Genomic DNA, 140,497 nt, shown 5'->3' on the forward strand with positions numbered 1-140,497 from the left:
AATGAAAAGGCCGGCACCATGCTGTTTTTATTCTACTTACATGCATATGATATACCTATGTATATGTATATCTATAGCTGTTTAACTCTAAGGTAAAGGTAAAGGTACCCCTGCCCGTACAGGCCAGTCTTGACAGACTCTAGGGTTGTGCGCTCATCTCACTCTAGAGGCCGGGGGCCAGCGCTGTCCGGAGACACTTCCGGGTCACGTGGCCAGCGTGACAAAGCTGCATCTGGCGAGCCAGCGCAGCACACGGAATGCTGTTTACCTTCCCGCTGGTAAGCGGTCCCTATTTATCTACTTGCACCCGGGGGTGCTTTCGAACTGCTAGGTTGGCAGGCGCTGGGACTGAACGACGGGAGCGCACCCCGCTGCGGGGATTCGAACTGCCGACCATGCGATCGGCAAGCCCTAGGTGCTGAGGCTTTTACCCACAGCGCCACCCGCGTCCCTTCTGTTTAACTCTACTAATGTTTAATTGGTTTTTAATCATTGTTTTCTCCACCCCTATGCTTTTAGCTGTTCTTATTTAATCTGTAACCACTCTGAGTCCCTGTCAAGGAAAAAAGGAGGGGTATAAATGAATATATAAATAATAACTCAGGACCCAGAACTCGACAATTCTATGAATAGGGTGGGCTATGAAAACACACATCTCAGGTGCCATGAAAAGCCATCCTATACAGCTTTACTTGGAAGTGAATCCCACTAATTTGGCTTACTCCAAAGTAACTGCATGGGATCTTAACCGTTCACTATCCCATCTCTTGTGCATTTTAATAGGATGCACAAGGGACGTGGGTGGCGCTGTGGGTAAAAGCCTCAGCGCCTAGGGCTTGCCGATCGAAAGGTCGGCGGTTCGAATCCCCGCAGCGGGGTGAGCTCCCGTTGCTCGGTCCCAGATCCTGCCAACCTAGCAGTTCGAAAGCACGTCAAAGTGCAAGTAGATAAATAGGGACCGCTTACTAGCGGGAAGGTAAACGGCGTTTCCGTGTGCGGCTCTGGCTCGCCAGATGCAGCTTTGTCACGCTGGCCACGTGACCCGGAAGTGTCTCCGGACAGCGCTGGCCCCCGGCCTCTAGAGTGAGATGGGCGCACAACCCCAGAGTCTGTCAAGACTGGCCCGTATGGGCAGGGGTACCTTTGCCTTTACCTTTTTACAGAAAAAGAAAAAGGAACAAGATGTTCCTCCCCGACCTAATTTCAATATTTACCGGAGTTGGAGCCAAGGATGGCTTGCAGTTAAGGGAGAAGAGATTTAAAACAAAAACAAAAAGCACAGACTCCAAGGTAGATCATGGCTGAAGAATGCAGCAGTGGATTGCACCAGTGAAGGGTTAATTAAACAGTTTCGCTGAGGCCGTTGAGAGGCAGGGAAGCCGCCAGCTAGCTGAGGTTGTGATGCCAACCGAAACAGCCCAAGCCTGCGAGCTGCTGGCATTCTTGGCACTGAACTTTGAAAAAGCCGGTTAGTACCTGCCAGGCTGCACTCATCCAAAACAGTTCAAAAAGCAAACAAACCTCCCAGCCGTTCCATACGGCTACAGGCTCCCCCAATCTCTGGGTTGTGAGAGACTTCCAAGGGGTCGTGTGCTTTCCCAGGGTTCAGTTTCCTTGGACTGAAGGTCAGCGGAGACTGCAGTGTCTTTAGGCTATATGGTTTGATGTGCACATATAAGCCACCTGCGCATAGGGTGGAGGGGCTTGCAGCATCAACAACCCCATAGATCTTGCTTCCCCAATAGCTTTCCAGGAGAGCAAGACATGTATCTGTAACCAACAAATTACGCTAGTAGGACTACAAGAAGTTTTGTAAGGAGAAACATACAAAGTGTTACAAAGTAGAAAAAGATAGAGATATTGGTTATGAGTTTGAAATGTAATAGGGAAAATAAGAAATGCATACTAAGAGATTAGACGGGAAAATTTTCAGACAGGACTGATGGAAGTCAAAAAAAATTGAATAAGATGTAAAAGTATGTTTAATTACTGTTTAAAATGATGTGTTAAAAAACTAATAAAAATTTATATATATATAAAAAAAGAAGCTGCCTTATACTGAGCCTGACAGTAAGAGCTGTTCAACAGTGGAACAGACTCCCTTTGGAGATTCCTGCATTGCAGGCTGGGTTGGACTAGATGTCCTTTGGGGGTCCCAACTCTACAGTCCTACGATTCTATGAGTCAGACTTTCAGGTCCATCCAGCTCAGTATTGTCTACCGCTGACTGGCAGCAGCTCTCCAGGGTTTCAGACAGGGGATGTGCCCAGCCTTTCCCAGAGATGCCAGGATTCAAACTTGCATCCAAATCAGATAAGGGAGCGCAGAGTGCCAGCTCTTCCCCGCCCTTCAGCGCTTTGGTTTCCTCAGAGGTTGGCAGCCCTGTTTTGCACACTTCCTCCTGGCAAACTCCAGCAACCGGTCCGGCTCCAGAGCTCCTGGAAGATACACTTCCTTGGGATTTCACCTCCGAGGTCGAGGCCAGGGAGAGCGAGGGCTCAGTCTCGTAAACAGCGGGCAGCAAAACAGAGACTGGCTTGTGCTCCACTTCAGACGGCCTCCAAACAGCCAATCTACAAAACTAAAACATCAGGAAGAAAGCTTGGCGTAAGTCCTTCTTCCCAGCAGGCTTATTCCACGGGGTTATCAGCCAGTCCATGTGCAGAGGCATTTGAGGAGGGCGCCCCTCTCCATTAACCAGCAATCAGCTGAAGTGGTACAGTCCAGACACACATTCTGCACTTAGGCAGGAAGAACCAGATGCACAAATATAAGATGAGGGACACCTGGCTTGCTTGCAGTACATGTGATCTAGGGGGCCTAGGAGACCACAAACTGAACATGAGTCAACAGTGTGATGCAGCGGCAAAAAAAGAGAATGCTATTCTAGGCCTCATCAACAGAAGTCCAGAAAGTCCAGATCAAGGGAAGTAATGTTGTTGTTGTTTAGTCGTTTAGTCGTGTCCGACTCTTCGTGACCCCATGGACCAGAGCACGCCAGGCACTCCTGTCTTCCACCGCCTCCCGCAGTTTGGTCAGGCTCATGTTTGTAGCTTCAAGAACACTATCCAACCATCTCATCCTCTGTCGTCCCCTTCTCCTTGTGCCCTCCATCTTTCCCAACATCAGGGTCTTTTCCAGGGAGTCTTCTCTTCTCATGAGGTGGCCAAAGTATTGGAGCCTCAACTTCACGATCTGTCCTTCCAGTGAGCACTCAGGTCTGATTTCCTTAAGAATGGATGCGTTTGATCTTCTTGCAGTCCATGGGACTCTCAAGAGTCTCCTCCAGCACCATAATTCAAAAGCATCAATTCTTCGGCGATCAGCCTTCTTTATGGTCCAGCTCTCACTTCCATACATCACTACTGGGGAAACCATGGCTTTAACTATACGGACCTTTGTTGGTAAGGTAATGTCTCTACTTTTTAAGATGTTGTCTAGATTTGCCATCGCCTTTCTCCCAAGGAGCAGGCGTCTTTTCATTTCGTGACTGCTGTCACCATCTGCAGTGATCATGGAGCCCAAGAAAATAAAATCTCTCACTGCCTCCATTTCTTCCCCTTCTATTTGCCAGGAGGTGATGGGACCAGTGGCCATGATCTTCGTTTTTTTGATGTTGAGCTTCAGACCATATTTTGCGCTCTCCTCTTTCACCCTCATTAAAAGGTTCTTTAATTCCTCCTCACTTTCTGCCATCAAGGTTGTGTCATCTGCATATCTGAGGTTGTTGATATTTCTTCCGGCTTGGGATTCATTCAGCCCAGCCTTTCGCATGATGTATTCTGCATATAAGTTAAATAAGCAGGGGGACAATATACAGCCTTGTCGTACTCCTTTCCCAATTTTGAACCAATCAGTTGTTCCATATCCAGTTCTAACTGTAGCTTCTTGTCCCACATAGAGATTTCTCAGGAGACAGATGAGGTGATCAGGCACTCCCATTTCTTTAAGAACTTGCCATAGTCTGCTGTGGTCGACACAGTCAAAGGCTTTTGCATAGTCAATAAAGCAGAAGTAGATGTCTTTCTGGAACTCTCTAGCTTTCTCCATAATCCAGCGCATGTTTGCAATTTGGTCTCTGGTTCCTCTGCCTCTTCTAAATCCAGCTTGCACTTCTGGGAGTTCTCGGTCCACATACTGGGAAGGGAAGTAATAGTACCACTGTATTCTGCCTTGGTCAGACCACACCTGGAATACTGTGTCCAGTTCTGGGTGCCACAATTTAGGAAGGAGGTTGACAAGCTGGAGTGTGTGCAGAGGAGGGCGACCAAGATGATCAAGGGTCTGGAAGCCAAGACTTATGAGGAATAGTTGAGGGGCTGCGTATGTTTAACTTGGAAAGAGAGCCAGTGTGGTGTAGTGGTTAAGAGCGGTAGTCTTGTAATCTGGGGAACCGGGTTCGCTTCCCCACTCCTCCACATGCAGCTGCTGGGTGACCTTGGGCTAGTCACACTTCTCTGAAGTCTCTCAGCCCCACTCACCTCACAGAGTGTTTGTTGTGGGGGAGGAAGGAAAAGGAGAATGTTAGCCGCTTTGAGACTCCTTCGAGTAGTGATCAAGCGGGATATCAAATCCAAAACTCTTCTTCTCTTCTGGAAAATAGGAGACTGAGAGGAGTTATGAGAGCCATCCTCAAATATCTCACAGGCTGTCACATGGAGCAAGCTTGTTTTCTCCAGCTCTGTAGGGTAGGACTCAAAACAATGTCTTCGTTACAAGAAAGGAGATTCTGACTAAACAGGAATTTTCTGAGGGTAACAGCTATTTCAGTGGAATGGTCTCCCTTTGGAGGTGGTGGTAGAGCTACCTTTGGAGGTACCTAAGTAGAGGTTGGATGACCATCTGTCATGGATGGTTTAGCTGAGATTCCTATATTGCTGGGGGTTACCGCTGGGGTCCCTTCCAATTCTATGATTCTATGTTTACCACCTCACATACTTCTTTGGGTAAGCCAGACCACAGATTTTTAGGAAAATCTGAGGTTACTTCCAGGATACTCGCTTACTGAGCATTCACCCTGATCCGTTTGCAGAGAGGTTATATGATGTTGTGTCAAAGCAAGTGCCACCCCACACTTTCCGGTCAATTTTCTTATGGCAGAAAAGTCCAGGTTTGGGGATGAGCTTGTTTGCGGCACAAGAACGCCTTTCGTTTGCTGCGAAAGAACACTTTTAATTCCACAGCTTGAAGGCATGTGGCTGAAAATCACCCCAAAATAACATCAGCCTGGAAGTGCCTGAGACCCCTCTATCACTACCCAGGTTTTTAAAATACATAGCAAGGTGCAAAAGAGGGATTTTTCAAGTTCCCCAGAAGATGGTGGCTAATCATCGCATTAGGTAAAGGTAAAGGTACCCCTGCCCATACGGGCCAATATTGACAGACTCTAGGGTTGTGCGCCCATCTCACTCAAGAGGCCGGGGGCCAGCGCTGTCCGCAGACACTTCTGGGTCACGTGGCCAGCATGACATTGCTGCTCTGGCGAGCCAGAGCCGCACACAGAAACGCCGTTTACCTTCCCGCTATAAAGCGGTACCTATTTATCTACTTACACTTAAGGGTGCTTTTGAACTGCTAGGTGGGCAGGAGCTGGGACCGAACGACGGGAGCTCACCCCGCCGCGGGGATTCGAACCGCCGACCATGCGATCGGCAAGCCCTAGGCGCTGAGGTTTTACCCACAGCACCACCCGCATCCCCATCGCATTACAAAGATCAAAAAAGGTTCTCAACCAGCCCCACTTATTATAATGGACCGCAGACAGGTGCAATGTTCTCCTGACTGCACTCCCTTAAACCAGACTTTAAAATCAATTAAATATAATTACAAAAATGGAAGCACGTTGGAAGCTACTAAGCATCCAAAGGCCAAATTTATTATGTCCCTGACATGTGATTTTGAGGTCAGAATTTTTCAAGTGCTGCCCGTGACTTACATTTTGGTATTGCTTTTAGATGCAACAATTTCGGATTAAGGACAGCGTAAAACCCAGGGTGTGTGTGTCGGGGGGGAGCAGGAGAGCCACACCTAAATATCCGCCCGCCCCCGTTTTGTTGGCATGAATCGTGAAAGTTCAAAACACGCTCTGAATAAAACGAGGGTTTTGCACTTTCGGAAATCCAAATGCTGCTCCCGTTTCCATAGCTGCACAAGCAAGGCTGTTTCCAGGAGAGTATGGTGTGCTCAGAGCTTCTGTCGAGTGGGAGAGCATCAGCCCATTTCTGGAATAAATGCATTTAAGACCAGGCTGTTGCGAAACGGTCTTGGTTTCACTCCCTTCCTCCTCTCCTTCCTGCTTCTTAAATGTTCTTCTTATAGTGGGGTGCAGGACACAAGCACCAGAACTCTCTTCCACTTCCAGCAACGGGTGGAGATTTGTGGACCTCCCACCCACCAGGGTTTCCATCCGTCTTGGGAATATTCTCCATAATCACACATTGCTGGGGGGGGGGGGAGGAGCCCCGAGTGCGGAAAGAACAGCCCCCTTGAAACACAGAGGCGGCATCGAGATTTGTTTGCAAGGGAAGCAAAGAGCAGCATCTTCAAAAAATGACGCAAACCCTTTTTGCAATTCCACCTTTGCTCAAGTCCTGCCTAAGCGCGTCAGCGCCACCCTTGGGCAGAAACCGGGAACTGCAATCCCTCATTACCTGCTAGGGCCCATTCAAGCTGTTCCATCTGCCACATTGGTGAGAAACTGATCCCTCTTGGGGTGGCAGCACCCACACTTTGCAACTCCCTGCCTATCGCCATTAGGCAAGGACCTGCTGAAAACTCTCCAGGCACATAATTCAGACTTGTTTTTAAACCGTTACCTTTATCTGCCTTTTATTCAATGTAATATATTGATTTGGTGCAGTTATATATCCTGCCTACCCCACCTGGGTGGCGCTATGGGTTAAACCACAGAGCCTAGGACTTGCCGATCAAAAGGTCAGTGGTTCGAATCCCTGCGATGGGGTGAGCTCCCGTTGCTCATTCCCTGCTCCTGCCAACCTAGCAGTTCGAAAGCACGTCAAAGTGCAAGTAGATAAATAGGTACCGTTCTGGCGGGAAGGTAAATGGCGTTTCCGTGCGCTGCTCTGGTTCGCCAGAAGCGGCTTAGTCATGCTGGCCACATGACCCGGAAGCTGTACGCCGGCTCCCTCGGCCAGTAAAGCGAGATGAGTGCCGCAACCAGAGTCGGCCACAACTGGACCTAATGGTCAGGGGTCACTTTACCTTTACCCCACCCCTGAGAAGCTCAAGGTGGCGTACATGATTTTCCTTCTCCTCATCTTATCCCCACAAAAGGGGGTGAGGAGAGCCCATCTGCACCACTCTGAGTTCCTCGGAGGAAGTACGGAATGCAGACAGCTGGCCACGGCCACCTGCCTAAAAACAGGCACAGGTGAACCATGCTGTAGATTATTATAGTGGGAAGTGTATGTGGGGCACCGGTTAACTTGATTTCAATATTTCCCCTCCTCCTCCTCCTCCTGACATCTTGGTTGAGAAAGAGAGTTAAGTAACACTATTGAGTTAGGGCAACGGTGAACCAAGAACTTCTTTATTCAAATTCCACAAGCGCATTGCACCAGTCCTCATCATCTTAGGCCGTTCTCTATGAGGTCCGGAGAGTGGCGACACAAGAACAGGGCCTTCTCTGCAGTGGCTCCATTTGTGGGATGCTCTCCCCAGATACACTTGCCTGGTGCCTTCATTATACAGCTTTACGCACCAGGCAAAAACATTTCTCTTCAACCAGGCCTTGGGCTGATTAATAGTCCACAGCCTTTTAAATGTGTCTGCGAGTGGGCTGGGGTCTTGTTTTGTTTTGAGCTATTTATTTTGTGCTTTTATCCTGCACTTTCATCTTGTGAACCACCCCGAGATCTTCGGATGAAGGACGGTATATAAATTTAACAAATAATAAAAATAACCAGTGCGACAACCAAGGGCTGCCAAGCACTTCGCTGAGCTAGAGAACCAGCCAACAGAGGACTCTCTTCTGAAGTCAGCTCCGGAAGTCAGCCCCCATACGTACGAAACGTCCACTGCCAAACTGCCCCGCCCTGTACCCAGGGCAGTTGCAAGAGCCCTTCCCTGTTCCTTCCTCCACTGGAAGCAGCTCCCCCCCCCCCATGAAGTGAATGGGGACATTTGCCTGTGCAGGAGTCCCGTCCTGTAAGATTATTGCGCCTGCTATAACTCAGGCCTGGACGACCACTGCAGCAGCAGCGGCAGAGCGGTGTCCTACCACTCTGGAAACAGAAATGGGGTATTTGAATGTTCCTGCCTCTTATAACGACTCCCTTGCAAGGACTGCAACCCATTCCACCTAGAGGGACTGCGATCCCACAACCGCAGCCGAGTAGCACAGCTCCAATTGTGGCGGGCAGGGGCTAGACCAGGGGTCGGCAACCTAAGGCCCATGGGCCACAAACGGCCCATGGGGGTCATTTTACTGGCCCACGAGCTGCCCCCAAACTGAGCTGCCCACGCTGCGCTAAACCGGCGCAGTGCGGCAGGGAGACTTGTTTCCCCAGAGCCGGAAATCGCGTCTGCGCAGACACAGATGTCGGAAATCACAGGCGTGCGCACTCATGCATCAGGCCCATGGAGGGAGCTCCGCGGCAGTGAACTGACCCAGGCACGCTTTGCCGACCCCTGGGCTACACATTGCTAATCAAGCTGAGCTCCCTGCTGCCTGCGCTAACCCCCATCCTCACAGACGCTGCCTGCAAAACCGGAGGCTATTCCACACCGCGACAGAAAGGAGCAAACGTCGTCCCGGGTTCAGTTTGGATTTTTAATGCTCACACACTTGTCACAATAATTTACAGAATTCACTGTCAACATCCGGTGTGGATTCGTTTAGCCATGAGGGGTGGCTGGTGGGGAATGCCCATGTCTGAACTTTCTGGTGCAGGATAACCGATACCCAAGTGGCTGGCAGGACAGACCGGCCTGGATCCAAGCCTTCCTTTTCCTCAAGCCCTGCTCCCGTGGAGAGGCTGCTCTCCGTCACCTGACAGAGGAGGGACCATGCAGCGGATGTGAGCTCAAGCGCACCCCGCAACTGAGGAGCAGAGCTGAGAGCAGGCTCACAGGCATGGAGATCTTCGTCCTGCGCCAAACTTTCCTGCACGCGCCCCTTTCCATTGAGGAGAAATTGTGTGTTCCCTGGGGCACTCGGCGTCACAGCCTTTGCCTACCTGGGGCCAACCAGATGTTTTGGATCAGCTGGAGGGACCCAGAAAGGCAAAGACTGCTGCGTTATCAAGGGAGAGACCTTCCTAAGAAAGACCTGAGAAAGAACAAAGGCAGATGAGACAGAATGAGGAACAGTGGGAGGCAGCTGACGAATTATTCTCTTAAAAAAACGGAAGAAGGTGGGGAGGACACCCCTGGATCCAAAACTGAGATGAGTGACAGATTGCAGCCGTGCTGATCTTCAGGAAGTACGAAGTCACACACTCCAAGCCAAACCGTTCCCCCACCTAAGAGGCTTCAAATCCTGATCAAAATGTGGGCCTCCTCTTTTTTACGAGCCCTTCCTTTTATTTAGCACGCCGGAAAGAGGGGGGGAAACCCAAGGGCCACCCATCCCAGGCTTTGCACTCGGAGACCCCTCACTTAAGAGTGGCTCGTTTTCAGGATATGGGCGGAAAGACACTTTGGAGGGACCTCTCTGCTCTTTGCGGTGCTATGAGAGAGCCTGGAGGGACAGGAGAGTAGATGGCAAGATTGTGCTACAGATGGGACGCTAGATTATTAGAGGAGGGAAGGTCTGGATTCCTCCTAATGCCCACAGCTTTTACCCATCTGCAAGACAGAAATACCCTACAGACTTGGTTGGCAACACAGAAGAGAGCCCCCCGGTTTGGGGGTCCACTTTATTTAATACACCGACGGATCCTGTAGCTGCTACCACCCCTGGAGCTGGAATGAAGGGAGGAAGTCATGCACCCCCCCCCCTTTGAACCTTACCTCTCCTTTCTGCCCCATAAGTGATCCAGGGGGAGTGTGTGGCAGGCACAACAGGGAGCTGCTGCTCCTTTGAAAAAGTTTGTGTTTGGTTTTAATTATTATTCTTATTATTTTTAAAGTCCATGGATCAGCACAAAGAAAACAAAACATTGGGAAACGCAACTAAAGAGTCCAACGCAAGAGCTTCGAACCCAGCACTACGAGGCGGCCGTGAGACTGCCCTTCCCGCCCGGAGAGCCGCCCCGTAGGAGGCTATAGGGCCTGGGCAGGCAGCCATCGGGCAGGTTCCCTTATATTAACCTCTGGACGATGACGGCATTCAGTAGGTTGGCTTCCTTCAGGGTCTGGTCCTCATCTGTCAGCTCTTTGTTGGGGAAAGTGGTCATGAGGACAAAGCTCGTGGCAGCCATGGCAGGCCTGGCGTCCGCTATGAAGAGTCGGACATCGCGGATCCTGCAAGAAAAACGAGGTGCGTTTGTCGTGGCATTGCCAGAGAATGCAGGGGAGGAGCAGGAAGAGGCAGAGGGAGGGGGGCAGGAAGTGACGATTGAGGAAAGAGGAGAAAGCCAGGAGGCGGGACGGCTCTCAGGTGTTGAACCAGAGCCTCAGCACCGCTCAGGAAGTTCTGGCACAGACAGTGAGGCAATGCCTGTTCCGTCTGCCAGGGAAAGGAGAGGGTTAAAGGGGGGGAGGAGAGGCATCACGTGAAAAAGCCACTCCCAGAATCTGAGCCCTCCGGGGTGCATGATTGTAATGTGCTGCCTGTACATATGTAAAATAAAGACTGTATATATGTATCTCTGAGTGAGCAGAGGCATTTCTTGCGAAGAGCATTCACAAGCCATCCCAGCGCTGGACCTCTTCCGGCTTCCCACCCACCCACCAATGCCAGCCAGGTTCCCACATTTGTAACGCCCTTTGGCAGCAAGCTCTGCCCCGGTACCTGTGACTGTGGTTGAATTTCTGGACCAGCCGCCCTCCATCCGCCAGCCGGATCTGGATGCTGGTAGTGGGCTCTGACTCGTCAATGGTGATGGAGGAGCTGGCTTTGGCTTCGTTTTCCGCTTGCTGCGACGGGGAGCCTGCGCCCATCACCTGGGGGGCAGTGCTGAGGAAGGAGGAGGGAGGAAAGGTTTGCACTGTGGAGCAGGTGGCAGGTTTGGGCAAGACAGATGCAGGCCCCCCTCCGACAATAAACCTGGCGACTGTACACAGTTACTCGATGGACATAAAGGAGCAGCTTCAGAAGATTTATCAACCTTTGAAATTTGGGTTCGGAGACCCAAGCAAAATGAGACTGGTCAAAACCATTTATGAACCAGGTGAAACTACAGTCATACCTCATGTTAAGTCCGCTTCATGTTACATTCTTTCAGATTACGTCCCACGGCGACCCGGAAGTACCGGAAAGGGTTACTTCCGGGTTTTGCCACTGACATAGAAGCGCAAAATGACGCCACGTGCATGCGCAGAAGTGGCAAATCGCAACCCGTGTGTGTGCAGATATGCCACTGCGGGTTGCATTCTTTTCATGTTGTGAACGGGTCTCCGGAACGGATCCCGTTCGCAACCAGAGGTACCTCTGTACTCTAAGAGAGCCACCGGACTGGACCAAAATCTGGCCCTGGATTTCCTTTCCTTGTGCAAGAATCTTTGTAATGAAACAGAGGATACAGGATGAATTTAAAAAGAAACTGTGTCAATCAAACCTACCCACATGATGCTGACACAAACAACTTGCACATACACTATGGAAAAGAATGAAAGTTTACTACTCCTTTCTGCCCCATCTCCCCACCTCTTCCCCCCCCCCCCAACCTTATACCATATACAACATTAATGTCTCACATCAAATATAACTGATCTGTATAAAGGACTTGGAAAAATGATCTGAAAATAGAGACGATGTACGGAACTTTTGCTACCCAAGAAAATCTTTTAATAAAAACCATTAAAAAAGGGGGGGGGGGGGAATTGTGTTCTTCAACATCAGCATCCGCAGCCATACTATTTTATCCACAGTTTAAGAAAATGTGATCATTGGATGAAGGGCGAAATAGAAATTTAATTAAAAACAAAACCAAACAACAACAAGGGCCGTGGGGGAAGAACAAGCCAAGAAGACAACTGGGCTGTTTGAAGGCAGAATTGTTGGGGTTTGCACACAGAAGATGAAGGTTCAAATAACTGGCCTGTCTGGACGGCTTGCAAACTCTCCGCCTAATTCTACTCTGGAAAATAAATCCTGCACTCCAAGGGCAAGTCGCAGCCACAACACCTCCCACCCCAGGAAGCTAAGCTACAACTATGTTAACAACGTCCGCAAACATTCTAACCACTGAAAAGTGCAGTTAGCCACTGAAAGCTGGAAACAATTGCAATTTGCTGTGGGAGAAGTGCCAAAATGCATTTACTTGGAAGTCAGCCAACTTGTTTCGGCGGGGCTTTACTCCATGTTAAATTCGGACTGCACGGCAACCTTAATCAGCAAAGTATTTCAAACGCTGCCTTGAGGACAGGTGGGCAAAATTCCAAAGTACAGTGGTACCTCGCAAGACGAATGCCTCGCAAGACAAAAAACTCGCTAGACGAAAGGGTTTTTTGAGCTGCTTCGCAAGACGATTTTCCTTATGGGCTTGCTTCGCAAGACGGAAACGTCTTGCAAGTTTGTTTCCTTTTTCTTAACACCGTTAATACAGTTGTGACTTGACTTCGAGGAGCAACTCATAGCACGCGGTGTGGTAGCCTTTTTTGAGGTTTTTAAAGACTTTGGTGAGTTTTGAAGCTTTTCCAAAACTTTCCCGACACCGTGCTTCGCAAGACGAAAAAAATTGCAAGACGACAAAACTCGCGGAACGAATTAATTTCGTCTTGTGAGGCACCACTGTAAAAGAAATGCGCATTAGGCACCTGGTTCCGCATATAAATTTGCTAACTGCAACATTCACCCATGCAATTTTCAGGATCAGACGTGGCTGGCCTGGTTAACAGCGGCATGCAGCAGACTAACCAGCAAAGAGGGATGAGGAAGCAATTTCTGCCAAGAAGACGGAGCAACAGGAATCTGAAATGGGATCATCTCACTCCCTGCCTGACCTGGTGTATTTCTGGCACGGGACTTCACAGCTGATGCCCAGCTTAGGCCGTTCACTACTAAATTCAACATTCCAGATCGTATTACAAGTAGACTGGACAAGCAGAGAGAAACTAGGCAGTTTGGCCTTATCTGAATATTTATAGAATTTGAGATTTTACTATTAAAGCAAGGGCAGCAGAATCGCTGCAGGAGAAGGAAGGAGGAATAATGTACACGACGGGTGACTGGGAGCAGCTGCCGGGGCCATACAACACTGGTTCTAAAAGACCTACACTGGATCCCAGTAGGTTTCCGAGCACAATTCAAAGTGTTGGTGCTGACCTTTTAAAGACCTAAATGGTCTCAGCCCAGTATACCTGAAGGAGCATCTCCACCCCCATCGTTCTGCCCGGACACTGAGGTCCAGCTCCGAGGGGCTTCTGGCAGTTCTCTCACTGTGAGAAATGAAGCTACAGGGAACCAGGCAGAGGGCAGATGTCAAGGAGATAAACAACTATCTGACTTTTAGAAGACACCTGAAGGCAGCCCTGTTTAGGGAAGTTTGATGAATTATTGTATTTTACTATTCTGCTGGATGCCGCACAGAGTGGCTGGGGAAACCCAGCCAGATGGGCGGTGTATTAATAATATTAATACAGTGGAACCTTGGTTTTTGAGCGTCTTGGAAGCAGAATGTTTCAGAACCTGAATGCCGAAAACCCGGAAGTAATTGCTTCTGTTTTCGAACGCGCCTTAGAAGCCGAATGGCGTTTTTCAATTTTCACCATAGAAACTGCTGACAGCCCTTTGCGCTTTGGTTGTTGAACGTTTTGGAAGTCAAACAGTCTTCTGGAACGGATTACGTTCGACAACAAAGGTACCACGGCACTTATTATCCATAATAATCATGATTATCATCATTACCTGAAGGCAGCCTTGCATGGGGAAGTTTTTAATGCCTTACTGTGCTTTAATTTCCTTTTGAATCTTTACTTGGGTACTTCTCTCAATGAAGACTAGAGGCAGCCGGGCCTTTTTGCAAAAGAGAAAAGAGGCAAGAAGGAAATGCTCAAATGCTGACTCCTCACCTGCCCAGTTTCTGTCCTTCCCCGGTGAAAGCCCTGAAGGCACCTCTGGGTTTTGTGAAATCCTCGTCGCGGTGGTCCTCCAAGTCCAAATTCACCTGCCCGCCACGGGCCAACCGGCGAAGCTCCCCAGGAACCTCCCTGACAAGGGAAAACAGAGGGAGGCAACTCAAGAAAAAGGACCAGCCAGCCTTACCTTTCTCTGTGGTAAGATGGAGCGAGGGAGCGTTCTGCAGAGTGCAGCATCCCAGGGAATTAGATGTCTGGTGCAGCCAGTTACCAAACACTGGCCCACATCCCAGAGCACTGCCATTACCCTCTGCGGATGGATTCCAGGAACTGGGAGTTGGATGGGTCTTGGTAGCTCCTCAGCTCTCCGCTGTCCAGGCTGAAGCCACTCTTCCACAGCTTCAGGACCACATGCACCTGTAAAATCAAAAGTCTTTCCACCATCTGCAGGGTGCCTCTCCCAGGAAGCCACACTGCTGCGCATCTGCGCCCGTTCAAACGAGGGAGTGAGGTTGCCATGCCAGGCTGCAGAAATTGCAGCCCTCCTCATCCTTCTTGCCCTGCCAGAGCTGCTGCCCTGGAAGCCAGCCTTCTCTAACCTGGTGCCTTTGCAATGTTGCTGGAGGTTGCTGGAGCTAGCAAGGGAGATGGGTGTGGAACCCTTTCTTGGCCACGTGCAAATGGCTTCAACTCACCCCGCCTGTCTTGGGCTCAACACATGGAGCCCTGCAGGGCAGAAAGCAGCTTGATGGAGCTATTCAGAGCAGCGTGAAGAGAAAGGGTCTCAGACACCCACCTCTCACAACCTCGCAGCTCCGATCCACCCTCTCTCCTCTGAAGCAGCCGGTGCCAGGGGTTTTATACAATGATGAATTTATTATTTCGGTCACAGACCAGTTCCAGCCCACACACAATATCAAGGAAGTCATAAAACATGATAGCGATATATCTGAATTTGCAATTAGGTATAAGAGGGACGATACAGATATAGCAACAGTTAAAAAATATATAAATTAAAACTTAGTCACTAACATGTATCCTTGCATGCAATGTGTGGCTGGACATATGACGCTGCCTTATATCTAGACAGATCACTGGTCTGTTTCAGCTCTGCCAATCTGGTTCCTGCCAGATGTTTTGGACTACAACTCCCATTAACCCCATGCTGGCTGGGGCTGGTGGGAGCTATAGTTTGATGCACCCAGAAGGAGCCTGGTTGGCAAAAAAAGAAAAAAGCTGGTTCCGTTTCATATATGCCAGTGGTGTCCAAACTTTTTTCAAAGAGCGCCAGATTTGATGAAGTGAAGGGCTGTGAGGGCCGACCAAAGTTATTGACCTTTTTTTAGGATTGAAGTTTGAAGTTGTTGAGCTTTTTTATGATTTTACCCCAAAGTTGAGCTTTTTTTAGGGTTGAAGTTTTTGAGGGGTTTTTTTTAGGGTTTTACCCCAGGAAATGAACTGCCACAGGGGCCAGATTAAACCGACCAGAGGGCCGGATTAGGCCCCCGAAACGGACTTTGGACATGCCTGATCTATGCTGAGTAGCAGCAGCTGCTCTCTATGGACTCGGGGGCAGAGTGAGGCCTTTCCTAGATCTCTGATCCTAGAGATCTCTATCCTGGAGGTGCCAGAGAAAGCAAGCCAGGAACTGAACCCTGGACAGGAGAAATGGGGACCTGGCCAGATCTCACTGCCTCTAGTCCTACTCCTAGCAATACTCACATCCTGTGCAGCGTTCTGCCTCATCTCTGGGGCAACATAAGCAGACTCCTCCTCGGGAGCAGCTCCCAGGCGGTACCCTCCACCTGCGAAGGGCTGCGAGAGAGAAAGGAACTGTGAGGCCTGGAAAAAGCAGGGGAAAGGCAGATGGGTCACCAACCTCCAACCTCAACCTCCATTCGGCGGCCCTGGCAAATACTTCTCGCTTCCCCTCCGCTAAAAATTCCAAGGATGGGCAGGCCAGATAGTTGGAGGGCTGACACACACACAACCCATGTCAGTATCTAACTTAATCCACCGTCCTTTCATTAAACCCAATGCGCCATTGTCATTTCCCCACTAAACAACGGTTTTGCGCAGGGAAAGGAGAAGCGTTCAGATCAGCAAGCGTCTGAATCAAGCATTTAGGCATGTCAGTGCCGAGTGGGATTTTGCCAGCCCTCCTTTTGGGGTGAGTTTTTTGGAGGGAGGGAGGCAGTTCTGCATGAACAACATCCACAGGGAAGGGGCTACAGGAGACTGGCTGCAGCTGCCTTTAAGAGGGAAGACATGCTGACAGCTACTTTCAGTGCGATGAGAATGTCTCAGCTAAGTCCATCTTTCTCAAGCCCTGGAAATTGCTTTATCTCCCTTCCCTGAGAGTCCACACTGGCCCCTTCTTGCTCTCTCCATCTACTTGAAGCTTCCAGCCCTCACTTTTTCATTTTTTCCACTTCTCCTCCAACACTCCTCCCTGCTTTATGCTCCATCTCCCTGACTATCGGTCCTTAGTGCTCCTCGCCTCCTCGCATTCCCATGCCTTCATCCATGCTGCTTTCTGAAAGGATTTGGCCTCATTCAAGTCCCTCCCCCGTCTCACTTCTGCGCCAACCACAGCCTTGCTTTACACGACCCCTTCTGCATATTTCATCTCAACAGAATCCCCCCCCCCCCCCGGGTGTGCTCACTTTTGGCCTGCTGCCTTCCCCAGGGCTCTTGGCTGCTCTGTCGACAGCCACAGCTCCATGCTCTTTGGCCCCTCGGAACAAGTCCTCAACCAGCTCATTGGGGCTCTTCTTCCTCGGAGGACCAACGATCTGCTGCCCGCTTCGCTCAGAGCCCCCAGCGTAAAATCTGAAGAGACAACAGGCCCCCAAGATTACACCTCTCCATTGAAGACCCATTGAAGGCTGGGGCATGTGTGCACATCTGTGCTCAAACATATTTGCTAATTTTGTTACATATCTTTCGATGCCAGGCAAAAACATGCCTCTTATCCCAGGCCTTTGGCTAATTAAAACAATCTTTGACCCTTTAAATTGTGTGTGTGTGTGTGTGTGTATGTAGGGGAGTACAGTCATACCTCATGTTACGTTTGCTTCAGGTTGAGCATTTTCAGGTTGCGTCCTGCGGCAACCCGGAAGCACCAGAATGGGTTACTTCCGGGTTTCGCCACTCGTGCATGTGCAGACGCACAAAATGATGTCACACGCATGCGCAGAGGCGGCAAATCGTGACCCGCGTTGCGTTCTTTTCAGGTTGTGAACAGGCCTCCAGAACAGATCCCGTTCGCAACCAGAGGTGCCACTCTGTTATTGCTTTTGTTTGCTATTATAGTATGTATTTTTGTGTTTTTATATTGTAAACCACTCTGTGATCTTCGGATGTAATAATAATAACAACAATAATAATAATAATAATTTCAACTCTCTCCTGTAGCCAAAGCAAGTCCTGTTCTCAAACTGGGTTAAGCGCGCGCACACACACACACACACACACTCACCCCAATGTCAGCCTAAGAAACAGGTTGTAAGAAGGAAGTAAAAAAAACCCCCACACATTTTCACATTTTCAATTCTTACTCTCTCGCTGGCTGGCTTGCAGCACTGGGGCCAGAGTGGCACGGACAGTAATGTTTGCGGATCAGCTGAACACTAGCAGGAGGACCTGACTGGATAGCACAGATGTGAGGCCAAGGAGGGAGAATTTGCGACCCATCGGATGCTGGACTGCAACTCCTCTCAACCCTGACCGCTGGCCATTCTGCTGGCAGTTGAGAGTCTAACAACTTTTGGAAGGCTGCAGGTTCCCCATCCCTGAGTCAGGTCTCTGCTCCAGCCGGCCTTTCTTCACTCTTCTGCTGGCCTGGCTGAGCAGACAACAGAGGCAAGGCCAAGAACCCTGCAGCTAAGTGCCACATCCTGTTCCTACGGTGGCCAACCAGATGTCCCAACAGGGAGCTGGCCAGAAGCAGGACCTCAATGCAAAAGCAACTCTCCCCACCTGCGATTCTTAGCAATTGGCCTCCAAAAGTGGAGGGAGAACAGGCTGCAGGTAGAATGTAATGCCAGCTAGCACAGCACTTGTGGATTGGACTTCAGGCACACCTGCCCAATAGGTTGGCCAACACCGTTTTACCCAATCTGCCCGTGTGACCCTTCAGATTTACCAGGAGCCTCCTCTTGATTATATAAATCATTGGCCACACACAGAAAGGCAGCTTTGGCAAAAGGATCGAGTTCCCTGGGCATGAGACAATTTAGGAGCTTTGATGGTTTCCAGTTTGCACATCCTGTCCTTGCAAGGATTTCCACTTGCGCAAGGGAACTCTCTCAGCTTCACACACCCACACACACCAACCTTATAGGACTAGGTATGTCAAGAGCTTTGAACACTCCCAGACTTGTTTTTGGACTACAACTCCCATCATCCCTAGCTAGCAGGACCAGTGGTCAAGGATGATGGGAACTGTAGTCCAAAAACAGCTGGAGACCCAAGTTTGGGAAACCCTGCTCTAAACTTTCTGTAAATGCTTTCTCATTCATTCATTCATTCTGCTACAAGACAATTTTCAGAATTATGAATTGGTTTTATGTGCACCAACGCCCACATTTCCCTTATTGACTCTGCCTATGATGTGTAGCACAGTAGTTTAAATAACTCAGTGTGTCTGATCTGTGAGGGCTCTTGTAATGCTCTGGACTGTGCCTCCCTTTCATTGCTTTACTGTGGGAGCTGTACATTTCCTAACATACACATCACAGGGATTCTCAGATATGTCCATGGCTGAGAATGTGCTGTGACTGCAGAAAAGTCACATATCTTATCACTCAATTTAACTTCCTGGGAATGTGAGCTCTCCTTTCTTTTCAAGGTCAAGCTCCTAGACCTCACGTTACCAAGATAGTTGATGCAAGTTTTAATCTGCATTTAAGTCTACTGTTGTTTTAATTTTCCGAAAGCCTTATCATTGTTATTTTTCCTTACTGATAATTTTGCCTTATAGTTTTTTGTAAACGGCTTTAATGTTGTTGTTTTTTACAATGAAGCAGTGTATGAATTTCATGACATAAATAAATAAGATATACTTGAAATTGTGTGGTTAATGCGCAGTGAGAAGTCAAAGAAGGGGAGCTGATCAAGAACCCCAGAGGCTGCAATGCCCTGCAAAGCTGTCTCTGTTCTTATTTATAACTAGCAATACCAGGATAAATTGCACAAGTAGTAGAAGAACAAGCATTCAGAAAGAAAGAAAGAAAGAAAGAAAGAGAGAAAGAAAGACAGAAAGAAAGACAGAAAGAAAGAAAGAAAGAAAGAAAGAAAGAAAGAAAGAAAGAAAGAAAGGTGTGCAATTCATACAAGCCACAGACTTAGGCCTTGCTTGGTGGAGAGTTTCTATTTATCTATTGGCACAGAGCAAACACAGCCCTGTTCATGTCAAGGTAACAATACACTCGCCTGCTCCTCCCCCTAGGAAGAAAGAGCCGCAACCACTTACTATGCAAGATTCTGGAATGAAAGTGCTTCGAACAATGGCAGGGGAGGTCATGCCCTCCAAGAGCAGGACTCCCACAGCTGCCTCAACAGAGAGGCCCCCCACACCCAACGCAGACATTTCCATAGCAGCCTGGGCCTGCAAAAAAACCGTTTCCAGAGGGACTTTTTCCACCCCAACTCCTCCCTTCCCGATAAATCAGGGGGGAAGTCAGGCATTCAAACGGCAACAAACCTTTGTCCTTCCTCCTCCTCTTCCTCCTCCTCCTGAGCATGGACAAGGTCTCGGAATGACGTCACCCTGTGGTCACTGGCGAGACAAAAGGAGACACAATATGAGTCTGCCCCATGTTCCTCTGATGCAACGGCAGCACCAACAGCACTGAGAATTAACTGGGAGCACAGAACGACAAGGAGTGGAAGGCGAACCAGGTGCCCAAAAGATACGTTTTTTTTAATACAGAGCAGCTTGCTAGAGATGTGATGGTCTAGTTCAGGGGTAGGCAACCTAAGGCCCGTGGGCCGGATGCGGCCCAATTGCTTTCTCAATCCGACCCGCGGGCGGTCCGGGAATCAGCGTGTTTTTACATGAGTAGAATGTGTGATTTTATTTAAAATGCATCTCTGGGTTATTTGTGGGGCCTGCCTGGTGTTTTTACATGAGTAGAATATATGTTTTTATTTAAAATGCATCTCTGGGTTATTTGTGGGGCATAGGAATTTGATCATTTCCCCTCCAAAAATATAGTCCGGTCCACCACATGGTCTGAGGGACGGTGGACCGGCCCACGGCTGAAAAAGGTTGCTGACCCTGGTCTACTTTGTAAAAAATCTGGAAAAACTGGGATCCCTCCCATTTTCCCTGGTACCACTCCTCCATTTTTTCCAGGTGTTTCCTCCCAGGCCTTCGCATCTCCATGTTTATGACAACTGATTACTAAAATGCCAAACATAGTTAAGGACAGTGCGGAATAAGGGATGATCTCCCATCTTGCAAGGACTGATGCCCCGCACCAAAGGAGTACAGCACATTTTTGTGAGCTCTGACAGACCTGATGGATTCCTGCCAGTAAAGGACAGGCCATCCCACCACCCCATCGACAGGAGGGTAGGTTTTGCTCTTATCCCTGCTGGAAAAACGCCTGGGAGGGCCACCACCTTCCCAAGACACTGGGGTGTCTCTTCGGCGGTCACTCTCTGGCTGTAAATCTTCCTCAGTCCAGAGAGACCAGAAATAAGCATCTCATAGCAGAAAAAAGAGACAATCAGTAGCTCTAAACTACTTTACAATGGTACCTCTGGTTACGTATTTAATTCGTTCTGGAGGTCCGTTCTTAACCTGAAACTGTTCTTAACCTGAAGCACCACTTTAAATAATGGGGCCTCCCGCTGCTGTATTGCCACCGCCGCACGATTTCTGTTCTCATCCTGAAGCAAAGTTCTTAACCCGAGGTATTATTTCTGGGTTAGCGGAGTCTGTAATCTGAAGCATGTGTAACCTGAAGCGTATGTAACCCGAAGTACCACTGTATTTACAGTCTATATACAAAGAACCCATCAGCATGTCTGTGCTCTCTCAGCAGCAGTACAGAACAGCATCACACACAGAAGTGAAACTAAAACAGTACTGAGACTTCCTGTCTCACACTCTCAGACACTCACATGATATAAACAACCTAGTGCTACTTGCTGAGCAGCACGGGTGAATAAAAACCCTAACAACCCCAATTTTATAATGAAATGATTTTAGAATGTTGTACTGTTTTATTGTTGTTAGCCGCCCTGAGCCCGGCTTCGGCTGGGGAAGGCGGGATATAAATAAAATTTTATTATTATTATTATTATTATTATTATTATTATTATTATTATTATTATTACCCTTAGGGGCACTTTGCATTTCTGGGGGGAGTAAAGGGAGTACGATGAATTAAGGTGGTTTAAAGTTCAAATCGCAGGAGCAATTTCAGAATTTGGGGGCAGGCAACGTATCGCACTCGCCCCCAAGCCGCAGCCGGCATCGCACACTTCCAAGTGCATGGGGTTGGGATAGATGACCCTTGGGTCCCTTCCAACTCTAAGATTCTATGATTCTAAGCGCCCAGCCAGGCCGCCCACTCTCTCCCTCCACAGCACAACTGCCATTAGAGCCAGAGACGCCAGCAGGGCATCCTGCCTGCCAGGCAAGTGCCTTCACTTCTTTCTCTTGTGGCGAGAGCAGGCTGCCTCCTCTCTCCTTGCACTCAGGCAAAATGGAGCCACCTTGCATGGCACTCCAGAGGGTGGCTCCAAGTAGCAGGACACAACTGGCAGCTTCATGGAGGCTGGTGGCACCCTAGGGCTCCACATTTCCATGCATAGGGCCATGTGGCACCCTGGCCTCCTCAGACTGTGCTCCTTGGCATAGTGTGGCAGAGGGTTGGGAACTGGTTTTAGGTGGGCAGAGCAGGAGCTACAAATTTGCTCACCACGCAAGGGACCATCATCTTCTAGCAAGCATCATTTTCCTGAGTTTGTAGTTGGGGTGCCTGAACCCCACCACCCCAATTCGCACTGCACTTTCAAGGCATTCTAAGCACTCCTGAAAGTCAAAACGTCCGAAGACAATCCGAAAACTGTAGGTAGGGCTGGGTGATATATCAATATAGTGCCTGGAACCAGTGTGAAGACCATATTGTGATAAAGGTTTCATAGTTTTTTAATCTGGCAATATATTGCAAATCATGCCGTGTGTTAGTGCTGGACGATGTATCGCTCAAAACTGGTTTCAAGTCCGTATCATGATAATGGTTTCACAATTTCTGAACTGGTAATATATTGCAAATCACGATGTGTGTGTGTGCTATGCAAAAATCACAACAAGGGAAAAACTGTGAAGCCAGCCAATGGCTCCATCCTTATTTCAGACTTTGTGATATATCAGCATATCATGATGTTTAGCTGGCGATATATCAAGAAGTTGAAAACCAGGTATCACCCAACTCTAGCAGATGGCCTGCTATGCTCCAAAGGCTCATGGTGGATACTAATGCAATCCTTTACCTCGTTCTTTCTTTCCTCAAGAATGTGAAATTCACAATACACCTAGGCTAGAGAGGGGAACAACTGAGCATGCTCAAACTCTCTCTCTCAATGACTGCATGACTAAGCAGAAATGTGAAAGCAGGTCAGGCTGATAGCCCAAAATGTTGCTGTTTGGTCTGCTTTCTGCACCTGAGTCTACGCCAGATCTTTTTGTGAGAAGCACTGGAAAATCGGTTTCCACGATCCCATTCCTCCCTCCACCCAGTTTAACACACAATATTTGACACGATGAGGATGCAAATCGTAACAACAGCAAACCAAATCATGTGGCAGTAACATTTTTTTTTTAAATCCCCACAATGCAATCCCTCCTAAGCAGGGTCATGATGAGTCATCCCCAAGAGAAAAGCGTTGGCCCACTGAGCACAGCCTTTTCCCAGACTCAGCAGATTAGATCCTGTTAACTGGGGATGCATAGGACTAAATCTGGATCCTTCTGCATGTCAGAATATGTGCTCCACTAAGCTGCAGCACACCCAATATAGCAGCCTCAGTATCTGGTGGGCACCAAGTTGGGGAAGGCTGCAGCCATAGTGGGAAAGTAGAAAATATTCCACAAAACGCATGCACACAAGGAGAGAGCGCTCCTTCTTCTTCCTCGGCTCCAACACAAAAGGGAACTGTTTTTACAACCCTTTTTGCCGTGCTGAAACCTCCCCAAGAATAAAAAGGACTTGAGAGGCATGCCTAGATTACACATTGTGGGCTTACCCCCATTGCCCAACAGACCCAGGTGGGAACTGCAGTTCCATGAACGCTAGAGATCCCTAGCAGGGTATTCTCATGGCCTCCCCAGCAAGTTACACTTCCCAGGGTTCCTGTGCGGGAAGGAAGTTCTGGCAGTTGCACACCAGCTCGCAATATAGACATGCTCAAAGATGAGCCCGTTTGACCTCACCTGGGCGCAGTGCCTCGGGTAACAGAGCTGGGAGCTGGCTGTGGGAGCGTGATGATGTCTTCGTCACCTCCATCTTCATAGAAACTGGCCAGGGCAATCTGAAAGGAGGGACACACAGCTGTTTTTGAGAGCGAGCTCCATTGCTTAGTGCCACCCAAGAGGGAGAGAAGACAACTGTCAATAACCTTGTGATGACTTCTGTACCACATACCACGCCAAGTAGGTGGGGAAGTACAGAAAACTCCCTTGGCCTGGGTAAGTTTGTGGTGCTCTCCAACCTTCTCACTGCTGCTTTGGTTTGGACTGCAATTCCCAACAGCCCCAGCCAGCAAGTACTGAATCTGATACAAATATACTGTATTTTTCGCTCTATAAGACGCACCTCGTTTTTGGAGGAGGAAAACAAGGAAAAATATAATCTGAATCCCAGAAGCCAGAACAGCAAGAGGGATCTGGCCTCTGGGATAGCCTCTTGATGTCCTGGCATATGGGATAGCCGTGCACAGCCTCTCCCAGGCAGGCGGAATGAAGGCTCCCCCTGCCTGGAAGAGGCTGCGCGCGGCTAAGGCAGAAGGCTCCCCCAAGAGCCGTGCTCCCTTTAAAGAGCACATGGAGCGTGTGTGCGGCTCTTGGGGGCTTTTCCCTGAGGAGGGCAGCCCTTCTCCCTCCTCGGGAAAAAGCCCCCAAGAGCCGCACACACGCTCCACGAGTCTCTTTAAAGGGAGCACTGAGCAGAGCCTCCCGCCTGCATTCGCTCTATAAGACGCACACACATTTCCCCTTACTTTTTAGGAGGGGAAAAGTGTGTCTTACAGAGCGAAAAATATGGTAATGTATTCCAAGACACCATGCAATATGGGAACATGGCACCACCACGCAGAATTCCTACCTGGCAACATGTTCATGCAAGGGAAATTGCCGTTCACCTGCTGTAACATGCCAAGTAGCCCTAAAGCATTGGAAAGAGAGCTCCTTTCAGAGGAGCTGTTGGAACTTGGAACTGTTCTCCATTAAGTGCCAAATTATTACAGTTTTGCTGAAAACACCAGGTGCCTGTTCATCAGAGGCCATTCCTTCTGGGCAAATACCTTGCCAATCCCAGGGTCCAAACACTGTAGTGGAACACGGATGCCGATGGGCAAACTCAAGTTTATGGGCTCATATGCAAGACTGTTCTGCGCTATAAATGTCAAATTTATAATCTTGCTAAAATATATGGACGAACCAGAATGGGTGCTTGAAACAGTATGCCAGCAGTTAGCCTGTGACTTTCTCAGCCTGCGGCGCCTTCATAATTAGAACAGTCTGGATCTTCTTGGAAGCCAAAGTGCTGTAGGTGGGAAACCAGTTCTACCTGAAGCACAAGTAGCCTAGCTGCAATTGGTGTTGAGCTGATCAAAGTATTACATCTCCAGCTGTGGCTAACACCAGATTACTTGACTATTTAGTAGGAAAACTAAAAATCAGCCTCCCCTCCAACAGTTAAAGGAAGAGCTTTTCCACCAATACCTTTTCTTTCTTCCATTGATGTAATATTTTTTCCTTGTGTCCTCCTAGAATCATAGAATTGGAATAGACCACAAGGGCCATCGAGTACAACCCCCTGCCAAGCAGGAAACACCATCAGAGCACTCCTGACATATGGTTGTCAAGCCTCTGCTTAAAGACCTCCAAAGAAGGAGACTCCACCACACTCCTTGGCAGCAAATTCCACTGTCGAACAGCTCTTACTGTCAGGAAGTTCTTCCTAATGTTGAGGTGGAATCTTCTTTCTTGTAGTTTGGATCCATTGCTCCGTGTCCGCTTCTCTGGAGCAGCAGAAAACAACCTTTCTCCCTCCTCTATATGACATCCTTTTATATATTTGAACATGGCTATCATAGCACCCCTTAACCTCCTCTTCTCCAGGCTAAACATGCCCAGCTCCCTTAGCCGTTCCTCATAAGGCATCGTTTCCAGGCCTTTGACCATTTTGGTTGCCCTCCTCTGGACACGTTCCAGTTTGTCAGTGTCCTTCTTGAACTGTGGTGCCCAGAACTGGACACAGTACTCCAGGTGAGGTCTGACCAGAGCAGAATACAGTGGCACTGATTCACTATTTGGGAGCTACTGGTTAAGGTACCTGGATTCTGGAAGATGAACTTTTTTTTTAAAGAGGGATAGAAATTTACTTGCAACTTCCAGCCAGCATTCTAAAAAAGCGAAGAAAGAGCAATGATGACAGGCTACAAATGGGCAGCAATGAGGTCTTTTCTCCATCCTACTGCAAAGCAAGTCAAAAAACTGTGGCTTCTTTATCAGAATGGAGCCCCCTGGCAAGAGCTAAGCCAGCCTTCAACAATCTAGTGCCACCCAGAAGTTCTGAACTACAACTGCACTACAACTCCCATCAGCCACAGCAGCCTGCATGCTGATGGCAATCATAGCCCAAAACATATGGAGGGCACTAGGTTAGCAAAGGTGAAGCTAAGCCAAAAGAATAAGGTAATATCTTACTCACTCAAAAGTCTTGACCCTTGAATGTGCAGGAGGGAACGACTTTGCTACAAGAAGGAAGATATTGTATGGGAGAATAAAGTTTTGTATGGGGGAAGAAGAAAGATGTGTCATGAAGAAGAGAAAGAAGGAGAACTTAAGAGCCTGCTGGATCAGACCAAATAGAGCCCATCTAATCCAGCACCCCAGTAAAGAAGAATGGATTGTTAAATCACTCTGGGAATCCTAGCTCCGTGAGAAGAACGAGTGTCTCCTATGAGCTCTCAGCAGTACCCTTAACAAACCAAGAAGATAAGAAGAGCCTGCTGGATTAGACCCAACGGCCCAGGATCCTGTTCTCACAGAGGCCAAACAGATGCCCCCCCCCAACTTTTTTGCAAAACCTGAAGGCAGGACTCTTATCACAAGAGCAACTCTCCCACACTTTCCAGTGACTGGCACCCAAAAGCATTGCTGCCTCCATGGATTCAGTCCTCTTTCCCAAGCCATCCAGGCTGGTGGACACCTGCAGAGGCGGTTTCCGCAGATTAGGCAGTGCTGCGTGGAGGGAGGGAGGAAAGAAAGGCAGTCCTAGAGGCCAAGGAAGGTGGGGGGAGGGACCACAGGAGGGGGGCCACAGGGGGAGGGGAGCATTTCTGTACTAGGACCATTGTCCAGGGCAGAACAGCTGTGTGTGGAGGGATATGGGGCAAGTGGTGGAGGGAGAAGGGGGAGAGGGAAGGTGGTGGTGAGGGGGAGAGGAAATGGGGAGGGGGGAAGGAGAAAGGGGAGGGGAAAAGGAGGGAGGGGAGGAAAAGAGGGAAGGAGGGGTGTGGAAAAGAGGGAGGGCAGGTGGGAGGGGAAGAGGAAAAGGGGGCGGGGGAAATGGTGGGGAGGGGAGAGGGGGAGGGCAGGAGAGAGGAAAAGGGGAAGGGCAGTGGTGAGGGGGAAAGGAAATAGGGGGAGGGATGTGGGGCAGTAGAGAGGGGGAGAGGAAAAGGAGGGAGGGGAGGAAAAGAGGGAGGGCAGGTGGGAGGGGGAGAGGAAAAGGGGGCGGGGGAAATGGTGGGGAGGGGAGAGGGGGAGGGCAGGAGAGAGGAAAAGGGAGAGGGCAGTGGCGAGGGAATGGGGGAGGGATGTGGGGCAGAAGAGAGGGGGAGGGGAAAAGGAGGGAGGGGAGGAAAAGAGGGAAGGAGGGGTGGGGAAAATAGGGAGGGCAGGTGGGAGGAAAAGGGGGCGGGAGAGAGAGGGAGGGCAGTGGTGAGAGGGAGAGGAAATGGGGAGGGGTGGGGGGGCAGGATAGAGGGGAGAGGAAAAGAGGGGGCAGGAGGGAGGGGCAGGGGGAAAGGAGGAGGGCAGTGGTGAGGAGGAGAGGAAATGGGGGGAGGGGGCGGGACAGGACAGGAGAGAAGGGAGAGAGTCCAGGCGTCCCATTCGGGTGTTAGGAGGAGAAAGGGGGAGAGGCGCTGCTCCTCTTCCCCCCCTTCTTCTCCCCCCCCCCCGGGAATCGAGGGGCGCCCCCTCCCCGGCCAAGGGTTACCTGCAGATCCCCGCCCGCCGACTCCAGGAAGAAGCGCGCTCGCTCCTCCTCGGCCCCGGTCACGGCCACGAACTCCCTCAGCGCCTCCTCCCGATCCGCCATCTTGCCCCGGTGCAACCGCCAAAGCGCTCCGGCCCGGCCGCCGCAGCCGCCTCGGAGCTCAGCTTCCGGCTTCCTGCCTCACTTCCGCCCTCGGGGCGAGGGAAGCCTTTCGTTCCGCCTCGCTCGTGGCAACGCGCAAACCGCTCCGGGTGGAAACGAACGAATGATTTTTTTAAAAAAAAAAGCTCGCAGAGCGCCCCCTGCCGGCGCGGCTGCGGAAATGGCGACGTTCGCTGTTTCGATAACGGGCGCTCATTGCAAGTCGAGGGCGCTTTGCAGGGAATTTACAGGTCACTTTCTTCCTTGCAAAACTTCGGGTTCGTGGTGCAGGTCGACACTGGTTGCGCAATCTGGTTTTGCCTGCATGCGATTGAATCCCACCCGCCAAAAACAGCAGCAGCCGGGAAGCGCTCAGAAACAGGTGCAGTTTTTTAAAGAGTACTGTTATTTATATTTATTTTACAGTTAAATACAATCAGAACAAAGCTCAAAAGCGGAGCAGCAGGCACCCTCTGGACACACACTCGCCAGCTGCAATACAGGCATGCTTTGAGTTATTCACTTGAAAGTGAGTTGACCACAACTTGGCCATGCATAGACATCAAACCCACCCATCCGCTCCAGCAAAGTGCAAATTCCTCCTCCATCTCTTCCTCCAAACTGCATGCCCATCCATTGCATGAATTATGGATGAATTATCTGATGCAGTCTCTCCCGATCCTTTCCATTCATCCACTACGAGCAAATGTTTCTTGGCTGGGTTTAGCAGCAGCATGCGTGTAAGATTAGGTAATCACAGGGTGCTCAGTCCTTAAGGCACGGTTTCTTAGGCAATTTAGATTTCATGTATCTCCTGCATATTTCTCTGATCATCCACGTGACGTCGTCCTCATCCACCGCCCCCCCCGATTTAATTCAGATTTTTCTGATCTGCGCAGAATGTGTCAAGTAAAAAATAAACACAAGATCACACGCTGTCCAGCTGTGGGCACAGCATTAGGCACTTTAGCCTAATGGTTGCCATCAATTTGAGTTGAATTAATTTTATAATGAAATGATTTTAGAATGTTGTACTGTTTTATTGTTGTTAGTCGCTCTGAGCCCGGCTTCGGCTGGGGAAGGCGGGATATAAATAAAATTTATTATTATTATTATTATTATTATTATTATTAGGTGGGCATTGTGGTTCTTTAAATGTGTGCCAGCACATTATAAAATGGGCAGTGCTAAAAGGCTCTTTGGTTGGCAGCTTACACAGAAAAGACTGCGTTTGCTCCCCTACACTTTCTATCTCTATGTTCAACCTCCGAACCCTTTGCGTGCCGCTCTAGCCTTTCCCTGCGACATCTATGGTAAAGCCGCTGCGCCATCGAGCACAGAAACAGAGCAGTGAGAGGAAAGCGGGTGCGACGCATGCGCGGTGGGCGCTGTTTACTCCTCTCCGGCGTGCGCTCGAGGCGCGGCGGTTGGCGGCGGCGGCGGTGACGTCTTTGGCAGGCGCCAGCCGAGGCGGGCAAGAAGCGAGAAGTGGGCGGAGCCTCGGGAGGGAGGAGTAAGGGAAGAGGGGAAAAAGAGACACGAAGCCGGAGAGGCCCGGCCGGGATGCTCCTCGGAGGCGCCCAGAGACCATGGCCCTCCGGAGGCCGCCGCCGCCGCCGCCGCACGACAACGGGAGGCGAGGTACGCGGGCCGCTCGGCCGGCGGGGGTGCGAGGCCCTCGGCCGCCTTGACCGCCGGGCGCCTGAGGGGGGAAAGGGAGGCCTTGGCTCCGCTGAGGGGCGACGCGGCCCTGAGGGAGAAGGGGCGGAGCGGAGAGGAGGCCACGCCCCGTCCCCCTCGCTCAGGAGGCAGGAGCCAATCGGAGGGGGCCGTTCCGGGGGTGGGCGGGGCGACGGGTGACGCTTCCTCCCCTCGCTTCTCCGAAGTGTCAGGCAGAAGTCGAACAGGTGAAGCAACTGCGACTCCCGCCATCTGGTTCCCTGTGTAGTTTATTTAATTATTTGGGGGGGGGGGGAGGCAGATTATTCCAAAGCACTACAGTGGGAGGCCCCTTAAATAGGGGTGGGAGCATAGCTGTCAACTTTAAGATTTGAAAATAAGGGATCAGCAGCCTCACCTGTCCTGGGGACAGTCTACGGCAGTGTTTTTCAACCTTTTTGGGCAAAGGCACACTTGTTTCATGAAAAAAATCACGAGGCACACCACCATTAGAAAATGTTAAAAAATTTAACTCTGTGCCTATATTGACTATATATAAAGTAATTATCTTGAATAGGAATCAAATAAACACAAAGAAAGTATTTTATAATTACTTTATTATGAAATAGTAAGTAAACAGAAATATGAAAAATTATAAAATACTTTATTTTTAAATCTTTCGAATTTTTCAATTTTTCCCACGGCACACCAGGCAACATCTCGCGGCACACTAGTGTCCCGCGGAACAGTGGTTGAAAAACACTGGTCTACGGGATATCTAACAATCTGGGATAGCAGCAGGAAGCAGCAGGAAACTGCGCTGAAATAAGGGAATTTCCCGCAAAAAAAGGGAAGGTTGACAGCTATGGGAGGGAGGAAGCTGCTCCCCGCCCCCCCCCCCCCGGCAGTGCTGAGACAGGTGTGTGTTCAAACCGTTTCCCTTCCAGTGCAAAAGTGAAGTAGGTGGGGCGGGCTTCCCTCAGGAGGGTTAGGACCCATCTGCAGGGACACTGCGGAGAAAGTGTTCTACCTCTTTCTGATACGTGCATACTTTCACTTAACAAATTTATAAAAAGGCACAGGGACCCCTGACCATTAGGTCCAGTCGTGGCCGACTCTGGGGTTGCGGCACTCATCTCGCTTTATTGGCTGAGGGAGCCGGCATACAGCTTCTGGGTCATGTGGCCAGCATGACTAAGCCGCTTCTGGCGAACCAGAGCAGCGCACGGAAATGCCGTTTACCTTCCCACTGGAGCGGGACCTATTTATCGACTTGCACTTTGACGTGCTTTTGAACTGCTAGGTTGGCAGGAGCAGGGACCAAGCAACGGGAGCTCAGTGAGGATTCGAACCGCTGACCTTCTGATTGGCAGGTCCTAGGCTCTGTGGTTTAACCCACAGCGCCACCCGCGTCCCTTTAACAAAATTTAGGTACTGTTTTATTGTAAAACCTGTAAGCAGTTTACAAGAAGTGTTGGAATAAAAGCAAATAAAACGTTTATAAATGATTAAAATTAGCAGTAAAAGAAATTGAAACACAGCAGTTGCCTGGTGAGGGCTGGAATGCTCTTGGTCTAAGAGCTAACCTAGAAGTGGGGAACCTTGAGCTCAGGAGCCAGGTGCAGCCGTTTCTACCTTTCATTCATTTCATTTATTGGACTTATTAGACACTTGTCGCCCAAAGGTCTCCAAGCAACTTGCAGCAGAAAAAAGATATGCAACATATAATAAAGGTAAAGGTACCCCTGCCTGTACGGGCCAGTCCTGACAGACTCTAGGGTTGTGCGCCCATCTCACTCAAGAGGCCGGGGGCCAGCGCTGTCCGGAGACACTTCCGGGTCACGTGGCCAGCGTGATATCGCTGCTCTGGCGAGCCAGAGCCGCACATGGAAACACCGTTTACCTTCCCGCCAGTAAGCGGTCCCTATTTATCTACTTGCACCCGGGGGTGCTTTCGAACTGCTAGGTGGGCAGGCGCTGGGACCGAACAACGGGAGCGCACCCCGCCGCGGGGATTCGAACCGCCAACCTTTCGATCGGCAAGCCCTAGGTGCTGAGGCTTTTACCCACAGCACCACCCGCGTCCCATATAATACTATGGGACTTTCCCCAGGACACACACCCTTCACCAGCCCTGCTTTGCAGCCTCCTTTTTGTCTGGCTAGAATGTGCTGTTAAACTCTGATTGAGAGGGATATGCATAGAAAAAGCTTGCTGTACAAAAGCAAAATTAGGATTCTTTGCTGCACCTACATTTGCTTCTGGCCCCACCTACCACTGCCCTAGAAGCAATGTGGCCCTCATAGAGAGCCAGTGTGGTGCAGTGGTTAAGAGCGGTAGTCTCGTAATCTGGGTAACCGGGTTCGCGTCTCCGCTCCTCCACATGCAGCTGCTGGGTGACCTTGGGCCAGTCACACTTCTCTGAAGTCTCTCAGCCCCACTCACCTCACAGAGTGTTTGTTGTGGGGGAGGAAGGGAAAGGAGAATGTTAGCCGCTTTGAGACTCCTTAAAGGGAGTGAAAGGCGGGATATCAAATCCAAACTCTTCTTCTTCTTCTTCATAAGGAAAAATATCCCACACCTAACAGAATTATTCCTTTTAGGCAGATAGGTTTTTAGCCACCCTCCTGCATGTATGCAATCCATTTCACTGTTGCCTGTGCCACTGCGGGGCTTCTTTTGGGGGAGAAACAGTCCTTTATTCCACTCATACATCTTCACTAAAGTCGTGTGTGTGCAAAACAGAGTTGTCTCGGCTACTGCCGTCCTTGGGAACCAGAGCACTGAGGACCTTCCATTCCACTGTCATGACACCTGTGCAAATTAGCAATAAGGAGGATAGAGTGAAAGAGAAAGAAACCAGGGTCAATTTTTATTTAGACTGTGAGTCAAGTAGAAAGAAATCCTTCTTCTGTTTGCTCGTCTTGCTTATTTTGGGATGATTTCTGTCAAGTGGCATGTAGCTTTCCAAGTTCCAGCATTGTGTTGTGTAGAAACTCAGCACTCATGAAATTTCCTGCCAAAACAACCTTCTGTATGCGGCTGGAAACGCAGAAGAGTTACACACTGCATAGCAAAGTTTTTAAGGCACTGTTGCAAACTGCAGGGGGTTGTGTAATTGGGTGTGTGTGTGAGGGTTTTTGGTGCCCTCCTTTTGGGTCATTTGTTGTCTTGCAAAACTATCCAGAGTGACAAGTTGCCTTGCCAAGTTAGAGCCCTTCAAATCAGCTCCCATCTGAATTCTAAGAGTGGGTGTTAAGGATGCAAATTGCACAGTCTTATGAAAGAGGCTTTTAAATGCAAACTGGTCATGCTTCCACATATTTGGCTCCCTGAGGTTGTTGCTGCTCCCCCACCCCCCACTGTCCTTCTTGCACTGGAGAAGTATATGAACATAAAACAAAGCAGCTGATTATCACCAGCTTTTTCTGGTGGCTCTGGTCCAGATGTGTAGCAGTGTTCACAATGAAACTGCAAAAGGTTTAGATCTTTGGGGGCTTGTTGTATTGTGCCCAATGCATTTAGCCTGCTGCTTTGCATAACAGTCAGATATCCTTAAAAGGTTATACTGGATCATGTGCTTGCTTTGTGCTTGCCTTATTACTGCTGGCAGCCCAGCCAGATGGGTGGGGTATAAATAATAACATTATTATTATTATTAAAGGTAAAGGTACCCCTGCCCGTACGGGCCAGTCTTGACAGACTCTGGGGTTGTGTGCCCATCTCACTTAAGAGGCCAGGGGCCAGCGCTGTCCGGAGACACTTCCGGGTCACGTGGCCAGCGTGACAAAGCTGCATCTGGCGAGCCAGCGCAGCACATGGAAACACCGTTTACCTTCCCGCCAGTAAGCGGTCCCTATTTATCTACTTGCACCCGGGGGTGCTTTCGAACTGCTAGGTTGGCAGGCGCTGGGACCGAGCAACGGGAGTGCACCCCGCCGCGGGGATTCGAACCACCGACCTTTCGATCGGCAAGCCCTAGGCGCTGAGGCTTTTACCCACAGCGCCACCCGCGTCCCCATTATTATTATTAACCTTTGCATTAAAAACAAATTGGCTGGTTTTTAGCAACAGTCAAGTACCAAGTGCTACTGACGCAGGTGTTGCTTAGTTTGTGATTCAGTGGAATGAGGTTACGTGTCTGTGTTGGTGTGAAGAAAGCTTTCTGTGATGCAACACTTTCTGGTGTGATTCTGTTGAGATGGAGACTGACGGTCAGATCTTTTGAGTGTGCAATGCCAAATTGTGTACAATACTAAACTGAAAGGGAAAAAAGTGTCCTATGTGGCAATTGAGCAGTTCTGTCTTTCAGAGCATTAAGCTAAAAATTCCATAAATGAAACATCAACTAGCCTGCGACATTTGCATTGGCCCATCTGATGTTTGTTGTGTCACCATTGCCTTTTGGTCAACTATTTGGTTTCTTCTTAAACAAGTTTATTAACTACACTGTAGAAAACACTCTGCTGATTTGGTGGGTTGGCCAGTGTGATCTAGCGCCCCACTTTCCCCATCTTGTAAATAAATTATTGTCCCCTTTTGAGGCCACAATCATTAGCAGGCGAAACTGCTGTTAAGGCTGGTTTGAATTTGATTTTTGTTTCTCTCGCAGACTGTGATTCCAAGAAAAAAAGGAAAGAAGCAGAGATCTACCAGGCCCTGAGCAGCGAGCCTGTGGATGTTGCTGCACTCAGGCGCATGGCTATCAGCGAAGGGGGGCTTCTGATGGATGAGATCCGCTGCAGGGTGTGGCCAAAGCTGCTTAATGTGAACACAGAGGACCTGCCACCTCCGCCAGGTGAAGCCACATAACTCTTGCAATCTGGGGAAAGACTCTGGGAACCTTTGAGCTTGAGTGTGGGGTTAATTACTCAAAGCACAGTTTGCATTTTGGTTTTACAGTATTTATTTATTTATGTAATTGGAGAGCTGTCTTCCATTAACATGGCTTTTAGTATTCACACAGAGTTGTTCCGTGGCTTCACCCTCTTGCATATTTAATGCTATTAAAAAGCAGATCCAGGAATGGTTTAGAATAAAAATAAATAAATCCAGGAGTCCAGTAAAACTCCTTTTAGCTGCAGCCCCCACAAATGGCAGCAAATCCATTTGGAAGTGCAGCTGCTGGTGTCTGGTGCAATTAGCAGGTGAAGAGAAGCCTGTTGAAATGGCATTGCAATATGTGCTACCCTTAAGACTGATGTTTCCCTGGTGCTCAGAACCTGTGTTGTTAGTGTCCCATTGCATAGATCAAACCATGTTTTGAACATTGATGAGTACTTGTTAATAGGTATTCAGTTTCAGTTTTTATGGCTGTATTAAACACACTTCCCTCCTTAGTTCCTTGGGGCTGGTCCTCCTTTTGTGACTACTGTGGATCTGTGACACTCTTCTGTCCCTCCTAGGTGAGGAACTCCGGGAGGACAACAAAGATTACCAGCAAGTGTTGCTGGATGTGAGGCGATCTCTCCGACGCTTTCCTCCAGGTACAAGAAGCACTCTCTGCTTCCAGCTGTGGGGTCTCTGCAGAAATCCCTTGGGTTGAAAGAAGAGATGACAGAGAATTTCATTTGGCCTGCATTTCTAGTGAAATGACCTAATTTACACCTCCCACACTTACACGGAGATTAAAATACAATCATCCTTTGGGATTTCACACTTCTCTGATTGCTTGGCTCAGAAAAAAAAGTATTTATGAAATGTATGCAATGACATAGTGTTTTGCAGCAAAACGTACATTGAAATATTAATTTAGTTATGAATTTCCACACATATTTTGCTTTAAGAAATTCTCAGATAAATGTGGAAATGGGACAGAACAGATTTAGGAATAAATACATGGAAAGTTGGCATGAGCTGGGAATAGACTGAACCATCTACTGAACCCTAGTAGAAAAGCATGATGCCTGAACTAGTTTAAGTTGATAGCTTAGACATGCTGCTTGCGATATTGTTGCCCTAGCAACACCCCAGTGGCCCAGAACAAGTGAGTCTTGAGGGAGGTCCTCTGTTTCTTTATCTGCGCTTGTGTTTTCACTCCCTACCAATGGGTGATGCTGCTGTATGCTTCATTTAGCTGTTGCTTGCCTCCGACCATGGTATTCTTCAGCCTGCAATGAAAGAGCTGGTGACTCTTAATGTGCTAAGCTGAGTCACTTTGCCAGCAGATCCAGTTCAGAGAGAACTTCTCCGTGCAGAGAGAAGCTTCCTCTTCTGTTTGCCACTGGCAATCCTGCTGGTATTTCATTGTTCAGGAAAGGGTCCTGTGTACTACCAGAGGGTGCTCATGTTTGCAGAATATCAACCCAGTATATTTGTAGCTGGAAAGTTTGGAGCCTGACTGCACAAGTGTAAACTACTCCCTTCTCTTGCACTGGAACAATTAGCCAATTGAAGGGTGTTGCGTTTTAAACTGTCTCAAGCCAGCTAAACACATGAAAATATGACCTTGGCTTGTGCCAAGTAATGTCATAGGTCCATCTAGCCTAGGCCCTGACTGTCTTTGGCGGCAGCTCTTCAAGATCACAGCAGGATCTTTTTCCCCCAAGTCCTGCTGCCGCCTAAGTTCCTGAAGATGCAGCTGAAGGAACCAAACACCGAGTCTCCCTCTGAGCACCAGTGATATTTTGATATTCAATGAAGCTGCGAGACTTGTGATTAAAATAAGAGATAAATTGCCTGGGAAATTATCAGATTTAATGCTTGAACCAAGGGATGCCCACCTTCAGATAGAGATGCTGTAAAACTGCTATTACCAGGTTTTCTTGCAGAGATACAGTGACTGGTTAACTGCTTTATGCTTGTAGTGCAGACTTACTGAGCTTCTGCTATTGAGTTTGGCCATGCGGGACTGCACACTGTATGCACAAGAAAGTAATGGGGCTGAGGAGGTAATTAACCCCCATCGTTAAATCCAGGAATCCCTTAATGATTCTGCCTTTGGATCTATGTGTCTTCAGCTGGCAGGAGACAAGAGAGACAGGCAGCTGAAGTAACTCGTGTCACTGGGATGCAGGATGTTCTCAACTGCCAACTCTCTGAACCCTTCTTGTTGCTCTCCCTGCAGGGATGCCAGATGAGCAGAGGGAGGGGCTGCAGGAAGAGCTGATTGACAGCATCCTGCAGGTCTTGCAGCGCAACCCACAGCTTCACTACTACCAAGGCTACCACGACATCGTGGTCACCTTTCTGCTTGTGGTTGGAGAGAGACTGGCAACGACCCTCGTGGAAAAGCTTTCAACCCATCACCTCAGGTACTCTTGTCTGCGTTAGAGAGCACCCCTGGCTGCGGAGCCGGAAAGGAGTCATGGAGCAGGCTCCCGGGTTGCTGCGCAGTGGCGAATTCACATGGCGACCCACCTGGGTTCCAGGAATAGGTTAGCGGTGGCTGTTAGGTCCCTGCTGCAGAATGGTGCCTCTGCCTTTAACAAGGAGTGAGCCAGAAAGAAAAGTCCACACAGTGAAAACGAGGATGCTCAAGTTGCTCCTTGAGAGCCAGTGTGGTGTAGTGGTTAAGAGCGGTAGTCTCATAATCTGGGAAACCGGGTTCGAGTCTCCGCTCCTCCACATGCAGCTGCTGGGTGACCTTGGGCCAGTCACACTTATTTGAAGTCTCTCAGCCCCACTCACCTCACAGAGTGTTTGTTGTGGGGGAGGAAGGGAAAGGAGAATGTTAGCCGCTTTGAGACTCCTTAAAGGGAGTGAAAGGCGGGATATCAAATCCAAACTCTTCTTCTTCTTACCTTGGAACCCCCAGATCTCCAACTTTCTCTCTCTGAGCCAGGGGTCTGCAACCTTTTTCATGGGCCAGTCCACTCTCCTTCAGAACTTGGGGGGGGGGGGGGACTATATTTTGGGGGGGGGGGGAAAGAAGAACTAATTCCAATGCCTCACAAATAACCCAGAGATGCATTTTAAATAAAAGCAGACATTCTACTCATGTAAAAACACGTTGATTCCCAGACCGTCTGCAGACCAGATTGAGAAGGCGATTGGGCCGGATGGGGCCGCATCTGGCCCATGGGCCTTAGTTTGCCTACCCCTGCTCTGAGCACATCCAACGGGATTTACATAGGAAGCTCCCTTATATTGAGTCAGACCATTGGTCTACCTAGCTTGGTGTTGCCTACATTGACTGGTAGCTGCTCTCTATGCTTTCAGGCAGGGAACATGCCCAGCCTTACCTGCAAACGCCAGGGATTGAACCTGGCACCTTTTTGCATGCAAAACATGTTCTCTAACACTAAGCTCTGGCCCTTCCCATTAAGTGTCTTTCCTGCCACAGTGGGTCCTAAAGCCTTTGTACTGTGCATCAGCCTCCCGCTAAGGGAGCTGGGGTTGGTTCTTGAGTGGAGCTGCCTAGTGCCTGTGTTCTTTCCACTTCCCGCTGTTTGGGTTTGCAGCCTCCCAACCTCCCAATGAGGGTTAAAAGGGACGCGGGTGGCACTGTGGTCTAAACCACAGAGCCTAGGGCTTGCCGATCAGAAGGTCGGTGGTTTGAATCCCCGCGACGGGGTGAGCTCCCGTTGCTCGGTCCCTGCTCCTGCCAACCTAGCAGTTTGAAAGCATGTCAAAGTGCAAGTAGATAAATAGGTACTGCTCTGGCAGGAAGGTAAACGGCGTTTCCGTGCGCTGCTCTGGTTCGCCAGAAGCGGCTTAGTCTTGCTGGCCACATGACCCAGAAGCTGTCTGCAGACAAACGCCAGCTCCCTTGGCTTATGGAGTGAGATGAGCGGGCAACCCCAGAGTCGTCCACGACTGGACCTAATGGTCAGGGGTACCTTTACCTTTAATGACAGTTAAACGTCCCCTACCTCCTGACTGTTAGCTTGCTCAGTTGGAGGAGGGACATGCAGGCCCTTCTGAAGGGAGAAGTCCAATTCCCCTCCTCTCTGAACCACATTCTCTGCATGTCACCCAGGCTTATTAAAAAAATTAAAGGGTGGGTTTCAACATTGTGCTATTACAAACGTTCCATCTGTGCAAGCGTATTAGGTTGCCAGATGGAATGACTCCCCCTTCCCCCCGTTCTGGGGTTTCTGCCACCCACTCCAGGGCCAAAGGTAGAATGGGCAAGGAGAAGGAAGCCCCACTGTGCAAGCAAAAGCCCTTACAGAGGGCTTCCACTGATGGGTTTCTTGGGTGAATCCCACCCAAAGATTCAACACCTCCTTCCTGCACTTCCACTGGGCTTCTGTAATAGAGATGGTTGAAACCCAGGTCCTTGGCTATAGACGTTGCACCTGTCCTCGTTGTTCTAGGACTGTGCTACCTAAAGTTCCCGGAACTAGTCTGCCCGGGAATCAGCATTGTGTTGCTTTTGCTGTTGCTTCTTGATGTAGATTAGAAAACGTTCTGCTGCACTTTGATAAGGCGGTGGTAGTTCTGCCCAACCCAGTGAAAAAGCGCAGTGGGGAAGGGACTGGATGGATTAAAATCTTCTGGGTAGAAGTAAGAGGACATAATCTATTCTGATCTTATTGTAACTGCAATACAAACAGAGTTGCAATACGCACAATAGAACAGTCTTAAAAGAGGACAAAGAAAAAATGTATTTCACTGTACTGTGGGATGGCAGGTGCAGTTATAAGGGAGGCTGATGAATGCCTGATGCTTTGCTGCTGCTGTTTCCCAATTTCCATCCATTGTTATCTTGTTTGCAATGGGAGGGACTGGGCAGCTCTGAGAGATAAGTATTCCAGTCCCAAACAAAAGCCAGGCCAGCCTCCTGCAGAGAAATCACTCTCACACCCTTTCTAAATACTAACTAGAAATTGAGGCAAAGGTTGAAGGAGTGTGTTAAATCTACAGAGCCTGCTGGGAGAGAGGGTTGTGTTCCCCAGATTCTTCTCAGGACCAGTGTCTAGACCCACAGTCTGCTTTCAGTCTGTGTCGAAGCAATTGTGGCATTCACAGTGCACCAAGCCCCTTGTGAGCATAGTTTTCTCAAGAACATAAAGTGTGTTGTTATTTTCCAAAAGCAAGCCATGACTTTGGACCCACGCCTTCAGGGTTTCTGCATGTTTTTCTGCTGGAGTCCTGGTGACTTTCCTTTTCTAAAATAGAAAAATTGGACCTGCATGGTCACTTGTGTTTCTCTGTCGCAACAGCCTCTCTTGTGTTCAGGTTTGTACACTTGCACGCCGTATACTGCGAGCGAGCCTCTGGCTGTTGGAACCAAAAAGTATCCCATCTCCATGAGCCAAAGCTATTCCCACTTCCCTGGGCATTTGGGTATCTCTTGGCTTCTGGTCTGCTTTGCACCGTTTGCTGTCTGTGATAAACAAGAGAGCGTTTGCTTCACGCTGCCTTGGCTGACCAGACCTCCTTTGCCTGGCAGGGATTTTATGGACCCGACAATGGACAACACCAAGCACATCTTAAACTACCTGATGCCCATTATAGACCAGGTGAATCCAGAATTGCACGACTTCATGCAGAGGTAGGTAGAAGTGCTGCACTTTCATTTTTTTAAAAAATGCATGCAACTGAAGGTTAACTCTAGGAAGTCCTCCTTTACTGCTTCCTAGCATGACTGAGCAGTGCCTTTTTCAGCGCCCCTCTCGAGAAGCAAAACTTGGAGAATTTGGTGATGCAGTTAGTGGCTTCTAGGCCTTCTGTGTCCATATTCCTTTGTATTCTCTGAGAAATAGAATTGGAAGCGACCTTGAAGTGGGACATCCAAAAGCATTTCTGATAGGCAGACACCTGTTCAGTCTTGGCAGCCTCCAAGGAAGAAGATGTCACAAGGCTCTTTTGATAGCTTGTCCCTTCCTGAATTGCTGCTGAATCCCATGCCATAGCATGAGAACAGCCATCCCAGATGCAACTTGCAACCGGGGGGGGGGGTGGTTGAGCAAACGGGATGCTTTACCTTGACCCTTTTGTTTCTTTGCTCCTCTTTTTTGCACAGAGCTGAAGTGGGGACCATTTTTGCTCTCAGCTGGCTGATCACCTGGTTTGGACACGTGCTGTCTGACTTCAGACACGTCGTGCGGTTGTACGACTTCTTCCTGGCATGCCACCCGCTAATGCCAATCTACTTTGCAGCAGTGGTAGGTGTCGCTCACTTCAGCAGTGGAACATGAACCAAACCAGGCTGTGCTTTTTGCTTCCCGCCCCCTTTAAAATGATTTAAGGTGCATAAAGCTGCAAGAAACAGCTTTGCTGCTTAGCGGCTGCTTCGCCTTCAGCATAGAGTTCCAGTTGCAAACCTTCCATCAAGAAAACAAGCTTGAGTCTGTAGCAGAGAGTACCTGCTTCTCCTCCTTGCGTTAAGCTATAATAATAATAATTTCTTATTTATACCCCACCCATGAGTCTCCCCAGCCACTCTGGGCGGCTCCCAATCGAGTGTTAAAAACAATACAACGTTAAATATTAAAAACTTCCCTAAACAGGGCTGCCTTCAGATGTCTTTTAAGGTTAGGATAGCTGCTTATTTCCTTCACATCTGAAGGGAGAGTGTTCCACAGGGTGGGCGCCACTACCGAGAAGGCCCTCTGTCTGGTTCCCTGTAACCTTATTTCCCGCAGTGAGGGAACTGTCAGAAGGTCCTCGGCGCTGGATCAGCACCAACACTTTGAATTGTGCTCAGAAACGTACTGGGAGTCAATGTAGGTCTTTCAGGACCGGTGTTATGTGGTCTTGGCGGCCGCTCCCAGACACCAGTCTAGCTGCCGCATTCTGGATTAATTGCAGTTTCCAGGTCACCTTCAAAGGTAGCCCCATGTAGAGCGCATCACAGTAGTCCAAGTGGGAGATAACTAGAGCATATTATTATTATTATTATTATTATTATTATTATTATTACCATCATCATCATCAGTTTTGCTGTGCTTGGGCAGAGAAGTTTCACAGAAAACGTTGCCAGCAGTCCATACCATAGGGATGGGAAATATTCTGCATGTTGTAGAGGAAGGCTGCTGTTTGTCAGAGGACGATGGATCATTACTTGGGACCTATCCATAAAGTCAAGGGCGAGCTGCTGCTGTGGAGCCATGAGTGCTTGTGCTCTCTTTATCCTGGCAACTCTCACATGCAGCAGCAGCAGCACGAGGGCTGCATCTGGTTGCCCGGAGGTAATTTTGACTTGCCACAGTTCATGGAGTCATATAATTTTTGGAAGACACCCCAAGGGGCATCTAGGCCAACCCCCCTGCAATGCAGGAAAATTGTAAGGGAGACACATGGACTGCGTTTCACTTGCTATTTCCAAAGAAACCAAACTACAAACGAGGGCATACCCAAAGGGTTTAGAGTGGAACGCTCCTTGCAGCATCCTTTGGCAGGGACCTTTTCCTTTTTTTTAAAAAAAATGGAATTTTATTTACAACATAACATAACCCCCCCCGCCTCCCCACTACAGAAATCCACCCTCATTATACAGTGAGCATAACATACAACAATACAGACAACCAAATAAAAGACTTCTTTTATCCTGTATCTGGCCTCCTTATTTACTTCTTATAAGCTGTTTCCTTTATGAATAATTATTAAGATTTTTCTAATTATAACTTAAATATCTACAAAGTCTCCTGCAGACATTAATCGAAACATGTCCAGGTATGTATTTTAGGGCACAGTTTTGTGAAGTATTCTCTGCGTTTCCCCCATGCTTTTTGAAACTCTTGTCACATGAGATCACAGGTGGCAGGGACCTTTTGAACCCTTGGCGATGGTAGCCCTGTGACAGGGAAGTGTTGGAGCCATGCGCCACCTAAGCTGAGTTGTAATAATAATAATTTTTATTTAAACCCCGCCCTCCCCAGCCAAGGCCGGGCTCAGGGCGGCTAACAAGCAATAATAAAAACAAGTTGAATGAATACAACTTAAAAACAAGATTAAAATGCAACATTAAATATTGAAACATTAAAATGCAGCCTCATCACAGGAGGAGAAAGGAAAAAGAGAAAAGAAAGAGGAGGAGGGAATCAAATTGGCTCCAAGCCAAAGGCCAGGTGGAACAACTCTGTCTTACAGGCGCTGCGGAAAGAAATCAGATCCTACAGGGCCCTGGTCTCATGAGACAGAGCGTTCCACCAGGCCGGAGCCAGTGTTGAAAAGGCCCTGGCTCTGGTTGAAGCTAATCTAACTCCCTTAGGGCCCGGGACCACTAGGGTGTTGCTGTTTTATGGACCTTGAGGCTCTCCGTGGGGCATACCGTGAGAGGTGGTCTCGTAGGTACGAGGGTCCTAGGCCGTGAAGGGCTTGAAAGGTCAAAACCAGCACCTTAAGCCTGACCCTGTACTCCACCGGGAGCCAGTGCAGCTGGAAAAGCACTGGGTGAATATGCTCCCATGGCAGAGACCCTGTGAGGAGCCTCGCTGCAGCATTCTGCACCCGTTGGAGTTTCTGGGACAGCTTCAAGGGCAGCCCCACGTAGAGCAAATTACAGTAGTCAAGCCTGGAGGTGACCATTGCATGGATCACTGAGTTGCTGCTTGCTTCTCTGCAGATCGTGCTCCATCGCGCACCGGAGGTTCTCGCCTGCGAGTGTGACATGGCCTCCGTCCACCATCTTTTATCGCAGATCCCACAAGACCTTCCGTACGAGACCCTGATCAGTCGAGCTGGAGACCTCTTCGTTCAGTTTCCACCATCGGAACTTGCCCGGGAGGCTGCTCAGCAGCAAGCCGAAAGGTGGGTAATGACCGCCTTTAGTTGGGGCGTTAGTGGAGATGTAGCGCAACATACTCCTCCTGGGGTCGTTTGTCCACCTTGGGTCCCCACCCTGTGCTCCGCTCTCACACGAGGCTCCTAGAAGCTGTCAGCATGCAACAGCGGCCACACTTCGGGAACGGCTTCGACTGGCCGGCTAAACCAGGTGAGGGTAGCCGATGGGTCTCAAACCCTCAGTGAGTTAGGGATATCCCTGCATGTGAAGACAGGCTCTGGTGGATTGGGCGAGACCAGTCATGGGTCCAGCAGTCAAAAAGGCAGTTTCTGCACATGCTGGCCAAACTACCAGCAGTACTGAGGAATTCAGAAAGAAGCAGAGATTTCTCCTCCGTGTGCCAAAAAGGCAACCCACTCTCTGCCTTTAAAACTTCAGTTTGAGGGAAAGTAGCTTGCCCTTTCAGCAGTTGAGTTTTCACTCGGTAGCTGCTTATGTCGTCTGCTGCAGCAGAAAAAAAGGAGCAAGAAACCCGTGAGAGCTCCACTATCCTCTTCTGAGCATCTCAAATATCCGTTGTCCCTTTTGCCTGTTGTGTAAGATAAGGTCACTCAAGGTTTCTACAAGTGCCGTCTCCTGGCTCTGATAACAGCTGCAGGCCGGTTTGATCGCCTGCTGGCTGTGGGTCTCAGATGTTGCCTGTGTAGACAGAATGGGGCTGGCTGCTTGTTTCTAGGTATCCATGTGAGTTCAGCAAGCAAGGTCATTTCAGGAGTTCAGGCAACTCTGATCTGCTCTTCCGTTTCCTCGTCTGAGGTGGACTGATCCCTAGGAAGTGAGCTTCCTGCCCATATCCTTTTAAGAGAACCAAACCTGAGAATTTTAACTCCTGGTAAAGTTGCTAGTTTCCAAGATCCGGAAAACACAACTGACTTCAGGGGTGCTTTCCACATTTATTGTGATACCCTGAGCCAGTGTGGTGTAGTGGTTAAGAATGGTAGACTCGTAATCTGGGGAACTGGGTTCGCGTCTCTGCTCCTCCACATGCAGCTGCTGGGTGACCTTGGGCTAGTCATACTTCTCTGAAGTCTCTCAGCCCCACTCACCTCACAGAGTGTTTGTTGTGGGGGAGGAAGGGAAAGGAGAATGTGAGCCGCTTTGAGACTCCTTCGGGTAGTGATAAAGCGGGATATCAAATCCAAACTCCTCCTCCTCCTTCTCCACAGCAGGAGAACCATATCCTGCCTGGCTGCTTGGGATGACGTGCCCTGCCTCTGTTTCCTTCTTCCCCTACAGGACGGCTGCTTCCACCTTCAAAGACTTTGAGCTGGCTTCGGCCCAGCAGCGGCCCGACACGGTTCTCCGGCAGCGCTTCAGAGAGCGGCTCCGCGCGGAGGAGCGGGCAAAGATGCTCTTGGCAACGAAACCAAGGACCAACCGCTTTGTCAAGCTGGCAGTCATGGGGCTGACGGTGGCGCTGGGCGCGGCAGCTTTGGCTGTGGTGAAGAGCGCGCTCGAGTGGGCACCCAAATTCGAACTCCAGATATTTCCCTGAGAGTCGAGGAGGAAGTTCCCAGCTTACCGTGTCCTGCTTGGTGCACCGGGCATAGGCAGCCATGTCTGCAGAAGGCAAATTGGGTTTTGGAAACCCCTGCTCTCCTTCCTCCCCCCCTCCTGCAACCTGCCTTACTAATTCAAGCCCCCCAGGCCTGGACCTGCAGTCATCCTGCTCTCACCTCCTCTTCGTCGTCCTCCCGGAGCATCCAGAGCCTCTGGGGAACCTCTTTCGGAACAAGGGAAGTGGCTGCCTTGGCTGCTACAAGGCTAAAGAACCTCATTTTTTGCTGTGCTTCCTGCCCTGTTCCTGGGCCTGTAGCCTGTGTAGCACTTGAGAGAAGTTCCATTCTTCCCTCCGGGTCTTTGGCAAAATGGGAGAGGAAGAAACAGAAGAATATTTTCAGGGACGGTACTGGTTCTCCAATATTAACTGAGATGGAGTGAGGGGAGATGAGTCTGGGCCCAGCCGTTCAGAGGTGTCCTCCCCTCCTTTCCCTCTCACCTATTTAGTTGCCTGCATTCCTAGATGTGGAACTGAAGAGGCAGTTTCCGACAAGTTAAAACACTGGGAATCTGCTTGTTTTTGCTTTTGAGGTCTGCAGCAGATTGGCTCACGTTATCTCTCTCGACTGCGAAGCCTGCAGCAGGGGTTGCAAGCATATGAACATGTTTCATCTCGGAGGCCATGTAGCTGTCACCCAGCCACCCACAGCACAGGTATTTCTCTCAGCCAGGCCCGAGTAGGAAATTCTGCGTCTGGCGCATGAGGAGTTACTCCTTGGAACGTGGTCCATTATGGCTTTCAGGGTTATTTCTGTTGCTACCATCTTGCAAAATCAATAGCAGCAGTTTCCGTTAATGATCTTTCCGTTAAGGGAGAGATCTTCCTGTTGTGAAATTTCGCCCTGCTGCAGGAGCAACGTAGCTGATGTGAGGAGAAAAGTGCTTTAAAAGATCTGAGCCACTAACAGAAATAGACGTACTGTCATGCACGAAGGGTTTTCCAGAAACTGTCCACTCAATCCAAAGTCCCAGGCACTCCATAGATAACCCCCCATGCACCTCTACCTCCTTCCTCTGCTAATAAACCCTCACAAGTGTCCTTACCTGATTTACACAGCTGAGTCCTTTTTCCCTGATGGCAATTATGTATTCAGTCACCTGTAAAACTACCTTCTCAGTCGGCCAAGCATTACTGTGGAGGGCGAAGGAAAGTCCAAACCAAGGACCCAACTGCTTGGTCAAACTGGCAGCCCTGAGGCTGATGGTAATGCTGCGTTCGCCAACTTTGTCACGTTTGAGCAGACAGCAGAGCACTCGGGACCTGTGGCCTTTTGCTATCTGCTGCAATGAACTCATTCCAACAGCGACGGAAGCCCAGGTTGCTCCCTCTACCCCGGAAGATGAGCAGACTTGGCCCTTCAAAAGGAGCAGCTCCCAGAGGACACCACAGTGCCTGGAGCCCTTAACGACACGGTAGCAAGGCCTAGAGCTAACCAGTGCATGCATTTGTTTTGCTTTTAAGAGTGCTGGATTCTGCTGTGCATTGGGATTTGCAGTCACCGGAAAGACAGGGGGCAGAAAAACAGAGAGACCTCCTTTTCCCTGTTTTGCCTGCTGGGAATATCTTCTCACCAAGCCGAGAACTGACCCCGGAAGGACACATTGCTGCCTCTCTATTTGGATTGTGCTTCCTGCAACCAAGTCATTCAGCTATTGGTGTCTTTTGGGGGGGGGAGCTTCTCCAGTGGGGCAGTGCCGTTCAGCTTGGGTGGGAGGCAGATCAACCTGCCACCCATTGGTTGTGGGCCTTGTGGTATCAGGAAGCCATGGGCGTGGGGATACCAGCATGTCCCACCAGCAACAGTGAAAAGCAGGGAAGGGAAAGTGTCATCTTTGTCCCCGGTTGCCAATGCAGTGCTCTCCAGATGTTAAACTACAGCTCCCATCATCCCTGAGGAAGTTGGGAGTGCAGTACCTGAAATATCCACATTGGCTACGCCTTTCTCAAGTGGCCACAGTGTGGATCGTAGCATTCCTCTGAAAGAGCAGGGGCTTGAATGATTGACACCTGCCGCAAGGGCTGGGGCTTTTCGTTACCGGACGGTGTGGGATGGAAGAAACACGTGAAGCATTATTTTACTAAGCACTTTATGAAAATCAAGGCTAAAAGAGGAAGACTTAGAAGGAGGCCTACTTATCCCTTGTGGGTTTTCTTCTTGCCTTAGCAGGAAATGGTTTCCTAGCAGGTTCAGACACTTTCCATTTGAGGTGTATATGAGACCTGTGGAAGCTGCATCTGCAGCCTGAACGAGGCTGGATGCAGCCTTGGCCCGAAGCTGTTCCGTGTTAGTCAGGCAGCAGAATGCAGGAAAAGGTTTAAGACAGGCACCCTCTTCCCTCTGCTCCTTGTGGCAATGATGGGCTGACTTCTGGTTTATTAAAATGGAAGAGTCATTTCCCCTCCCTCTCACATGAGCTACCACCAGATATAGATATGTATTAAAACCCCCAAATTTCAGCAGGTCTAGAATCTGCGGAAACGAAACTTCGTGCAGCAGTGGCGAGGGGAAGCTTTGTTTCATGATCAGCATTCACCAGCTTTTTAAGCTGAAAGCACACAAAACCAGCTGATTACAATTAGCAGAATCCGCTAGTAAAGTGAGACTGCAGCAGCTTTGAATGCTCTCATATGCAAGATAATATTCTCTGTGTGTTGAAAACTAGCCTGTCAGGGGAAGGGGTTCAGCCTAGTTTTTCCCCACCCCCCACATGTGCTTTTTTTCTGCCTGCGGGGAGGACATCGCCTGAAGCCTGGAGTGATAACTGTAAGGCAAGCTTTGCCACTTGATTTAGCTGAAAGTATAAACTGACCCTTATTATCCCAGAGGGAAGAGCAGTACAAGTGAGCGCAAACACTTTGCTCTCCGTTGACTGCAATGAAGGGAGAAACTCATGCATCAAGAATAAACCACATGGAAGACCATCATGTATGTGAAGCCACGGGAGGTGGGACTAACCTTTTATCTCCATCCTTTTAGCTGTGCAGAGACAAGAGTTAAGCCCCAGGCTGACTCTTCCCTCTGATGTGCATTGCTGCAGGCTGGTGAATTCGACAGCCACATAACTCTGCCTTTGTGTCTCCTGCAAAGTCGCCGACTCTGCTTGCGGTAACTGTTGGAACTCGTGCCGAAGCAGGTGGCCACCATGAATGCATTTGGTGACACGCTACAGTTCTGCCAGGTTCCCTAAAGCAGAGTGTCCCTTGGACTTTGGGGACTGAACCATTACTGTAGCCTGCCTGCTAACACTAGGAAACCACCGAGCAGCCTGTTGCATTTTGCAACTAGCCAGGCTTGTAGGGCGGCCTGCTGGTCTACGCAGTTGCAGACCAGTAGCAAAACCAGGTGGTTTAAGTGACACCCAACTGGGCCACTTTGCATAGACTAGCAGGCTACCTTTGTTGGTGCTCCTTCACGACTCGTGCAGGCCTCCCTGTTGCCAACCCGCAATAGATACGGCAACAGGTGTGTCAAAAAAAGGGAGCACTTTCTGAAGGGGAGAGGCAGCTGGAAGAAGAAACAGCTGCTGCAGTTACAAGCTGCAATGCCAGACGTCCTGGGTCAAAATCATGGCCAGGGAGATGCCCGCCAACTCAAAGCCACCTTCCGTGGGGAAATCGGTTATTTCTTTCCTCGTGCATAGGCGTTCTCTGATGAAGTTGCTACTCTGTATAAAGATTATACATATGTATGTAAAATGCAGATTTGTACAAGGCTTGTAATTGTGTAAAAAAATACCCCAACAACCAAATAAACACTATACCCACTTACTAAACAGATGCGTTTGCAGCACTGCGTTTCCTCCTCTTCCCTGACCCACTTTGACTCGTTTTATCTGCTTGCTAGTCTCTGGTATATGGGACGCAGGTGGGGCTGTGGGTTAAACCACAGAGCCTAGGGCTTGCCGATCAGAAGGTCGGCGGTTTGAATCCCTGCGACGGGGTGCGCTCCTGTTGCTCGGTCCCTGCTCCTGCCAACCTAGCAGTTCGAAAGCACATCAAAGTGCAAGTAGATAAATAGGTACCACTCTGGCGGGAAGGTAAACGGCGTTTCCGTGCGCTGCTCTGGTTCGCCAGAAGCGGCTTAGTCCTGCTGGCCACATGACCCGGAAGCTGTACGCCGGCTCCCTCGGCCAGTAAAGCGAGATGAGCGCCGCAACCCCAGAGTCGTCCGCAACTGGACTGAACGGTCAGGGGTCCCTTTACCTTTACCATCTGGTATGTAATACCAGTTCCTGGGGAGAGCCCTGCTGTCCCCTCTGAGCTTCCTTTATGCATCTGTTCAGCCACTGCGAGAATTAGGGGAGTCCCCTTTGGCCTGATCCCACAGGCGGCGTTCTCCCAATGAGCTTGTTTGGAACGGCTTCTGCATGTGACGGAACAAGTCATCATCTGCTTTTCATGGGGTTGACCCCGCGATGTATAATAAGGCTGCCCTAAGCAGCAGTTGCTTTGTACAATCTCTGCCTGGAGGCAGGCCTATGTGGATTAGCCCTCCCTGCTTTTTAAAAAGTCTGCTCTCCCTTTTCTAGCAGCAGCCGGTCAGATGCCTTAAATACTCCACCTTCAGTCAACGGGATCCACTGCTTGTCTGACTCACATGATGTTTCAGAATTATTTCAGAGAAGCAAAAGATTCTTCAGAGCTGGGAAAGCCAGAGAGAAAGATCTGGAATGTGATCATCTGCCCACACAAAGGTGGTCTTTCAAAAATAGCTGTTTTAGAACAGTGCTGATAGCACTTCAGTTTTTATTTCCAGGTTTGCAGTCAAAGGTTTTTTAATTGCCCCAGACCAAACACTTACATAGGTGCGAGTCAGCAGATGCAAGACAAGGTTGACTGGTGGGTGCATTTTAACACCTTATCTCCTAGCACTTTCTTATTTTATGGAACAAACAAAAAAGAAAGGAAATACCCCAATTCCCCAAACCCGGAGCAAAAAGAAAACCTTTTGTGTTTTAAATCAATCCAGCCGCCTTCTTTTTTAATTTTGCACCTGCCTTAATTCTGCGCCCCCAGGACGGATGATAAGAATCCATGTTACGCTTTTATCAAGTCTGTGAACTGAGTTAGGCTGAAGGAATCTGGGGACACGGGACTGCAAAACCCCAAATACAAAGCCTCACTAACCTGGCCCTGAGCAATACAAGTTAAGTTACTATTGCAGCTCAACTACCTGCAGGAAAAAAACGCAGCAACAGGTTTATAAATAACTTTTATTAGAGCAAATCAAGTAAATATTGTACACAAAACCCAGCGTATTTTGTAGTGGAACTCAGTGCCGACAAGCCTGGTTCTAATGCACCGTAGGGCACCGCCCCATCTGTGATAGGGGTCAGAGCTTAGCTAAGCACCTGCAGCTTGGCAAGAACAGCCTCTGCTCCTATAGCCTTGGAAGGACGCAGAATGTAATGCTGCCATAGGGAAGGGAAGCAGGAAAAACTGGTTGTAGAGAAAGGAGCAAAAACAGCATCTCTCCACGGACATTGCAAGAAGCCTGTCTGCACGAGGACTACAATAAGACGTCCAGCCTGTCCTCAAACCCAGTAAGAGGCCAGCAGTTCCACTCAATCCTTTTGCCCAGCCCTCACATGTATGGGAAGCAAGTCGTCTTCTCTATGGCGCATGAGCTGAGCCTGTGAGTCTTGACCTTCGCTGTGCCAGAGCCATTCCAAAAGCCCAGGCTGTCCCAGAGCTCAGCTTGACGTTCGCTCCGGACTTCCATTCCCCTGAAGCGAGACAGCCTCTTCTTCCAGAAGCTCAGAGTTCTCCTCCCCTCTTGTTTAATGGCAGTTCTGACAGTTCGGGTGGCAGGGGGCTCCGTTCAGCTTGCAGCGGCAGCCCCCGCTGGTATCGCCAGAACCCTGCGGGGGGAGGAGGAGGAGACAGAAAGCAATGAAACACGGGGCAGGCGGAGGGGTACATAAGGACGAGATTATCTCACAGGGCTGGAGATGGAGGAAGCCATGGGAGGGTCCTGATGAGAGTGCAAGGACAATGTAGGTCTTCCTGTACAGGAAAGGTCAGGGTCCAAAAACAAAGCGGGTCAGGAAATTGCCAGACAGGAAAACGGGAAGAGATGGGAGGAAACCTCCTGTAGGATTGCTACTTTCGAAATTGTCCTTCATGTGATTATGTGGGAAATTGCTTCCTTCGAAGTTAAAAAAGACCGCCCTACTTATTTGTGCATTGTCACCCTGTAGTCAATATTCTAGTTTTCCTTTTCAGAGCTAGCCGACCTGACTGGAAGAGTCCGCGACCAGAAGGAGGAGAACTATCGGGAGGAACGGAGGAAATTTAAAGACTACTTAGCTAAATATGTTCAGATAATTTAAATTGGAAAGCTTGCAAATACCAGATAGGCTTAGGATTTAAATATGGAATGTGATGAATTAATATGTTTAAATGCAGAATTGGATAGAAAGAAAGAGGTTAAGTGATTAAGTTAATTTTAAGAGAATATTGGTTTTGGAAAATCGTTAAAAAAGATATATATTGAAATTCAACCAGGGGGATATGAGGAAGTCACTTAACAATGATACTAAGATTGGTTTAAATAAGGTAATGATTTATGTTTGTTTTTTAAAAACATTGGAAAATCAATAAAAATTGGGGGGAGGGATTCTAGTTTTCCATCTGGATTCTCTAGTTTGGGTCTGGAAAATAGGAAAGAAGGAATGAAGGGGCCTAGCGCAGTAGAGCACATTGGGATGCAGTGACTTCTGCTATTCCTGCACTGCAAGGGGCTTGCACATCTTGACAGCTTGGATACGCCTCCTGCAACAGTTTTGCACACCAGAGCAGTTCCAACAGTCCTTGGGTTCAAAGGTGAACACAGCAGGCCTCATCGTATGCATGACCAGAAGCAGTTCCCAGCCACACAGGTCTCTCAAAAGACACCTGATTACATCCCTTGTGCTGGCGTGGCTGGACAGGATTCTTGGTCTGCAACACCAGGGCTGTGGAAGAGCCCTAGGCCATTGCTAGCCATCTCTTCTCATTAACTGGAAGCTTCCCATCTCGCCTTTCTCACATCTGCACAATCAAGCCACACAACTTTAAGAAGCCCTGGACCCGAAAAGACGGAAGACTACAGAATTAGGGCATGCCATTTCAGGGGGTGCGACTTAAATGTTTGCAATTTACTTCAGTGCAAAATATGTTTTCGGGTTTGAGGAATTCAAATTTGCTATTGTTTTTGAGACCGGACAACATATAATAATAATAATAAATTTTATTTATATTCCGCCCTCCCCAGCCGAAGCCGGGCTCAGGGCGGCTAACAACAATCAAATAATCAAACAGTCAAATAATCACACATTCTAAAAATATTTCATTATAAAAATTAATTAAAATCAAATTGATGGCAACCGATTAGGCAAAATTCTGTGCAGGTTGCCAGAGGAGGGAGTCAGGCTGCGCCCTGACCAAAGGCCTGGTGGAACAACTCTGTCTTGCAGGCCCTGCGAAAAGATGTCATTTAGCGTTGTAAACCCGTGTATGATTATACACTGCTCTTGGAAAACCAAAGGATTTCAATTTTACCTTCTGAAAGTATGTCCCCTAGCCCAACTCCCACGCAAGGGCAGTAACTCCTTGCAGTGCTTATTGAAGGCATCTGATTGGCCACTGTGGGTACCAGATGCTAGGCTAGGCTGGACTTTTTGTCCGATCCAGTAGAATTTGTCTTACATTCTTACAAAGCTTGGATTGGAGCAGCCACTGAGACCACATAACATAGCCTTGAAAGACCTACACTGGCTCCCAGTACGTTTCCGAGCACAATTCAAAGTGTTGGTGCTGACCTTTAAAGCCCTAAATGGCCTCGGCCCAGTATACCTGAAGGAGCGTCTCCACCCCCATCATTCTGCCCGGACACTGAGGTCCAGCTCCAAGGGCCTTCTGGCGGTTCCCTCACTGGGGGAAGTGAGGTTACACGGAACCAGGCAGAGGGCCTACTCGGTGGTGGCGCCCGCCCTCTGGAACACCCTCCCATCAGATGTCAAGGAAACAAACAACTACCAGACTTTTAGAAGACATCTGAAGGCAGCCCTGTTTAGGGAAGTTTTTAATGTTTGGTTTTATTCTGTTTTTAGTGTTCTGTTGGAAGCCACCCAGAGTGGCTGGGGAAACACAGCCAGATGGGCGGCTTGAAATAATAATAATAATAATAATAATAATAATAATAATAATAATAATAATAATAATAATAATAATAATAATACAGTCATACCTCGGGTTGAAGTAGCTTCGGGTTAAGGATTTTCAGGTTGCGTTCCGTGGCGACCCGGAAGTAATAGAATGCATTACTTCTGGGTTTCGCCGCTCATGCACGCGCAGACGCTCAAAATTTGTCACGCGCATGCGCGGAAGTGGCAAATCATGACCCACGCATGAGCAGACGCGCAGACACGGGTTGCATTCGCTTCAGGATGCGAACGGGGCTCCGGAACAGATCCCGTTCACATTCAGAAGTACCACTGTTATAATAATAATAATAATAATAGTCATACCTTGGGTTACAGACACTTCAGGTTGAATTTTTTTGGGTTGCGGACCACCGAAACCCGGAAGTACCAGAACGGGTTACTTCCGGGTTTCGACGGTCGCGCGTGCACAGAAGCACTAAATTGCGCTTTGTGCATAAGCGGCAAATCGCAACCCGCACGTGCGCAGGCACAGGTTGCAAACATGCATCCCGCACTGATCACGTTCGCAGCCTGAGCGTCCACTGTAATATTATTATTATTATTATTATTATTATTATTATTATTATTATTATTATTAAGCTTCAACAGCCAACCCGTTTCTTGGGAAGAGTTTATCTGTTGCAACACCTTTAGTCCTCCTCTTGCATTCTGCAAGTCCTCACTACGGTCCTCAGCACCTAAACAACCAGATGTTGTAGTCCAGGTGTTTTGGACTACAACTCCCATCAGCCCCAGCCGGCATGCGCAAAGGTTGACAACCATTGCGGTTGAGGTTCCTGGTGTCGCACAGCCCATGCCCACCCAAGCAGATGGAATCTTTCAAAGCCAAATCCGTGAATGTGTTGGGGGTCTTAAAGGGCCCCAGAGCCCACCACACACCGTTTGAAGAGAATCCACTTGATCAACACATACCGCAGGCCCCCACCGCGGCCCTTTAGTCACCCAGCAGATCTCCGTGTGGCAGACAGTGCATCGGATCCAGTCGCAGCCGTCTTTCTTCTGCACAATAATCTTGCATGTGGGACAGTGCATGGCCTCCCCTTTCTGAACCATGTTCTGAAAGAGAAAGCATGTTTAGGTTTGCCTCTTCCAAACCTAAGGGGGCAGGGACAGGGGCAAGGGGGTGCTGGCAGGTGATTGCATGGTGCAGACTGTGCCAGAACTGGACTATTCACTCCCCCAGGGTGGGTGGTTGTTGCATGGATGGGTCTAGAAATAATAATAATAATAAAAATAAATTTTATTTATACCCCACCCTCCCCAGCCAAGACCGGGCTCAGGGCGGCTAACACCAGGTATAAAAACAATTGATTGAACTACAACTTAAAAACAAGATTAAAATACAACATTAAAATGCAGCCTCATTTCAGTAGGTACTCAAATCAAAAAAATTTTTGGGGATGGAAACGTCAAGTCTTCACCAAGGCCAACTATCCAGACTGGTCCTACGTGGGCCAGAAAAAAGCCAGGGAAGTCCCCAAATATGAGTTCCATCACAGAAGGAAAAAGGAAAAAGGAAAGAGGGGAAGAGAATCAAGTTGATTCCAAGCCAAAGGCCAGGCGGAACAACTCTGTCTTACAGGCCCCACGGAAATCAGATCCTGCAGGGCTCTGGTCTCATGAGACAGAGCATTCCACCAGGCTGGGGCCAGTGTTGAAAAGGCCCTGGCTCTGGTTGAGGCTAATCTGACTTCCTTAGGGACCTCCAGGGTGTTGCTATTTATGGACCTTAAGGTGCTCTGTGGGGCATAGAAATCCCCAAACTCTTCCAAAACTATATGTGCATGCTGCAAATCAGCTGGGATCAGCATGCATGTGCAAACCAGATCACCAGGCTTTCCCCCCCGCTGATGGGTGATGGAGTCGTGTTGATGTCCGGGCCCAATTCAAGGGGGTCATGTTTTTAAAGCCCTGAGCAAGCCTCAAATATCCAAAGGTGTCTCCATCACTACAGACTTCTCAGGTGTTAAGCTACGTGGGGTGTGTGGGGGCTCTCTTGGTCATCCGGCCCCTCTCAGAAGGGACAGGCTGGGACACAGCCTTCTCTGCAGCAGCCCCTAAGTTGGGGAACTCCCAACCCCCCGGAGGCGCCCTGAGCCCCTGCACAGCTTGTGCCATACAACGAAGCCACACGCTCTTTACTTTGCCCTTTGACAACTGAGGGGGTTTGTGGAACCCACCTCTTTCACTGAATTTATACTGCTCTGTTCTGTTTGGAACGGTTTTGAATGTTTGATAGCTGAAATGGTTTTATCTGGGGGGGGGGGGGGTTGGAATTGTATATTCTACTGTCGGAACCCATCCTGGGTGGGTAGGAAATCTTATGAATAAAAGAATGAATGAAAACATTAAGCTGATCTACTGATTTGTGTTTTTATATATATATGTGTGTGTGTTTGTGTGTGTGTGTGTGTGTGTGTGTGTGTGTGTAAAATAAATACATTTATGAGAAAACAGACGTACATACAAGTAAACAAACATACAATCAAACAAACAGACAAACAAACAAATAATGGAAAAATCAAACAAATCACCACACTATAAGATACAAGAAGATTAATATAATTATCATCATACAGTGGTACCTCGGGTTACATACGCTTCAGGTTACATACGCTTCAGGTTACAGACTCCGCTAACCCAGAAATAGTGCTTCAGGTTAAGAACTTTGCTTCAGGATGAGAACAGAAATCGTGCTCTGGCGGTGCGGCGGCAGCAGGCCCCATTAGCTAAAGTGGTGCTTCAGGTTAAGTACGGACCTCCAGAACGAACTAAGTACTTAACCCGAGGTACCACTGTATATATTCCTGATACTGAACACAATTATAAAACTTATAGAGAAGAAATTTAAAACTGACTTCCAATTAATCTCACCGTACTTTAAGATTCATGATACATTTTTGCATGCCTTTTGTGAATTTTTCATTGCTGACTTTGTGCTGTTTACTACCCTGCTGTTTTTTTCCTTAAAGTTGGAGCTGCCAACATTTTTTGCAGGTAAAATGAACAAGCCAACTGCTCTCTTTCTCAGCAACTTCATGAACCGGGGGGGGGGGGGGGACGGGGGACGAAGGACTGCTAATATACTGTGTGGGCCTGAACTTGGGGGGGGGTGACCCTCTCCCTCCCCCTTTCAGAGCCCCTCGGCCACCCCTTCTCACCAGCAACATCTGTGTGGTCTGCTGCGCAGCCTGGTCATTCTGTGCTCGGATCTGGAGATCATCCTGATACTCTTTGCAGTTCATGTTTTCGTGAATAGCCTGCAGACGAGACATGTGGTTTGGATCCTGACCTCCTGTCTCCTTCCCCCAAATGGTTAGCAAACACTTGTAGGGTGCCCCAGAAATGATGTCATGTACCCAATAGCCTCTTATCAAGCCGACCTAGGCATCCGCTGAAAATGGCAGATTCCGGATACCACCAATGGGCAGGAAATGGTCAATTGTTCTATTTTTGTTCTAAAGGTAAAGGGACCCCTGACCATTAGGTCCAGTTGTGGCCGACTCTGGGGTTGCGGCGCTCATCTCGCTTTACTGGCCAAGGGAGCCGGCGTACAGCTTCCAGGTCTTGTGGCCAGCATGACTAAGCCGCTTCTGGCGAACCAGAGCAGCGCACGGAAACGCCGTTTACCTTCCCGCCGGAGCGGTACCTATTTATCTACTTGCACTTTGATGTGCTTTCGAACTGCTAGGTTGGCAGGAGCAGGGACCGAGCAACGGGAGCTCACCCCGTTGCGGGTATTCGAACCTCCAACCTTCTGATCGGCAAGTCCTAGGCTCTGTGGTTTAACCCACAGTGCCACCCGCGTCCCAGTATTTTTGTTCTATGAAGGGTCTTATCTGAATATTCTACCCCAAATACCAATATCCATCCGGGGCCCACTTGGCTCTTCAGCACTGAAGATTACTGGTAATTATTTTTCTTACACACTTCAAGCTGACATCTACATCCATTCCCATTCTGTCTTGCAGTCTACATCTTAAGAAATGTAGAGATGGAAGGGACCCAAGGGTCATCTAGTCCAACCCCCTGCAATGCAGGAATCTCAACTAAAGTATCTTCACCAGCATGCACAATCCCTACTTCACCCATAAACAAGCATTTAGAAGAGTTTGGACTACCTGTATCCAAAGATACAGGTAAAAGTAAGGAACCCCTATGACCCAACAGGCCACCCCATTTGGCCTGCAAGGCTGTTGTTTTTACCTAAACCCTGCCCACCTGCCTTATACCTGACAGCACATGACATCAGGTGTGGCACCAGAAAAAAATTAAGGCACAGCCCTGTGGCTTTCAAGGTGCCAGCAATCAGCTGATAGCTGGGACTTACCTGACTGTAGACATGCAAAGGAGCTCATTTTAACCACTGATCAGGCAGCGAGTGACTGTAGCAAGCTCTTCTGAACATGTTGTCTAGCAAATATTTGCAGTGCCCCAAATCAGCTGACTGTTAGTGCTTGCAAAGGATCTGCAAAGCCTGCTTGCAGACCTGCTTTGAATAGGGGAAATAGGGGAAATGTCCTTTTGCAAGGGCTGGCATCCCTCTGCTTACAGGTGCAGCCTGAATACAAATTGTGCCGGCAAATATATTTTAAAGGGACGCTTGGAATGGATGCAGTCAGTGCCAATCAGCTGATTGACACCGACAGCACACCTTCAAAAGAGCTCGGCTGATTGGCACTGCGAGCCCCTCTGAAATTGCCACCTGATATCATCATGACATAAGGTGACTAGCCTTCCACCAGCAAGGGACAGCCAAGGGCACATCCATGCACAACGGAAGCTTCTAGATGAGCAGAGAGCATCTCACCTGGCAAAGCAGGCAGTTCACCTTCTCGCACACGGGACATGGGAACTCGTTCACGTCGTCCTCGTAGAAGCACCAGCCCCGACAGTCCGTGGTTTTGCAGTGGTAGCTGGAGCGGCTGCGGTTTTCGGCAACGGAGACTCCCAGGTCCAAGAAACGCTGGTACTCGTCTTTGCTCAGGAGCTGGAGATCAAATGGGGAAAACAACATCAGAGGAGACCCCCCAGAGGAAGCAAATTGCCCCAGCTGCCTAATCATGTTATTTTAAGTTAGGGAATCTGCCTCCAAAAGTATCAAGTGAGAATAATGTTACCCGCGGAACCTGGGATTTTGCAAGAGCTGCTGGGCTTAGATAACAGGGTTAATAATAATAATATTATTAACACCAGTGTGGTGTAGTGGTTAAGAGCGGTAGTCTGCTAATCTGGGGAACCGGGTTCGCGTCTCCGCTCCTCCACCTGCAACTGCTGGGTGACCTTGGGCCAGTCACACTTCTTTGAAGTCTCTCAGCCCCACTCACCTCACAGAGTGTTTGTTGTGGGGGAGGAAGGGAAAGGAGAATGTTAGCCGCTTTGAGACTCCTTAAAGGGAGTGAAAGGCGGGATATCAAATCCAAACTCTTCTTCTTCTTCTTCTAATAATAATAATAAATTTTTATTTATATCCCACCCTCCCCAGCCGAAGCCAGGCTCAGGGCTTCATCATTGTAAAATCAAGAATGTTGCAAGCTCAAACTGGTGCATCAATCAATCTGATATGTAGCTCAGTTGGTTAGAGCACGGTGCTAAGAAATGAGGTTACAGGGAGCCACACAGAGGGCCTTCTTGGTGGTGTCACCCACCCTATGGAACACCCTCCCATCAGATGTCAAGGAAATAAACAACTATCTGACTTTTAGAAGACATCTGAAGGCAGCCCGGTTTAGGGAAGTTTTCAATGTTTGATGTTTTATTGTGTTCTTAATATTCTTTTGGAAGCCGCCCAGAGTGTCTGGGGAAACCCAGCCAGATGGGCAGGGTATCAATAATAAATTATTATAATATTATGATTATGATGGTTCCTGCATTGCAGGGGATTGGACTAGATGATCCTCAGAGTCCCTTCCAACTCGACAATTCTTTAATTCTATGATAATCTGCCAGAAACAATTTGTGAGAGCATCCAAGTGGCACACTGATTAGGAGTGTTGAACCAAGGAGTTCAGCGCCCCTCCCTGTGAAGCATCAGAGAGACCAGTCACTCTCTCACTGTCAACCTAGACTACCTCACAAGGTTATTGTAAGGATAAAATTGGGGAGAGGGACGGAAAGAAACACATACACTATCCTGAGCTCCTTGCAGGAAATCCGGTGTGTGTGTGTGTATAAGGTAAAGGGACCCCTAACCATTAGGTCCAGTCGTGGCCAACTCTGGGGTTGCGGCGCTCATCTCGCTTTATTGGGCGAGGGAGCCGGTGTACAGCTTCTGGGTCATGTGGCCAGCATGACTAAGCCGCTTCTGGCGAACCAGAGCAGCGCACGGAAATGCCGTTTACCTTCCCGCCGGAGCAGTACCTATTTATCTACTTGCACTTTGACGTGCTTTCAAACTGCTAGGTTGGCAGGAGCAGGGACTGAGCAACAGGAGCTCACCCCGTCGCAGGGATTCGAACCGCCGACCTTCTGATCAGCAAGTCCTAGGCTCTGTGGTTTAACCCACAGCGCCACCCGCGTCCTGTGTGTGTGTATGTGTGTACAAAACAGACATTTGAACTGGCCTACCGCTTTGACCTCCCGTTCCAGCAACTGCCCTGGGCAGGAGTATTTCTCGTCAATGTAGGGGCAGCGCACTTCGGGCTCCTGGCTGTTGAGGATGGTTCCTCTCAAGCAGTCCCTGGAGAGAGAAATTATGGGGGGGGGGGGGTGAAGGGGACACACACGTCACACAGGAATGGGAGGTTCGGAAACATCGGCCGGTGCAGAATTCAGCAGCCAGGCTACTCACTGGGACAAGGCGGTTTGTGCATATTGCATCCATCCTGGCCCAACTGCTCTGGTTGCCAATGAGTTTCCAGGCTCAATTCAAAGTGCTGGTTTTGAGCTACAAAGCCTTAAACGGCTCAGGACCGCAATATCTCAAGGATGGCCTCTCCCCATATGACCCTAAGATCATCATCTGAGGCTCTTATTCGTTGCCTCCTCCACAAGAGGTCCTGAGGGCAGCAACACAGGAACAGGGCCTTTTCTGCAGTGGCTCCCCATCGGTGGAATGCTCTCCCCAGGGAGGCTTGCCTGGCACTTTCACTATTTAGATTTTAGGTGCCAGGCAAAAACATTGACATTCTTATTATCGACACTCAACATAAAATCACAATAGAATCATAGAATCATAGAATCATAGAATCATAGAGTTGGAAGAGACCACAAGGGCCATCGAGTCCAACCCCCTGCCAAGCAGGAAACACCATCAGAGCACTCCTGACATATGGTTGTCAAGCCTCTGCTTAAAGACCTCCAAAGAAGGAGACTCCACCACACTCCTTGGCAGCAAATTCCACTGTCGAACAGCTCTTACTGTCAGGAAGTTCTTCCTAATGTTTAGGTGGAATCTTCTTTCTTGTAGTTTGGATCCATTGCTCCGTGTCCGCTTCTCTGGAGCAGCAGAAAACAGCCTTTCTCCCTCCTCTATGTGACATCCTTTTATATATTTGTACATGGCTATCATATCACCCCGTAACCTCCTCTTCTCCAGGCTAAACATGCCCAGCTCCCTTAGCCGTTCCTCATAAGGCATCGTTTCCAGGCCTTTGACCATTTTGGTTGCCCTCCTCTGGACACGTTCGAGTTTGTCAGTGTCCTTCTTGAACTGTGGTGCCCAGAACTGGACACAGTACTCCAGGTGAGGTCTGACCAGAGCAGAATACAGTGGCACTATTACTTCCCTTGATCTAGATGCTATACTCCTATTGATGAGGCCCAGAATTGCATTGGCTTTTTTAGCTGCCGCGTCACATTGTTGGCTCATGTCAAGTTTGTGGTCAACCAAGACTCCTAGATCCTTTTCACATGTACTGCTCTCAAGCCAGGTGTCCCCCATCTTGTATTTGTGCCTCTCATTTTTTTTGCCCAAGTGCAATACTTTACATTTCTCCCTGTTAAAATTCATCTTGTTTGTTTTGGCCCAGTTCTCTAATGTGTCAAGGTCGTTTTGAAGTGTGATCCTGTCCTCTGGGGTGTTAGTCACCCCTCCCAGTTTGGTGTCATCTGCAAATTTGATCAGGATGCCCTTGAGTCCATCATCCAAGTCGTTGATAAAGATGTTGAATAAGATCGGGCCCAAGACAGAACCCTGTGGCACCCCACTAGTCACTCTTCTCCAGGATGAAGAGGAACCATTGATGAACACCCTTTGGGTTCGGTCAGTCAGCCAGTTACAAATCCACTGAGTGGTAGCATAGTCAAGACCGCATTTTACCAGCTTCTTTACAAGAATATCATGGGGCACCTTGTCAAATGCCTTGCTGAAATCAAGGTAGACTACATCCACTGCGTTCCCTTCATCTACCAGGCTTGTAATTCTGTCAAAAAACGAGATCAGGTTAGTCTGACATGACTTATTTTTCAGAAATCCATGCTGACTATTGGTGATCACAGCATTCCTTTCTAGGTGCTCACAGACTGTTTGCTTAATGATCTGCTCCAGAATCTTCCCTGGTATTGATGTCAGACTGACTGGGCGGTAATTATTTGGGTCCTCTCTTTTCCCCTTTTTGAAAATAGGGACAACATTTGCCCTCCTCCAGTCTGCGGGGACTTCGCCTGTTCTCCAGGAATTCTCAAAGATGACTGCCAGTGGTTCTGAAATCACATCTGCCAGTTCTTTTAATACCCTTGGATGCAGTTCATCTGGCCCTGGAGACTTGAATACATCTAGACTAGCCAAGTATTCTTGTACTATCTCCTTAGTTATTCTGGGTTGTGTTTCCTCTGCTGAATCATTTGCTCCAAATTCTTCAGGTCGGGCATTGTTTTCTTTATCGGAGAAGACTGAGGCAAAGAAAGCATTGAGGAGTTCAGCCCTTTCTGTGTCCCCTGTTTGCATTTCACCATCTTCCCCTCTGAGTGACCCCACGGTTTCTTTGTTCTTCCTTTTGCTACGAACATACCCATAAAAGCCTTTTTTGTTGCTTTTAACCTCTCTAGCAAGCCTGAGTTCATTTTGTGCTTTAGCTTTTCTGACTTTGTGTCTACACGTGCTGGCTATTTGTTTGAATACCTCTTTGGTGGTTTCCCCCCTTTTCCATTTTTTGTACACATCCTTTTTTAATCTTAACTCAGTTAAAAGTTCTTTAGATAGCCACCCTGGCTTCTTTAGGCACCTTCCATGTTTCCGTCTCATTGGTATTGCCTGAAGTTGTGCTTTTACTATCTCCCTCTTAACAAACTCCCAGCCATCTTGAACTCCCTTTCCTTTTAGTATTACTGTCCATGGGATCTCACCCAGCACTTCCCTAAGCTTTATGAAGTCGGCTTTCTTAAAGTCGAGAAATTGAGTCCTAGTATGCTTGGCTGCTCCTTTCCGCTGTATAGTAAACTTCAGAAGAGCATGATCACTCGCGCCTAATGATCCTTCCACTTCTACCCCACTAACCAGGTCATCAACATTGGTTAGGACCAGATCTAAAATGGCTGTTCCTCTTGTTGCTTCTCCCACTTTCTGGACAATGAAGTTGTCTGCAAGGGCAGTGAGGAATCTGTTTGACCTTATGCTCTTGGCTGAGTTTGACATCCAACAAATATCCGGGTAATTGAAGTCCCCCATTACTACTATCTCCCTTCCTTTTGCATGCTTGGCCATCTGTTCCAGGAAGGCATCATCTATGTCCTCCGTTTGGCTTGGGGATCTATAGTAAACTCCCACAATGAGGTCACTGTTATTCTTCTCTCCCTTAATTTTCACCCAAATGCTCTCACTTTGGCTTTGAGGTTCTAAATCTTGGATCTCTTCACAGGTATACACATCCCTGACATATAACGCCACTCCTCCTCCTTTCTTGTCTGGTCTGTTTCTTTGAAATAGATTGTATCCCTCCATTATTACATTCCAATCGTGGGATTTATCCCACCAGGTTTCAGTGATTCCTATTATGTCATATTTAGTTTGCTGTACCAGGAGCTCAAGCTCATCTTGTTTATTTCCCATGCTTTGCGCATTAGTGTACAGACATTGAAGTCCATTAATCATTCCCCCGTGTCTCTTATTTAAGGATTTTTTCCTCCCAACACTAGGTCTACATGCTCTTTGCTCCATTCGGTCTATGACATTTGGATGATCATCTTCATCAATTGATAGACTCCTACCTTCAGGAGCACTGTCTCCCTCCCCCACATTAGTCAGTTTAAAGCCCTCCTGATGAGGTTTCTGAGATTTTTTGCAAAAACATTCCTCCCAACCGTTGTGAGGTGCAGCCCATCGCTTGCCAGAAGTCCATCTTCAAGAAACTGCAGTCCGTGATCTAAGAATCCAAACCGTTCCTGTTTACACCATTTGCGAAGCCAGTTGTTCACTTCCACTATTTTTCCCTCTCTCCCTGGGCCACGTCGTTCAACTGGGAGGACAGATGAGATGACAATTTGTGCATTTAATTGCTTCAATTTCCTGCCCAGAGCCTCGTAATCTCTTTTGATCTTCTGGAGGCTATTGCTTGCAGTGTCATTGGTTCCCACGTGAACCAAGAGGAAGGGGTATTTGTCAGTGGGTTTTATGATTCCTTGCAGTCGTTCAGTTACATCTTGGATCTTAGCCCCGGGGAGACAGCACACTTCCCGAGACATCTTGTCAGGCCCACAGATCACTGCTTCTGTTCCCCTCAGTAGGGAATCCCCTATCACCACCACACGCCTCCTCTTAGGTCTGGTCGGGGTTCTTCTGTGAGCTGTCCGTTCCAAGGTCGCCTGGACATTCCCTGAGGACTGCCTTTGCTGCTCGTCTTCATATACCTGATCGACTGTAATGAGGGAGAGGTCCTCAAATGGAGTCTGCTCTTCGTCTTCCATGGTAAAACACAATAAAAACACAAAATACATAATAAAAATAACCCAATAACGCCCCCCCCCCAAAACACATTTTCAAAAGGGCATTGGATGCCAATCAGCCAAAAGCTTGGCTACAGAAGCACGTTTTTGTTAGGAAATCTGCCATATCAGGAGAAACTGGCCACTCTCCAGGCACCCGGCATGATCTCCTGGTGACCTCCCTGTCTGCATTCCCCGGCAGACGCAGGCTAGGTCGCGATCGGTGATCCTCTTCAACGTGAGAAGAACACACCACTCTTCCCCCCTCCCAGGCAGGGGGAAAGAGATAGACAGAAATGTATTTACATGCCTTTATTTCTGTCTTTGCAGCGTTACAGAGAAACACGTCTGCTCTCATCAGACTCCATCAGTAGAGAGACAAAACTCCTTCTCCTGTACTTCCTGTACAGGTCATATTACACTCTGAGCTAATTCCGGTGCTTTGCACTTAAAACAGACTCTCCCTCTGTTCCCACGGAACAGTTCCAACATTCCCATTATGTTTTGCTTTCAAGCCACCTGCTGCTCGCGGTCGCATTGCATCCATATCGTAACAGTTTTTGCCTGGCACCTAAAGGTGTATAATGAAGTCACCAGCCGAACCTCCCGATGCCCTTTTAAATGTTTTGTGGGAGTTATTGTTTCGTTGCTTCTGTTTTCACTATTTATTTGTGCTTTTATCCTGTTTTTATCTTATGAACCACCCAGAAATCATCTAATGAAGAGCCCAGGTCCCAATACAGATCCTTGGAGGACTCTACTCTCCACTTGGGGAAAAGTCCCATTTAATCTCCTATTCCTAAGGGAGTCGTTCCATCCCAGCTTTGAAGGTGACCCAGAAACTGCAACTAATCCAGAATGCGGCAGCTAGACTGGTGACTGGGAATGGCCGCCGAGACCACATAACATTGGCTCCCAGTACGTTTCCGAGCACAATTCAAAGTGTTGGTGCTGATCTTTAAAGCCCTAAACAGCCTCAGTCAAGTATACCTGAAGGAGCGTCTCCACCCCCATCGTTCAGCCCAGACACTGAGGTCCAGCTCCGAGGGCCTTGTGGTGGTTCCCTCTCTGCAAGAAGCGAGGTTACAGGGAACCAGGCACAGGGCCTTCTCGGTGGTGGCGCCCGCCCCTCATATGTCAAGGTAACAAACAACTATCTGACGTTTAGAAAACATCTGAAGGCAGCCCTGTTTAGGGAAGATTTTAACGTTTGATGTTTTATCATGTTTTTAATATTCTGTCGGAAGCCGCCCAGTGTGGCTGGGGAAACCCAGCCTGATGGGAGGTGTATAAGCAATAAATTATGATGAGGATTATTACTGGATTGTTTACTTACTTGCAGAAGGAATGCAAGCATTCCCGCAGGGTCACCCCCTCGCCCGGCTGCAGGGCCAAGAAGCAGATGGGGCACTCCAGGGCCTCGTCCGATGGCACCAAGCTCTGCCCATCCAGCTGCAGGAGCCGCTGGTAGTTTTTCTGTTTCTTTTGCTCCTTAGCCTACATAAAAAGAAAAAGAGAGACAGAGAAACATCGGAGAGATTGAAGCATTTGGCAAAATGTCCAGATTGACAATCCATAAAACCGAATCAGAATCTGAGTGTGTCTGAATGTGCCAACTGAATTGCAAGATCAGTTAAGCAATAAGATAGGCTTTAAGATCTGCCCATAATATATTAAATATATTGGAAGAGATGTAACAGAATCCTGGGGGGAACTTTATAAAGCTAATTTTCTGCATGTTATAAACTTGTACATATCCTTACGTTATCTATTATGTTATCAACCAATAAATTTGCGTATGTTTATTCATGCAGAGAATAATATGTGCTGAGGAATCAGAGAGAGGAGCTGAGGGAAGTCTCTGTGGGGGAGGATTTGATGGTTGGTGGGGGAAACAATGAATATGATATGTTTTGAAATTTTGTTTCGTTGAAATTGTTAATAAAAAATATTTTAAAAAATAAAAAAAATAAAGCTAATTTTCTGCCATTAATAAGAAATATTAAAGTGGTTTCCTTTTGCACCAAGAACCACAGCTGGCTTGTGGACAAGAGGTGGCCGTCTCCCATTTATAGGCCACTAATGCATCAATTCCTAAAGGGTTTATGTAAGCTGGCGCAAAGTATTTGTAAGAAAATGAGCACGAAACCGACATGTGGCTCGTGGGAGGTTGCCTGGAAGAGAATGTGGCCCTTCAGGCTGGAGAGAGCAAGGTTCCGTAGTTGTTAGAGAGTCAGGCCAGAGCCTGGGAGAGACCAGAGTTCGAATCCCCCACATAATAGTAGTAGTAATAATAATTTTATTATTTATGTGCCATGCATCTGACTGGGTTGCTTCCGTCACTCTGGGCAGCTCCCAACAAAATGTTAAAAACAGAAGAAAACTTGGCTACACGAGGTTCACTGGGTGTGAGTTTGGGGGCCGGTCCCTGCCTCTCGGCCTCAACTCTACCTCACAGGGTCGTTGTTGGGATTAAGCAAGAACCTTGAGCCACCATTGAAGAAAATGTTCCATCTAACATTTGTTTAAAAACCTGAATCATCTTTGTTAGGGATTATAGGAAAAGACCTGCCAAGGAAGCTGAAAAACATCTTTATGTATGCGACAACAGCGGCGAGAGTCTTAATAGCACAAGGATGGAAGACTGAGGAAATCCCGACTAAAAAATTATGGCAAGAGAAACTGATGGACTATGCAGAACTGGCAAAACTGACACATAAACTACGGGACAAGGATAACTGTGACTTTAAAGAGGAATGAGAACCTTTTACAAAGTACCTAAAGACGCAACAAAGTGAATTGGACTCCTTGGCAGGCTTTGAATAAACACCCACACATTTTTTTAATTGATAATAATCAGTTAGATAAATTAAGGACTTATACAATTCTGTAATGGGACGCGGGTGGTGCTGTGGGTTAAACCACAGAGCCTAGGACTTGCCGATCAGAAGGTTGGCGGTTCAAATCCCCACGAAGGGGTGAGCTCCCGTTGCTCAGTCGCAGCTCCTGCCAACCTAGCAGTTCGAAAACAACGTCAAAGTGCAAGTAGATAAATAGGTACCGCTCCGGCAGGAAGGTAAATGGCGTTTCTGTGCGCTGCTCTGGTTCGCCAGAAGCGGCTTAGTAATGCTGGCCACATGACCCGGAAGCTGTACGCCGGCTCCCTCAGCCAGTAAAGGGAGATGAGCACTGCAACCCCAGAGTCGGTCACGACTGGACCTAATGGTCAGGGGTCCCTTTACCTTTACAATTCTGTAACATGCAGAGAAGAGCCTCTATAGAGAAACCAGAGATTGGAACTGAGAGAAGTTGGGGGGCGGCGGGGGGGAGTGGTGTTTATGGGAGGGGGGAAATGAGGGGAAAATTAAGGATGATATGTTTTAAGATATCATTGATAATTGATGCTTTTGAATTCTGGTGCTGGAGGAGACTCTTGAGAGTCCCATGGACTGCAAGAAGATCAAACCTCTCCATTCTGAAGGAAATCAGCCCTGAGTGCTCACTGGAAGGACAGATCCTGAAGCTGAGGCTCCACGACTTTGGCCACCTCATGAGAAGAGAAGACTCCCTGGAAAAAACCCTGATGCTGGGAAAGATGGAGGGCAGAAGGAGAAGGGGACAACAGAGGACGAGATGGTTGGACAGTGTTCTCGAAGCTACCAGCATGAGTTTGACCAAACTGCAGGAGGCAGTGGAAGACAGGAGTGCCTGGCGTGCTCTGGTCCAGGGGGTCACAAAGAGTCGGACACGACTAAACGACTAATATGTTTTGTTGAGAGCCAGTGTGGTGTAGTGGTTAAGAGCGGTGGTCTCGTAATCTGGTGAACCGGGTTCGCGTCTCCGCTCCTCCACATGCAGCTGCTGGGTGACCTTGGGCCAGTCACACTTCTTTGAAGTCTTTCAGCCCCACTCACCTCACAGAGTGTTTGTTGTGGGGGAGGAAGGGAAAAGGAGATTGTTAGCCGCTTTGAGACTCCTGAAGGGGAGTGATAAAGCAGGATATCAAATCCAAACTTAATAAAAAAAAATTAAAAAAAAGAACCTTGAGGCACTCAATAGATGAAGGTGGGAGACGAAAGCAACAGGTAAATAAGTAAGTTAAAAGGTTCAAAGCACACCCACACCCACACCCCGATCTACATGGTCACTCCTGGCTGCCTCGCCCTCCCAGCAGCCAGTCACCTGTTCATACTGGCGTGTGGCTTCCTCTTCCTTCTGCAACCGCTGCAGCTCCTCCACGTCCGGCTGGTACCCTTCCGGCAGGATGTATCCCTTGGGGCGCTCAGCGCAGCACATCTCGCAGCCGGGCCTGGTGGGCTTGTTGACGAAGGTGCAAGTTGGGCATTCCCAGCCGACCTAGGTAGCAGCCCGCGCAGGAGAGAAAAGGAGGAGGATGGGAGCATCAAGGAGGGGAAATAGCATCTCTACCTGCGTCGCCCGCCCCCTTGCAATCCATTACCGGTGGGGGCACAGCGGGCAGAGGTGACGCGGTGCCCCTCTTCTCCTCTTGGAGGTTCGGGGCGCCCGAGGGGTCCGCTGGCGTCGAGGCTGCCGCTTCTGACGTCCCCCGTGGCACCAGCACACCCTCGCAAATGCCTAGCTCTAGACCAAAAGGAAAAGGAAATTATTTTCTTTTCTTTCTTTTTTCCAAAATTTTTTATTGGTTTTCCAAATTTCTTACAAACATAAACAACAAAAAAGAAAAAAACATTACTATATAAAAAACAAACATACAAACATACAAACATTTATCCTAACTATTATAATCATATTTTTATTACCATTGTTAAATGACTTCCTCAAATCCCTCCAGCTGTGTTTCCATATATCTCATTGTAGCAGTTTTCCAATACTAATTTCCAATCAATTTACCTTAGTCAATTAACATCTTTCTTTCTTATCCTATTCACTTGTATCCATGGTATTATTAAATTTGAAACATTTAACTCCTAAGCCAATTTGGTACTCACAAATGATGCTACTTATGTTATCTTAGAATATTTTGCTAAATAGTCCTTAAATTTCTTCCATTCTTCTGGGTATTCCTCCTCCTTCTGTTCATGGATTCTACCGGTCAGGTCGGCCAGCTCCAGAAAATCCATCATCTTCATTTGCCATTCCTCCACTGTTGGTATTTCTTGTAATTTCCAGTATTTAGCTAACAAGATTCTAGCTGCATTTGTGGCATACAAAAACAATCTAACATCTTTCTTGGGCAATTCCAAACCTGTTATTCCAAGTAGAAAGGCTTCTGGTTTTTTAATAAAAGTATATTTCAACATCTTTTTCAACTCATTATAAATTTTTCCCCAGAAGTCTTTTACCTTAGGACACACCCACCACATATGGAAAAAGGTACCCTCCTTTTCTTTGCAATTCCAACATAAGTTATCACCCGTATGATAGAGCTTTGCTAATTAAAATTAAGTAAAATTTTAAAAAGGGAAAACTGATTTTCAAGGAGATCCTGTTGAGTCTGGGAGCAGAACGGTCTTCGCCAGCCTGACACACTTTGGACGTTTGGGGCTGCCTTTCTGGCAGGTGAAGAGAGCACAGCAGAGGTTATATTTTCTGAGAATCCTCCGGAAAAACAATCTCTCAAAGGACCTGTTGATGGCATTTTACCATTGGACTGTGGAGAGCGTATTAACTTATGGTCTGTGTGTGTGGTTTGGGAGCCACACGGTCAGGGGGGAAACAAAGCTGTCCAGGGTTGTAAAGACTGCGGAGAGAATAATTGGGTGCACTCTTCCCACCTTAGATCAAATCTATGCTGCTAGGTGCCATAAGAAAGCTGCAGAGATAGCGCACGATAGTGCGCACCCTGGAAATGATTTCTTTCAGCTTCTGCCTTCTGGAAGAAGGTCCAGGGTTATAAAGACTAGGACTAGCCGCCTGAGAAACAGTTTCTACGCAAATGCAATTCTGGTTCTAAATGCAGCATAAGGGGTCTCTATAGTATAGTGTATTTTAAAAGGGGGTTTCAGAGTTTTTAGGGGTTTTTGAATGTTTTATGTAGTTTTTATGTAGTTTTATGTAGTTTTTCAATTTCATTGTCCGCATGGGACAATGACAATAAAGATATTGTATATCGTATACATCGTATAGGTGCGTTGGCTGGGCTGAGGGCAGGTAGTTCGGAGGGCGCCAGGTTGGCAGGTCTGAAAGAAACTAGAAGCACCTGCCTTCTTGCCCTGGAAGAGGCATTCTTCCCCTTCGGAAGTCAGCTACGCAAACTAGAAAATCGTGCATGGGTCCTGCTCAGCTGTGCAGACCAGCACGTCGCCAGAAAATCTGGACCAAAACCACTCTGGAACAGCTTTGACTGATTGATTGATTGATTGATTGATTGATTGACTGATTGCTTGATCGAGTTTACTTATATGCCACTTCTGAGCTGCACCCAAAGCCAGCTTACAGCAATACAGTGGTACCTCGGGTTACAGACGCTTAAGGTTACATACGCTTCAGGTTACAGACTCCGCTAACCCAGAAATAGTACCTCAGGTTAAGAACTTTGCTTCAGGATGAGAAGAGAAATCGTGCTCCGGCGGCACAGCGGCAGCAGGAGGCCCCATTAGCTAAAGTGGTGCTTCAGGTTAAGAACAGTTTCAGGTTAAGAACGGACCTCCGGAACGAATTAGGTACTTAACCCGAGGTACCACTGTAATTCAAAACATCACAGTACAAAGCTTTACAAAATACTGAACGGTAAGGGCAATGATGGCATGTCCCTTTGCCACCCTGCTGGCAGGACCAATTCCTGGCACAAATCCCTTTGCTGTCAGAAAAGTCTTCATTCAGACTCTCTTGATGTTTCACTCCATTGGTCTGGAGCAGCGGAAACCAAGCTGGCTCCATCTTCCACGTGAACCTGTCCCATATCTGGCACCTTAGAACCATAGAATCATAGAGTTGGAAGAGACCCCAAGGGCCATCGAGTCCAACCCCCTGCCAAGCAGGAAACACCATCAGAGCACTCCTGACATATGGTTGTCAAGCCTCTGCTTAAAGACCTCCAAAGAAGGAGACTCCACCACACTCCTTGGCAGCAAATTCCACTGTCGAACAGCTCTTACTGTCAGGAAGTTCTTCCTAATGTTTAGGTGGAATCTTCTTTCTTGTAGTTTGGATCCATTGCTCCGTGTCCGCTTCTCTGGAGCAGCAGAAAACAACCTTTCTCCCTCCTCTATATGACATCCTTTTATATATTTCAACATGGCTATCATATCACCCCTTAACCTCCTCTTCTCCAGGCTAAACATGCCCAGCTCCCTTAGCCGTTCCTCATAAGGCATCGTTTCCAGGCCTTTGACCATTTTGGTTGCCCTCCTCTGGACACGTTCCACTTTGTCAGTGTCCTTTCGGGGTACCACCTCCTCCTAGCAGGAACCACAGCCCAGCATCGCCCGTCACGCTTGCAGGAGGATGATGCTCTCTGCACTGATCGCTCACCTTCCAGCTGCCTGCGCTCATGGTCCCGCTGCAAGGCGTCTTTGCTCAGCTTGGCTGCCCTGGCAGAGAGAAGGTACAGGTAAACTGCGTCCCCATCCTTCTGGATGCCATGGTAGTGAAGAGTCTCGTGGTCTCGCGGAAGCCTCTGTCCCATCACCCACTTCTGGATGCTGGGGGGGAAGCCGTAGTGGAGGAACACCTGGGCCAGATAAGAGAAGGAGAAGAGACAACTTCAGAACCCCAAAGCCTCGCAAATCAAGGAAGTCACAAACGGTTTGTCTGGAGCAGTTAGGTGGGCTAAACCAAATGGAAAAATATACCCAGCAAGAGTATTGTTAGCCCAGAAATGGAAGCAAGAAGAAATTCCGACGAAAGGAGAATGGCAGACAAAATTAATGGACTACGCAGAATTAGATAAAATGACAGGAAGGATTCGAAACCTGCAGGACCAGAGATTCACAGAAGATTGGAAGAAATATACGAACTATTTGAAGAGCAACTGTAACCAACAAATTATGCTAATAGGACTACAAGAAGTTTTGTAAGGAGAAACATATGAAACATTGCAAAGTAGAGAAAGAGTAGAGATGTTAGTTATGATATTTAAATGTAATAGTGAAAGTAATAAATGTAATAAGTAATAAAAATTATAAATTTTAAAAGCTTGATTGGTTGCTCAACAAAAACAGTGCTGTTGTTTTGCATGCTCCTGACTAGTCCGAAAGTTTAAGCAGCTCCTTCAGTTTAGCCACTACAGTGGTGCCCCGCAAGACAAATGCCTCGCAAGACAAAAAACTCGCTAGACGAAAGGGTTTTCTGTTTTTTGAGTCGTTCCGCAAGACGAATTTCCCTATGGGCTTGCTTCGCAAGACGAAACGTCTCGTGAGTTCTTGCGAGTTTGTTTCCTTTTTCTTAAAGCCGCTAAGCCACTAAGCCATTAATAGCCGCTAAGCCGTTAATAGCCGCTAATAGCCATGCTTCGCAAGACGAAAAAACCGCAAGACGAAGAGACTCGCAGAACGGATTAATTTCGTCTTGCGAGGCACCACTGTATTTTATTATACAGGTGAGATCCAATGTTTGTCATAAAAAGTAAAGGGACCCCTGACCATTAGGTCCACTCGCGGCTGACTCTGGGGTTGCGGCGCTCATCTCGCTTTACTGGCCAAGGGAGCCGGTGTACAGCTTCCGGGTCATGTGGCCAGCATGACTAAGCTGCTTCTGGCAAACCAGAGCAGCACACGGAAACGCAGTTTACCTTCCCGCCAGAGAGGTACCTATTTATCTACTTGCACTTTGACGTGCTTTCAAACTGCTAGGTTGGCAGGAGCAGGGACCAAGCAACGGGAGCTCACCCCGTCACGGGGATTCAAACCGCCGACCTTCCGTTTGGCAAGCCCTAGGCTCTGTGGTTTAAACCCACAGCGCCACCCGTGTCCCATATGTGTCATAGTCGTCACATAAACATTGCAGGGTGTCCCATACGGGATTCAAACCTACAGCCTTGGCCTTATCAGCCCATTACCATGTCTTTGAGGGATGCCAACGTCATGCAAGGCTGGACTTTCAGGTAAATGGGGACGGTGCTCATCTGGGCATCTTCCACGCCCACCCAGAGCCTGGGAGAAGAAAGGAAATGATCCATTAGACCCTGTCCCCGAATTGTGTCTGCCCACCCCTCCTTGCAAAGTCCTTTATACCCCAGAGACAACCAGGAGTCTGAGGGCTGTCGCCTTAGGGTTGTCCTGAGGTAACCACCCAACTCCACATGAGCCGGTTGAAGACGGTTTCACCCACCTCCACCTCCTGCCTTTCATGGTCACGCTGCCTTTTGCTATGGCAGGAGTGTGGAAGCTCTGGCCCTCCAGCCCTCATTATCAGGCCCTCAATACCTTTCCAAGGCCACACCCCCTTCCCAGATGGATAGAGAAGAAGGGTTTGCGAGGGTGTGTAGAAACTAGAGGGGTGTACATAGGTGAAAATCTATATCTGTTTTAACACAGCATCCTAAAATCAATTCAAAATCAAATGGCAACCACTGGGCCAGAGTTTTGTGAGGATCGCCAAAGGAGGGGGTCAGACTGTGCCTTGGCCAAAGGCCTGGTGGAACAGCTCTGTCTTGGGTGAAGGTCCTGTGTGAGTGCCTGGAGGCGGTTGGAGGATGGATGGCGACTAACAGATTGAGGTTGAATCCTGACAAGACAGAAGTACTGTTTTGGGGGGACAGGGGACGGGCGGGTGTGGGGGGTTCCCTGGTCCTGAATGGGGCAACTGTGCCCCCTGAAGGACAAGGTGCACAGCCTGGGAGTCATTCTGGACTCACAGCTGTCCATGGAGGCACAGGTCAAATCTATGTCCAGGGCAGCTGTCTACCAGCTCCATCTGGTACGCAGGCTGAGACCCTCCCTGCCTGCGGACTGCCACGCCAGAGTGGTGCATGCTCTAGTCTCCCGCTTGGACTACTGCAACGCGCTCTACGTGGGGCTATCTTTGAAGGTGACCCGGAAACTGCAATTAATCCAGAATGTGGCAGCTAGACTGGTGACTGGGAGTGGCCTCTGGGACCACATAACACCGGTCCTGAAAGACCTACACTGGCTCCCAGTACGTTTCCGAGCACGATTCAAAGTGTTGGTGCTGACCTTTAAAGCCCTAAACGGCCTCGGTCCAGTATATCTGAAGGAGCGTCTCCACCCCCATCGTTCAGCCTGGACACTGAGATCCAGTGCCAAGAGCCTTCTGGCAGTTTCCTCATTGCGAGAAGTAAGGTTACAGGGAACCAGGCAGAGGGCCTTCTCAGTAGTGGCGCCTGCCCTGTGGAACACCCTCCCATCAGATGTCAAGGAAATAAACAACTACCTGACATTCAGAAGACATCTGAAGGCAGCTCTGTTTAGGGAAGTTTTTAATATTTAACGCTGTATTGTTTTTAACACTTGATTGGGAGCCGCCCAGAGTGGCTGGGGAAACTCAGCCAGATAGGCGGGGTATAAATAATAAATTTATTATTATTATTATTATTATTATTATTATTATTATTATTATTATTATTGCAGGCCCTGCGGAAAGATGTCAAGTCCTGCAGGACCCTAGTCTCTTGGGACAGAGCGTTCCACCAGGCCCCCGAAAGTGAATCCGGCCCCCGAAAAGCACCCCCTGCCCCTGCTCTATGGAACTGCCCTCTCTACCCGTTCACGATTGCTCTCAGCTATTCGCAGGCCCTTTCGCGGCGTGATCTGTCACCTGATGTCTTGTGTGGGGTAGGCGTCCTGCTGTAGCTGCACCACGACGGGGGCACGGCGCTGGGCCAGCCAGGCGGCACACTCCTGGGCTGCCCCCTCGTCCCCTCCGCTGATGGCTTCCGCCAGCTTCAGGGCCTGCTGTTCCGCTGAGAACGAGAAACCGGTTGGGTTGGCCCAAGTCGTGGCGGCAAACTCGCCCGCGGGAGCCAGGGAATGTTGCAGATTGCAATGGAGACTTAATGAATTGATGAGTTTGCGGCTTCTCCGCTAGTGAGGTGTCAAGGACAATTTGTAAAACGACAGGAAGGGACTCTCCGGATGGGGAGCAGCTGCTGTTTTGGCAGGGGTTAGTGCGCATTTATGTGCGCGCATGTGCAAAATTATTGATCCAATTTATATGCTGCCTTTATCCAAAGATCTCAGGGCAGCGTACAACTCGGAGAACCTTGGTTCTCGAATGTGATCTGTTCCGGAAGTCCGTTCGACTTCCGAAACATTTGAAAACCAAGGCGCGGCTTCCAATTGGCACAGGCGCCCTGGAAACGATAGCTGACAACTGCATCGGACAGTTGGCTTCCGAAAAATATTCCGAAACCGGAACACCTACTTCTGGGTTTTCGGGAGCCGAAATGTTAGAGTACCAAGGCGTTCGAGAACCAAAGGTTCCACTGTAATTTACTCAGCATAGTCATAAAAATAGAATACACAGCATAATAGTAAAATAATCATAATATCAGTCCCCGGAATACGTATATTTTGCAATATGTCACTTAACCTGTTTACAACCTATTGCTGTAAATTTTTCTTGATCATTTTATCTTTTGGTAAGCTGCTTTGAGGGGGGTTTTTCTACAACCGAGCAGCACGTAAGTTTTATGAAAAAAACAAATTGTTGCAAAAAGATTGTGTTAGGGGTGGATGTAAACTGGACTTCATTCCTCTTTTGCATGTTGTTCTGTAGTACCTCCACGTATCTCAGTAATGTCTACACTGGCTGGCAGCTGCTCTCCAGGGTTTCAGGCAGCACATTTGCAACTTTACTGGAGATGCTGGAGATTGCCCTTTCCTACTCTCCTGGTGGGCACCTGCATTTGCAAAGATTTGCTTGGGATTCTTGCCCTGCACTGGGGTTGAGCCAGATGACCTTTGGGTTCCCCTCCAGCTCTACAATTCTATGACTCTAAGCCTAGTTGGGTCAAGCCAGGCAGGGCTGTGGTTCCCATTCCTTGCAGTAGGATTGCAGGCTGTGCCCTAACATGGAAAAAGGGGTGAGGGTGCAAGGAGTATTCTGGTGTAAAAGAAGGCAATTGTGGGATGTAATCCACTGGGAGCAGTCAAGTACAACATTCCTTGTTTTCCTAGAGTGGACATGCAGGGGAATGTTTGGTCCAGCCAGTCGAAAACTTCCTGTTTCCTCCTGGCTGGAGCATCCTTCCTTTTTGCATGTGACTAGTAGGTGGGCGTGACCTTACCTGTCCAGGTAACAAAAGGACAAGGCACACTCTCTTTTTCACTTCCTTCGTCGTTTGACCAGCTTCTTAGCTGGGAATGGTCCTGCTAGCTTCTCAGCTGGCAGAAGAACTGGGATTATTCCCCCAGATGGGGTAGTCAGCGATTCTCAACCTGTGGGTCCCCAGATGTTGTTGGACTACAACTCCCATCATCCCTAGCTAGCAAGGCCAGAGCTCAGGGATGATGGGAGTTGTAGTCCAACAACATCTGGGGACCTACAGGTTGAGAACCGCTGGGGTAGATCCACATGTAGATATTTGTAACTAAGTCTGCCTTTAGGGATCCAACCGTGAACTGATGTGAGTAAACTTCTTTTATTGACTTTGAGTAAGATTGCCATGTCTTTATTCTTTTAAGAGGGATTAAAGGGAATTTACCAGGAATATATAGTGAGAGGCTTACACAAGCCTGCAACCAGCTATCTGCTGTGCATGTAAAAGGGGAATGTAAACTCTGCTACATAAAGAAACTTGCTAGCGCACGTTAGGAAGGATGTTCTATATCCTCTCCTGCCACCCTGAACATTCCCACAGCAACAAGGTCCTTGAGAAAGCAGCCCCAAAGAGACATCTCCAGTTCCTTAGCACATGCATATTGCAGACCAAAGTCAGCCATCTCTCTCTCTCACACACAACCTCACCTTTTCTCGTTGCCTCATCCATAAAGGCTGCTCTCACCAAGCGCCTCCAGAGCCACAAAATTCATATGTCCTGGACCTGTAAATGGGTAAAAGAATATTGGGAAATAATTTATAATGAATTGAAAAAAATATATTTAAAAGTACTTTTCAAAAAAAAAAGCCAAAGTTCTTTTTGATGGGGATAATTCAGATGGAAATTCCCAGGTATCAAAAAGGGCTATTTATGTATGCCACTATTGAGGCCTGTGTTTTGTTAGCCCCAAAATGGAAAACGAGCGAGGTCCCAACCAAAGAAGAATGGCAACTTAACTGATGGAATATGCTCAGCTTGCGGATCTAATTCTATAAGAGAACAAGAAGAACATACGTTTAAAGAAGATTGGGAAATGTTTGCTGAATATATGGGGGGAAACTACACTTGAAAATGCTGGTAGCATTAAGATAAATTCAACAGTGTAAACAAGTCTTGAGGGATGTATTAATGGAATACTTAATGGTTTAGTTTATGTAAAATATGCAGGGAATAATAATAATAATAATAATAATAATAATAATAATAATAATAATAATTTATTATTTATACCTAGCCACTCTGGGCGGCTTCCAAAAAAATATTAAAATACTTTAATACATCAAACATTAAAAGCTTCCCTAAACAAGGCTGCCTTCAGATGTCTTCTAAAAGTCTGGTAGTTGTTGTTCTCTTTGACATCTGGTGGGAGGGAGTTCCACAGGGTGGGTGCCACCACCGAGAAGTCTCTCTTCCTGGTTCCCTGTAACTTGGCTTCTTGTAGCAAGGGAACCACCAGAAGGCCCTCGGAGCTGGACCTCAGTGTCCGGGTAGAACGATGGGGGTGGAGAAGCTCCTTCAGGTATACTGGACCGAGGCCATTTAGGGCTTTAAAGGTCAGCACCAACACTTTGAATTGTGCTGGGAAACGTACTGGGAGCCAATGTAGGTCTTTCAAGACCAGTGTTACGTGGTCTTAGTGGCCATTCCCAGTCACCAGTCTAGCTGCCGCATTCTGGATTAGTTGTAGTTTCCGGGTCACCTTCAAAGGTAGCCCCACGTAGAGCACATTGCAGTAGTCCAAGCGGGAGATAACCAGAGCATGCACTCTGGCAAGACAGTCTGCGGCCAACTAGGGTCTCAGCCTGCGTACCAGATGGAGCTGGTAGACAGCTGCCCTGGACACAGATTTGACCTGAGCCTCCATGGACAGCTGTGAGTCCAAAATGACTCCCAGGCTGCGCACCTGGTCCTTCAGGGGCACAGTTATGCCACGCAAAATGAACCATGGAAAGAGAAGAAGGGAAGTCATTGATATTTCAAGGTTGTTGAATGAACATTTTGAATCGTAAAATAGAAAACTTAATAAAAATTATACACACAGAGCCACAAAGTTCAGAGGCTGTTAAAAAAGAGAGAGGAAATAATGAAACGTTTGAGGCTTCGCCGGTCTTGCCAGACAGAACCTGTGCATTTGTTCACAACAAGAAGGGATTACCTAGAATCACAGAATTGGAGGGGACCCTGAGGTCATCTAGTCCAACCCGCTGCCGTGCAGGAAGGGAATTGAACCTGCAACCTTGGCATTACAAGCACCACGCTCTCTCCAGCTGAGGATGTGGGCATGATGCCTGGCTGCATATATGTACAGGACCACCCAGGCAGAGACACCAGAGGACCACTGTGGTGGTAGTGTGTCCAATGAGGACTTGGGAGGCACTGGGTTCGAATCCCCACTCAGCCATGAAGTTCACCAGGTGACCTTGGGCCAGTCACTCAGCCTAACCTACCTCCCAGGGTTGTTGTGGGGGCGGGGAGAACCCTAAACACCACCTTTAGCTCCTTGGAGAAAAGGGTGCAATATCAACGCAGTAAATAAACTGGGAGCTTGTGGGACTCTCTGCTTCCTTACTTCTTGGGAGCATCCTAGCAAAGCTGTCAACAGTCCCTTATTTGGCGGGAAAGTCCCTTATCCCAGCGTCGTGTCCCGCTGCTGTCCCTTATTGATGATGTCCCTTAAATTCACAGGTTTCAAAGGAAGCAGCTCCTCTCCCTCCCTCCCTCCCTGCCGGCCAGGGAGGAGGGAGGCTCCAGCTGTGTTGCTTGGCTGCGTTGCTCACTCAGTAAGGAGTCTAAGAACGACTGGGGAGTGGAGCTTGCATGCCTTGTGCCGATCAAATCGGCCGCATTGCCTGGGGAGTCGCCTTTGCTCAGCGCTTCCCAGCGGAGAGGTGACGGTGGTTTTCCTTGCTGCATCCCTTTTGCCAGGTTGCTGTGCTGTGGGAACCACCGCTTGAGGCTTTGTTTGGCTGCTGGCTGGGCTTTCTGCCTTTGGCTCAGAAGGGCTCAGAAGTTGAACATACCTGTGCTGGGAAAATCCCTTATTTTGGCTGCTGATCCCTTATTTTCGAGGCAGCTGGTCCCTTATTTTCAAATCTGTAAGTTGACAGCTATGCATCCTAGATCTTCAGGAACAGATGCCTGAGGCTGCACCCTTTGCCACTCGTGGGTGACTTGGACATTTGGAAACCCCTCTGTGGGTTGCCAACTTATTCACTGGGCCCTGATTGGGCAAGAAATGTAGGACATAATGTTTGAGGATTGGGAAAGATTGTGGAAGAAAGGGGTCAAGTTTGCTGCATGTAGAATGTTAAAGGAAAATATAATGAAAATTATGTATAGATGGTACTGTTAAACTTGCAAAGGCCTATCATAACTGTGATAACCTACGTTGGAAATGTAAAGAAAAAGAAGGTACCTTTTATCACATGTGGTGGACCTGCCACAAGGTGAAAGACTGCTGGGGAAAGATTTATAATGAATTGGAAAAAAAATGTTGAAATATACATTTATAAAGAAACCAGAGGCCTTTCTTCTTGGAATAACAGGTATGGAATTGCCCAAGAAAGATGTTAAATTATTTTTGTATGCCACAACCGCTGCGCAAATCTTACTAGCTAAGAAGTGGAAATTGCAAGAAGTACCAACTGTGGAAGAATGGCAGATGAAGATGATGGATTTCTCGGAGCTAGCCGACCTGACCGGAAGAGTCCGTGACCAGAAGGAGGAGTATCAGGAAGAATGGATGAAATTCAACGACTATTTAGTTAAATGTGTTAAGTTAAATTAATTGGAAAAAGCTTGCAATTGCCAAATAGGCTTAGGATTTAAATATGTAATATGATGAATTAATATGTTTAATGCTGAATGAATATGAAAAAAATAGGTTAAGCGATCAAGTTAATTATGTAAGAATTTGGATTTGGAAAACCGTTAAAATGACATATACTGAAATTCAACTAGGAGGATATGAGGAAGTCACTTAACCATGTTAATAAGATTGTTTTAATAAGATTATGATTTATGTATGTATGTATGTTTGTTTGTTTATAAATTTGTGAAAATCACCGCCTAGGACCCTCGTACTTATGGGACCACCTCTCCCGGTATGCCCCACGGAGAGCCTCAAGGTCCATAAATAGCAACACCCTAGAGGTCCTGGGCCCTAAGGAAGTTAGATTAGCTTCAACCAGAGCCAGGGCCTTTTCAACACTGGCCCCAGCCTGGTGGAACGCTCTGTCTCATGAGACCAGGGCCCTGCAGGATCTGATTTCTTTCCGCAGGGCCTGTAAGACAGAGTTGTTCCGCCTGGCCTTTGGTTGGAGCCAATTTAATTCCCTCCCCCTCTTTCTTTTTTCTGTTTCCTTTCTCCTCCTGTGATGAGGCTGCATTTTAATATTTTAATATTTCAATATTTTAATGTTGTATTTTAATCTTGGTTTTAAGTTGTATTCATTCAACTTGTTTTTATTATTGCTTGTTAGCCGCCCTGAGCCCAGCCTTGGCTGGGGAGGGTGGGGTATAAATAATAATAATTATTATTATCATCATCATCATTATTATTATTATTATTAAATTGGGGGGGGGGACTTATTCACTGGACCCTGCTCCTGCGCTTTCTTAGTAGCAACCGGATATGTAACCACCAGCAAGTGAATGCGATTGTGTTCATAACAGGTGAAGCTTAGCCTGCTAATCTTTCCAATTAAGCTGCTGCCGCCGTTATAAGAGCAGATGAACACGCCAGCTGCTCTTTTCCTAGTCCCTTGGCAACTCCAAGCCATAAGTCATATGATCCACACCCTGCAAACAAATCCTCAAGAAGCAGAGGAGAAAAAGAGTTGGAGAAACTATTCCTTAGTTATGAAAGAGTCCCAAAACAACACACACACAAACAAAATTTCCCCCAAGTAACAGGACACACTGAACATCTACTGATAAACTGCAGCCTGAGTGCTACACAGGTCGCCACTGCTCTGTGAAGAGTTCTGTGTAACCCTCAGGCTGACACAGCACTCCGTGGCCAAGAGAACCCAAACAGATACAAGAAAATGTCACTTGGTAAGTTTTGTATCACTTTCTTTCCTTTCTTTTTTCAAAAAAAGGAAGCCCATCTTTTCGCTCTTCCTGTTTTGCTCATTTTCATGGATAAAAAAAATCACGAGCAGATTCAACCAAAATTTGTATACCTGACAATTTTACAGCCCACTGCCACCCATTCTGCTTTGCCTTAAATTACTTGTTTGGGCTCTTTTGTAGATTTGTTTTTTTAATATACATATGCTTGGGAAATCAATGTTTATCTTCACATACACACACCCAAATTACCTAACACCCTTTGCCAGTCAACCCAGAAGCTTTTATAAACTTTGAACTTTGGCAGAAAGAAATATACACCATGCAGTTCCTGGTATTTATTGATTGAGCAATAAGAGGCACTCTGAAGTTTGACTGCTCTCACACATGCAATCACTTATTTATTGCTTGGGAAAGGTGCATGCCTCTTGCTCGGGGGGGGGGGGGGAATATATCCAAGCAGAGTACAACTCCAGTTATAAACACTGCTTCATAGTCGCTCCATCCCCTTCGCTGCCTGGGCCTGAAGCTTTTCCAAGTCTACAATATCCTTTTTTGAGTCGAGGCGACCAGAACCATTCATAGGATTCCAAATGCGGCTGCACCATTGATTTGCATAACGTAGGGCACAGATATTGCAACTTTTACTTTCAGATCCTTTTCCAATGACCCCCTTTGCAGTGCCACACATAAGAAGCTGGCTTTTGCTTCATGTCGACAGCCACAGCTCCGTGCTCTTTGGCCCCTCGGAACAAGTCCTCAACCAGCTCATTGGGGCTCTTCTTCCTCGGAGGACCAACAATCTGCTGCCCGCTTCGCTCAGAGCCCCCAGCGTAAAATCTGAAGAGACAACAGGCCCCCAAGATTACACCTCTCCATTGAAGACCCATTGAAGGCTGGGGCATGTGTGCACATCTGTGCTTAAACATATTTGCTAATTTTGTTACGTATCTTTCGATGCCAGGCAAAAACATGCCTCTTATCCCAGGCCTTTGGCTAATTAAAACAATCTTTGACCCTTTAAATTGTGTGTGTGTGTGTGTGTGTGTGTGTGTGTGTGTCTGTCTGTCTCGAGTGCGGAGTCAGATAGCACACTTTCTGCAAGCTGCACCTCAAGTGCGGCTTTTTGTATACAGCGGTACCTCGGGTTAAGTACTTAATTCGTTCCAGAGGTCCGTTCTTAACCTGAAACTGTTCTTAACCTGAAGCACCACTTTAGCCAATGGGGCCTCCTGCTGCTGCCGCCGCACCGCCGGAGCATGATTTCTGTTCTCATCCTGAAGCAAAGTTCTTAACCCGAGGTACTATTTCTGGGTTAGCGGAGTCTGTAACCTGAAGCGTCTGTAACCCGAGGTACCACTATAACAGGAAAGGGTTGGGTGCTGGTCCCATTGGAGCAGGACTCCAGGGCACAAGTCCAGGAACCCACTTCAGGAGAAGGAGTAGTGGGGTGGGGTGGGGGGGGGGCAGGCAAACACCTGCGATACATTGACAATATTTTTATTATCTGGGCACATGGTCAACAGACCCTGGACACCTTCCGCCAGACATTCAATGACTTTCACCCACCATCAACCTAACAATGAACCAAACTATGCAAGAAATACATTTTTTGGACACTACTATAAAAATAGGGCACGGGTGGCACTGTGGGTTAAACCACAGAGCCTAGGGCTTGCCAATCAGAAGGTCGGCGGTTCGAATCCCCGCGACGGGGTGAGCTCCCGTTGCTCGGTCCCTGCTCCTGCCAACCTAGCAGTTCGAAAGCACCTCAAAGTGCAAGTAGATAAATAGGTACCACTCCGGCGGGAAGGAAAACGGCGTTTCTGTGTGCTGCTCTGGTTCACCAGAAGCGGCTTAGTCATGCTGGCCACATGACCCGGAAGCTGTACGCCGGCTCCCTTGGCCAGTAAAGCAAGATAAGCGCCGCAACCCCAGAGTCGTCTGCGACTGGACCTAATGGTCAGGGGTCCCTTTACCTTTACTATAAAAATACAGGATGGGCGTATAGACACCACCTTATACCGTAAACCAACTGACCAACAAACGTATCTACATGCTTCTAGCTACCATCTCAAACATACCAAACAATCCACTGTATATAGCCAGGCCCTACGTTACAGCCGCATCTGTTCCAACTCTAAAGACAGAGACTCTCACCTAAGAAATCTACAGCAAACCTTTTCAGAACTAAAATATCCGACTGATGAAGTTAAACAACAGAGCCAGACTGATACCCAGAGAGAACTTGCTGGAAGACAGACCCAAAAGAGAAAATAACAGAACACCACTAGTAATCACATACAGCTCCCAAGTTAAAACAGTTCAACGCATCATCAGAGATCTACAACCTCTCCTAGACAATGACAGTTCTCTTTCTCAAGCTCTGGGAGGAAGACCTTTTATTGCCTACAGACCCAATCTTAAACAACTCCTCACCCACAATAATACAACAACCAGACTTAACAAGGACACTGGTACCAGAGCCTGCAATAAACCCAGATGCCAACTTTGCTGCCACATACACCCGGATAACACCATTACTGGCCCCAAAAACATCAAACATGCCATCTCAGGACTATTTAATTGCTCATCTTCTAACAATGTGTTTGGCATCAGTGCCCTTCAGCTCTCTATATTGGACAAACCAACCAATGGACATAAATCTGATATCAGGAATCACAAGAAAAGAGAAACCAGTAGAAGAACACTTCAATCTCCCAGGACATTCTATACAAGGTCTCAAAGTAGCTGTCATATTACAAAAGAATTTCAGAAATAGACTGGAAAGAGAAGTTGCTGGATTGCAACTTATTACCAAACTTAAACTTGTTCTTAAACTTGTTCTCGAAGCTACAAACGTGAGTCTGACCAAACTGCGGGAGGCAGTGGAAGACAGGAGTGCCTGGCGTGCTCTGGTCCATGGGGTCACGAAGAGTCAGACACGACTAAACGACTCAACAACAACAACACCAAACTTAATGGGCGCGGGTGGCGCTGTGGGTTAAACCACAGAGCCTAGGACTTGCTGATCAGAAGGTCGGTGGTTCGAATCCCTGCGACGGGGTGAGCTCCTGTTGCTCGGTCCCTGCTCCTGCCAACCTAGCAGTGCGAAAGCACGTCAAAGTGCAAGTAGATAAATAGGTACCGCTCCAGTGGGAAGGTAAATGGCATTTCCGTGCACTGCTCTGGTTCGCCAGAAGCGGCTTAGTCATGCTGGCCACATGACCCAGAAGATGTACGCCAGCTCCCTCAGCCAGTAAAGCGAGATGAGCGCCGCAACCCCAGAGTCGGCCACGACTGGACCTAATGGTCAGGGGTCCCTTTACCCTTAACCTTTACCTACCAAACTTAAAACCATGGAGAGACCTAGTCTGAATAGAGACATTGGATTCATATCTCATTATACACGATATAGCTATTTTTAGCCATCTCACCCCTTGCTTTTTCCTGTAAGACCAATTGCAGTTGTTAACAGTCATCAACAGGTTTACCACACCTATCAGCCAATCACCCATTCCCACCCCCCTTCTGAGTAATACCCCTCCCCACCCTCTCACTGACTTCTGTTTCAGTGTATCTGAAGAAGTGTGCATGCACACGAAAGCTTATAACCAGAACTAACTTAGTTGGTTTCTAAGGTGCTACTGGAAGGAATTTTTCTAAAAAAAAATTTTTTGTTTCGACTACAGCAGACCAACACGGCTACCTACCTGTAACTAGAACAGGGGAGCTGTCTTAGCACATCTTGAAGTCAGTGGCCAATATGGGGCTGATTTTTATCAGGGTCTCAAATTTCTTAACTGCACCACAAAAGAGGTGAAAAACGGGAAATAAAAACACAAATTCAGCTCAGGAAGACTGATGCCATTTCATCAAAGCCTCGTTTTTTTAAGCGGATCTTTTTAAGTGACAAAGATTATTTCGGGAACTAGAATGGCATGTTTGGTAAACTGGGGGCCAAGGGTGAGAGTCCATGGCAGCCCCAAACTATGACCTTGACTCCTGCATGGCCCCATTCCTCGCCAGGCGATTTCCTCTCCAAATAGCCTCTGAGCATGGACAAAGTGGAGGACAGAAATAAGCACGCCCTTGCCCTGAGACGCAGCCTGGCAGCCTCTCTGCCCCCCACTCTTGCAGAGGACCCCTAGGCAAAGGGTACCCGCAAATCTGAAAGCCAGACACCCCCCCCCCCAAAATTATGGTCTCTCAAACCCCCAGGCACTCCAAAAGAACAGACTGCAGCGCAATCCTACCATGAAGCAGTTTACTCGGAAGTAAGTCCCGTTGTTTTTACTCCCGAGTAAGCGCGTTCTGCGTTGCAGACCTCGCCGAAAGGGGCACCCCGGGGCTTTGGCGGTGGGTTTGCTCACAACCGCCCTGTAAGGTAGGCCAGGGGTGTTGGCTACTTGGAAAGTAAGGAGCGAGGGGCAAAGGCGGGTCCGCGGCGGGGATCGGGGCCGAGAAGACCTGCCCGGAAAGGAGAAGCTTCAAGGGGAGCGTGGAAGGGGGCGAAAAACTTTGCAAAGAGGAGCTTAAAAACAATAATAGAAAGATCCAGTTAAAGTGAAGATCCCTTTTAATGGGATTTTAATGGGAGCTGAAAAGGCAACTTTGCACGGAAGTAAGACCCGCCGCAGAGTTCCCGGGAGAAGCGCAGCTTCCCGGCCCGAAGGAGCAGCACGCACGCGGCTCCTTCCTTCCTTGCGTGCGCAAAATGCGCATCCCGTCCGGGAGGATCGCGCGCAACCGCACCCCCACGCGCCCCGTGATTGACAGAAAGCGCACCCTCGAAGCTTCCCTCCCCCACCCCCTGCTGCGGATCGCCCTCCCCTCCCCTCCCTCCTCGCCCCCTTAGGGGGTGGGGTGGGGTTTTCCCCCCTCTGTGCCCCCTGGAAGGGGATCTGGGTGCGCGCCCCGGCCGCGCGCGACACTGACCTCCCCGGCGAGGCGGCAGCCGCTGCTGCGGGCGGATCCGCGGGAGCAGCCGGCGGCAAAGCGAAAGCGAAGGCGGGCGCGGGGGAGGCGGAGCGAGGGGGCACGCGACCCGCCCCCTCTTTCCTCCGCCTCTTCCTCCCACGCCCCCTCCGCCCAGGGGCGCCCCGCCGCGCGGACCGAGGGAACCCCCGTGACGTCACTGGCCCAGGCCAATGCCACGCCGGGGATCCTCAGGGAAGGAAGGACCGGGAAATTCCACGGCATGGATCCCTCGGAAAAGATAGTGTATTTGGAGCTTTTGGTTTTGCTATTGATTTTGCGTTTTTGTTTTTGAGGCTTTTTCGGTTCGTTTGTTCTTGGGACTGTGTGGAACCCAGTTCAGCTGATTGATTGATTGATTGATTGATTGTGTGACTGCGGAAATGGATAAAAGTACCCCATCCAAACAATGACTATCATCAGAGCCAGTAAAAATCTTTTTAAAAAAATTTTCAGCATCTACAATACTGTCTTGTTTATTTTACAGTACAGTATATTGATCGTTGCTTTCATTTTATGGATCAGTGGTCTCGTTAGATAGCAAAATTCATGTTAAATTGCTGTTTTAGGGGTTGTTTTTAAAAGTCTGGAACGGATTGATCCGCTTTGCATGACTTTCTATGGGAAAGCACGCCTTGGTTTTGGAACGCTTTGGTTTTGGAACGGACTTCCGGGATGGATTAAGCTTGAGAACCAAGGCACCTCTGTATTCTGGAGTTGGAAATTGGTTGCCAAAATGATGGAGGGTGTGGAGCGACTCCCCTGCGAAGAAAGGACTTTTTCGTTTGGAGAAAAGCTAAGAGGAGACATGATATCAAATTATACGCCGCATGGAGAAAGCGGATAACGTTTCTCTCCCTCTGTCAATGCACTAGAATTCAGTGTGGCTGAATGTTGGAATATTTGGGGCTGGTAAAAAGGAAGTGCTGCTTCTTTGAGCCGGGCGGAGGTTAAACTGTGGAACTCACTGCCACAGGAGGGAGCAGGTGGGGAATGTATGGCCTAAACAGCTGCATCTTCAAGAGCCGACAGGCCAACAATACTTATAGAAACAAGGATAATAATAATAATATATTATTTATACCCCGCCCATCTGGCTGGGTTTCCCCAGCCACTCTGGGTGGCTTCCAACAAAGATGAAAAATACATTAAAACATCACACATTAAAAACTTCCCTGAACAGGGCTGCCTTCAGATGTCTTCTAAATGTCAGATAGTTGTTTATCTCTTTGACATCTGGTAGAGGGGGTTCCACAGGGCGGGTGCCAATACCGAGAAGGCCCTCTGCCTGGTTCCCTGTAACTTGAGGTTCTCGCAGCGAGGGAACCGCCAGAAGGCCCTCGGCGCTGGACCTCAGCGTCTGGGCAGAACAATGGGGGTGGAGACGCTCCTTCAGGTATACTGGGCTGAGGCCGTTTAGGGCTTTCAAGGTCAGCACCAACACTTTGAATTGTGCTTGGAAACGTACTAGGAGCCAATGTAGGTCTTTCAAGACTGGTGTTATGTGGTCTCGGCAGCCGCTCCCAGTCACCAGTCTAGCTGCCGCATTATGGATTAATTGCAGTTTCCGGGTCACCTTCAAAGGTAGCCCCACATAGAGCGCATTGCAGTAGTCCAAGCGGGAGATAACTAGAGCATGCACCACTCTGGCGAGACAGTCCACGGGTGGGGAGGGTCTCATCCTGTGTACCAGATGGAGCCGGTAGACAGCTGCCCTGGACACAGAATTGACCTGCGCCTCCATGGACAGGTGTGAGTCCAGAATGACTCCCAGGCTGCACACCTGGTCCTTCAGGGGCACAGTTACCCCATTCAGGACCAGGGAGTCCTCCACACCTGCCCACCGCCTGTTTCCCCAAAACAGTACTTCTGTCTTGTCAGGATTCAACCTCAATCTGTTAGCTTACATCCATCCTCCAACTGCCTTCAGGATAAGAAAGAGATAATTAAATGCTCATTAGGTTAATATTTGATAGAAGCATGGAGTTGGGAGGGACCCTCAAGGGTCATCCAGTCCAACCCCGTGCCATGCAGGAATCACAGCTCAATAACCCCTGGCAGATGCCCATCCAACCTCTGCTTAAAAAGCTCCAAGGAAGGTGGTTCCTTCCGAAGTGCTGCAAAACAATTTCTGTTCTTATCAAACCTGCTTGGCGATACGTGGCCACTGTGATTATTTCACATGCACTGAAGCTTTAATTCAATTGTCCCCACCCTTTTCCTTTCTGTATTTCATTTCCCTCCAACCTCACTGCTTACATGTCTGCACCTGCCAACCTTGGCTCACGTTTTATTTACGCCTCTGGTAAAGGAGACGCGAGCTCACGAAAGCTTCACATATCCTGTCGTAGATCTCGGTTGTTGTCCTTGCTTTGCTCCAAAAGGACCTCTCTAGAAATGTAAAAATCCCTTTTGTGACACTTGATGGGTGTTTGGTGGAGGGCAAGGGGAACCATGGGGCAGGGTCCAGGATGCTCAGATTCCTGCCACCAGACCTCCCCTTTCATGATGTAACCATGATGTATTAGTGATGTAGTTTTTTTTGGGGGGGGGTAACATCGGGATTAGCAGCTAATAAAAGTTTGGGTTCTCTTTTGTTGGGGGCTTCCATCTTGTTCCACCTTGTGGCAGGTGGGAGTCCTGTCGCGACAGTCTTCAATAAAGACCAAGCCGACTGACTGCTGTTTTGCTCTGGTATTCCTGGCTGGTGTCCTTGTTTTTTGTCCAAGGGAGCCCTCGGATTTCTCTGTTAACACACGGGAGACTCATGCACCAGCAAGTCCCCGTCGGAAGGGTGGTAAGCCCAAGCTTGTTTTGCTGATCTCCTGGCTGTGGCACTCACCATAGCCAAATAAACCCAGAAGGGTAGGTAAGTGGCGTCACTCTGTCAAGGCAACAAACTGCAATGGACAAGCAGCTATAGATCTTGTTTTCAGACTTGTGCACGCTCTAGAACAGCACTTCTGCAAGAGCAGCTTTCAAGATCCCAAACTCCGCAGTTTGCTTGCTAGCATTCTGTCATTTGCTCCTGTAGCTCTTCCAGGAAAGCAGGAACTGTACAATTGTGCATTGGTGAATGGTTTGCAGAATCCTGCTTTCCCTCCTACCAAATTTAGAACTGCGTACGCCCAGGTCAGAAGGTTGGCAGTTCAAATCCCGGTGTGATGGCCTGGGATTCCGATTCTGAGAGCGAACCGGAGGAATCCCAGCCGGCACAGGAGTCCCCGCCTCCAGGGCCGGCTGAACTGGGGCAGGGCCTAGATTCTGAGGAGCCTGCACCTGTGCCAGATCCTCAGGAGCAGGCACCAGGTGAATCCATTCTGGCCCCAGAGGTGCTTGAGGACTCAGTGTCTACAGGTGAGCTTCCCCCGGGACCCAGTAACCCTTCGGCCTCTCCTGAACTGCAGAGGCTTAGGGCAGAGAGGCGAAGGGAACTGGTTTCTCCCAGGAGGAGTGCTCGCCTTAAGGCCAGGAGAGGCGGGGCTCCTGGGGGCCGGGACCGCCCCTGGCCTTAGAGAAGATAAAGGCCAGTCAGCCCGGTCCCAGGTTGCGGGAGCAACGTCGTTATTGAAGAGCTGTTTCGGCCAGCATCCAGTCCTGTTCCTCCAGTGTTCCTGTTCCCTGCCCGGCTTCCTGCTTCGGACCTTCCAGCGTTCCTGTTCCCCGCCCGGCTTCCTGCTTCTGATCTTCGAGTGTTCCTGTCCCCGCCCAGCTCCCTGTTTCGGACCTCGCCTCGCACCTTGTGGACTATTACCAGGCTAGTGACTCAGGACTGAACTTGGGCTACGTTAACAGTAACCTTCCCCCCGGGACCAGCACACCCTGCGACGGGGTGAGCTCCCGTTGCTCGGTCCCTGCTCCTGCCAACCTAGCAGTTCAAAAGCACACCAGTGCAAGTAGATAAATAGGTACAGCTCCGGTGGGAAGGTAAATGGCGTTTCCGTGCACTGCTCTAGTTTTGGTGTTCTGTTGCGCCAGAAGCGGCTTAGTCATGCTGGCCACATGACCGGGAAAACTGTCTGCGGACAAATGCCGGTTCCCTCGGCCTGTAAAGCGAGACGAGCACCGCAACCCCAGAGTCATCTGCGACCGGACTTAACTGTCAGGAGTCCTTTACCTTTACTTTTAAGCCCAGGTTGCATCAGACTGGGCTTCCTCCTTACCCAGAATAGAAGCAAATGAAAATTCTGCTACATGTATTTTCCAGTCCTGGAACAGAAAATAGGTTCCAGGGCCCAGCCCTGGTTCAGATATAGATTTGTGAATTGCTCCTTCACACCACCCTTCTATATTCTAAGCCTGTGGGTGGGAGAGAGAGAGAGACAGGAAGCTCTGACAGGCTATTCTGTATTTATAGGGTGTGAGACGTAACAAGAACACGTCAGCTTAGCACAGCCTTTGCCAACCTGGTGCTCTCTGCATGTTTTGGGCTACAATTCTCTCTCTTTTTAAAAAAAAGATATTTATTAAATTTTCAAAAATTATACACAAACAAAAACAATAATACAGACAAAACAAACAAAACAAGTATAATTTCATTCCCTTATTTTCTTATACCTTACTTCCCCGACCTCCTCATACCTCCCCTTTCTGTATTCCAATTTCTAATTCATTAGTTCTGCAAATCCTTTCCCTTAATTTTGTTTAGTTTTTAACCTTTCTTTTCTTTTTACTTAATCATTACAGCTGAAAACCACTTAATTTCTAAAATCAACATCGATCTAACATTCATTAATTTTGCAATGTTTCCTGAGATAGTCTTTAAATTTCTTCCAATCTTCTTCCGCCGTCTCTCTTCCCTGGTCACGGATTCTGCCGGTCATTTCTGCCAGTCCCATATAGTCTATCACCTTCATCTGCCATTCTTCCACGGTGGGGAAATCTTGTGTCTTCCAGTACTTTGCAATAAGTATTCTTGCTGCTGTTGTGGCATACATAAAGAATGTTCTATCCTTCTTTGGCACCAATTGGCCGACCATGCCCAGGAGAAAGGCCTCTGGTTTCTTCAAGAAGGTATACAATTCTCATCATTCAATGGAGTTTCCTGTTGTCTTTGTCCATGGAGTTTTCTTGGCAGGGATACTGGAGTGGCTTGCCAGTGACAAACCTAAAGAGCATCTTAAAAAGCGGAGACATCACCTTGCCAACAAAGGTCCGTATAGTTAAAGCTATGGTTTTCCCAGTAGTGATGTATGGAAGTGAGAGCTGGACCATAAAGAAGGCTGATCGCCAAAGAATTTATGCTTTTGAATTCTGGTGCTGGAGAAGACTCTTGAGAGTCCCATGGACTGCAGGAAGATCAAACCTCTCCATTCTTAAGGAAACCAGCCCTGAGTGCTCACTGGAAGGACAGATCCTGAAGCTAAGGCTCCAAGACTTTGGCCACCTCATGAGAAGAGAAGACTCAGGGAAAGACCCTGATTTGGGAAAGATGGAGGGCACAAGGAGAAGGGGACGACAGAGGATGAGATGGTTGGACAGTGTTCTCGAAGCTATGAACATGAGTCTGACCAAGCTGCGGGAGGCAGTGGAAGACAGGAGTGCCTGGCGTGCTCTGCTCCAGGGGGTCACGAAGAGTCGGACACAACTAAACAACGACGATGGAGTTTCAGTCCCAAACTTCCAGAGGTTTGAAATTGTCCTCTCAAACACCAGGAAGCCACCAGGTTGTAGGAAGGCTGGATAAGAGAGTTGGGTATGTACATGCTACCCACAGTTCCTTGGGGTGGGGGGATAAATGTAGCCAAAAAAGTAGAAGTACAGTGGTGCCTCGCAAGACGAAATTAATCCGTTCCGCGAGTCTCTTCGTCTTGCGGTTTTTTCGTCTTGCAAAGCATGGCTATTAGCGGCTTAGCGGCTATTAACGGCTTAGCGGCTTTAAGAAAAAGGAAACAAACTCGCAAGACGTTTCGTCTTGCGAAGCAAGCCCATAGGGAAATTCGTCTTGTGGAACGACTCAAAAAACGGAAAACCCTTTCGTCTAGCGAGTTTTTTTGTCTTGCGAGGCATTCATTTTGCGGGGCACCACTGTACTCATCTCAGGCTCGTAAACAGAAACTCACTTATGGCGAGTCTGTTTTGCTTCCAGCAGACCAGTTTTTAACTTTTCAAAGCCACATGGGATCAAATGGGTTAACCTCAGGCCTAGGGGCTGAATGCTGCCCTCCAGGCCTCAGCCCCCAGGCCCAGTGTTAGAAATTAGCCTGGCGTGTTTTGCGACTGGTGCAGGTCCAATTGTGAACACACAGGGGATCTTCGGATGCCAGGCTGGCGACTGGAGAAAGCAAAAAAAGTCACTTAGAGAAGGATCTGAAATATTTTCCTTGAATCTTGAATTTGTTTTATTCTGGATTGTTTAATTTGATGTTTTAATGTGTTGTAAACTGATGTGGGATTTGTTCTTTAAAATATAAAGTGGAATAATATTTAATAATAATAATAAAAGGTAAAGGGACCCCTGACCATTAGGTCCAGTCGTGGCTGACTCTGGGGTTGTGGCGCTCATCTCACTTTATTGGCCGAGGGAACCGGTGTACAGCTTCCAGGTCATGTGGCCAGCAGGACTAAGCCGCTTCTGGCGAACCAAAGCAGCGCACAGAAACGCCGTTCACCTTCCCATCAGAACGGTACCTATTTACTTGCACTTTGACGTGCTTTCAAACTGCTAGGTTGGCAGGAGCAGGGACCGAGCAACGGGAGCTCACCCCGTCGCGGGGATTCAAACCGCCGACCTTCTGATCGGCAAGTCCTAGGCTCTGTGGTTGAACCCACAGCGCCACCCGCGTCCCCAATAATAATGCACTGCAAAAACAAAATATGGTGCCTAGACATTCCATTGTGGCAACTGCAACCTAGGTTTAAGGTGCCATTTGGCAATTAGATTACAGTGGTACCTCGGGTTAAGTACTTAATTCGTTCCGGAGGTCTGTTCTTAACCTGAAACTGTTCTTAACCTGAAGCACCACTTTAGCTAATGGGGCCTCCTGCTGCTGCCACCGCCGCGCGATTTCTGTTCTCATCCTGAGGCAAAGTTCTTAACCCAAGGTAATATTTCTGGGTTAGCGGAGTCTGTAACCCGAAGCGTCTGTAACCTGAGGTACCACTGTATACATTTAGGTTTCTAACACTTGCCCAGGCCACAATCAGCTCCACTTCACATCCTCCTTGTTTCTGTTCGAGTCAAATGTATCCTTAAACTCTGATCATGTTTTGCTTGTCTTTATAGAAAGGGGAAGGGTGTATATAGAAATTAGGCTACATTCATTCCTTGTCCTACTTTGGCCTCCGGCCTGGCGAACCATTGGAATGCATCCCTCTGGAAAAGGTCATGTTCAATTCCTGGCAGGCGCAGAGAAAGGTCTGGGGACGGAGAATCGCTCAAGAAACCAGCAGGTGCCAAGATGGGCCAATTGCCTGGCCTGGGAGAGCGGCACCAGAGTCCAGCAACATCCGTCCTTGCAGGGGAATCAAACTGCAACAGAGGTCCGCTGCAATGATACTCTCGACAGCAAATCAATACATCTTTTAATTTCCAAGAGACAGAAAAATAGGCGAATTCACTCTGTTAAAAAAACAACACAGAAGGCCTCTCCCAATGGTAGTGTCATTATTTGGTCAGGTATGAAAGCTACATTTGCACCAAGGGAGGATGACGGGTGGCTGGGGGGGGGGGGGAGGCAGAGGCAGAGGCAGGAAGGACTAAACCAGAACTGGAGCATCTTTGGCTGCATGTGCACCAGAGAGAATTATTTCCAAAGGAGGCAAATCACTGACCCTTTTCGCTCTCCCCTGAAAGCACCAGCCGGGTTCCAGCTCCCCCAGTTTCACCCTTATATCCAAGGTTTGCTGATTAGAAGCTGGGTTTTTTTTCGCCAGAGGCGTCTGCCCGCACTGGTTCCAACACGCCCTTCCTGCATAAACAAAAAGTCACCCCGAGGGCAGAACCGTGCGCCCGTTTTTGCAGCAGCTCAACCGTCAAAGCTCCCTCCCAAAGGATGCTGGGAGGCTGCTGTTGCGATCAGCTCCCGCTTGCAGGTTTCCCAAAACCTCTCCATTCTGAAGGAAATCAGCCCTGAGTGCTCACTGGAAGGACAGATCCTGAAGCTGAGGCTCCAATACTTTGGCCACTTCATGAGAAGAGAAGACTCCTTGGTAAAGACCCTGATGTTGGGAAAGATGGAGGGCACAAGGAGAAGGGGACGGCAGAGGACGAGATGGTTGGACAGTGTTCTCGAAGCTACCAGCATGAGTTTGACCAAACTGCGGGAGGCAGTGGAAGACAGGAGTACCTGGCGTGCTCTGGTCCAGGGGGTCACGAAAAGTCGGACACGACTAAACGACTAAACAACAACAAATTCGCTTGGCCACTTTAAGGTGCGGGTTTAAGATGGGTCACTGGCCCAATTTGCATGCAGAAGGTCCCAGATTCGCTCCCCGTGGGGTTCTGAGAGACTGCTGCCTGAAACCTTTCAGAGCTGCTGCCAGCCAGTGTACACAGTATGGAGCTGGATGGACCAATGGTCTCACTCAATGTAAGATGGCTTCCTGTGTTCCTATCCAGCAGGCTCTTCTGATGTGCTGAGAGCCTTGTTAGAGGTGCCCAGCCCCCTCCAAGAGGGGCAATTCCCAGAGGAGAAGGAATGTGTCTTAAAACCAGTTTTGCAACCATGTCTTAAGGGACACCTGACCTTTCAGGTCCCAGGGAGACAGAGAGATTAAAATCTGGCTTTCCATCATGGGGGGTGGGAATGCAGCACTCTGTTTTCCCACGCCAACCTGGGAGGGCAGAGCTGGCATGGGGCAGAGGAGAGAGACCCTGAAGTATGTGTCAGAATCCTGCTCAACAGCTCTTCTGACTCCAGGAGAAACAGCCCACCACATTTGTGCCCGTCCCGGTGAGCGTGCCAGGGCCCTCTGGGATGTGTGGCTAACTCCAGCCCTTTCTCACCTCGCACCTTCCCGATGTTTGGGTTCCAGCTCCCGTGAGCCGCAGCCAGTGCCGACGGGAGTCCAAAATGTCGAGAGGGTGACAGGTTTTTGGAGAAGGCTGCGCTAAGGCGGTTTGCAACAGCTCAAGAGAAGGGCGGAGACAGTCTCCTGCCCATGTGCAGAGATCCCTGCCGCCCTCCCTAGCTCCAAGGCTGCGGGGTTGCTGTTTGGAAGCTGCACTTGCTAAGGCAGCAGAATCTCTTTAGCTCTGACCACTCCCCACCCCACCAAATCCTGCTCCGGAACAGAGTAGGCTGGCGGCAGTGGCTTCTCAATGGGGACGTGTGGGTTGGCAAGGGGTGAAGTTTGCCACTATCAATCCCGACCACTACCTTTCTCAGCCTCCAAATCATGCTCTTGTCCGACACTGGCATGGCAACTCCTCAATACAGTAATTCTGAGAACTATAGCTCTGCAAAGGGAATCTGCTGTTTCCAGCGTTCTTTGGGCAAAGCTGTGACTGTTAAAAGAAAGCCGTCAACAGATTGGGTCGGTGTGTCTTGAGAATTTGTAGAACCTGAGATATACAGTCATACCTCGGGCTACAGATGCTTCAGGTTGTGTTTTTTCGGGTTATGGACCGCCAAAACCCGGAAGAACCGGAACGGGTTACTTCTGGGTTTCAGCGGTCGCACATGCACTAAATCACGCTTTGCGCATGTGCAGAAGCGCCGAGTCGCAACCCACGCGTGCGTAGATGCGCCTCTGTGGGTTGCGAACGTGCATCCCACACGGATCATGTTCGCGACCCGAGTGTCCACCGTATGCCTATACATTTCGCCTGTTTTTGTCAGAAACACTTCCTCTTGCAGTGTTGCCTCACCAACCAACCCCCAAGAAAAAAAATAGAGAAAAATCTATGCAGGCCCCCAAGCATGGGTGCCCTGCAGAAGGCCAAAGACAATAGGGGTGTGCTGGGGTCCCAGCCCCCACAAATGTTGGCAAGAGAAGCCTGTAGACCCCTGTAGACCCCTGGCAACCCTCCTCCTCCTCCCTGTGGTTCAAACAACCAGCAATGGACCGTTTCGTGGAATACTGGGGTGGGAATGAAGTTCTGGTTTTTCAAAAATGGAGGTTAGAGATGTGGTGCAATATTCAGGGCACCCCAGAAGGGGTAGCACCCCACAAAGAAAGCGAGACGGAGGCATGTATTTGATTTTAAAAGGCTTTTAAGATCCACCCCACCTAGCATGGCCGAGTTTCTCCTTCAGCCCTGGGGAGGCAAGTAGGAAAGGCACCATGGGGGAGGTCTCAGGCTGGGGGCTGGCAGCGCAACCCAGGCACCCTGGAAACTGTCAAGTACTGAGGTAAATTCAAGTAGAGAAAAAGTTAAGGCCCACGAGGCCCACCGGAAACCTCATTTTAAGGGCAGAAATTGGAGGCACTGTGGTGAAAACTGGGCGGGGTGTGTGTGTAGTTGTTTAAGGCCACAGGTTTTCTAGGAGTTGTCAAGGGGGGGGGGAGAGGAGACCGCACACAGCTGCTGACCCCAGCCTCTTCCCTCCAAGGCTGGCACCCTGCTCCCCTCCCTCACAAGGCATCTGGGGCCCCCGGGCAAAGCAGACTTTCATTCGGCACTGCAGAACGGGGAATGACTTCTCCCAAATATGGCAGCCGGACTGCAGCAAGAGAGTGTCTTTACAGCCGCTTTCTGTTCAAAACAAAAAACCAGTCCGGCGCTTTGACCGAGGCAGCCGGTCAGTCACAAATTCCCAGTCCTTGATCTTGCAATCCATCCATCCTTTTGCAACCTGAACCTCTTTTGCCAACAAGTCGTTCTGCGAGAACAGCGGCTCAGAGCTCCAGGCCTTAGTTTCGGAGTCCTGCAGGGCTGCTGAGAAGCTCCCCTTTCTCAACGCAGGAGAGTTTTGTTGGTGGGGATCAAGAGTTCCGGAATGGTCCTTTGGCACATGCGAACGAGGAGCGCGCCACAAAGCGTGCGCCGTGATGCGAGGAAGGTGCTGACGCCCGCCATCGTCCCTGACCTGGAGGTCAAAGCACCCGTCCTCCCAGTTTGCTGGCAAATGAAGACACTTCTTTCTGGGGCATGATCGAGGGAACTGAAGGGTGAGAGGGGGTCTCCCTCCCATGGTTCATGGCTAGTCAGGTCAAGACAAGAGTCACCCTGTTGCTTTTTTGTCCATCTCGTTCTCCTTGGCGGCTCAGCTGTACAGGCCTCCCTCCTCTTCCTCTTTGGCCTTGACCTCCCTCAAGCCCCCCACGTCTGGGACCACCTGCTCCAGCCCCTGATCTCTGGAGGGGCCGCTCCAAGAGCCCTCGGAGGAGCTGCCAGGAGCCAGCCATGGGTGCAATAGGATTCCGCTGGCCGTCAGCCTCTCAGATGGGTCCTTTCGCAGGAGGCAGCGGATGAGGCAGCGGGCTTTGGGCGAGAGGTCCTCGGGGATGGCAAAGCGCCCACGGCGGATCTTGCCGAAGAGAGACAGGGGCTTGGTGTCTTGGAAGGGGTAGCACCCCACGAGGAGGGTATAGAGCACCACACCCAGGCTCCAGATGTCAGCAGCCTTGCCAGAGTAGGACGCCTTGGAGCTGAGGATCTCGGGACCCACGTAGGCCGGGCAGCCGTGCTTGTCCTCTAAGGAGTCGTCGGGACCTTTCAGCAAACACGAGTCCTCCAGATTCTCCAGCAGCAGTTTGGATCTGGGCAGAAATCCAAGGGGAGAATTAGCCAGGAGCCAGAGATCACTCAAAGGCAGAATACAATGGAATACAATGGAAAAGCACCCCTAATTTTGCAACCGGGAAACCCGAATTCTGCAATAGCGATGGATCAGTCAAGCTTGGGAGCAGATCTGCAGTTTGGTTGTGTAACTGATGGGTCCCCCCTTTTCTTGTTTTTTTACAGAATTTGGGTTCTCCTGCCCGCCCCCTGATTTATTTGAATGATTCTGTTGGGGAAGAAGCACAAGATTCCAAAAACATTTTAGGAGGAATATAGGCAGGTATGGCACAAACATTTTAAAAAACAACTCTGGACACTTAATTTGGATCAGTCAATCTGCAATAAGCCATAAACCTGAGTACTGAACAGTACGATTGCATCTTACTTATGCACGAGTTCAGTTCCAAGGGTCCTACAGGTACACAGTAATTTCTTGTACCCAAATCCTTGAAACCACCCTGCAGCTAATGGGTTGGAGAAAGAAAAGGAAGGAAGGAAGGAAGGAAGGAAGGAAGGAAGGAAGGAAGGAAGGAAGGAAGGAAGGAAGGAAGGAAGGAAGGGCATTCTGAGCACTCTCAGAGCCTACAGAGGGCTTATAAGCTCTTTACACACCGGGTAACCCTAAGCAGACCTGTTGCAAAAAGACCTTTTAAGCTCTCTGCCTAGCTTGGAGTTAACTTGCTGTCCTGGACTGGGTGGATGCAGAGAAATGGTGGAAGGAACTGCCTGGAAAACCCCCACGGGAGGAAGGCTCAGAGCCCGGGAGGAGTGATGGGGCGACGATGAGTGGTCAGAGGGAGAAGACAGGGAAGAGGAAATGTCGAAAGCTGAAGAGGCAACAGGGCTTAGTGAGCGGGGAGAGTCTGTGGCAGAGAGCAGTCCAGAATCGGAGGCAGAAGTGGAAGCAGGAGGGTGGGATGAGGGAGACAAGAGGCAGAGAGGAGTCTGGCTGGTGAAGAGGCACAGCTTTCTCCCCTTCCTGCTGCAACAAGCTCTCTTCCTGCCTGGTCTCCCAGAACCAGGAGAGGCAAAAAGTGAGAGGAGCAAAGGAGCGGAAGGATATACAGGCACAGTCTCTGATTGCTTGGAAAACACCCTGGAGAGGAGGAGACATAATCTTTGGGGAGGTGGGGATCTTTAGCCTTGGCAACCGGTACATGGGGGCAAGACCTGAGTTGTGGCGTTCATTAGGCCTGACACTCCTGTGTGGATCCTGTTTTGCTAATAAAGCGTTAACTCCAGAAATATCCTGATTCTGCGCATTAGCAATTGAAAGGCGGGCCACAGATGAATATTCTGAACAACACAATCCTAGCCATGTCTATTCAGAAGAAATTTCCATTGTGTTCAAGGGGCACAGCTCCCAGGTACACGTGAATTATGGCTTTACTTTCAACTAGACACGGATGGGATTGCCGTGCAATTGGTTTTACTTTGTAATCGCGGCCTTTATTAAACAAGAAACAGCTTTTTCAGTGTGATTTCCTGTTGGCTGGCTCGAGGCAGTTTCCACCAGCCAGCCTATGGTTGAAATCATGCAAGTTAAATGCGCCTCTGATGCGCTCATGCCGTGCATAATGTCCAGTGGAGCTGAGCAATTGAGCAGGAAAGTGTCAACAGATGCCCCTTCTCATCCCCTCACCTTTCTCGGTCAGCAAACACAAATTTCCGCAGTTTGAGGTCCCGGAGGACCACGTTGTGCTGGTGGCAGTGGGCAACCGCTTCAGCCATCTGACGGAAGAGGACAGCAGCCTCGGACTCAGGAAGGCGCTTGCACCGCCGCACATAGTTATGCATGTCGTCCCTCCCAGGCTGGAAGAAGACATAAATGTTCTGGTCCCCAACAATCACATCCGCCACACGGGCGATGTTGGGATGTGCTGGAAGGGCGCCGTAAGGGGCCAGCGCCTCTGGGTAGCTCTTGGCGGGATACACCTAAAAACAAGGAGCAAATTGTTACAAGGAAGCAAATGAGCAGAACAAGTGCAAATGCAGCGCGCAGTTAATCTGTGGAACTCGCTGCCACAGTAGGCAGTGGTGGCTTTAAAAGACAAACCTATGGGCACTCTGAACAGCACAATCCTATCCATGTCTGCTTGGAAGTAAAGCTATCGTTCGCTTCTACCTAGGAGTAGGGCCCCTTGAACACAATGGGACTTACTTCAGAGTAGACATGGACAGCCTTGTTAAGTGTGTTTTTCTGTTTTTCTCTCAACCAAAAAAATGCTAATGCATAAAATCCGTTCCCTTCTTTCAGATGTCATTATTGTTTAGACACTCTTTTCCATTGTTAATTTTCGCTTTTTAACTTATCAGTATTTCTTGGCTTTTTGAGGTTTTTAAATGGATACTTTCTGTTGCTTCTACTCTTATATATTGCATACTGCATACATGAAAGGGTGAATTATGGCTTTACTTTCAATTAGACATGGATGGCATTGCCCTGCGATTGGTATTACGCCTTTATTAAATAAGAAACAGCTATTTTATTGTCCAACAACAGAAAACCTTGCATTTTTTTTATCTGTGTATCTTGCTGATCCGTAACTGGAGAAAAAAATAGCAATTCTCCGTTTAATAGAAACACTTTAGAGAAAAGGGTGTGTGTGTGTGTCCTTTCTTTATTTGACTCCCCTTTCATTCTGCACCAATAGAGTTGTGGCCATTTTTGTCCATGGTTCACTAATTCCCCCAAAAAGTGCCCAGAGACAAAGTGTCACAGAAAATAAAATCGATGTTGAAAAATTAAAGTCTTTGGTGAGCTTAAGGCAGAGGAGCTTCTAGGGGAGCTGGGCTTCCCTCCTTCCAAACAGAACATAAACACAGCCTCCTCCAAAAGCACATAATCCCCAACTCTTTTCATACTAAAAAAGTAAACTTGGTGGGTTGGGAGTTGGAGGAAAGGGAGTATTTCAGAAACAATGGCCAACTCAAAGCAAGCATGACATTCCATGTTCAGCCAGCAGGTGTCAGCGTTGCTCAGCCGCTAGCAGCTCTGCCAAAAATGGCATAGTTGGGAAAAATAATATTGTGGCACTTCACAAAAGACACACAAATTTACCATGGCATAAGGCAGCTTCGCCAAGCCAGTGCCCTATTAGCCGCAGTCAGTGTGCATCCAAAACATATAGAGGGCACTTGCCGGGCAAAGGTTGGCATAATCATTCATAGACTCGAGTCCACAAAGGACTATTATGCACCGTTATAAAGTTGTTTGCCTTTAAAGCGCTACAGGACTCTTCCTTTTTCAACAAAGGGTTAACAAAAATCCCCCTCCCCAACACACACAGCCTAGTTCAAAGAGGCAATATTGAAAATGGCAGGATGTGTCCAGGTAGAACGATGGGGATGGAGATGCTCCTTCGGGTATACCAGACCGAGGCCGTTTAGGGCTTTAAAGGTCAGCACCAACACTTTGAACTGTGCTCGGAAATGTATAGATACAACAGGTCCCTATTTACACTTTCTGGAAACAATCACAGACCTTTCCCCCCCAATAGTTCTCCCTGTGGGATAGATAAGTGTTTTTCCATGAGTGCCGATTGCATATCATTTTTCATCTTGTTTTAAATGCACCTGCTGATTTTATTGCATGTTGCCTTGAGGCGATTGCGTGAGGTGAATAATAATAATAATAATAATAAGGAGTGTCTCCACCCCCATCGTTCTGCCCGGACACTGAGGTCCAGCTCTGAGGGCCTTCTGGTGGTTCCCTCACTGCGAGAAGCCAAGTTACAGGGAACCAGGCAGAGGGCCTTCTCGGTGGTGGCACCCGCCCTGTGGAACTCCCTCCCACCAGATGTCAAGGAGAACAACAACTGCCAGACTTTTAGAAGACATCTGAAGGCAGCCCTGTTTAGGGAAGCTTTTAATGTTTGATCTATTACAGTATTTTAATATTTTGTTGGAAGCTGCCCAGAGTGACTGGGGAAGCCCAGCCAGATGGGCGGGGTATAAACAATAAATTTATTATTAATTATTATTATTATTAACAGGTCAGGGAAAAAAGACTATTTTCTCCAGCAGGTTTCCTACCTTGCAGGTGTATTCTGCCTCTGTGTGTCTGTCCACAGCCCTGTAGCAGCGGCCGCCTTCGGTGACCTCCAGAAGGACATATGGGCCAATCTGGGATATTCTCGACTCCTGGTCTGTGGCAGGAAGGGGGCTGGAGGCAAGGGGTTGGAGGCAGGGGCTTGGGCTGGGCAGCAGGCTGAGACGCGGGCGCTTGGCTTCTGGGATGCTGGTCTCAGATGCATCATCAAAGTCCAGCCGCTGCTTCTTCTGCGATGCAACAACCAGAGGGCACTCCTGCGCAAGCAGACTCATCTGGAGGGGGAAAGTTAGGAGCGCAAGGGGTTAAATCAAAAGGGTCAAGGGGGCACAGCTAGGTGACCAAGGGAGCTAAGACCCCCTTAATGTATAATACCCATTCTGCACTTGATCATTTATTGTGGCAGCACCAGAACTTTGCAACTCCCTGCCTATTGAAATCCCTGTAATCTTTTCGGCACTCGCTTAAAACATTTTTGTTTAGGCAAGCCCACCCGGATATTTAGAAAGCTGGTGCGAGTTTTTAATCTGTTTTTAGTCTATTGCTACTTTAATTTTTGGAAAATCTTAAACTGATGTTAATTTTTCCTATCCATAAAATTTTATTATTTTATCTTTTTTGTAACCCACTTTCCCCCTCTGTTAACTTATTTACGGATACTTATTCTTAGATATACACACCCATTACAAAGTATCTTTTTATAATATACTAAGGAAAGCAGCTACTTAAGTCTCAAAAAGTACAAAGAAGAAATGTCGGGAAAACGAGAGACCTAAAAAAGAGAAAAGGGAAAACTACAATACAGTGTTTTTTGTAAACCACTTTGAGGGTCTTTTTCAGGTTTCTTTTTCAATCAGGCAGTATATAAATTTCATGAAATAAACAGATATCCATTCCTAGCCCTGTTACTAGTCCTCAGTGTCTGGTATTAAGAAACAGCCCATCTTTAGAAACTGAGATTGTGGACATGAGAACTGGTGGATGTCTGCCTTTGGAGTCAACCTGTGGTTCTTAACAGCACCCCTTCTCATTTAACATTGACTGAACGACCCAGGGCTTCCCCCCCTGGGGGTATTCATACCCCTTTGTGGCTTAGGGCCCTCGTACTTACGGGACCACCTCTCCTGGTCTGCCCCGCAGAGGACCTTAAGATCCATGAATAACCATAGTTTAGAGGGCCCTAAGGAAGTCAGATTATCCTCCACCAGGGCCAGGGCCTTCTCAGTGATGGCTCCAACCTGGTGGAATGCTCTGTCCCAGGAGACCAGGGCCCTGCAGGATTTAACTTCCTTCTGCAGGGCCTGTAAGACAGAGCTATTCCTCCTGGCTTTCAACTTGAACTTAGCCTGATCTTTTATTCCCCTTCCTTCCCTCCCTCTCCCCTTTTTATGAAGATTACCCGCTCTGGGATCCCACAGTTAATTCTCCCCTGGTCTCCACGCTGGCCCAAATAGGAATAATTTAGCCAGCTAGCCCTGGTGATCATCTAATGTTTATTGGATGGATTTCCCCCAAAAAATAGATTTTTGAATTTTATTGTTATTCATGTTTTTTATACTGTATTTTATGCTGCTTTTACAATTAAGTGTTTTAAATTTGTTGTTAGCCGCCCTGAGCCCGGTTTTCTGAACCGGGAAGGGCGGGGTATAAATAAAAAATTATTTATGTATTCTTTATAAACATTTGTGAATCTAACGGGAGAAGAAACTGAAAATAAATAGTTTCTTCTCTAGCACGGTGAATCGTCAGTTCCGTTGCTACCCCCAATGGCGGCCTCATTTCCTGCCACCGCGTTTCCTGAGTCTCAGACGGAATGAGAGTACCCCTAAACTTTTTTTTGGGGGGGGGGTAAAGCACTGGAACTACCCAAAGGGCATTGAAGAAGACAGCAGTATACATTAAAGCAGGGGTCAGCAAACTTTTTCAGCAGGGGGCCGGTCCACTGTCCCTTAGACCTTGTGGGGGGCCGGACTATATTTTTTTTGGGGGGGGGAATGGAAGAATTCCTATGTGCCACAAATAACCCAGAGATGCATTTTAAATAAAAGCATAGATTCTACTCATGTAAAAACAAGGTGATTGGGCCAGATCCGGACCCTGGGCCTTAGTTTGCCTACCCATGCATTAAAGGCTATATTGCTGTTTTTAAAAACAACAACAACCACCCACCCAGATAACAGTTCTGTGTAATAAAAAAGGGCATCATTATGAAACCTTTAAAGGTAAAGGTAAAGGGACCCCTGACCATTAGGTCCAGTTGTGGCCGACTCTGGGGTTGCGGCGCTCATCTCGCTCTATGGGCCGAGGGAGTCGGCATACAGCTTCCGGGTCATGTGGCCAGCATGACTAAGCCGCTTCTGGCGAACCAGAGCAGCGCACGGAAACGCCGTTTACCTCCCCGCCGGAGCGGTACCTATTTATCTACTTGCACTTTGAGGTGCTTTCGAACTGCTAGGTTGGCAGGAGCAGGGACCGAGCAACGGGAGCTCACGCCATCGCAGGGATTCGAACCACCAACCTTCTGATCGGCAAGCCCTAGGCTCTGTGGTTTAACCCACAGCGCCACCCGCATCCCGGTTATGAAACCTTTACATCCATTCAAAACAACATCAGTGATTTAACAGCACCAAAAGTGAGAAACATTTTCACCCATCTCCTCCTCAACCGGACAGAGATGCTGCAAAATAAGACTTGTCTGGGGAAGGCTAGTTCCACACACACCACTGCCGCAGAAAACTGCCTGCTCTGCAGTGTCCACCAAATGTAATTAAATTTTTTTAAAAAATCAAAAAGATTCAGGAGAAGAGAGTCTCCCAGCAACAGTTTCTCCCCCAGAGGTTCTGGACCGTGGGAGCTTCAGTTCTTGCCAAACACGTCATCATCTCATGTGCCTGAACATTCAGGGCAGTTGCTTTCGAGGGATGGAAGCGCAGGGTTGAAGCTGACAGCTGGTGCTAGCAGAAAGCGCATTGCTCCGTGCGAGCCAATGTGGAAAGTCTTACTTCAGTCTCCACCCCACGCCCGGCTTCCGAATTTTTCAAAATCAGTCTCGTCCCTACCATTCTCACCTTATCTTCCCAGAAAGAGCAGACTGACTCTGGGGATGCTTCAAACACCAATTTTCACTTGGTTGTAGAAGTCATGACTAAGCAGCACTGTAGAGCATGCCAGTGCCAGATTTATGTACTGTGGTACCTCGGGTTAAGTACTTAATTCGTTCCGGAGGTCCGTTCTTAACCTGAAGCACCACTTTAGCTAATGGGGCCTCCTGCTGCTGCTGCGCTGCCAGAGCACGATTTCTGTTCTCATCCTGAAGCAAAGTTCTTAACCCGAGGGACTATTTCTGGGTTAGCGGAGTCTGTAACCTGAAGCGGATGTAACCTGAAGTGGATGTAACCCGAGGTACCACTGTATAAGCTAAACCATGGGTAGGCAAACTATGGCCCGGGGGCCGGATCTGGCCCAATCGCCTTCTCAATCCAGCCCATAGACGGTCCGGGAATCAGCGTGTTTTTACACAAGTAGAATGTGTGCTTTTATTTAAAATGCATCTCTGGGTTATTTGTGGGGCATAGGAATTCGTTCATATTTTCTTTTCAAAATACAGTCTGGACCCCCACAAGGTCTGAGGGACAGTGGACCGGCCCCCCTGCTGAAAAAGTTTGCTGACCCCTGAGCTGAACAAGCTATAGCTCAGGGCCCCAGTCTCTTGGCGGCCCCAAAAAATTTAAAGGAAAACAACAACTGGACGTACATTTCCAAAATATAAGCTAAAAAATGAATAAAATAAAACCTACATACAGCAACAGTGTTTTGTGTTGTGTAGGCTCCTATTTGTTATGTGCAAATGGCTTTAGATACCTATTAGGTCCATAAATGACCATATAGCATATATTCAACACAAACAAAACAGTGACAATTTGTTGTTGACAAAGGACAGCTGGACATATAAAGGGCCCCATTACCTTCAGTAGCTGAGGGCCGCATCAAACCTTAATCTGGCCCTGGGGCACGCCCACCCACCCACACAGCCCTCCCTGTGTGACTGACTGTCACAATAACCAGTGGCAATGAGTTCTGCAATGTGTGGGGAGAAAACCATGGTGCCCAGGCATGCAAAGGTAAGAACAGCCCTGCCTGGTGCAGTCCACCCACAAACCGTAAAGGGAAATTTGCCAGCCTGCCAAGGTAGCCATGCCAACCTAGTTTGCTCCCAGGAGTCATCAGAGGGCAGAGTTTATGAGCTGTCATTGCTGTCTCTTGTGCCAGAAGCTGATGGCTTGGGAGAACAATGGGGCGAGCAATGTTTTGCATGTACAATGAGGCATGAGGGTGTTTGCCTCAGGGATGGGTGGGTATTGAATCATCACACACAGCAAGGTGGTCAGAGTGTTGGCAGCTAGACTGGGGACTGGGAGCAGCTGCCAAGACCATATAACACCAATCCTGAAAGACCTTCATTGGCTCCCAGTATGTTTCCAGGCACAATTCAAAGTGTTGGTGCTGACCTTCAAAGCCCTAAACGGCCTCAGCCCAGTATACCTGAAGGAGCGTCTCCACCTCCATCATTCTACCCAGACACTGAGGTCCAGTGACAAGGGCCTTCTGGCGGTTCCCTCATTGCGAGAAGTGAGGTTACAGGGAACCAGGCAGAGGGCCTTCTCGGTAGTGGCGCCCTCCCTGTGGAACACCCTCCCACCAGATGTCAAAGAGAAAAACAACTACCAGACTTTTAGAAGACATCTGAAGGCAGCCCTGCTTAGGGAAGCTTTTAATTGTTTAATAGACTATTGTATTTTAATATTCTGTTGGAAGCTGCCCAGAGTGGCTGGGAAGCCCAGCCAGATAGGCAGGATATAACTGATTAATTATTATTATTAATTATTAATTATTATTACTCCTTAAACCAGGGTTACAGTCACAAGGATTTGCAAAAGACATCATTTGCACAAACATAATTGATTGCAGACACAACCTTGATGGCAGAAAGTGAGGAGGAATTAAAGAACCTTTTAATGAGGGTGAAAGAGGAGAGCGCAAAATATGGTCTGAAGCTCAACATTGAAAAAACGAAGATCATGGCCACTGGTCCCATCACCTTCTGGCAAACAGAAGAGGAAGAAATGGAGGCAGTGATAGATTTTACTTTCTTGGGCTCCATGATCACTGCAGATGGTGACATCAGTCACGAAATTAAAAGACGCCTGCTTCTTGGGAGAAAAGCAATTACAAACCTAGACAGCATCTTAAAAAGCAGAGACATCACCTTGCCAACAAAGGTCTGTATAGTTAAAGCTATGGTTTTCCCAGTAGTGATGTATGGAAGTGAGAGCTGGACCATAAAGAAGAATTAATGCTTTTGAATTCTGGTGCTGGAGGAGACTCTTGAGAGTCCCATGGACTGCAAGAAGATCCAACCTATCCATTCTGAAGGAAATCAGCCCTGAGTGCTCACTGGAAGGACAGATCCTGAAGCTGAGGCTCCAAGACTTTGGCCACCTCATGAGAAGAGAAGACTCCTTGGTAAAGACCCTGATGTTGGGAAAGATGGAGGGCACAAGGAGAAGGGGACGACAGAGGACGAGATGGTTGGACAGTGTTCTCGAAGCTACCAGCATGAGTGTGACCAAATTGCAGGAGGCAGTGGAAGACAGGAGTGCCTGGCGTGCTCTGGTCCAGGGGGTTATGAAGAGGTGGACACGACTAAACAACTAAACAACAACAACGTGCAAGGATTTGCAAAAGGACATCATCTGCATCAACATAACTGAATGCAGGAGGCCTTTTCGTCACTACAAGCTGCCTGCAGGCACTGCCTTCTAAACAGGGAGCAGAGGTTTCCAGAACTGCATGCAAGCGGAAGAGCGTGCCAGCCTCAAGGCTCCAAATGCCTCCAGAGAGACTGCAGGGAGGAGCTTTCAGCTATCTCTCTTTCACTTGCTCTCATCAGCAAGGAAAATAAGTGGATGATGCAAACAGAGCGCAAGTCCCCCAGCCTCCACCCGCCCTGCTGACCCAGGAACAAGGTTGCCTTGAGGTCACACCTCTCCTCTTGGCAACATGATCTCTGCATTCCCCAACCTGGATTTCCTGAGAAAAGGCTGTGAGCTCTCCAGGACAAAGCAAGGAAAGAAATACTCTGTCTATGCTCAAAGCCCCGCTCTCTTAGTTTCTGTTTTACACTTATTATGAACTCAGCGCAGTTCCAGAACTGTGCTTTAGTATATATACACACAGGCACCCTTAAAAGTACAGTTACAGTATAAAGGTTTGCTTATATTTACTCACTTGCAAAAAATAAATTAAAAATGCCAGCCCTCTTTAAAAATTATCGTGGCAGTTAAACAGCATAAAGATGAACAGTAAGATTACAAACACAACATGTAACAGAAGAAATAAAATTTCCATTCCAAATCAGTAGCTGAAATCACTAAGTCAGTCGGTAGTGCATGAGACTCTAATCATGGGTTCAAGATTTCTGCATTGCCGCGGGTTGGACTAGATGACCCATAGGGTCCCTTCCAAGGCTGCAATTCTATGAAATCCGGACATCCACCTAGATGAATTGCCCCACTGGGAAAGCCTGGAACCAGGAGCTCAGCCACCACCAGCCTTTCCTAAGTGCTCAGAGTGTGTTGCATGCATTATATCAGTAACTTTTACAACAGTCTTGTAGGGTAGACCAATGTCACCACCTCCATTCTACAAGTGGGGGCCCAAGCTGTTAAGAAAATGGTTTGCTGAAGGCCTCCTAGTTTGTGGCTCCTGAGATTTGGCTCAGTGACTTCCCAATTCCCACTCAATCTCCAGGGGGCAAACGTCACCTCATGGAAAAATGTAATTGTTTAAAACCAGCCCTCAATTTCCCCTTCCCTAGGAAAACAGGAGTTTCTGCAAAGGGTGATTTTGAGTGGCAAAGCAGCAGAAGAGGGGTACTTAACCCCTTCCCGGTCAGCTGCTGCTTTCTGCTGGATCTGCCTCCCTCCCCAACCTAAGCTCCCAGGTGTGGCTATCCTGGTGCAGCTGGGGAAATTTTGGAGCAAGAGAACAGCCAGCAGGAAGCTCTAAGCCCGCCTTCCCCAACCTGATGCCCTCCAGATGTTTTGCACTACAAATCCCATCAGCCCAAGCCAGCACAGCCATACACATCTTCACATACAATGTGCCCTTTAGCTTTTGCAGCTGCTACACTGATTATCGTTACACCATCTTTTACTTCTGTCCTTCATTGCTGGTGTCCATGCTGTTCCTGGATAATTGATCCAGACCGACATGCAGTTGTATCCTATGGGCTCCGTCACAGTATCTGTCATGGCAACAATATTTTGGGGAGGGGGAAAGGTGGGCATTGCTGTTCCTCAGCTGTTTTCCCCACTCACAACTATGTTCATTACAAAGGTACTCCACCTCATTCAAAGAAAAAGAAACTCTGCACATGCACAGATTTGGTCTGACCCAAATCAGATACTGCAAACTCCACATGGAAGCCTTTGGAAAAAGTGGTCTGGATCAGGCCTCTGAGCACTGGGCACCCTCCTTTAAAAGAGGCTGCCACTCACTTGGTCACCTGTGACTAGTTCAGAATCGCCCCAGGCGACCAGAGAGGGGAAAGCTAATGCCATTTAGTTGCGCAACAGCTGGTTATGACTAAGGCAGGTATGTTAGTAAGAAAGGTTTTATTGGCTAATCATTTTTGCGGACCTAATTTGCACGGCTTTTTTTAAAAGGCTCTTACTCGCCTGTTGCATCAAACATTTTCTGAATTGCCTCGCCTCACCCGAGGCAACCGCAATTGTTTGCTGTGGAGGAAGTCTGAAGATTCATTGCGAGTCACTCCGTGATGTGATACTGACTGACGGAGATGTCTATATTTAATCAGCCGCAGGATCCAAGAGGCTGTTCTCCAGGAAAAGGCTTAGCTGAGCCCAGGGGCCACATGTCAGGCCCCCAAATTCACTTTCTGCAGTTGCGACCCATAAGGAACAGAAAGCAACAGCCTCAGCCTGGCTGGAATCCTATGCCTGTTAATTAAATGGCTGCAATTTGGACTCATTTTTCAAACCAAGAACAAATATGCAAAGATGCCTTATTCCCAGCCAGGCACACAATCAGAACCGTAGAGCTGGAAGGGCTCTCCAAGGGCCATCTAGTCCAACCCTCTGCAAAGCTAAAGAACCCCTGACTCGCTCAGCACCACCCACACTGGCTCCTGGGTTTCAGGCAGAGTAGACCTATCTGGAGGTGCTTGGCACTGAACCTGGGTCATTCTGCAAGCAAGGCAGCTCCTCTGCCCCCTGGATTATGCCCGGATGCCCCGTCTGCTGGGTCCGCAGTCCTTTTGCCTAGAATGCTTCCTTCCTATTCCCAAACGCCTGGGTGCCCCTGGTGGGACACACTTTGGCCCCTTGGCGCTGAAGGAAAGCCGCTTTGGATGCCGAGGCTGCCTCTGAGCATGGCCAGAGTGGAGCCCCATTTTTAGCCTGTTGCAGCAAAGACGGCAGTGGCTCGCCAGAGAGACACCCACCCAATGGGTCCTTCGGGGCTGAAATCAGGTCCGGGGGCTAAGCGATTCTCGCCCTCCCTCCCCCCGAGATCCAGGTGGGGCCAGCAACCGGTGCCCACCTGAGCCCCCTCCCCACCCCACGTCCTTCTTAGCCCCCTTCTGTACCTTTGGCGTCGGCGGCGGCCTCGACGGCGTTCCCTATATGCGGGTCTTTTTTTTGGAGAGGGATCCTTCTCTTGCCTTCTCGCCCCGCAACTCCGGAGTGTTTTTCCTCCCTTCCTTGCCCGACGATCCTGCAGGGTATGCGGAATCCAAGGTCAGGGGGAGAACCCAATCCAGAGGACCCCCGCCTCGGGGCGGCGGGTAGGGTGGGATCCTGCGTCCCTCCCCGCCTAAGAGCAACAGCAGCAGCGACGCTCCATGGTGCAAGCGGCGAGGGCGAATGCGCCGTCCCCGAGCGGCGAGCGCCTTTGTCTGCGCGGCCGCTGCGGCTCCTGGCCGCGCCGTCGGGGATGATATAACTCCCGCAGCCGCGGCTCCGCCTCGGTCCGGCTGATGCGGCAGGCGGCGCGGATTGCACCAGGCAGCCGGGCAAGCCGGGCTCCGCCCCGGCTCGGGTGACACGCGCCGCCCCGAGCCTGCAAGCGCGCGCAGCAGCCCCGCCGGGCGGGCGCCCCCTCGGGTCGCCTTGCAACCGGGTTGCGCCACGCGAGGCCCCCCCAAAGGCGTGGGACTAGTCTGGAAAGAGAGGGGCGACAGCTGCAACCCCGGGTCCGGATGCTAGCATTTGATTGACGTTCGAGTGAGACTGAGTTGAGAAATAAGACTTAAGAGCGCATATTGATATAGGAATGTATTAGATAATATGTAAAGAAATATGCAATAATAAGAGTACATTCATTTGTAAAAAAAAGGAAGATATAAAGGGAAAGACAGGAAGTCTAGTGGTATGTGTATGATTTTTTGGGGGGGGGTTGCTTTTGTTTTTTCTCTTTGTTCTTTCTTTTTTGTTTCATTTTCTTTCTAGGTATATAAAATTTGTATATAATTTTTTGTATACATGTTGGAAATGATAGTAAGTCCTGTAATGTTATATGACAACGTTTACCGATGTAATAAAAGAATGTTAACAAATAAATAAAATGCAAATTCAAAAAAAGAAAAAAAGAAAGAAACGGAAACACCGTTTACCTTCCCGCCGGAGCGGTACCTATTTATCTACTTGCACTTGGCAGTAGCGTAGCGTGGGTTGTCAGCACCCGGGGCAAGGCAAGTAATTTGCGCCCCCTAACCCGTGGATTTGCGCCCCCTAACCCTAACCCCCAGATGTTGCGCCCGGTGCGGCCGGGCCCCCCTGCAGCCGCCACGCTACGCCACTGGCACTTGGACGTGCTTTCGAACTGCTAGGTTGGCAGGAGCAGGGACCGAGCAACGGGAGCTCACCCTGTCGTGGGGATTTGAACCGCCAACCTTCTGATCGGCAAGCCCTTGGCTCTGTGGTTTAACCCACAGCCACCCGCGTCTCTTTTAACAGGTAAAGGAAGGTAAACGGCGTTTCCATGCACTGCTCTGGTTCGCCAGAAGCAGCTTGGTCATGCTGGCCACATGACCCGGAAGCTGTACACCGGCTCCCTTGGCCAATAAAGCGAGATGAGTGCCGCAACCCCAGAGTCGGTCACGACTGGACCTAATGGTCAGGGGTCCCTTTACCTTTAAAGGATTAAATAAGGATTTAATGAAAGTTTGATATATGTAATTATATGCGGTTAAAATTAAAAAATGTATCTGTAGAAACTAGAAGGGTGAGGAGGGAAGTCCTGGGGTTCAGGGAACCACACAATTGTAATAATAATAATAATAATAATAATAATAATAATAATAATAATAATAATATAATTAATAATTTATTTATACCCTGCCCAAATGGCTGGTGGTGGCTTCTAGCAAAATATTAAAATACAACAATTCATCAAATATTAAAAGCTTCCCTAAACAGGGCTGCCTTCAGATGTCTTCTAAAAGTCTGGTAGTTGTTCTCTTTGATATCTGGTGGGAGGGCTTTCCACAGGGCGGGCGCCACTACCGAGAAGGCCCTCTGCCTGGTTCCCTGTAACCTCACTTTTCGCAGGGAGGGAACCGCCAGAAGGCCCTCAATTCTACATTGCTGAATTGAAGTTTGAATGATGTTAATGATGAAAAACCGAAAATAAAATAGTAATGATAAAGATTTGTAATTTGCAATAAATATTAAAAGAATCCCATAAAAAACTAAAACTTAAAAAAACCCAAGGCAATGGCACTCGTCATTTCAGTCCTCCCATCCTGTCCCCTTCTCTCCCGGTGTCACCAATCGCATGTGCCACTTTCTCATTTCCTCATTTCTGCCCTGGCAGCCTGGCCAGGATCCACGGTCTCTCCTCACCTTGGAGACAAGGACAACAACACACTTCCCACTGAGTCAGCAGAGGCAGAGGCGCTCTGGGTCTCGCACAGGGTTTCGTAATGTCATGACGGGTTGCAGGGCCGTTGCTGCAGGTAACCTGACCCCGCCTGCGTTAGGAAATCACATCCGCTGCCAGGAGAAAGAGAAATATATTCCAGCTTTGCCTCTGGGACTCCCAAATTGGGACTTGCAGCAGGAGGGCCAAATGAGCAGTGGGGCTTGGAACACCTGTTAGGGCGATTAGAGCATTGACCTGACCAAATAAAAGGGGAATTGTTGGGAGGGTCTTGGGTGCTGGATCGATTACAGTTACAACCTTTTATCTCTTCTTCTTCTTCCCTTTTGGCGATCCCTCTTAGCTGAGTAAGATTGTCTTCCATAAACACGGTTTTAACAATGAGTCCGTAAGTGACTGTGGAGGCCAATTCTGGATCCACACGTCCTTCCACAGTGGGGACATTGGTTTCTGGGTGGGAGTTGATCACGGTGTGGATTAGCCAAGCGTGCTTTCCTCTTAGCACATTTCTCCCTTGCGTCCTGAGTTCGAGTGTCTTCAAAGCCCAGGACACCTTTGGTAAAGGCTGTTCTCCAACTGGAGCACTCACAGGCCAGTGTTTCCCAATTGTTGGTGTTTATACTACATTTTTTAAAAGATTTGCCTTGAGACAGTCTTTAAACCTCTTTTGTTGACCACCAGCATTACACATTCCATTTTTTAAGTTCGGAATAGAGTAGTTGCTTTGGAAGACGATCATCAGGCATCCGAACATGACCAGTCCAACAAAGTTTACGTTAAAGAATCATTTCTTCAACTCTGGTGCTCTTTGCTTCTTCCAGTACACTGGTATTTTATCTAACCTGTACTTTGATCTCTTTCCTGTTTCTGGTTGGGAAGGGCCTCACCTGCCCCACAAGGAAGGGGAAATGCCTCTGGCAATAGGGAAACTCTTCTCTTTTATCAGAGAAATGTTGGAGGGTATGGTAGGTAAAGGTAAAGGTACCCCTGCCCGTACGGGCCAGTCTTGCCAGACTCTAGGGTTGTGCGCTCATCTCACTCTATAGGCCGGGAGCCAGTGCTGTCCGCAGACACTTCCGGGCCACGTGGCCAGTGTGACATCGCTTCTCTGGCAAGCCAGCGCAGCACACGGAACACCGTTTACCTTCCCGCTAGTAAGCGGTCCCTATTTATCTACTTGCACCCGAAGGTGCTTTCGAACTGCTAGGTTGGCAGGCGCTGGGACCGAACGACAGGAGCGCACCCCGCCGCAGGGATTCGAACCGCCGACCTTTCGATCGGCAAGCCCTAGGTGCTGAGGCTTTAACCCACAGCGCCACCTGCGTCCCGGAGGGTATGGTAGGACGTCCCTATTTTCACTGGAGATATGTTGGAGGGTATGGAGTTATTTGACCCCCCCAAGCCAAGGAGATGAGAGAACTATACAACTTTTAGAAGACATCTGAAGGCAGCCGTTTGGTTTTATTGTATGTTTTTATATATGTGGAAGCCACCCAGAGTACAGTCATACCTCGGGTTACAGATGCTCCAGGTTGCGTGTTTTCAGGTTGCGCACTGTGCTGAACCCAGAAGTACGGGAACAGGTTACTTCCGGGTTTCAGCGCTCGCGCCTGCGCAGAAACACTAAATCGCACTGTGCGCATGTGCAGAAACGCCAAATCGCAACTTGTGCGTGTGCAGACGAGGCGCTGCGGGTTGCGAATGTGCCTCCCGCATGGATCACGTTTGCAACCCAAGCGTCCACTGTATCTGGGGCAACCCAGTCAGATGGGTGGAGTATAAACAATAAAATTATTATTATTATTATTATTATTATTATTATTATTATTATTATTGAATAGATGTTCCTATTTTCATTGGTCCGAGCACTTAGCTGACCAAATAAAAGTTGGGGGATTCATTATGAGGGTCTCGGGCAATGGATTGGTTAAGACTGCAACCTGTTATCTGCTGTACTTTGATCTCATTCCTGATTCTGGTTGTGAAGGGCTGCCAAATGCCCCTGGCACCTACAGGCAGCTATTCAACAGGAAGAGAACGGTCGCTTGCATCTCGTTTGCTAGTGTACCCTGAGCTCAGGAAAGTTGTGGCCTCAGGCAAACACCCGTCTTGATGAAAGGGGCTGGGGAATTGTGCCATGAAGATCTGCCTAGAGCCGGAGCAAGAAAACTGGGAGCAAAACCAGGTTTATTTCAGGTTGGGCTAAGTGACACGCCCTCCTTTCCCTCCTGCCCATTATGTCCACCCCGAGAATGATGGGACTTGTAGTCCAAAGCGTGACAAAGCCCAAAGTGAGGACCCAATGGAGGGCAGTGAGGTGGAGAAGGTTGCAGGCCAATCCTTGCCCTGCTCCAGCCTGACGTCCGGGACGAAGCTCTGCTGCTGTCTGCAAAATGTGCACACTCAGGCAGGGAGGAAATTCTCCTTCCCATTTAGCTGCCTGTTTCCGGAAACAGATGATTCTTCCATCTGAACAGGAAAAGGCAAAAGCATGGCATGGCCTCCAGGTCAATCGTGGCCAGAGTTCAACTGGATGTTTTCAGACTGCGTTGAGGTCCCTTCCAAATTTACAATTCTAAGATTCTTTGGTTTTGCACCAGGCACCTGAATTATTGGGATGCGTTGATGGCACGTGAGTTTTGCTCGCATCCTACTGGTGTGCTGTGGAGTTCTGAAGGAACCTCTTTAATTGCTATATAAACGAATGGCTATTCATATGCTTTGAAGCATGATTCCCCCCCCCCACACCACCACTATAGGGACTAGAAACCTGATTTAAGAAAACAACAGCTAGGAAAAAATCACAGGGGGTTGTAGGTTTTTGTGCCAGCTGTCGCCTGCTTGTTGCGTCTTTTCTGCCCTCTGGTCTTGGCCTCAAACATCTCCACTCAATATTGGGTTCATTAATCAATAGCAACCCACTGTTACAAATTAATCTGTACTAAAGTCCCAGGCGGCAGAGGAACCAGAGACCAAATTGCAAAGATGCGCTGGATTATGGAGAAAGCTAGAGAGTTCCAGAAAGACATCTACTTCTGCTTCATTGACTATGCAAAAGCCTTTGACTGTGTCGACCACAGCAAACTATGGCAAGTTCTTAAAGAAATGGGAGTGCCTGATCACCTCATCTGTCTCCTGAGAAATCTCTATGTGGGACAAGAAGCTACAGTTAGAACTGGATATGGAACAACTGATTGGTTCAAAATTGAGAAAGGAGTACGACAAGGCTGTATATTGTCTCCCTGTTTATTTAACTTATATGCAGAATTCATCACGCGAAAGGCTGGGCTGGATGAATCCCAAGCTGGAATTAAGATTGCCGGAAGAAATATCAACAATCTCAGATATGCAGATGACACAACCTTTTGAATTCTGGTGCTGGAGGAGACTCTTGAGAGTCCCATGGACTGCAAGAAGATCAAACCTATCCATTCTGAAGGAAATCAGCCCTGAGTGCTCACTGGAAGGACAGATCCTGAAGCTGAGGCTCCAAGACTTTGGCCACCTCATGAGAAGAGAAGACTCCCTGGAAAAGACCCTGATGTTGGGAAAGATGGAGGGCACAAGGAGAAGGGGACGACAGAGGACGAGATGGTCGGACAGTGTTCTCGAAGCTACCAGCATGAGTCTGACCAAACTGCGGGAGGCAGTGGAAGACAGGAGTGCCTGCCGTGCTCTGGTCCAGGGGGTCACGAAGAGGCGGACACGACTAAATGACTAAACAACAACAACAAAGTAACAGGCGGTAATCTCTCTCTAATTAGCAAGTGGCAGAGTTTCCTCCTTGTTGGGCTTGGGGCGTGCAATTTCCTGACTGCTGTATTCCTCGTTGCTTATCAAAACCAAATCCTTGTATAATTGAAATGTTCTCTTTCCCAGAAGTGCTGATGGAATAGAATCCTTTCTGTAATTAGCCCTCCAGCTGTTGCACCGTCATGTGTCAAGAATTTATGTATCCTGAGAAGCTAAATGACCAAGAATAGTTGGACCCCACACCCTTAATCTTCACTTTGGCTTCATATCTCCTCCGAAGCTAGCGACGGGCATTCATCAGGTGCAGCTCACTGTCTGCTGCAAGTCAGGGAACAAATATTAGGGGGTCAGTGTTGTGGAGGTATACACAGAAGAGATGCATCCTGGGAGTGACATCATGGATTTTAAAAGGTCAGTCCAGGTCGACAAGCCGGTCATTAGCAGAGCTCCACAGCTGGATCAGGTTGAAATCTTATCTTCTTCTCGGCACAAGATGTAGCTCACAACATTATGATGGAAGATTGGGAAAAGTTATGGAAAACTGTATGGTCTGAAGCTCAACATCATGGCCACGAAGATCATGGCCACTGGTCCCATCACCTCCTGGCAAATAGAAGGGGAAGAAATGGAGGCAGTGAGAGATTTTACTTTCTTGGGCTCCATGATCACTGCAGATGGTGACAGCAGCCACAAAATTAAAAGACGCCTGATTCTTGGGAGAAAAGCGATGACAAACCTAGACAGCATCTTAAAAAGCAGAGACATCACCTTGCCAACAAAGGTCCGTATAGTTAACGCTATGGTTTTCCCAGTAGTGATGTATGGAAGTGAGAGCTGGACCATAAAGAAGGCTGATCGCCAAAGAATTGATGCTTTCGAATTATGGTGCTGGAGGAGACTCTTGAGAGTCCCATGGACTGCAAGAAGATCAAACCTTTCCATTCTGAAGGAAATCAGCCCTGAGTGCTCACTGGAAGGACAGATCCTGAAGCTGAGGCTCCAATACTTTGGCCATCTCATGAGAAGAGAAGACTCCCTGGAAAAGACCCTGATGTTGGGAAAGATGGAGGGCACAAGGAGAAGGGGACGACAGAGGACGAGATGGCTGGACAGTGTTCTTGAAGCTACCAGCATGAGTTTAAGCCAACCTGCGGGAGGCAGTGGAAGACAGGAGGGCCTGGCGTGCTGTGGTCCAGGGGGTCACGAAGAGGCGGACATGACTAAGCGACTAAACAACAACAAATGGAAAACTGATTTAAAATTTACAGATTGTTCCCTGTTGAAGGAGAATTATATGAAGATGATGTATAGATGGTATTTGACACCAGTGCAGTTAGGGGAAATGTACAAAACTAGTTCAAATATATGTTGGAAGTGTATGGAAAAGGAGGGAACATTTTATCATATGTGGTGGGATTGTAATGTAATCAAAAATTTGGGAAATGATATACAATGAATTGAAGAAAATGTTCCATCTAACATTTGTAAAAAAAAACCTGAAGCATTTTTATTAGGGATTGTAGGAAAAGATTGTAGCCAAAAAAGCTGAGAAATATCTTCATGTATGCGACAACGGCCGCAAGAGTTTTAACAGCACAAGGTTGGAAGAACGAAGAAATCCCAACTAAAGAATCATGGCAAGAGAAATTGATGGATTATGCAGAACTGGCAAAATTGACACATAAGCTATGGTACAAGGACAACTGTGACTTCAAAGATGAATGGGAACCCTTTACAAAGTACTTGATGACGCAACAAAGTGAAATGGACTCCTTGGCAGGTTTTGAATAAACACTCACAAACTCTTTACTGACAATAATCAGTTAGACAATTTAAGGATTTATACAATTTTGTAACATGCAGAGAACAGTATTCACAGAGAAACCAAAGACTGGAACTGAGGGGAGTCGGGGGGGGGGGTCCTTTATGGGAGGGTGGGAGGAAGGGGGGAAATGGGGAAAATTAAGGATGTGATATTTTTGGATAATATGTTTTGTTTAAATTTCTAATAAAAAAATTATTTTAAAAAATCTTATCTTCTCCAGCATCCTTTATCGCATTCTGGCCAACAATATGCCTCTGGGAAGTTCACAAACCCAGGACATGAAGGCATTGCCCTTCTCCTGCTCCGAATCCCCAGGATCTGGTATTCAGAGGCAAGCTGCTGCTGATCTGGAAACCAGGATCAATCATCTGGGAAAGCAAGCCTTATGAGGAACGGTTGAAGGAGCTGGGGATGTTGAGCTTGGAAAAGAAGAGACTGAGAGGAAATAGGACAGCCTGTAAGACAGAGCTATTCCGCCTGGCTTTCAATTTGAACTTAGCCTGATCTTTTATTCCCCTTCCTTCCCTTTTTACCCGCTCTGGGATCCCACAGCTAATTCTCCCCTGGTCTCCTTGCTGGCTGAAATAGGACTAATTTAGCCAGCTAGCCCTGGTGACCATCTAATGTTTATTGGATGGATTTCCCCCCTAAATTGATTTTTGAATTCTGAATTTATTCATGTTTTATACTATATTTTACGCAGTTTTTTTGTTGCATCAATTAAGTGCTTTAAATTTGTTGTTAGCCGCCCTGAGCCCGGTTCTCTGAACCAGGAAGGACGAGGTATAAATAAATTATTATTATTATTATTATTATTATTATTATTATTATTATTATTATTATTATCTCCCAATATCTCAAGGGCTGTCCCAGGGAAGACGGAGCAAGCTTGTTTTCTCTTGCTCTGGAGTCTGGGAACCAAACCAACGGATTGAGTTGCAGTCAAGGAGGTTCCAATGTGGCCAAAGTAAGGAAGAATCATAATTTCTGAAAATCAGTAGCTGGAAATCTCAGGAGTGGAGAGATGCTTCTGTGCTCAGGTCTTGCAGGCTTCTCATTTGGCACAGGGCTGGCTGCTGTGATAACAGGACGCTGGCCAAGGTGAGCCCTTGGCCTAATCCTGCAAGCTCTTCTTATGTTCTGATGATTCACACAGAGGCACAGACATCGTGCTCCTCTCTGAACAAGCAGGGTGGCTTCCCAGGAGCGTTCAAGTTTCAGGAAAGGACCCGAGGATGATCGAATCTCCTTCCTGCCTCTGGCTCCCGCTTTGTGGCTTCTGTTTGGGACATCCTGGCCAAGAACGGAAAGGGAAGGGCGGTGGTGAGGCCGATGACAGGGGCTGCTGCCAGCACACTCTGCCCTTATCTTGCTACTGGAAGCAAGGGAAAGAGAGGGGTTGGCAGACCCAGACAGAGCGGGGGCCATATGGGCCACTTGGCCCGGACCTCCATTTCCAAGGGGACCTCGGTCAGCATATTCTCCAACGTTTTTCGAAATATTCTAATTGCATTACGCATTTTCTTATCATTACCGGCTACAGTGGCCTCCAATGAGAGAAGTTTCAATACATTAAAACAATGAAGTCGTTCTTTCGACCAACCATGGCTCAAGGACACCTAAATGGTTTAGCAACGATAAACATAAACCACAATAAGGCGGAGTGGCTTGATTTTTCCTGCGTAATTCAAGAATTCGCAGAAAAGAAAGCTAGGAAAGCATTTTTAAATGTAAATACTTGAAATAAGGGACGCAGGTGGCGCTGTGGGTTAAACCACAGAGCCTAGGAATTGATGATCAGAAGGTCGGCAGTTCGAATCCCTGCGACGGGGTGAGCTCCCGTTGCTCGGTCCCTGCTCCTGCCAACCTAGCAGTTCGAAAGCACGTCAAAGTGCAAGTAGATAAATAGGTACCACTCCGGCGGGAAGGTAAACAGCGTTTCCGTGTGCTGCTCTGGTTCACCAGAAGCGCCTTAGTCATGCTGGCTACAGCTGTACGCTGGCTCCCTCAGCCAATAAAGCGAGATGAGCGTCGCAACCCCAGAGTCGGCCATGACTGGACCTAATGGTCAGGGGTCCCTTTACCCTTTACCTTTACCTTACTTAAAATAATCCTATGTATTTTTTAAAACACTATTGTATATCTATATTTTTTCCATTTTGTCTTTGTATGCAGATACAGTTCAAGCCTTGAAATAAAATTATTTGTCAGCATAACTTTTATATTTATATACTTACTTATTTATAAGACTTCAATTATCCCCAGGGTAAAAAAGGGGGGCACATTATCTACCTGGCCTGGGCCTCTGCCTGGCTCTGCAAGGCCCTGGGGGTCGGACAGTGTACTTTGTGGAATGGGTGGAGCGCCGGGACATAGTTGAGGAACCCTCAAACAGAGGCTGCCTCGGAGCAAAGCATTGAACAGAGCTGGGTGGGTGTTGCTGCTTTCAAAAAAGCAAGAATCATAGAACAGTAGAGTGGGAAGGGGCCTTAGGGTCATCTAGTCCAACCCCCTGCAATGCCGGAATCTCAGCTAAAGCCACCCAACCTCTGCTTAAAAACCTCCAAGGAAGGAGAGTTCACCACCTTCCAAGGGAGACCGTTACACAGCCAAATAGCTCTTGCAATCAGAAAATTCTTTCTGATGTTTAGTCAGAATCATTGGTAGGCAAACTAAGGCCCGGGGGCCAGATCTGGCCCTACAGCCTTCTCAATCCGGCCCGCGGACGGTCCAGAAATCAGTGTGTTTTTACATGAGTAGAATGTGTCCTTTTATTTAGAATGCATCTCTGGGTTATTTGTGGGGCTTAGGCATTGGTTCTTCTTCTTTCCCCCCAAAAAATATATTCAAGGTCTGAGGGAGAGTGGAGTGGCCCCCTGCTGAAAATGTTTGCTGACCCCTGGTCAGAATCCTCTTTGCTATAACTGCAGGGCAGGGGAAAACAAGCTTGTTCCATCTTCCATGTGAAAACCCTTTAGATCAGTGGTTTTCAACCAGCATTCTGTGGCACCCTGGGGTGCCTTGAATGGTGGTCAGGGGTGCCACGGGCAACACTGGCTTCTGTCCCTCTCTCCTTCCCTCCTTTCTCTGATGCCCTCTCATGTCTCTCTTTTTTTTAAATAATATTTATTGCTTTTACAACAATTTAAACACTTACAAAGGAAAAAACAAAGAGAAAACAATACACAATACATTATAATACACAAACACTACATAAAGATTAACACAACAAAACAAAAACAATTTAAAAACACATCAAAAAATAGAAGAAAAAAGAAAAAAAAGAAAAAACTTCCAATATCTTATCTTTCTTTCCCATATTTCCACGGCCTCCTCACACCTCCCTTTTTGTGTTCCACTTCTATTAATTATTTCAGCAATTCCTTACCATCTTCCCCTGTTTTCTATCCTATAATTATCTTAACATCTTTTAACCTTATTTTTCCTCTAATGCTCTATTAATCTATTTATACTTAATTCCTTATAACATTTCTACTAAAGCCATATAACTTCATTCCAACATTCTTCTAACATTCATTAATTTTACAGTATTTCTATAAATAGTCTTTAAACTTTTTCCAATCTTCTTCCACTGACTCCTCTCCCTGGTCTCGGATCTTGCCAGTCTTTTCCGCCAATTCCATATAGTCCATCAACTTCATCTGCCATTGTCCAACACTTCAGTGTTTTCAAGAAGCAGCCATTCTCTCTGCCAGCAAAAAGCAGCTGGTTCACAACAAAGTTTAAGGTCTAGCAGGACAGGTCCACCTCCTTCTTTAACATCCGTCAATATTCATGTCTCTACCTCCCAAAGGCTGGCACAGCTGTTGGTTGCAGCAGCCCTGGCTGCAAGCTCCGCAGGTGAATGATGCCTCTGGCACTGGCCAAGGCATGCTTCCTAGACCCCTGTGGGGCAGTGTGAGGAGGCACCTCTCTTTGGGGCAGGGGAGGGCAGCTCAGACACCAGGGGCGGCAGTAGCGGCTGCCCAGAGCACCCCCAAGGAGAGGGGAGAAAAGAGGAGGCTGAGGGAATGCTCCAAAAAGGGGTGAGGGGCTGCCAACTCTGCAGGCAAGGGGTGAAATAACTAGGCTCTTGAGCCCCACAGGAAAGAACCTAGTTGGTCAAGGGGGCCGTGGACCCCAAAAGGTTAAAAGCCTCTGCTTTAGATATTTGAAGTTGGCTCTCATATCTCCTCTCAGTCTACTCTTTTCCAGGCTAAACATACTCAGCTCCTTCAACCATTCCTCATAAGGCTTGGTTTCCAGGCTGTTGATCTTCGGTACGGCCTCGGTCCAATATACCTGAAGGAGCGTCTCCACACCCATCGTTCTGCGCGGACACTGAGGTCCAGCGCCGAGGGCCTTCTGGTGGTTCCCTCGCTGCGAGAAGCCAAGTTACAGGGAACCAGGCAGAGAGCCTTCTCGGTGGTGGCACCCACCCTGTGGAACACCCTCCCAGCAGATGTCAAAGAGATAAACAACTACCTGATATTTAGAAGACATCTGAAGGCAGCCCTGTTCTGGGAAGTTTTTAATGTGTGACATTTTGATGTATTTTTAATCTTTGTTTTTGAAGCCGCCCAGAGTGGCTGGGGAGACCCAGCCAGATGGGCGGGGTACAAATAATAAATTATTATTATATTATTATTATTATCTTGGTTTCCAGATCAGCAGTGCCTCGCATCTGAACGCCAGATCCTGAGCAAGAGAAGGCGAACGCCCGCAGGTCCTGGTTTTTGTGGACTTTGCAGAGGCGTCTTGTTGGCCAGGATTCTGGAGTGAAAAGCTCAGCTCTTCCCTGGCTGAGTTAGACGCAGGGACCATTTAAATCCAGATTTTCTCTGGCAGCTGTCTCTGCACCAACCTCCCTCCGCCTCTGGCTACTGAATTCCTGCTACTGCCCTTTTAAAGTCTGGGCACTGGGTTCTCGCTCCACCTTTTCTGGGAACAGCAGTAACCGTAGTAGTGCGTGCCAGAGGTATGCGCTGTTGCATCAGTGGCAGCGATTGTGCAAGGAGCAAAGATCGCCGTCCAAAACATCCCTGGGAGGGCGGGATGTTACAAGCCAGGAAAAGATGCCCTTCCCTTCTCTCCAGCTTGTGGACAGAAGCGCCAGGCAGTTGGGGTGCCGCTTGGGCCAGGAAAAGTGGGAACAGGCCGCCCCCAAAATTCTGCAGCTTCCATGGAGGAGAGCTGGGCTTCTGAATGTGGGTCGATACGACCCACCTGTGTGTGGCAGCAGAAATTGCAAGGAGAGGAACTGGGGGTGAGAATAAATCTAATCTGGGGTTCCCCCACTTTTTGGGGGTTCCATAGACTCATCCCCAGTGCTAAAAAGCACTATTCAGAGTAATGTTTTGCATGAGCCATGTGGGGAAGACAATAACACAATAAAATTCAGAAGAGTAACAATTAATTGAACATTTATTCAAGACCCAGTTAACTTGATCCAGTGATGCTTTTCAAAGCCTGGTCATCATTTGCACTCCACTGCCCCACAGCCAAACCCTTGCCTCTTAATGCCTCCAGGTCAGGGGTAGGCAACCTAAGGACCGGGGGCCGGATGCGGCCCAATCGCCTTCTCAATCTGGCCTGCGGACGGTCCAGGAATCAGTGTGTTTTTACATGAGTATTTTAATGTACCGTATTTTTCGCCCTGTAGGACGCACTTTTTCCTCTCCAAAAATGAAGGGGAAACCTGGGTGCGTCCTATGGGGCAAATGCAGGCTTTCGCTGAAGCCTGGAGAGCGAGAGGGGTCGGTGCGCACCGAGCCCTCACGCTCTCCAGGCTTCAGGAAGACATCCGCAGCCTAGGCAGCCCTGCGGGAGGTCCCGCAGGGCTGTCTAGGCTGCGGATAGCAGCCTGCTTCCCAGAGTGTCGGGCGCCCTGAAAGCAGAGCGCCCGGCGCTTCAGGAACACATCCGCAGCCTAGGCAGCCGTGCGGGAGGTCCCCATAGGGCCTCCCACGCTGCGGATAGCAGCCTGCTGCCCAGCGGGCAGGGCGCCCTGAAGCAGAGCGCCCTGCGCGCCGGACAGACATCCGCAGCGTGGGGAGCCCTGCAGGAGTTCCCCGCAGGGCTCCCCACACTGCGAATAGCAGCCTGCTGCCCAGCGGGCAGGGCGCCCTGAAGCAGAGCGCCCTGCGCGCCGGACAGACATCCGCAGCGTGGGGAGCCCTGCAGGAGTTCCCCGCAGGGCTCCCCACACTGCGAATAGCAGCCTGCCGCCCAGCGGGCGGGGCGCCCTGAAGCAGGGCGCCCCTCACGCCAGGCAGACATCGGCCAGCCCCACAAGCTCGGGGGACAGCAGGGAGGCGCAGCACCGCCATCCCACTGTTCCTCGACCTGGTTCGGTTTCCCCAACCTGCTTTTGGGGGGGAAATAAAGGGAATTTTTTTTTCTTTATTTCCCCCCCCCCCAAAAAAAACTAGGTGCGTCCTATGGGACGAAAAATACGGTATTTTTAATCTTTTTAATGTATTTTTAATCTTTGTTGGAAGCTGCCCAGAGTGGCTAGGGAAGCCCAGCCAGATGGGTGGGGTACAAATAAATAATAATAATAATAATAATAATAATAATAATAATAATAATAATTACTATTATTACAATGTGTCCTTTTATTTAAAATGCATCTCTGGGTTATTTGTGGGGCATAGGAATTTGTTCATTCCCCCCTCCCCCCAAAAAATATAGTCCGGCCCATCACATGGTCTGAGGGAAGGTGGACCGGCCCATGGCTGGAAAAGGTTGCTGACCCCTGCTCCAAGTAATCCCACTGTCCCCCCAGGGGCACTGCCACCCACTTTGGGTGATCTAGCAGCTGCCCTGCCCCCCAACTTTCGCCAAGGATGTGGTCTATGGCAGTGTTTCCCAACCGGTGTTCCGCGGCACACTAGTGTGCCGCGGAACGTTGCCTTGTGTTCCATGGGAGGGAGGCGGGCGAGTCGGGCGGCGAGAGGCGGGGCGGCGGCGGCGAGCACACGCGGGGCGGCGAGCGAGCTCCCTCCCACATCCCATCGCCGCTCGCTTCGGCCGGCCTACTGGAGGAAGGCGCGAAAACCTCGCGCATGCGCAGGCCTTCCGCCTGCGACAGCCCAGTAGGCCGGCCGAAGCGAGCGGCGATGGGATGTGGGAGGGAGCTCGATCGCCGCCCCGCGTGTGCTCGCCGCCCGCCTCGCCCGCCTCCCTCCCACGGCACACCAGCCTACCTCCGTGGGAGGGAGGCGGGCGAGTCGGGCGGCGAGAGGCGGGGCGGCAGCGGCGAGGAGAGGCCGCCCAGCGCGGGGCTCTCGCCGTCTGCCTGCCTGGCTGCCTGCGAGCTCGGCGGGCAGCGTTTCCTCCCACAGCGCCCGCCTCGCGGCTCTCATTCCCTGCCCCTGCCAAAGCTCACCCAGCCAAGCCGCGCTCTCCTTCCTGCCTCGCTTTGCTGCCTCCTCCCCCCCCACCCCCAAATCTTGGAGGTTCCCCGGCAGGAAGGAGGGAACTTAATCCTCTCCAAGGGCTGCGGAAAACAGACATGCAAATGGGGGCTTGCCAGCTCTTCAAGCGCCGCCGGCTTTCTTCGGGAATTACCGCCCACCGAGCCCGGTAACGCTGACAGGCCGAGCCGCGGGGCTTGGCAGCGCAGCCGGCAGAGTGTGGGAAAGGGCGGCCGCCACGCGCCGGGCAAGGCGAGACTCGACGGGGAGGACACCGGCAGCAGCGCCCCCCCCCCCAGAAACCCGCTCCGGGCAGGTAATTCACAGAGAGTGGACAGAAGGAAGCCTTAAAGGGCTTCAGCCTCCCAGAGTGGCGGGGAATAATAATAATAATAATGATAATAATAAAATTGACAGGGGGTGTTTTTCTAGGTGAGGGGGTGGGGACTGTAATAACAAAAAAATCAGCTCTATATCAACCGCTGTTTTGCAATGAGGAATTCCAAATAAGGAAGATCAAAAGGAGAATGTTTTTTTGGGGGGGGACTCTCTTCCTCTTCCTCCTCCTCCTCTCGTTCTTGCTCCTCTTCCTGGCAAAAGGGCTGCTGAGACCCCTTCTCTCTTGGGTGCCGGTGGGTGCTGTGACGTTGACGCTGCTGTGGCAAGTGCCTTTACTTAGCAGAGTGCATTCCCCTTTACACAGGAGGGGAGGGAAAAAATTGAAACTTACACTTTCGTGCGTCCCTCCCGGCGCGACGCTGCGCGCTGACATCACGGGGCTGTAATGGTGGTGTGCCTCGAGATTTTTTTCATATCAAACAAGTGTGCCTTTGCCCAAAAAAGGTTGGGAAACACTGGTCTATGGGGAGCTGGCCTCAGGCACCAGACCCAATGGCAGGCCAAATCTGTGTTGTAAAGATGTCTGCAAACGAGACATGACGACTGGCAACATCAACCCAGCCGTGTGGGAATCCCTTGCAGATGACCGCCGTGCCTGGAAATGGGACAGTATAGTCAGGTTGTGTGTCCATAGACTAGAGGAGGAATGACCGCTGGGACAAGCACAGAGAGAAGAAAGGCCATGGTGCATCTGAACCAGTAAAGGTAAAGGACCCCTGGACGGTAAAGTCCAGTCAAAGGTGACTATGGGGTTACGGTACTTATCTCACTTTCAGGCCAAGGGAGCCGGCGTTTGTCCACAAACAGCTTTCCGGGTCATAAGGACATAACTGCTTCTGGCGCAATGGGACACCGTGATGGAAACCAGAGCGCACAGAAATGACATCTGAAGGCAGCCCTGTTTAGGGAAGCTTTTAATGTTTAATAGGGTATTGTATTGTATTGTATTGTATTGTATTGTATTGTATTGTATTGTATTGTATTGTATTGTATTGTATTGTTTAAAAGGTTATTGTATTGTATTGTTTAAAAGGTTATTGTATTTTAGTGTTCTGTTGGAAGCCACCCAGAGTGGTTGGGGAAACCCAGCCAGATGGGTGGGGTATAAATAATATATTATTATTATTATTATTATTATTATTATTATTATTATTATTATTATTATTACCTTCCCGCCAGAGTGGTACCTATTTATCTACTTGCACTGGCCTGCTTTCGAACTGCTAGGTTGGCAGGAGCTGGGACAGATCAATGGCAGCTCACTCTGTCGTGGGGATTCGAACCGCCAGCCTTCTGATCGGCAAGCCCAAGAGGCTCAGTGGTTGAGACCACAGCGCCACACCTTCATCTGCCCCAGCTACAACAAAACATGCTTCTGCAACCTTGCAATTGTTTGACTTCACCCCCAAATGCACCTTCCTCCATTATCTACCAGGACAGACAGAGGCCAGCCAACTCTCAGGGCTGACCCTCTCATTGGCGGGGTAAGGTGGGCCAAACCCCCTGCAATGCAAGAATCTCAACTCAAGCATCCATGACAGGCGACCATCTGACCTTGCTTAAAAACCTCCAAGGAAGGAGGACTATTCGGCCATTAGAGAGGCAGATAGGTGGGTTTGTAACAAGTGTGTTATTCTCTGCCTCAGGGCTGTCTTAAGCATATGCGGCACTGGGGTGCAAAGCTCCGTCCAGCACCCCTCCCCAGGTTGCCCAGAGTTGTCCACTTTTTTTTAGGGAGGGAACCCTAAAGTAGTTGATCTTTTTTTAGGGCGGGCTGGCGAGGTACACACGGCAGAGCTGGCCTAACCAGCCGCCTCAGCAGCAACAGAGGAGCCTGAGGCAGCAATGACGGCAGCAGAGCAAGGCTGGGGCCAGTGTGGTGTAGTGGTTAAGAGTGATGGACTCGTAATCTGGTGAACCGGGTTCGCTTCCCCACTCCTCCACATGCAGCTGCTGGGTGACCTTGGGCCAGTCACACTTCTCTGAAGTCTCTCAGCCCCACTCGCCTCACAGAGTGTTTGTTGTGGGGGAGGAAGGGAAAGGAGAATGTTAGCCGCTTTGAGACTCCTGAAGGGGAGTGATAAAGCGGGATATCAAATCCAAACTCCTCCTCCTCCTCCTCCTCCTCTTCTTCTTCTTCTTCTTCTTCTTCTTCTTCTTCACCTGGGGCTTGGGGGACAAGCAGAGCCCAGCGCAACAACAGTCAAGCCCGAGGCGGTGGTGGCGACTGAGCAAAACCGGGCACCTCGTGTGAGCAGCATGCACTGGGCAGGCCTCTCAACGGCGCACCGATCCCAGGCACGCAGGAGGGCGGAGCCAGCCGGCTGCCTCAGCGCCTTGCTCACCTGCACCAGAAGAGCTGCGGCGCTCCGACGGGCTCTGCTCTGCTCAGCAGCGGCTTTTGGCTCTTCCCAATCCCTGGACTCCAGATTGCAGCCTTGGACTCTCGGCCTGGTGCCCCTGAGAGCCCAGCGCCCGGGTGTCCCGCACCCCTAGCGCCTATGGGTAAGACAGCCCTGCTCCGCCTGGTGCAAAGGCTGCAGATTTCACCCAACATAGGGTTACCAGACGTCCCTGGTTCCCGGGGACAGTCCCTGGATTTGCAAATCTGTCTCCAGAAAAATTCCGTCGCCAGAATGTCCCCAGATTTGCAAATCTCTCCCCAGGAAACATGGCAGCGGCAGCCTCAGCAGCCCAGAGCCAGCCGGAAGTCCCCACGTGATGTGTTGCACACAAAACACATTATATGGGGACTCCGGTGAGGAAAAATGGCAGGCACCACGGCAGTGAGCAGCTCCTGAAGCCAGCCAGAGCCAACTGCGCTACCAGGCTGGCTCCGGTCTGCTGACTTGCCGCTGCCACCGCCACTGCCGAAGGGGAACAAGGGAGGTCCAGCGGTATAGATCTCCTGCCCCCTTTGTTTTGACTGATCAGAGGAGGCTTGGGAGTTGCGGGCAGCCAGACGTTGCCCAGTTTTTAAAAAAACTCTGCGCATTTATGTTTCACAGGGTGCGAAAGAAGGGTTTTGCACCTTTATACAATATGCATGTATGCTTGGGCCCAGGGTCTTTCGCCTCACCATCCCCACTACTGACTCCCTGTTGCTACTCAGCTTAAAAAAATTCCTTGAAAAAAATCTGGTAACCATAACCCAACATCTAGGTAGCCTGGCAGAAGGGACAAAGGATGAGGGCAGTGTCTGGAGTGCATGTCAGCTTCAATAATTTCACATGCAGACGGTGTCCTGGGAGCCCAATTTAGGCTGCTAGATAAAGGTAAAGGTAAAGGTACCCCTGCCCGTACAGGCCAGTCTTGCCAGACTCTGGGGTTGTGCGCCCATCCCACTCAAGAGGCCGGGGGCCAGCGCTGTCCGGAGACACTTCCGGGTCACGTGGCCAGCGTGACAAAGCTGCATCTGGCGAGCCAGCGCAGCACACGGAACGCCGTTTACCTTCCCGCTAGTAAGCGGTCCCTATTTATCTACTTGCACCCGGGGGTGCTTTCGAACTGCTAGGTTGGCAGGCGCTGGGACTGAGCGACGGGAGCGCACCCCGCTGCGGGGATTCGAACCGCCGACCTTTCGATCGGCAAGCCCTAGGCGCTGAGGCTTTTACCCACAGCGCCACCCGCGTCCCTAGGCTGTTAGATAGGAGTTTGCAAAGCCGGGACCTTCATGCTAGCTTTTCCTGAGATGTTCATGGAGGAGGCAGCTGCCAATGGCTCCTTGCAGAGCACATTCCTGGTTAGTCTTGGCTGTGTCTGGAAGAAGCACCCCCCCCCCGCTGTCATCGGGAAAAGGCCCCCCCTCCTCCCACACAGGCTGACATCCGCTTCCCCGGAAAGCCCTGCGAGGCCTCCTCGCTTTCCCACAAGCCTGGGGTCAGCAAGCTCAGCCCAGGACGTGACCTTTGTGCATTTCTTGGAGGAGAAGCGTCGTCCCCCCCCCTTCCCCAACCCTCCCTCTTCAGAGCAGCGGGTGGCTCTTCCTGTTCAGCTCCTGGGCTTTCTGCCAGCAGAACTCCTGGGTCCTGGGAACAGAGCCGGGAGGCCGCCGGAGGCAATGGCTTCTGTACCTTTAGCAGTTACACTGGAGAGGAGCAAGGCTGCCCAGCTGGAAATAAGCCCTGTTAAAAAAAGGACAAAGGCCTGGTTCTCCTGTGCGTTCATGGGAGGTCTGTGCCTTGATGCTGACAACTTCAGGAGGGAGAGAGTCTATTTGCAGCCATTAGCCTTGTCAGCTAAGTTGAACGTCCGTGGACAGGTGTCGTCTACCTTAGCGCACCAGGCAGATACGAACAAACCACATTGTTGTTGTTTAGTTGTTTAGTTGTGTCCACCTCTTCATGACCCCCTGGACCAGAGCACGCCAGGCACTCCTGTCTTCCACCGCCTCCCGCAGTTTGGTCAGGCTCATGTTTGTAGCTTCGAGAACACTATCCAACCATCTCATCCTCTGTCGTCCCCTTCTCCTTGTGCCCTCCATCTTTCCCAACATCAGGGTCTTTTCCAGGGAGTCTTCTCTTCTCATGAGGTGGCCAAAGTCTTGGAGCCTCAGCTTCAGGATCTGACCTTCCAGTGAGCACTCAGGGCTGATTTCCTTCAGGATGGAGAGGTTTGATCTTCTTGCAGTCCATGGGACTCTCAAGAGTCTCCTCCAGCACCAGAATTCAAAAGCATCCATTCTGCAGTGATCCACATTACAGAACACCAAATGAGGTGGCTCCTTCGTCTGGCTCGAGAAGCTGTTCTCATGTTCTCAGTTGGCACAAGAGACTTCAGAGCTTTTGCCTCTCTAATTGTAGCACTCTCTGAATCTGGATGATGCGGAAGACTTAGCTGTGATTCCTGCTTTGCAGGGGGTTGGACTAGATGGCCTTTGGGGTCCCTTCCAACTCTACAATTCTGTGATTCTCTTAATGTCTCTGTTACAAAACCCAGCAGCCTGCCCCCCCCCCCACTTGGCACGTTTGCCAGTGGAGCAGGAAAATAGCAAGAGCGGAACAACCTGCCCTGTTCTGGCTTTGAGCAAGGAGAAATCAGGGCCCGCATCAATCAGCAGTGGGCATTTTCATGGCAGGGCGATAAACCCTGTGGCTTGCCGTTGCCTGCAGATCAAACTACTGTCTGAGGCAGAAGAGCAGAAGGCGAGGAAGAAGTTGGCAGCCTGAGCTTCCCTTCTGGGAAACCTGTTTGTCATAAGTTCTAGCAAGTTTCACAAGAGCCACCTAAGGTTCATTCCACATTTGCAAGGAACAGATCTTTTGGCATGGCAGCACCTGTGGAACTCCCTGCCCTTTGAGATCAGGCACACACCTTCCCTGTCTTCTTTCTGCCACCTGCTAAAAGACTTTTCACTAAACCTATCTGGGTATGGAAATTGGACATGTATGCAAATATGTCATTTTATTTTATAATGTATATTTTTAAATTGCTGCTTTTATTTGTATTTTCAACTTGATTTTAGACCAACTTGGTGTTGTTGTTTTTTTAACTTTAACTGCTATCAATCATTTTTACGTATATGTTTTATTTATGTCAACCACTTAGAGGTGTTTATGGTTAAGCAGCATATAAATAAATTCTATAAATAAACTAAAGCAGCCAGATTGAAAAGCAAACAGAGCTACGTCCTGCATCTGACCACCCGAGTCATATTATTATTATTATTATTATTATTATTATTATTATTATTATTACCCCAGCCACTCTGGGTGGCTTCCATTACTTACCTCTTATTAAGAACTAATATTCTGCTGTTTCTAATCAAAAGCTCATGTCCTATTTAACCTCTTTTGAGTCCCGCATTGCAAGGGGTTAGACTAGATGACTCGTGGGGTCTCTTCCAACTCCACAATTCCATGGATGCTGATTCATTTCGGCTAGGCCTCTCCCTGTTTCTTTTTGCTGATTCAAAGCACCGAGTGGCCTCTTCTTCTTCTTCTTCCCTTTCCAGCTTTCAGTGCAGAGAACTTCCTTCCTCTGGAGGTGTTTCAACCCTGCAATTATGCCGTGACTCACAGCTCTCCCCCCTCTTGTCGTGGGGCGATGGGCAGAATGTCACCGCCACCATGGGCAGGCAGGATTGGCGGTGGCCCTTAACCCCATTCATAATAAGGGATGTGGAAATGGAACACTCAGCTGGTGAGTTCAATGTCTATATTTGCCTGGAAAGAGTCAGATGAGGGGCAGGGAGCAGTCACTGAATTAAAGAGATAGTTATTGTCGGCTTGCAGACACATGACGCTGAGCCTTTGGGATCTGCTGGGATCTGCTGAGCACAGCCTAGGCAGTTTCCTGTTTTGTGCCCCCCACCCCACCCACTGTAGGAGCCCCAACCACATTTCCTTTTTTATATATATAAATTTTTTATTAGTTTTTCAACATATCATTTTCAACAATAGTTAGACGTACTTTTACATCTTGGGATGTGGGTGGCACTGTGGGCTAAACCACAGAGCCTACAGCTTGCCGATCAGAAAGTCGGTGGTTCAAATCTCTGTGACGGGGTGAGCTCCCGTTGCTCAGTCCCTGCTCCTGCCAACCTAGCAGTTCGAAAGTACGTCAAAGTGCAAGTAGATAAATAGGTACCGCTCTGGCGGGAAGGTAAACGGCGTTTCCGTGCGCTGCTCTGGTTCGCCAGAAGCGGCTTAGTCCTGCTGGCCACATGACCCGGAAGCTGTATGCCGGCTCCCTCGGCCAATAAAGCGAGATGAGCACCGCAACCCCAGAGTCATCCACGACTGGACCTAATGGTCAGGGGTCCCTTTACCTTTACCTTTACTTTTACATCTTATACAGTTTTTTTGACTTCCATCAATCACATCTGAAAATTTTCCAATCTATTCACTTAATTTGCATTTCTTATTTTCACTATTACTTTTAAATCTCATAACTAATATCTCTCTTCTTTCTCTTCTTTGCAATGTTTCGTATATTTCTCCTTGCAAATCCTCTTGTAGTCCTACTAGCGTAATTTGTTGATTACAGTTGCTCTTCAAATAATATGTATATTTCTTCCAATCTTCTGTGAATCTCTGGTCCCGCAGGTTTCGAATCCTTCCTGTCATTTTATCCAATTCTGTGTAGTCCATTAATTTTGTCTGCCATACTTCTTTTGTCGGTACTTCCCCCTACCACATTTCCTATTCCGCTCTCTTTAACCCAGTCATTCCATACAGCAAAGCCTGAAGCCAGGGCTCTGGTTTGTTTCCTTGAACTGCCATGTTGCTGAGTTGCCTCTCTGGTTGCAATGTTAAACTGCGGAACTCACTCCTGCAGCAGGCAGTGATGGCCACTAAAGGTAAAACTAAAGGGACCCCTGACCCGATGACATTCTGATTGGCAAGTCCTAGGCTCTGTTTAACCCACAGCGCCACCCGCGTCCCTTAAAGGCACCTTAAAGGTAAAGGTAAAGGGACCCCTGACCATTAGGTCTAGTAGTGCCGACTCTGGGGTTGCGGCGCTCATCTCGCTTTATTGGCCGAGGGAGCCGGTGTACAGCTTCCGGGTCATGTGGCCAGCATGACGAAGCCACTTCTGGCAAACCAGAGCAGCGCACGGAAATGCCGTTTACCTTCCTGCCGGAGTGGTACCTATTTATCTACTTGCACTTTGAGGTGCTTTCAAACTGCTAAGTTGGCAGGAGCAGAGACCGAGCAACGGGAGCTCACCCCGTCGCGGAGATTCGAACCGTCGACCTTCTGATCGGCAAGCCCAAGAGGCTCAGTGGTTTAGACCACAGCGCCACCCACATCCCAAGGAGATATAGCCATCTTCAAATATCTCAAGGGCTGTCGCAGGGAAGAGGGACCAAGCTGTTTTCCCCACATCCCTACTAACCCACATCCCTACTAACCCACATCCCTACTAACAACACCTAGGGCTGGGCAACACACTTAAGGTAAAGGGACCTCTGACCATTAGGTCCAATCGTGGCCGACTCTGGGGTTGCGACGCTCATCTCACTTTATTGGCTGAGGGAGCCGGCGTACAGCTTCCGGGTCATGTGGCCAGCATGACTAAGCCGCTTCTGGCAAACCAGAGTAGCGCACAGAAATGCCGTTTACCTTCCCGCCGGAGTGGTACCTATTTATCTACTTGCACTTTGACGTGCTTTCGAACTGCTAGGTTGGCAGGAGCAGGGACCAAGCAATGGGAGCTCACCCCGTGACTGGGATTCGAACTGCCAACCCTCTGATCGGCAAGTTATAGGCTCTGTGGTTTAACCCACAGCGCCACCCACGTCCCGAGGAGATATGATAGCCATCTTCAAATATCTCAAGGGCTGTCACAGGGAAGAGGGACCAAGCTGGTTTTCTCCTCCTCCGGAGGGTAGGACTCGAGCCCATGGCTTCAAGTTACAAGAAAGGAGATTCGAACTAAACATCCGGAAGAACTTTCCAAGAGTAAGAGCTGTTCAACAGAGGAAGGGCCTTGCATGGGAATTTGTGGACTCTCCTTCCTTGGAGATTTGGAAGCAGAGATTGGATGGCCATCTGTCATGGAAACCCGGTTAGATGGGCAGGGTAATAAATTATTACTATTACCATTACCATTACCATTACCATTACTATTACTATTATTATTAGAGATTACTGCATTGCAAGGGGTTGAACTAGATGACCCAACTCGATGATTCTATGATTTCTAGTAAATCACTCATTATAAATCACTAGCAGCAAACTAAATTGCCTATATGTCAGTCTCTTATGTAGCCAAAACCCACACACAAGAGAGAGGTTTAACGACAGGTTTACAAAAAGGTTGGGTTCAAAACAGCCCGGTGAGGACTGAGTATGAAATGCTGGCTGGCTGGCCATTGCGGTGGAGGGGAGGACACAAAAAATCAGGAGGAGACTAGGAATGGAATGGAGTATCCTGTTCAAGGTACGCCACGCTGCATAATTTTGTTGCAGATCTGGCTTGTGCGATTAGATTAGGCGGCTGATTTGTCCCTCCTTGAGGATTTGGTTTAGAGCTCCCCCTAGCGAACAAGTGCTGGAAGCGGCCCTACAACAGACCTGAAAATTCTTGGAAGGAAGAGAGTAGGACTGCCATTTTTTGTGTTTTCAAAAAGCTTGTCCAGCAGAAAGTGCCTTTGAGCATGTGCAGAATGCCTTTGGCTTCCCCCTTCCTCAACAGCGAAGTTGGGTGTTTTGTTTTGTTTTAATTGCATATATTAATTTCATTTATAATGTCTTGCTTTTTAAAATGGCCTAGGACTCTGCACTCAGTGCGTTTCTTTCGTAAAGGAAATCAGCCCCTGCTATCAAAATTAAAATTAAAATAAATAAATAAATTTTAGGACTAAGTGTAGGACTAATTGCAGTCGTTAACAGTTGTCCACAGGTTTTCCATACCCATTGAGCCAATCGCCCATCTCCTACTACCCTCCTGAGAAAAAACCCACCCTCCCACTATATATAAGGGTCTGGTGACTTCTGTTTCAGTGTATCTGAAGAAGTGTGCGTGCATTCTCATACCCAGAACAAACTTAGTTGGTCTCTAAGGTGCTACTGGACAATTTTTTAATTTTGTTTATTTTTATTTCAACTGCATCAGACCAACATGGCTACCTACCTGAATCTAGCCCCTGCTGTGGGTGTTGTATGAGCCTAAGGACAGGGTTCCTCTGAACACGTGCAGAGCTTTCTTCTCAATGGATGCAGGCAACTCTCAACTTACCTTATATATATATTTTTAAAGTAATTTTATAAGTTGTGTGTTCTTGTTTCTCGGTTTGATCCCTTTACGTGGTTTTGTATGTTTTCTGGTATTTTATGCATGGTGATTTGCTGGGTTTTTTTATTGATTATAGCTTAGTAATTATTTAGTGTAATTGTTGAGTGTAAAAGGTTTAATTATTATTTGCTGGTGTTTAATTCTACTGTTTACTATTGGAGACTGATGATTATTGAATACAGTATTGCCTTATTTGATATAAGTGGTTTATTTTAAAGATAGTCTTACTTTTTATATTGGATCAGATTGTTACTATTATTTGTGTTGGAAGCTGCCCAGAGTGGCTAGGGTATAAATTATTATTATTATTATTATTATTATTATTATTATTATTATTATTATTAAAATATTTTATTTCATAAAATCAGATTGTGGATTAACTGAACCCTGACAAAGACCAGCCATGCAACTCTTGCTGCCGCTCAGCCAATGAAACCGATTCCATCCAAGCATTTTCCTTTATTTTGATCTTTATTGAACCAGAAAGGGGAAAGGCTGTCATCCAGGCCTGGTGGCTCTGTGTCCCTTCCATTTAAACAGACGAGCGCATGAGAATTGCCGGTGGCACCTTCTTGTCTGAAAACTCACTGTGACCTTGAGAACCGTGCAGACCGCAGAAATCCAACCGGTGCGGATTCTTCAGGCGTAGCGGTGCAGAGATAGCCGGTTGAATTGCTGCCTATCGTGCAGCTGTTGCCGGCGCAGAGCTTCTGTCCCTTCAAGAGTTGGCAAACTTACTCTTCTCGGCCCCGGAAGGGTTTGCTGAATTGAAGCAAAACCGAGGGGCGAAGGAACTGAGACTGAGTTTTGAGTTTTGGGTTATTTCAAACTTTATTAAGGGAGGTAAAGGTAAAGGGACCCCTGACCATTAGGTCCAGTCGTGGCCGACTCTGGGGTTGCGGCGCTTATCTCGCTTTACTGGCCGAGGGAGCCGGCGTACAGCTTCCGGGTCATGTGGCCAGCATGACTAAGCCACTTCTGGCGAGCCAGAGCAGCGCACGGAAACGCCGTTTACCTTCCCGCCAGAGCGGTACCTATTTATCTACTTGCACTTTGAGGTGCTTTCGAACTGCTAGGTTGGCAGGAGCAGGGACCGAGCAACGGGAGCTCACCCCGTCACGTGGATTCGAACCGCCGACCTTCTGATTGGCAAGCCCTAGGCTCTGTGGTTTAACCCACAGCGCCACCCACGTGCCCTTATTAAGGGAGACATTTCAGAATAGTAAGGGGCCCTGGGGGTGAATTTATGGAACCAAGGGGACGGTGCCATGAAAAAGTTTGGGAGCCACGGGTTCGAAACACGACCTTCAAAGCACGCTGCACCAAACAGCTCAAGGAGGGAAGTGACAGCTTGGAAAGGTATCCTGTGTGGGCCTCGGCGCATGGCTTCTTCCCCTCTCAAAATGTCTGGGTTTACGGCTCTCTCTTAGGCTGAATGCTCTGCACCCAGGGGTCTCTGAAGGGCACAGGAGCTGCTGTGACAATGGCGCCCCGGTGCTGCCCAGGGGAGCCCTCCCGCAAGATGGGGGACAGCTGCTCCTCCTGGTCTTCGCCTTCCTGCCCCCGCTTGCCGCCTCCGTTCAAGTTGCGCAGCCCTGAGGACAGAAGGCAGGCGGTCAGCAGGGTCCCGGCCAGGGCGCATAGCACCGCTCCCACGGCCTGGCAGATCCCCAAGGCGTGGTTGTATTCCACCGCCTGCTGGTCGAGCACCAGGAACTCTGCCTCGCCGATCCCTTCCAGCTTGGGGGGCAGGAGGTACCCCGTGGCCAAAGCCGAGGCCCCAATGAGCAGCAGCAGGGTCCCAGCCGAGAGGGTCACCTGGGGGTGGAAAAGAGCAGGATGAGAATGCAGCAGCTAGACTGGTGACTGGGAATGGCCACTAAGACCACGTAACACTGGTCTTGAAAGACCTACATTGGCTCCCAGTACGTTTCCCAGCACAATTCAAAGTGTTGGTGCTGACCTTGAAAGCTCTAAACGGCCTCAGCCCAGTAGACCTGAAGGAGCGTCTCCACCCCCATCATTTTGCCTGGACGCTGAGGTCCAGCTCCGAGGGCCTTCTGACGGTTCCCTCACTGCGAGATGCCAAGTTACAGGGAACCAGGCAGAGGGCCTTCTTGGTAGTGGCACCCGGCCTGTGGAACACCCTCCCACCAGATGTCAAAGAGAAAAAACAACTTCCAGACTTTTAGAAGACATCTGAAGGCAGCCTTGTTTAAGGAAGCTTTTAATGTTTAATAGGTTATTGTATTTTAGTGTTCTGTTGGAAGCTGCCCAGAGTGGCTGGGGAAACCCAGCCAGATGGGCGGGGTATCAATAATAAATTATTATTATATTACTATTATCACTGTGTACACACAGAGCGGCTTTCATTGCGGAACAAGAAGTTTTGGCTGGGCAAATCAAGGCAGGTGGCTGTGCCCTTCAGTGCACTTCAATGTGGTTCAATTAAGTCAACGGCACTTGGAATGACGCCCCTGAGATGGTAAGAAAAGAAGCAACCTTTGGAGATTTCCCCATAAAACAACGATCCTGTGTATGCTAACTTTCAGGCAAGAGATCCATTTAAATAGGGTTACAGTCCAGATTAGCAAGAGCGCAAGGTAAACGGACCCCTGACCATTAGGTCCAGTTGTGGCCGACTCTGGCATTGTGGCGCTCAGCTCGCTTTACTGGCCGCTTTACTGGGTCATGTGGCCAGCATGACTAAGTCGTTTCTGGCGAACCAGAGCAGCACACAGAAATGCCATTTACCTTCCCGCCAGAGTGGTACCTATTTATCTATTTGCACTTTGATGTGCTTTCGAACTGCTAGGTTGGCAGGAGCGGGGATCGAGCGACGGGAGCTCACCCCTCGCGGGGATTCAAACTGCCGACCTCCTGATCGGCAAGTCCTAGGCTCTGTGGTTTAACCCACAGTGCCACCCACGTCCCTCTAGCAAGAGCTACTTTATCATCATCATCATCATTATTATTATTATTTATTATTTATTCACCACCGCCTCCTCCTCTGAAATGTCTCGAGGTGGCTTGCAAGATGAAATACAAGTGATACAGCAATTAAAACCAGGAAAGTCAAAACAAAATACCTAAACATGCCTAGAACTGGCCTCTGAGCATGCCAGAAGTGCCTCTTGAGTGCATGCAAAGTGCTTTCCCCACACACTTCAGTACCCAAGATCACCCAGTGCACACCTGAGATCAGCTGAACAAATGCTTCCCGGCTGGTTGTGGCTCAGCCTTTGCCGACCTGGGTATTCCCAAGTATTTGGGACTGAAGCTCCCATCAGCTTCAACCAGTGCATTTGAGGGGGCGCCCAGTTGGCAAGGCTGCATTAGCCCCCTCCCTAAGCTTTTTAAAGATTGAAGTCCCCTCCATCCCTAAGACCGTCCCTGCAATTCAAGGAAGGGACCACAAATCCCAGACTCAGGGCAGTAATGCGGCGTGGCAGAGGATTCCTAGCCAGTGGGTGCAACAGCTGATTGGAGCTCTCGAATCGCCCAGGGGTGAACCCTGCCAAGGTGGCACCGGGAGGCACAAACCCTGGAGCTTGAAGCTTGTTGTGAGTGGCAGGACGTGACCTCCAGAACCCCATGCTCCTTCTGGGAGCGCCAGGATGCTCCAGCACATGTCTGCAGGTGGCGCCAGAGTCATCCCAGAAGCTGCCTGGTCCTCGTTGACCTGAGGTTGCTCCCAGTGGAGACCCGGGCATCTGCCTGGCCTGGCCTGGCCTTAGCAATCGCTGCTACCTTCCTATAATACTCGCTGGCTGCCTGTTCCCTTGCAGAGGTGCCCTGGGTTTGCCGCCGCCACACTCCCCCTCCCATTTGCATGCAGAAGGTCCCTGGTCCACCCCACTGGCAGCATCCCCAGGTAGGGAATCTCCTGTGCTGGAAGCTCTAGTTGGCTGCTGCCTGCCAGAGTAGGCATTCCTGAGCTAGATTGACCAGCAGTCTGGCTCAATTTAAGGCAGCTTCCTATATCCCTAACGAATAAACTCTGCACATGCTCAAGGGGCAGTTTTTCTTAAGCTGCTTTAATAAACGCTGGCGGTGGGGAGAAGGAGGAACTCTTCGCATGCTCAGAGGCGCTTAGTCTGAAAGGCCTGAAAGCAGCAACAACAAAAGGCAGGCACTTGTTGCAGTCCTTACCTTCCAGAGGACAGAAGACCAGCCGCTGCTGGCTGGAGATTTTGGGGGCAAATCCAGTTCGCCGTCCAGATTCGCTCCGGTGCAGTCCTCATAGAAGAGGTGCAGGTAGGAACGAACCCCGTACCATTTCCCCCGCTCCATGCCTGGGCCCCGGCTGCAGCCGCATGAATGTTGGCAGGATGTGGGCATTGGACCTGAGTGGGGCACAGCAAACACCTCAGGCTCGCTCGGTTCCAAGAGGCCGGACGGCTGTTCCGTCGAAACCAGACGGACAGGAAGGACTTCGAGAGGAAATAGGGTACCGCGCTGAATATTGGGACGGGTCTGCAGGTCATGGGATTGTTCCACCACCAGGTACAGAATGTGTTATACAGATGGGACCTGCAACTAAATTTTGCAGCCTGGAGTGCTCCCTGCTCAAGCAGCCGGCCATGACCTCTCCCAGGTTGCTCCATTCCGTCCCCACTTCTCCTAGTTTTCTGTCTCCACTAACATTACCAGCAGCACCCAGCTAGGATCCTGTGCCCATTGGACATGTTGAATCTTCATGGGGCTTGTTGGAGGA

The 140,497-nt window shown here is 48.8% G+C and overlaps 5 protein-coding genes across 16 annotated transcripts in view; 1 reads left to right on the plus strand and 4 right to left on the minus strand.

Annotated features, from left to right (window-relative positions):
* Positions 1-8,772: 8,772 nt before the first annotated feature.
* On the minus strand, positions 8,773-27,765 carry NSFL1C (NSFL1 cofactor). 2 transcript variants are annotated; one of them, XM_028735556.2, is made up of 9 exons: positions 27,609-27,765; positions 23,594-23,691; positions 19,850-19,924; positions 16,809-16,974; positions 15,865-15,957; positions 14,450-14,559; positions 14,137-14,274; positions 10,916-11,080; positions 8,773-10,425 (listed from the first exon to the last, which is right to left on the minus strand). In XM_028735556.2, exons 1-9 carry the CDS (start codon positions 27,708-27,710, stop codon positions 10,263-10,265), a joined length of 1,110 nt encoding a protein of 369 aa, XP_028591389.1. In that variant the 5' UTR covers positions 27,711-27,765; the 3' UTR covers positions 8,773-10,262. The 2 variants fall into 2 exon arrangements, with proteins under 2 accessions (XP_028591389.1, XP_028591388.1); XM_028735555.2 differs by having other exon boundaries at positions 15,865-15,984.
* Positions 27,766-27,976: 211 nt separating this feature from the next.
* TBC1D20 (TBC1 domain family member 20) lies at positions 27,977-48,417 on the plus strand. Of its 6 annotated transcripts, none has more exons than XM_028735553.2 (9): positions 29,191-29,390; positions 31,093-31,141; positions 34,021-34,206; positions 34,814-34,894; positions 36,475-36,661; positions 39,748-39,849; positions 40,321-40,462; positions 42,940-43,049; positions 44,320-48,417. In XM_028735553.2, exons 1-9 carry the CDS (start codon positions 29,313-29,315, stop codon positions 44,576-44,578), a joined length of 1,194 nt encoding a protein of 397 aa, XP_028591386.2. In that variant the 5' UTR covers positions 29,191-29,312; the 3' UTR covers positions 44,579-48,417. The 6 variants fall into 6 exon arrangements, with proteins under 6 accessions (XP_028591387.2, XP_077785561.1, XP_028591386.2 ...); XM_028735550.2 differs by having other exon boundaries at positions 29,197-29,390; positions 42,865-43,049; XM_028735551.2 differs by having other exon boundaries at positions 29,215-29,390; positions 31,076-31,141; positions 42,865-43,049.
* Positions 48,418-49,839: 1,422 nt separating this feature from the next.
* Positions 49,840-86,059, minus strand: RBCK1 (RANBP2-type and C3HC4-type zinc finger containing 1). Of its 6 annotated transcripts, none has more exons than XM_077929436.1 (13): positions 85,925-86,059; positions 76,556-76,636; positions 74,410-74,600; positions 72,692-72,785; positions 71,167-71,365; positions 68,171-68,313; positions 67,894-68,067; positions 65,048-65,208; positions 59,419-59,530; positions 57,662-57,841; positions 56,013-56,111; positions 53,764-53,907; positions 49,840-50,505 (listed from the first exon to the last, which is right to left on the minus strand). In XM_077929436.1, the coding sequence occupies exons 2-13, from the start codon at positions 76,580-76,582 to the stop codon at positions 50,425-50,427; spliced, it is 1,605 nt and encodes a 534-aa protein (XP_077785562.1). In that variant the 5' UTR covers positions 76,583-76,636; positions 85,925-86,059; the 3' UTR covers positions 49,840-50,424. The 6 variants fall into 6 exon arrangements, with proteins under 6 accessions (XP_077785562.1, XP_028591395.2, XP_077785564.1 ...); XM_028735562.2 differs by having other exon boundaries at positions 74,410-74,554; positions 76,561-76,636; positions 85,925-86,058; XM_077929438.1 differs by lacking the exon at positions 85,925-86,059 and adding an exon at positions 84,700-84,781.
* Positions 86,060-93,470: 7,411 nt separating this feature from the next.
* TRIB3 (tribbles pseudokinase 3) lies at positions 93,471-110,756 on the minus strand. The gene is made up of 4 exons (XM_028735564.2): positions 110,351-110,756; positions 101,667-101,957; positions 99,274-99,566; positions 93,471-97,609 (listed from the first exon to the last, which is right to left on the minus strand). Exons 2-4 carry the CDS (start codon positions 101,955-101,957, stop codon positions 97,114-97,116), a joined length of 1,080 nt encoding a protein of 359 aa, XP_028591397.2. The 5' UTR covers positions 110,351-110,756; the 3' UTR covers positions 93,471-97,113.
* Positions 110,757-136,894: 26,138 nt separating this feature from the next.
* Positions 136,895-140,497, minus strand: part of NRSN2 (neurensin 2) — a 9,983-nt gene continuing 6,380 nt past the window's right edge. The window contains exons 2-3 of the mRNA XM_028735565.2: positions 139,933-140,126; positions 136,895-137,598 (exon numbers count right to left, since the gene is read on the minus strand). Coding sequence (XP_028591398.2) covers positions 137,194-137,598; positions 139,933-140,121 — 594 coding nt within the window. The 5' untranslated portion in view covers positions 140,122-140,126 and the 3' untranslated portion in view covers positions 136,895-137,193. The remainder of the gene's footprint in view (positions 137,599-139,932; positions 140,127-140,497) is intronic.

This window comes from Podarcis muralis, chromosome 5 (assembly GCF_964188315.1).
Source record: "Podarcis muralis chromosome 5, rPodMur119.hap1.1, whole genome shotgun sequence".
Classification (NCBI taxonomy): domain Eukaryota; kingdom Metazoa; phylum Chordata; class Lepidosauria; order Squamata; family Lacertidae; genus Podarcis; species Podarcis muralis.

What these genes read in the sequence shown, in the direction of transcription:
- RBCK1 (XM_077929436.1), bottom strand. Translation starts at nt 76,582, where the DNA reads ATGGATGAGGCAACGAGAAAAGGTGAG. An exon ending in TACCCCACACAAGACATCAG is followed by an intron (nt 72,786 to 74,409) that starts GTGACAGATCAC and finishes TTCTTCTCCCAG; the next exon opens with GCTCTGGGTGGGCGTGGAAG. An exon ending in TGCCCGCTGTGCCCCCACCG is followed by an intron (nt 68,068 to 68,170) that starts GTAATGGATTGC and finishes GCTGCTACCTAG; the next exon opens with GTCGGCTGGGAATGCCCAAC.
- TRIB3 (XM_028735564.2), bottom strand. Translation starts at nt 101,957, where the DNA reads ATGAGTCTGCTTGCGCAGGAGTGCCCTCTGGTTGTTGCATCGCAGAAG. An exon ending in AGGCAGAATACACCTGCAAG is followed by an intron (nt 99,567 to 101,666) that starts GTAGGAAACCTG and finishes CCTTGTTTTTAG; the next exon opens with GTGTATCCCGCCAAGAGCTA. An exon ending in GTGTTTGCTGACCGAGAAAG is followed by an intron (nt 97,610 to 99,273) that starts GTGAGGGGATGA and finishes ATTTCTGCCCAG; the next exon opens with ATCCAAACTGCTGCTGGAGA.
- TBC1D20 (XM_028735550.2), top strand. Translation starts at nt 29,313, where the DNA reads ATGCTCCTCGGAGGCGCCCAGAGACCATGGCCCTCCGGAGGCCGCCGC. An exon ending in CTTTCAACCCATCACCTCAG is followed by an intron (nt 36,662 to 39,747) that starts GTACTCTTGTCT and finishes TTTGCCTGGCAG; the next exon opens with GGATTTTATGGACCCGACAA. An exon ending in TTGCACGACTTCATGCAGAG is followed by an intron (nt 39,850 to 40,320) that starts GTAGGTAGAAGT and finishes TTTTTTGCACAG; the next exon opens with AGCTGAAGTGGGGACCATTT.
- NSFL1C (XM_028735555.2), bottom strand. Translation starts at nt 27,710, where the DNA reads ATGGCGGATCGGGAGGAGGCGCTGAGGGAGTTCGTGGCCGTGACCGGG. An exon ending in CGGCGGGCGGGGATCTGCAG is followed by an intron (nt 23,692 to 27,608) that starts GTAACCCTTGGC and finishes CCCTCCTTTCAG; the next exon opens with ATTGCCCTGGCCAGTTTCTA. An exon ending in GGGAAGGCAGCAGGCCAAAA is followed by an intron (nt 15,985 to 16,808) that starts GTGAGCACACCC and finishes TGCTTTTTCCAG; the next exon opens with GCCTCACAGTTCCTTTCTCT.